We start from the raw sequence: 144,179 nt of genomic DNA on the forward strand, positions 1-144,179 counted from the left end.
TTAAATGATTATAAAAAAAAACTGTGACTAAGGATTTTTAATTTTTTTCATCTGCCTTTGAAACAATATACTAGGAGCCTTGTACTAAATTTTCAAGTTTTTTTAACCAACCAATAAAATTATATTGATATTTATAGAAAAAAAATTAAAAAAATTGAAAACTGACAATGTCCGTAAACAGTTCAAAAAGAGTCGAATTATTTTCAAAATTTTACCGTGTATAGAAAATGAAAATATAAATAACCTGTGAAAATTTCATATATCTACGGCCATTTGTTTTAGAGTTACACCAAAAACCAAAATCGATTTTGCGTAAAAATTCCCGTTTTTCCTTAATTTTTATTTTGTTTTCAACTACTGGGAAAACTACTGGGAAATTTTTACTTTTGATCCCCCAAAGTACCAACTAGATTCACTTTCCAATCAGAAAAGTTGCTGTTGAAGAAAATCGAAGCAGTTTTACTGTTCTAAAAGGTGATGACAGACACAAAAAAAAAATTTTAAAAAAAACACACATCATTGTAAAATCAATACATTCATCGTTCCACTCAGAATCTAATATACGTCGGTTTTCAGCAAATATATTCTTGAATCGAGAAAAACATCATAATCAAGGGATTTACGTAGGATATAGCGTTAAGTATTATCATTAATAACTTAATAGGTACTATATTTATTTTCGTTAATATGTATTATATTTTAGAAAAATGCTAAAATATGCATACAAATTTAAAATGGTCCAAATATGCAAAAATATGCAACATATTTTAAATTGTTTTAGTTTATTTAGGTTTAGTAAATTAGCAAATAAATGTATATTGTAACAAAAGTTGGCTAGTGTTTTTACGATTAAAAGGGAATATGTTTTCTAGTTTAATATTTATATGATACAGGATGGCTGGTGCTCATTATCCCAAGCATGCTCACACCTTTTTCCTTTCTATAATGTAGTTATTCAAAATCTGATTTTTGGAATCTTTAAATATAATTATTGACCATATTTCCAAACTCTTGTATTTTTGTAACCTGTGGTGACACAAACTTCCGTTTTTCAAATGAGAACCAATTTTTACTATAAAATTATTTAATGATGTACACAATTCTAAAATTGTATGAGTAGTTTCTTAGCTACTAAAATGATCGTACTAAATAATAAGGATAAATTAAAATATTCCTTAAAAATTGTTTTTACAAAAATATAATTGATTCCATAGTGTTAATAATAATTGGGCGATTTTTACAAATTATTAATATTGATGGATTAATATAAACGACTAAACCTGTCATATCAGATTAGGCATTAGGCATGAACTCAAGGTTAAATAACACAAAAAAAAAACTCCTTTGAATTTTTCAATTTTTATTCTAATTCGTCAACATTTTCAGAAAATTATCCACTGTACAGTTTAAACTATAAAATTCCTTTGAAATTCTTTAATTTCCCTTCTTTATTAATAAAAATTCAATATTTTATGAAAAAAAAATTTCACTTATGGTCCATAAGTATAATACAAAAACAATTTTAAAAAGTAGCTTAAAGAAAAATGTATTAAAACTCCGATAATTGTCTTGCGTAGAGAGCATAATTAAATGTCCTCACTAGTTTTTGTCTAATTTTAAATAATACATTTTAATATGTATGTATTGCCATCATAAAAATTGTATTAATTTTTTTGTTATCAAAAAATTAAAAATTACTCAAAAGAACGAGTAGGTAGTGACTGCAAATTCTCTAAGCGTGCCTCTTTACAGTCCTTGAAGCGCACTCTAGCAGGAAACGCAATAAATAGTAATTCCATTAAAAAATCTACATACAGATAGCGTAAAACATATTTTATTTAAATTCGAAAACTGTGAAATGTGTACGAAGAATATACTTCGTATATACACGTATTTACACATATAGGTTTGGTAAAAAAAAAATAGAAACTTGCTTTTTTACTAAATATTATTTTCCAAATATAATAGGTAATGTAAACCTGTTTTCTTCCATTATTTTTGTAAATTTATTGAACTTTAAGCCTCATTACAAGTATTAGCTTGCAATGGTGAGCAGCCTTTAAAAAGTATTAATTTTTTTTGCGTGTATATTTGATTGGTTGTGAAATAAACTATTATTAATATTATTATCAGTATAAGGAGTTGATTACATTTATAACCTTGCGTAAATTATAAAAAAATCATATAAATTGAAAACTCCCTAAATGGACTGAGCAATTTGCCACTCCTCTGGGAAACAGAGTATACCACTAAATACCCACTAAATATGTGCCTGTTTACATCTTAAAAGCAAATGAATTAAAAAATAAAAAATATAAAGTAGAATATCTTAAAACATTTATTTTTTAAATTATTGGTATTAAATATAATTGCTACCATTTCAAAATTCAAAGTTGATACACGGTTATTTTATAAAGAACAAAGAATATTTTTAAAATATTAATTATTTGTAGATAACATCAGTTTGAACATTTCAAAAAAAAAATTTTTAAAAATTTAAACTTTTCGAAATAACAATGTGTGTAATGTTAAAATATGGATCATCCTGTATATTTTATAACTGAATAACAACAACTGCCAAAGTTCTAAACAAGTGCGTATTGCATCAACACATTATTTACAAACACAATTCTCAAATCGTAAGAAAATAATATAAATTCTTGTAAACAAAATGTGTCTTAAACATGGCTTGGAATTTTTATGATTTTTTCGGTTTCAGTTCCATTTCGGTTCTTCTTCTTCTTCAAAAAAAAAAAACTGGTGCCGGTTTCAGTTCAGGTTCTTAAAATTACAGAATTAAAGTTTAGGTTCTGGAACTGGTAAATACGGGTATTTAGGAGAATACACTCAGTAAAACACTCAATAACACTCAGTGATATCTATCAAAAGTGGTTTTATTTAAATAATATCTTAGAATTTTGAATGATGTTACCAAGTGATCATTGATCATCGTTGTAGATGTTTATAGCAATTTTGTTTGTTTTTCAAACACTTGAGAATTGATGAGCTCTGCCTTGATATATTTTCGTAAATTCTATGTTCTTGAAAATGCATCTTCGCTTAATAGGAAGTTGTTACATAATTTTTTATTGAAAAAGATATTGAAATAAATGGTTAATACGCAATAGAATCCAATCCAAACAGCCTTTAGATCCTTTATAAACTCACTCTCTAGTTATGAATCTGTTGTTAGGTAGCAGTTTGAAGTCACTTTGAACACTTTTAATTACTGAAATTTGTATCAGAATTATGGAATACATAAAATGTTTGTGATGTCTTCTTTGAACTCAGTAATGTAAAAGCAGTCCATATTATCCAGTAATAGCTAATAAGGTCGTATTTGAACATTTTGTAACCCATAATAGGCCAATGCAACATATTCCCCAACAGTACAAAACAAAGACAAAGTTATTTCTTAAAATGTAAGGCTTAATTATTTCCATAGAAAATTGAGCCAACTAGATATAATTCATAAGTAGTTAAGCCTTTTAAAATGTTAAAACGAAGACCAAACGCAAAAATAGATTAATTTACCTTCAGAAAATTAATTCAATAAAAATAAATTAAAAACAACAAAAACTATATTATTATTTTGAAAACATTTATTAGTTTGGCGGGGTACGTTCAGTTACAAGGTTGGAGACCCCTAAAATCACTACTGCAGGGGGAGCTAGATTCACACACAAGTTTTCCTGGCACATATTGAAGTTTTTATTTCACTAGAGCCTAAACTAACTTGGTGCTGAGTTGTATTGATGGGTTTAAGAGACATTTGTTTCACAATTATTGACTTACCGATTCAATATATTGTATGTTAGCCAGTAATATATTTATTCAATTGTTAATTGTTATTGCGTCAATTGTATTATTATTATATAAAAGAACTGCAGTGTTGAGTAATATTTTCATTTTACTATCATCATTGGTCGGGTTAGTAGTTAATCGTACAAAATAAAATGTCAATATTTTTTATAACAATAATGTTAACATTATTTTTATGTTGTGCGAGTGGGCCAACCAATGATGATAGATTATGGACTGAATTAAAGGATCAATTTTAGATATCCATTAGACAATCCGTTTTAGGTAAATTAGTATTAAATACTAATTTACCTAAAACGGATTGATCCTTTAATTCAGTCCATAATTTATCATCATTGGTTGGCCCACTCGCACAACATAAAAATAATGTTAACATTATTGTTATAAAAAATATTGACATTTTATTTTGTACGAATAACCACTAACCCGACCAATGATGATAGTAAAATGAAAATATTACTCAACACTGCAGTTCTTTTATATAATAATAATACAATTGACGCAATAACAATTAACAATTGAATTATTTATTACTGGCTAACATACAATATATTGAATCGGTAAGTCAATAATTGTGAAACAAATGTTTCTTAAACCTAATAGTAAGTGTAAAATATAGTTTGATAGTTTTAATTCAACATATATTTTATTATTTATATTGTTATGTTTTATTGCCATCTCATTTTGTTTTTTTATTTTTGAGATTCCATCATTAATAAGTACATGTAATATTAAATATCAGAAGAATTCAATATTTCCTTCTAATATTGTCGATCCATGCTTTCCTACAAACGGATAAACTTTTAATTTTTTCCATCCTTATAACTTTATGGGTAAACCACTATAACATTTTGATTTTTAAATGGGAATCTATATAAAATATAATAAATTAATAATAAGACCATTTTTATATAAATTATAACTTTCAAGTTTTCATTTTTCTTTAATCCGTTGATGAAATATAGCTAATTGGTTGACACGAACACAATAGTTGAATGCTAATTGATCGTGGTCCGGTCGTAGTGTACGTTTAGCTGAGGTGATAATAGGAACAACACACTCACTTTAAAATATTATATATTAGACAAAAACAATACAATGTAGCCGAACGGTCATCATCGATGAGTTATACGTTAGACAATGTACTGTCGGTCCGACAGTAGGCTGAAAAATTGAGAGGCGACAATACTTTTCAACGCTGGTTCAAATTCTAATTACAATTTTTTACTTGAAGACTAATTAGTTTTTTTAGATAGTGGTTGTTGAATAAAAAATACTGATAAGTACTTAATATTATAAGTATTGATGTTGATAGTTTAAATTGTATAAATAACTAATTGATATGCATAAATATGTTAGTAGTTAATTGTCATCATTTAATTTATTATAATATAAATAATCCGTTGTTGATTTACCTTAAATTTAAAAACTAAATTATTTTATAACTTTGTAACAGATACATTAAGTGATGCAGGATTCGACGGTATGTAGTACTGCAAACAGATAAAAGTTAAAAAATGATTTATAAATATTAATTATTATAGCATAAAATAGTTTTGGTCGACTACTCGACTTAGCATATTTTTTTCTTTCTTATAAATACATCATACGAGTACTCGCCTTGAATCGAGTATTCTTTTTACTATTAGTAAAATTAAAAATTGAAAATATTACAAATAGTATTTTATTGAAAAGTAAATGTTAAAACTATAAATAACTAAAAGAACCCAAATTGTAGTACAATTTAAAACACCCAAGTCCCAAGCCATTGTGACATACATCATACACCTAGTTGTAGAGCCATTTTTCGAATACTTTTAATTTGTCAAGTACTCGACTTTTTCGAGTACCCGAATTTTGAACTCCACGTGACTCGAAAGAATTTAAACTCAACTTGAAATGGAAAAACAATACTCGTCCAACCCTAGATATAGTATGTACTTATCGTAGGCACAAACCGAAGTGGTTTTATTATATTGTGTAGACTCGAGTCACCACGTTCATATTAAAGTGTATACGCCATGCACCGAATTTTTTTATTATTACTTGTAAGCCATAAAGGTTTCACTTATTGCTAATTGTATTAAGTTAGTGGTGAAAATAAAAATTGAACTTCAAATCTGTAAATACCACGAATTTAATTAATGCTCAAGAGGCTTGCAAATGACCTTTTTTTGTTCAAAAAAATAACTCACGGGAAAATCTCTCCTCGTAAAACGACCTGATTTCGATAATTGTTTGAAAGAGAAACACTTCTTACAGGGCGTATTGTACTTAAATATTTCTAAACAATAAGATAGGATTTTGATCATGACCAATTTTCACAAGCTTTTGTTATTCATATTATGTTTGATTTAAGCAACACAGTATATTACTGGTATTGTGTTGGTATTCCTGTGCAGATCCAGTTATCTGATTAACTATCAGTTTTTTTGTACAAATGTTTGTTGTTTATTTTCCGGAATCTCTCACTAAAAATATATCGGAGGCCCTCATTGATTTCCACAAGTGTAACTGGTTGAGGTTATTGTTCCACGATTATTTTATGTATGGACTTGGGTGTTAGCTAATTGGTTATAAATTGTATTATAATATTATAATTTTGATAAAAGTTTCGTCTATTGAATTGGCCGTTTGTCATCTGGTTATTATCTGTGGTACAATTGTAATTCGGAAAAAAGTTTGATCTTGGATTATTTTAATAATATTAATTTGGATTATTAAACATAAGTGGTTGGTAGGGTTGATTTCTATTATAAATCGTGACACAATTTAAAAAAAAACATAATAATCTAATTGATTCATTTTTAATATAGAATGTATTACTATTTTCAACATAATATAAACACTTACCTAATAATGCGTTACTCAATAATTCTTTAGGTACAAAAAATGATTATCGTAGGACATATCAAGGCAATAATCGTAAGTACATAATAGTCTTCATGGGTACAAACGCTTTACACATAAAATATGTACAAGACTAAACAGTTAAGTAACTATTAACTAAATTACACGGAGTATTACTTTTTTTCCATGTTATGAAGTTACTTATTTCTAGTTATGAGTAAATTAATTGTACTGCTACGTTAAGTGTTATGTATTCCTATAACCACAGAGTTTAAATTAAATTTTATTAAAAAAAAAAAAAATAATCCGAAGAACCGAATATTATATATATAAATATAATAAGTGAACGCAAAAACGACGTCTTTTCCATTTCGGATACAGAACATCCCTACGCTTGAAAAAATATTAAATTTAAATACATGAAAATAGAAAGAAATGAAATTAATAACGATATAGACAATTCCTTAAATCAGTTCTGACCCCTTCTTTTTTGCAAAACATTTATGATAATAGTGATGACTAATAAATATATGTGATGAATGATGATGAATGTCGATTCCCGGCTAAGTGACGATATAAAAAAAAATATTTAATGTACATAGCCTGATGACTTAAAAAACGTACATAATATAAAAAATATGCGGCCTGTATAGGTACAAAAAAAGTAACAAAATGTATGTACTATATAACCTACTGGCTCAAAAACAATGTAATGACAATTAAAAATATGGGGCTCCTCAGCCGATTACCTGAGAGCTGGATGGATTACCCCTCCCTTCTGATTATTATCGTTTCTATAAAGCATGTTATTCGAGCTTGTCAAATTTTTAATTGACTTTTATGATTTTTTAAAACCTCCGATTCTCTTGTTAATTTTCTACTTCACAATTTATTTTATTTGCGGATCTCAAAATATTTGTTAGTTCGAGTTTCTCTTAAATTTTTTAATGCTTGTATAATTGATGTATTATCGGCTAACCTTATTAAATGAAAAGTTGGGTAATCCTTTTAATATAATATGTCTACATATTTAAATATTTCTTCTTCACTCATATTCTTATTTATTATATTACATATCCCTATATTATATAAAGTATAAACTAAAAGTTTTATATATTATGTTTCTCCTTTTTCTAGCTTAAGATTTTGAAATCTTGCCATTAGTAAATGCTAATTTCCTACCATTGCAAATTCCGTTATTCATTCATTTTTTACTTCGGTCCATGTTATATTTTCGTTTTTTAATTTTAAATGTTTAAAAAAATCTCCCCCTGAGTCATTAAGATTAATTGTAAAATAATTAATTTTTAGTTGTCCTCCCACTCGTTCCCAAATTAATTCAATTTTTTGTGTAAATTTATCCAAGTCCTCGTTTTCTTTCCCTGAGAAAATATCAACTTTGTGCATTACTTGGTTAAAGGGCAACTTTATACTTAGCTTTTTTATTTATCGTTTTCCAATTTTATTATCTTAAATTATCTTAAGTTTCTTTCTATTCACTCAAATTATTTTTTGGTTTTCTACCTTTAAATGTATAGGATCTATTGTCGACCTTACACCTATTTAGTGTCATTTTGGACCACTAAGTAAACAAATACACAAAAATTATTTTATTTTATTATGTTGGATTCCATTATTTATTTATTTATTGATATGAAACGGGACAAGCCCAATACCAGGATTGATATTAATCTTAAAACATACCTAACTGTATAAAATACAAATTAAAATATTGGACATGGTGAACATAACATAAATTATTGGTTTAGTCCTCCAATAGAAACGATGGATCTTTGTTCTCTAATCTCATCATGCGTAGTATATTACTGTTTCGCAAATAATTCACAGAACAAAAAAAAAAAAAAGGGAAGACACTACGATAGTTAAAAATCGGGATTCTAAAATTAACCCTTTATTAAAAGAACTGGCGAGTCAATTCGACCATCTATGGGTTTTCCCAAGAATGATAAGTTTATTTGAAATCTCCTAAGAACCAGTGTGGGCAAGCCCAAGTGACAAAGTACATGCCCGTCAAGTTGGCACCGGCACAATATGCTAGGAATGTAATTCTGTTATCAAATAATTGATAGGAATTTGCTAGATTTTGCTAGGCCATTTTCAGAATTTGCTAGGGTCCCATTTAAATGTAAGTCAAAATACAAATGTGCTGGTGCCAACTTGACACAGCACCGGCACATTGTCCGATTGGCTCGAGAGTGGTACCGAAATATTGCTATTGTTTCGCTAGATTTTGATAGGTCATTTTCGGAATAGCAAATTAATTTCAAATTTTTCCAAAAACCCCGAAGTCTCTAACTCAAATTGGTGGGGGGGGGGGTTACTCTGAAGTTGACCCCCCTAACACACAAGTTTTTTCTGGAAAAACTAAAGATATGCAAATTCTGAAAACGATGTAGCAAATTATAGCAAATTAATCGCAAAATCATGCAAAAGTATTGGGTCTGTAACTTGAAGTGGGGGGGGGGGCAACTTCACGTACATTAATAATTCCCAACAATGCTTATGGGAGAATGCTTAAAATTATGTACAAATACAAAAGTATGTATTACAAATTTGCTGAAACATTGTTTCCTAGGAATCTTCAAATACTGATATTATTTTTGTTTCAGGCTATAAGAATACAATGAGATGATTAGTTAGGTTTCAGGTAGAGAACAACATTTATGATTGAATTTATTTAAACATTTGTCACGATATACCTAGATACCCGCTGCAAAACGTAGGTTTGAAGAAAACTTTTTATAAATTAGGTATAATTTATAGTACGTAAACTGTTTTTAATTATCCAAGGTTGGGCATTTTTTTTGTTTTTTTATGCTCGTTAAGCTAAAATAATATTGGAAAATTGTATGTCATGTTTTAAGTTAAATGTTACCTTTATTTTTTTTTTNAACTTAAAACATGACATACAATTTTCCAATATTATTTTAGCTTAACGAGCATAAAAAAACAAAAAAAATGCCCAACCTTGGATAATTAAAAACAGTTTACGTACTATAAATTATACCTAATTTATAAAAAGTTTTCTTCAAACCTACGTTTTGCAGCGGGTATCTAGGTATATCGTGACAAATGTTTAAATAAATTCAATCATAAATGTTGTTCTCTATCTGAAACCTAACTAATCATCTCATTGTATTCTTATAGCCTGAAACAAAAATAATATCAGTATTTGAAGATTCCTAGGAAACAATGTTTCAGCAAATTTGTAATACATACTTTTGTATTTGTACATAATTTTAAGCATTCTCCCATAAGCATTGTTGGGAATTATTAATGTACGTGAAGTTGCCCCCCCCCACTTCAAGTTACAGACCCAATACTTTTGCATGATTTTGCGATTAATTTGCTATAATTTGCTACATCGTTTTCAGAATTTGCATATCTTTAGTTTTTCCAGAAAAAACTTGTGTGTTAGGGGGGTCAACTTCAGAGTAACCCCCCCCCCCACCAATTTGAGTTAGAGACTTCGGGGTTTTTGGAAAAATTTGAAATTAATTTGCTATTCCGAAAATGACCTATCAAAATCTAGCGAAACAATAGCAATATTTCGGTACCACTCTCGAGCCGATCGGACAATATGCCGGTGCTGTGTCAAGTTGGCACCAGCACATTTGTATTTTGACTTACACTTAAATGGGACCCTAGCAAATTCTGAAAATGGCCTAGCAAAATCTAGCAAATTCCAGCAATTGTTTGATAACAGAATTACAGTCCTAGCATATTGTGCCGGTGCCAACTTGACGGACATACAAAGTACTGGGTTGTAGTCATGAGGTTTACAATCAATTGATAACCGGAGAGATACACACTTCAGAAACTTGCGTTGGACTCGTTCAAGTTCATTGATTAAAGTATTAAAGTATAATAAGTACTTATCACTTACGGCAATTATTTATTATAGATACATTTACTTTACACTATAGAACTTTTATTAAATTACTATTTTATTTATTAGCTTTACAAATACTATAATTATTAATTTTATACGAAAAAAGTAACTGAATTTTCACTAAGTTTAGTTAATTTAACTTGTAATTTTACTAATATTTGTCTAAATTAGCTTAACTATTAACGGATTTAAAAGAAATAGTAAACTTGCCCAGCATTGGCCAAGTATGATAAGTTAATATTATAATAATATGTATGTTTGAGTTATTCTACAAGTATATTATACAACACAAACAAAAGTTAAATTTTATGCAAACATATATTATAGAGATATAATAAAATATAGGGACTATAGGCACTTGAAATAATCGGCACTGTTATATATATTAGGTATATATAATATTCGCACTGTACATAATAATTACAACTATAATGTAATATTAAGTTATTTAGCTATATAATATACTATCTACATATTAGGTACCTAATAATAAGTTTATCGTTATAAAATATCAAATCTGTTTTTATTTAAAAAAAAAAATGTTGGTTAATAACCTTTGTAGTGGAAGCTTGTAAACTTTAAAATAAAAAATAAAAACATAACAATGTACCTAATAGAATTTCGTTTAGTAAAAAAAATATACAATCGAATAAAAATGCACACAAAGAAGATTACAACAAATAGTTTAGATTATGATAAGAAATATTAATATACATGTCTTACTTAAGAGGACGCCCCACCCGCATGCGTTGTCTCCGTCTTACAAACGAGTAACATACCAAATTTACGCTCAGCAGTTCAAGTTTTATGCCGTTAGCTTAAAAATTAGAGTGAATATAACATTATAACCTATTATGAAACTTGATGGTAAGAACTTTATCCGTGTTTTGTTGGAAGTTTTTTTACGATACTTCAGTTTTTAAGCGAGGTATGCTTGTATAATAAATGTAAATTAAAAATGCTCATAACTCACTTAAAAACTGAATTATTGTAAAAAAACTTCCAACAAAACACAGATAAAGTTCTCACCATCAAGTTTCATAATAGGTTAATTCACTCTAATTTCTAAGCTAACGGCATACAACTTGAACTGCTGAGCGTAAATTTGGTATGTTACTCGTTTGTAAGACGGAGACAACGCATGCGGGTGTGGCGTCCTCTTAACTGTATTATCTTGTTCCAGCTGATGCACTTGATTACATTGTATTTTTAAATGCAACGAGTAAGCACATTATATCATAATTATTTAAAACAAACATAGATTATGGGTTAAGCTCAGATATTATTATACTTTTCAAATACTTTCTTTTGGAACATCATTTGTACAGTCAAGTAAAAAAATTGTTTTTTTTTCGTAGTTTGAAGGGGGGAGGGCGATAAGTGGAAAAAAAATAAAAAATATTATACATTTTTTATAATCTGTCGTCGCCTTTTGGGATAGGTAGTTAAAATGTAAGTTGTTGTTAACGGAAATTTAAAAAAAAGTAAATCCAGAGTAATTTTTGATGAGCGTTTGAATTTAAAATTTTCTCAAAATTCGTAAGAATCACTAACATTTTAAAATTATTTTGAGTAAGGAAATCATAAAATTTTTATTTTTATGTTTAAGATTTTAAAATGAAATGCATGATTCCTTATAAGTTTTTCTACCTATATGAAAAAATTTATAATTGAAAATTAAATTTTTAAGTGCTTCTGAAGTTGACATTTTTAGAATATTGGATATTCACAAGATTTTTCATGTAGCAATTTTCTAATTTTGTTGTGATTCAAAATCGAAAAACTGTAGGAACTTGAAATTTACACCATGTGTTTGTTTTATCAGCTCATAAACTTGATTAGGTTATTGATAATTTTCAAAGTATTTTAACTCATTTGAGATGTTTACGGACACTTTCAATTTTCAATTTTCTTAGTTTTTTTTCTATAAACGTCAATAAAATTGTGTTTTTCGGGTTAAAAACTTTAAAATGTAATACAAGACTTCTTATATATTCTTATAACATCACATGAAAAATATTTCAGGCATTTAAAGTTCGCCTAATGTATTAAATTATTTTGTATTTAAATATTTATAAATGTTCAATTTTTATACCTAAGGCTTAAACATTTTTAAAAAAGTTGCACACAAGTAGTCAATTCTGTAACTAAAAAATAGACAAACACAGTTTTTTTTAAAATTTATTTTATATTCAAATTTGGACGAAATTACATTTTATTAAATAATCAAGAATAATGAATGATTCAAGTTATTTTTTTGTAATTTAAAAATAATTTTCGTGGCTACTTGAAACTTTAAGAGTATACTTTTATATTTTATACATACAACAGCTTTTAAAATGTAATTTTTTGTGGCAATAATTAATTTATTCTACTGTAAATTGTAATAATAATACCTAATGTTTAATAGTAAAATAAATTACAATCACAATAATATCAATAATATTTAGTTTAAGTAGCTTAAACTTACTTTAATCAATACATCTAATAAATGAATGAACACAGTTTTTTTTTAAAGATATTTTTAAGTTCAAATTTGGCGGAAATTAAAAATTCAAATTTTAGTTATTTTGTTGTAATTTAAAAATATTTTTTTTTAGATAGGTATTTTGTATTTAAATCTTTTAAAGTATTCAATTAACTATTTTAAAATTAATTCAACCTACTGTTTAACTATAGTGACGAATAGTTTAACAAATTACTTTAATACCTATAATGTCATAAAATATACTTAGTAATAATAGCTGACATATAACAATATCTTCATTCAGAATCAGAATCATTAAATAGTCATATTAGTTGACCAACATTTTATGAGGTACCACTCCTCACCACTCCACTCTTCTATAAGCTTTAAGTACTTGAACTACACTTTTAAAATATCCCATTTTAAGTTTCAAGGTACTCCAAAAAATATTTTATTTCGGAGTATGAAATTAAAAATTAAGTTGTTACTCAAAAATGAAAAACCATAAAGAAGTTAAAACTTTTTGAAACATTGAGTTCAGGCACATCAATAGATTTCATTGTATTATACATTATCAATTGTTTCATTTTGCAGATTTTAGTTCGAGTGATTTCTGGAAGTTATATGTATGCCCAAAATACTAGACTGTATCCTGGAAAATATGCACATTGGAGAAAAGTCCCGAGCGATCAGGATGACTAGCGTAGAAATAATTATTTGTTTGATGCTTTATGATTTAAAATCCAAAGAGTAATGTTTATATTAAAATTACATAAAAATATAATCATGCCATTGTTCTAAAATGATTTTGCTTTAATAGTCTTGAAAATTGTATAACTTTAATTTATTAATATTAACCAACTGCAGGTAACTAACTATTTTGAAATGTATACAATTTAAGTCAAGTTAATTAATTAAATACTCAAAGTGAGAAGAATATTAAATTTAGAAACATTAAATGTAATTTAATACATATACATAGTAACTCTTATAATGCTTTACTCTGTACGCAGCTAATCTGATAGTTGAAACCTTTAAAACTACTTTTAAAGTTTTGCTCATACAATAAAGAGCCAGTTAGAGGAAATTGCATTTTTTTTTTGTATTATAAATACAGTTACAAGTTTTCCAATTCAGGGGTCACTAGATCCCGAATGGATGACCACCGGGTTTTTTAGTGAAAAATCCTCGCCCCGTGGTCTTAACAACCATACTATCCCTTAGTATAATAAACCTACTAAACAACCCAGGCGAACGACGTCAGGTGTTGAAACCTTAACTCGATAAAAAAATATATAGTATATATAATTTGCAATCATGAGTACAAGTCGGGGAATTGATTAAAGGCAAAGAAAAAATTTAACGTAAGCATACGGAATTAAAACACGGGAAGATTTATATTCAATCACTAGTATCCGAAACGTTAAAACCTATATAATTAACCCGTTAAATAAGGTTCAACATTATACACCACCTCAATTTTTCTGAAAACAAACATTTCGAAGATTTTAATGACTCAAATGTCTGGTTGGAATGTATATAACTCTGATTATATATGTTATGTACATGAGTTAGTGTGTGTATTAAAACAAAGACAGTACAACTGTTTAATATATACACTCCAGTACTCCATATAATAGTAATCTACTAAAACGTTAAATAGGTTGCTTTAATTTTTGAGTAAAGAAATCAGATGCGTCTCCTTGAGGCTTCAAGACGATTCAAGTTAGAATTAACTTACCAACGTAGTTAAAGCCCCCCTAAAAATATTAAACAAACAATACCGTAATTTTGTACAGTTTGCAGAATTTTTTTCATTATTTTATATTCTTATATCCACAATTATATAAGTGTACTTAGTACATTACAAACATACTATTTACCAATTTATTATTTACGGTAACATTAAGGCACAATTCACAATAATATTATACTGTGTTTATATACCTAATATTGTACATATTTTGTACTAATTGGCCATCAATATTGAATAACATATTATACCGTTCTATTTATAGATGGGAAAAATATTATTTATTTTCTAATTTTTATTAATTCTCGAGAAGCGATAGCTTTTATAGGACTATCACTATAGCTGTTGCCTGTTTAAAACCTATCGTAAAGTTTATCGTGATTGAATGAATCGTATTCGTACATTGTAATGGTGTCGTACATACTACATTCGTATTCGTACCTTTACCGTAACCGTCGTATTGACCATTTTATTCTAAATTATATTTTACTTATTGTTTGATGTTCTTGGGAATACGTTTCTTTCGAGATTGTGATTTAGATTTTTAATAAATAATTTAGTTCAAATTGGTTTGAAATATTTAAATTTAAATCTTTTATTAATTATTCTTTTTTTTATGTTTGTAATTATTTATGTTGTTATGATAACGAGTCAACGAGAACAATTTCTCATGAGTGATTTATATAAAAATTAATTTTTGGGGGGTGAGGGGCAACGCCCCCTCGAGTCTGTTTGTCATCAAATATTTGAGCCCCCCTCAATATTTCACAAGAACTCCGCCTATGTCTAGTAGTCACCTACCGAAGATATATTTATTAAGACCGATGTGCCGATATTGGTAATATTTTAATTATATAAGTTTATAATTATTCAGTCAATACCGACATACGACATACCAAAAACAGTTTAATAGTGTCAATACCCAATGGATTTCTTGGAAGTCTGTAACTACACTGTTTCTATAGCATAAATATTCCATAAGAAAAATACAGAGAATTGGTCGAATAAAATAAATTAATATAATCATCGTGGTGCGATCTAGTAGCTAATATAATAAATAGAAAATTCCATTTTCATAAAATAATACGCGAGTAGATAGCGTGGCACATCTATTCAGAGTAAAAAATGCAGTGAATATTTTATAATTATACTAATATCATGGTATATTTACGTCCTACAAGTCGAAATAAGAATATATTGGCTCTTAATGTCTTGTGTATTGGACTATTTTGACTAATTGACATTTTCAACTTTCATATTTTTTTTCTATAAACATTAATAAAAATGTTATAACTTATAAGTAATTAAGTAATACAAGGTCTTCCATAAGTTCTGAGGGGAATTAATACTGATTGTCAGAATTATTCTTCTTATTATTAATTTTATATAGTACTAAATAGAGAAATACCGCTGTCAGTTGAAGTCTGGTTGTCGGTTGGCATTATATTGTATTTTATATGGTAATTATTTATGTTACATTGTATTTTATTATTTCTCAACCTGTTGTTTGAGAAAACAATATATTACACATGAATCAGGCTTCTTTACTACAGTAGTACAGTAAATAAGGAACCCCTAGCTACATTATATTTTAATATTTATATTGTTGTCAGTGAAGCTCGCATAGTAGTTGGCCGTCATTTTGTTGATTGGCAAAACATTTTTTTCATAAAAAAAAAATGTATTACGAATAACATCGTTTTTAACAGTCAAATAAAATAATTTATGCAGAATGATTCTTGTGAAATATTTTTTTTTTCAATCAACAGGTTTAAAAACAATAAAATACAATATAACATAATCAATATTTACCATATAAAATACCATATAATGCCAACCGACAGCCAGGCTTCAACTGATAGCGGGAGTTCGCTATCTATTAAAGTGCTATAAAGAAATCTATGTCAGTCCTGTACTCCTGAAATGTCCGTGGTTTTGTATTGTTATTTGGTGTTGTACGCGGCGCCGCCGCTGCCGTAACGACCATTTTGAATTGCTACGTTCATAAACGTGGCTATGCCCGACCGCTGATCACGTTCATGAAGTTGGCCTTCCTAAGTTCTGCAATTTTAACGAAATCTATACCATTATTTTGCAAGTTATTTGCGAGTATTTGCAAGGCAATTTAGAATTTGCAAGTCCAAACTTTCGTCTTAAAACCTAACTTACGAAGTTACCCCACCCAAGTTGTCATAGAACTGGGACGTTAGCTAATGATTAACGAGAATTTGCAAGTTCTTTTTTAGAATTCGCAAGTAACCTGGACGGCCATGGCCAGTAACAAATCTTAACTGAATAAAAAGTAGCAAATTGAATAAAAAAATCTAAATTAAATAAAAAAATAAAATTTGAATTAAAAATATCTAAATTGAATAAATTGAATAAAATATTGCCAACTTGAATAAAAAACAAACCAAGTTGTAAAACAAAATCTAAATTGAATAAAAATTTTTAATTTAAATTTTGGTTTTGATGTTTGTTTATTTGTCATTAATGTAAAATAATTCTATGTTACTCATATTATTATAGAACAAAAAAGTTTGATAGATTATACCTTTAATTTATTATTATACCATTTTATAATTCTCAAGTAAAAATTATAATCTAACTATAACAAAATAACACATAATAAGTGTACATTTGTTGAAGTTAATATCATGTTTCAATTATGATTTATAGAATAGGAATAAACAGCACATTTTTTAATAAATAAGAAAACCGTTTTACATGCTATAAGATTATACACATAGTATAAATAATTTTTCATTTGTTGTAGCAATTATTATACATTTTTGTCAGCTTAGACATAGTCAGATTAATTGTTGAGAAACTATAAATAGGTATAAATCAATTTCATTAATTAACTACCTAGGTAGTAAAATAACCCATATATTTTTGCATATTCTATGAATTTTTTCAATTTAAAGACCTTATATTTTCTTTTTTTAGTGCATATGATTAAAGCGTTATTATATATGACATAAAAGTCCTAATCATGTATGATCGTAATTAACATACTATATTGCTTACCACGAAATGGCATAATAAAAATTTATTACACCTATGGCCCAAGCTATACTTATTTCAGTATTTGACAAGTGACAACCCTTTGATTGTTCCTAATTCAGCTAAAAATCAGAATGATTCATAAACGTCATAGTAAGCACTTAGCCGATATTAGTTTCGTAAATACCGTTCATGACATGTGAGGTCGTCCATCATCGACAAAATATATATTTTATATTTTACATTTATTTGTATAACTTGTTGTACTAATTATTTATTAGATAGTATCATGTTATTATTACAATCTAAAGAATACAAATTAGTAAAAACTTACAAATAAATAATACATTTTAGATTCGAAGAAGGTATTAATTTTACAGTGATATGTGTTTTTATATTTATTTTTTTTTTTTTATTGTGTCTGTCATCATGGTTTCTTGAAAACCTTGAAAATGTAATTCAAAGGTTCCTTGTAAGTTGTTGTTATTAGAAATAAAAAAAAAACGAGAGTAAATACACAATAATTTTGTATGAGCGTTTAAACTTAGAATTTTGACAATATTCGTAAAAATCACGAAAATTAGCAAATTATATTTAGTTAAAAATTCATAAAAAAATTTCTTTTTATATCTAAGAATTAAAAATTTAATACAAAATTCTTTACAAATTTGTCTACTTTTATCAAACAAAAAATGTCTACCGGAAAGTCAAATTAAATTTTTGTAAGCGTTTGAAGTTGAAAGTTTAACAACATTGGATATTCACTCGATTTATCTTGTAGTGATTTTCTTATTTTGTTGTAATTAAAAAATGAATCACTGTAGAAACTTGAAATTTACACCAAATGTTTATTACACCAAATGTTTATTTTATCAATTCATATACTTGATGAAATTTTCAAAATATTTTAGCTCATTTTAAGCTGTTGAAGGACATTTTCAATTTTTCATTTTTTTTTTCAATTTTTTTCTATACATGTCAATACAATTTTATTGGTTGGGTCAAAAAGCATGGAAATTTAATACAAGACTCTTGATAACTTGTTACAATAGCAAATTGTATTGCCCAAGCTCCCTGCGCAATTACAAGAAATGGTAACCAAAATGCTGATCAAGGACGTAGATGACAGACCGTTCGTCAAAAATGTATATTGCGCAACCCTTATTTCTAGTAAAATTCTACTTAACTTAAGATAATAAATATAATACTTATATAGTATATACTATATACTACTTATATACTAAGCTAATACTTTAAATTTAATAAAGTTTTCGGAACAGTTTTTGTAGTGTATAGGTACAGGTAGCATTACATCTTCAAATTAGTTCATAATATAATTGGATATAATTATTAATTAGGTACTTGAATTATAATAGTTTTGTCACCTGTTTTTAAACGTTACGAAACAAAAATAAAAATGATAGTGTGGTTCGTAGTAAGTAGTTCTTATACATTTATTCCTACACATCATGCTAAAGTTTTTCATAGCGGAATCACCATATTATTTGATCGTTAATCCTCATTTCAAAATCTTTGTAATGATTTAAAAATAAAAATTCTATCAATTAAACATTATATCTAGTATATTATGTTATTACAATTAATATAATTATTATATTATGTCTTATAATACATGGAATGTTTTGTGTCTTTGAATAATTATTTGAATTATAGTTTAATGGCCAAATAGTCTGCCCACAATGGTCGTCTTTGTTTAACATTTCATAACAACATGTAGTACATTACAATAAATATTATAAAAAAATCAAATATATTGAGTACTTATAACTATTATATTATATATTTTTACGTTTTCTATTAACGTTTTTCGTATAAAGGAATTATTAACTAGCATTTGTTATCATAATTTTTTTTTATTAACTAACCCGCTGCAACGTAAGCTATTATGGGGTTAATTTAAGTAGGTTTATTGAGTGCGAGTATTATAGTGTGTGGGTGAGTACGGTAGGTTAAAATACGATTGTATATTTGGCGAGAATTTGTCATTAGAACTACCCGAGTTCAACTTATAACTAAAATCGTTTTATTTCTTATAAATTAGATATCTAGATATCTACTAAAAACTTTAATTTTCTTAAATATTTTCCAATTTTCAACTCTGAGGGTAGTTTGGTAAAAATAATTTACTGTTAAGTTTTGTAATAAATTATAATAATAATAAAAAAATGTATTAACAGTAAATTATTTTTACCAAACTACCCTCAAAGTTGAAAATTGGAAAATATTTAAGAAAATTAAAGTTTTTAGTAGATATCTAGATATCTAATTTATAAGAAATAAAACGATTTTAGTTATAAGTTGAAATTCAAAATATAATAACATTAATAACCATATACAAACCAAAAACATTTCGCCGTTATTTAAACTAGGTATAACTTTCTATTCTCAAGGAAATTTTCAAACTATTTTTTTTTCTACAATATTATTTCAATTAATATTTAAAATATTTAAATAGCTTACAATTTATAAAATTGTCAGTTTTAATAACTGAGGGTTGAAAATATAGTAAAAAAGTCACCTTACATTTTTCTCATTACAATAAAAACAATTGGATATTCACATAGAAATTAACGAGATGATTAATTTATTAAACGTAGGGATATGCCATGACATATTACATTATTATTTTATGTATGCAATAACATTTTCGAAATATTTTAAATAATTTCTAAATATTTATCCAACGAATCTATTTAATGCACTATATAATACATTCAAATTTTGTCAAATTATTCAACCTATGTTCATTGTTCATACTACGTCACTACGACCTAGCATATAACTATCAAAAAAATAAGTAAATCACTATTATACATAGTAATATAGACAATATATCTAGTAATACGCATTATTCAAGTATTGTAAATTCTATAACGCGTTTTTAGAATAATTATTAATGAGCACTGTAGAGGCTCTAGAGTGCTGCACAGGCTGTACTCGTCATTTTTTTTATGAAATCCCTCCAGATTAAAATTCTAGCTATGCCCTTGACTGTAGCTTACTCATTAATCACATGTGATATGAAACTCCAAGATGAGCGAATAGTGGTGATTGTTGATTATTTCTAGGTGTCTCAGAGCTCGGACTCTCTATAATAATATAATAAATCTAAATATTTTTTAAATATGAATACACTTTCTATAGATTTAAGATAAACAATTACCGCTATCATATGTTTGAATATTACATCAGTGTTTTATATACCTTTTAATAGATCTTGCAATGAAAGTGATAGGTTATTAAAATATTTTATTTGTTGGACATTTTCTGATGTAGATGGCTCTAGTAGTACCTATATTATAATGTACGTAGCCGTTGAATGCACGGGCGTAGGTATTTAACGTACTGTCAATTGTGGTGACTTGGAATTGCTAGGTGAAATTAAACGATTAGGTTTTTCTTTAAACATATCAGGTTATCTATGGGAGAAAATGATATAATTTAATTCTATCGCCATTAAAATTAAATTTACAATTGTTATCATAATAAATGTTATTATTAACCATGTGATTGGTCTCATCATTACCTCCAAAAAAAAAAAATAACCAAACATTTCGTATGATAACAGCGATTTTAACATTGCTCTTAAAAGTGCTTCAGATCTTGATGATTGAAGTTAATTTTAAAGGTTTATTTTACAGAAAAAAATTTAGGATGACTTGTAACACCAAAAATGCTAAATGATTACAAGCGTTATTATTTTAAGACTAAGAATATAAACTGATAAAAAAATTTGATGTCTTAATAATATCAATTGAATATCAATTATTGTTATTTAGTTATTTTTTTCTATTTAAAAAGTTTTTTATTTTGTTTTTATCATGTTATTGATATTATTTTTATTTTTTTAAAATTAAGTATGTATATAGTTAAAAAAAGGTAAAATGAACCTGTTTTTTTAAAAATATTTATTTAACATGTTCTTGTGTTAATTTATAAAATAAATATATTGTTACAAGTTAACTCTTTAAAATTTAATTTCACATTAAATTTTCAAAGCTGGTACAAGTCACCCAGAAATTGGGGTGACTTGTAAGTTGTAACACATTAACACGTACTTTTTTTGTAAGTCCAATTTTTGTCAAAAAACTAAACGAAAGATCTTATCCTATTCATGAGATGCATGAACAAATTTATGATTTTTTTGTAGCCCAGTGTGATTTTTTTTAAGCTCGTAAATAAATACACATTTAATCAATGTTCAAGAACATACTAAATTAAACACGTTGTACTTCTATGGATAATAGATAATCATAATATAGTCCATAATATAGTACATAATTTATATATAGGTATTAGAAATTAGGTACCTATATTCATAGACTCTATATTACGTGTAAGAAACTATAGCTTGCTATTTGATGTAAGTGATCACCTATAATATTATTGAAATAAATTAAGCCAACGTCTGTTGACCTCTTTGTAATAGCTGAAGTACTATTATCAATTTATTATACAAATTAATAATGATTTTGGGAATAGCACCTTGTGTGCTGAAACATTTTATAATTATTATAAATAAAAAAAAATAATGATTTAATATAAACAAATACTTATTCACAATTAGTGAAACACAATATATTCAAGTATATAATATATACATAAATTACGCATAATAGCTAGTAGATACCTATTAGGTATACATAAATATTTTTTTTGATAATATGTATAAATAGCTAAGAACGGCCAGAATGCTATGTGATAAACACAAGAATTTCCACAAAAATGACGAGTGAGGTTCTAGGTATATAGTTTATTAATTTAGTGTCCATAGTATAATATTATATATGTGGCCTGTGCCTATAATATAATATAACATCATCCATTGTCTAATTTCAAAAAAATTAAGTACCTATAGCTGTATTTATTGTACTTACTGATAATGCCATATGGTATGTGTCAGTCTATTTTTAGTCTGTTTGATATAAAAAAAAAATAGATCTATCATAAAAATGTTTGTTATCGATCAAACAAGTATTGTAGCAGAAATTACAAATTTGGAAAGTATACTGAAATATGAACGTTTCAATGGTAGTGCTCTGTAATCACTTTAATTTTTTAAGACATCATTTCAATCCGAAATCCACCTTAAATATTTAGTGATAAGTCGTAAGTCCGAAGTCATCTGATGTTTTAAGTTTTAAACGAATAATGTTATTATTCTGTGCGCTTAATTATGATATCTAGAGACTTGATTGTTCTGTTCTAAATGAAATATTCACTTTTGTAATGTTCGCTGCATACGCTAGATAGTGACTAGTGTCCGATCAAAACGTGTATGTTTTGAACATATTTTACTGTTTTCCTGCTAAATAGACATATTTTTTTTGTCAACGCACTCGTAGATATAAGTACACAATAATGATGTTGAAAATCTGTTTGAATTCGCTGTCTTGTTTTCTTTAGATTCTTCTAACAACATTTAATGAATTTGGACTTTCGCCTATTTAAATTTGACTTTTAAAAAGTAATCATTTACAAATATTCAATAATCGCATATCACACTTCTTAATTTATTATAATACATTATAAATGTATAAATAAATTAAAGACGTAAGTAAGATCCAAAGTAAACATGATAATATTATTGAGACGTTCAAATTGATCAATATAAAAATTCCATTGATCGATATTATGTAATGAAAATTGATGAATTTAGATTTTATTAGCCATAATAATAATATTATTTAGCAAAAATATTGCCTATACAGAACTCCTTACAAACGGAACACTTTTAATCCTCAGTGTAAATATGTAGCCATGAAGGAATATTGTTCAATGTTCGTTCATATAATGTTCCTGTTAATATGTTTGGTTGAGAAATTAATTATGTAATTTCTATATTTGAGTCTGTATTCAACACGATTTAATATTTACATCACCAATGTCGTCAAAATTAAAAAAATATAGTTAAGGATTTAGTTTGACTGGAACGAATCGATTAAATGTAATTTAGATTTCATATTACATTTTTAAAACCCTCTTTCGGATATAAAAGTAATCATTATAATATATATATATATACATACAAAAATAACTGACTAGTAAGTACTATGTGGTGAACCAACAAAAACGTAGTTTCCTCATTAAGACGCACAAACACTCAATCGCATGATATCCCACAGTATCATTTTCATTTAATAGAAAAAAAGCAATCCTAAGAGCTTTCTTTATTTTTTATTTTTTTTTATTTCTCTAATTCACCCTTTCGATTTGGTCTGATCACGTAACATGGCGTTTATTACGTTTTCATTAAATTTTTTTTGAATTTTAGTCGTTCACTGAGAACCACTAACATCACACCCACGCCTCGTTTTAAATTAAAATGTACACAAAAAAAAAAAACATCTTACGTCCAATGATTTTTTTTAAATACCTAAGGTTTAAATATTTTTTTAACCTACTTTAAACGGAATCAATCGTTTGCCTTGCCTCGTTATTCGTGCCGACACAAGTGGCGGTGTACTACACATATTATATAATATTGGTTATAATAATAATATAAGCATGTCGTTTAATATAATATAATAATGGCAAGTGAATAATGCGCGTACCGAATACGGTGGCAAGGTCGTTTTGTTTGGCAGCTACCAACTTTTTTCTTTATTTGTCGCCCAACAATGTTGTCCAACCTCATGTGGTTTTTGGGTAACCGAATTTCGGCAAGTGAAGACAAAATAACGATCGGGATAATGATGTCACATTCTTGGGATCGAATTGAATACCAAATATTTTGTAGCGCCGAGATGTTGTGAAACAGAACAATGTACACAAGAGTAACATCCCTTGAAAACTGTTTTTTAGTTGTAAAGAATAAGTCGGATGTTTTTCGAGTATCTAAAAATTGAATGAAACATAAATCACCAGTATTTTTTTCTTAATAATGTAATGCCTTAAATGCATTCTGCATAACGCACATTCTAATGTTCGATCATATAATAGAAAAAATTCAGTTGGAAATTGTAAACTTACACTATACAATGTTAAATTTCAATGCTTATAATTATATTGAATAACAATATGTTTCAACTGTTTTAGACTTAAAGTACATTTTTACAAAATAATCAATCTTTATCATAATATTTTAAAATTTATTAATATAGTTATCCGTTAGTTTCGATTTAGACAATTTAAATAAATTAAACCAAATGTCCAAATGGATAATATATATTTTATGTTCTAAACTTCTAAACAAAAACTATTTTGTGGTAGTATACTAGTTACAATATGCAGTATTATGCACTTATTTTAATGATTGTTAAAAATTAAAATCTTAAGTCAAACTGGTCAATTGACAATATTTATTTTTACAGTTTACAATTTATATTATTGGACACACAATTTCTTTTTAACAGACTATTATTTTTTATGTTGTATCATTTTTTATAAATAATATACTTCATTAGATATTGAATGATATACCTACCTACTATATATGTGCACAATGTACAATATAGTGTTTATATAACTTTTTGTATCAACTTAATACTTTTAATTTAATTGATTTTTTTATTGATATTAACCTAATGAATAACAAGTTACTTTCAATCAAATCCAAGTTACATATTTTTTTATAAATATTATTTATTTATTTAAGAGTAAAAAACCGTAAGTGTGTGCAAGCACTCGCGTATAAAGTGCAATTTAATTTCATAATTTTTAGTGATATCTATCTAGCTTTTCTGTAAATGAACAATATCGTAGGAAGGATTTGCATGAACTAATACGATTTTAAGTTGAAGTTCGTGATATAAGGAATAATTCATTTGTTTGATTCTTTTTATTTATTTTATTTACTCTTATTTCATTAGAGATAAATTTTAGACATTATTTTATTAAAAGTTTCAAGTTAAAATCAAATTACCATTGGAACTATTTGATGTTGTACCTGTAAGCGTATTAAAAATATATTAATATAATAATATATTATTATAACCTGCAATCGTTTTAATATTTATAATTATTATTATGTACACATAATTATTAAATGATTGTTATAAATTAAATTAACTTTCAGCAGATTTATATTAAAACGATACTCAGTCTACTAACCCACACTAATTATTAGGTAGATAAATAGATAAAACATAATAATTATAATAATTATTAAATAATAATCGGATTTATATGATTTATATTTTATTTATATTTTTTGTTGTCATGGAACTTTTGTGTCATGAACATAATTTCGTTACAAATTGATCAAATTGTTCAGCGTTATACCATCCACGTAAAGAAATTTTATTTCAATATAACAAAATGATTATTGATGATACATCAACCATTCTATTTTTCATGGTAAAGTTAAATACTTAAATTTGCTTCTTATATTGTAGTAGAAATAATTATTTAAATTATTTAGTAAAAAAAAAGTAAATAAAAATCTGTCTGCTCCCTAAAAAGAAGTAAGACACTATAACATATGCTTTCAGTTATGCAGTTTACTGTTTGCTGGAAGTACCTACTGTAAATAAAATATGATCCACTTTATTTTTTTACCTCGGTTAGGTGATTTATTCGTCTAGTACCTCAATGATAATTTATTACATAAATGTTCAACTAATAAAAATTTAACTCTTTATTGGGAATGGTTTTTGTATAAATTTAGATTTTAGGGTGCATATAGTTTATTTTTCACAACAATAAACAATAATATTTTTTTGCAACATATATTATCAATCACAATAAATCCTACCATAATTAATAAAAATTATAAGTGCTCAAAGGTGGGTAAGTTAATAAAAATAATTAACTCAAGTTGGGTAAAGAAAATATAGGAAAAAATACTAACTAAACTCAGGTTAAAAATAGTTAATCTACTTTTTTAAATTAGTATGTGGATCACATTAAAAGTGGCTGCGTTCTTTTTTAATCTCCTATACATTACAATACACCAATAAACAATTTTATTGAATTGTTATCATAATGCAAGTACATATGTAGAGAATATACCTGTTTTACTTTATATGATATTTCAACTTCAACTATATAGGTACACATCTCAATTAATAATTTAATAAATATATTATTTTTTTTACATCGAATGTCAATTTAAGGTCATTTAATATTATGCCTATTTAATCTACTAAAATATTTATCTATATACAAAATAATTAATCAAGAAAAAAAATCAGAAATGTTTGCATTATTCTAGTGGGTAGTATACCTATTGGAATATTTTTATTTTTAAAGTAAAATTTACGGATAAAATAATATTAAACTTAACGGATTAATTTTAACCAACTGAAAAAAGCTGAGTAACGTCAACTAATAATTAAACTAGTTAAGTTCATAATAGGATTATAATATGAAGTTACTATAGTTGAGTTAAAAAGTTAAAAGAAATTAACTTTTTAACTACCAGCTAGTTAATGACCACCTTATTGTAAGCAGGTTCATATATTAATTTGACAAGTTTTTCATACGCTAATATAACATTTTATACTAATCTTTATTGTTATAATACACTAGGATTTGTTTTTCCGATAACACTATGGGTTATCTTCAGAACTATATACACAACCAATTATTATGTACGATTCACTATAATAATGCTAGACGCTTATAATTATACACATATTAACACAAACGCTTTCTATATTTTGATTGTATTGAAATACGTCGTCTATATTAAATATTATTCCATACATTCAATAATGATAATTATGTCTTATAATGCAATAAAAAATTATCGTTTGGTACGTTTGCTTTTAAAACTGTATGTACGATGTAAAATATGAATATAGATACTATAGCATTTTTGTATAATGGTTGAGATATTGTAATAGTTGTTGTTAATGATTATTCTGTATTAAAAAAAAAAAATACAATAGAAGTACAAACACCGTTTTATATTAAAAACAAAATAATTATTTAATTCCAAAATTCAAAATGCAATAAACTTGTTTTTTTTTTTTTTAAATTATATGATGGTTTTCTGCTGGTGTATGCACATAATTTTTGTTAAGAATAATATTTTAGCTTTATAACTTGTATCCTTGAAAACTATGTTTCACCCTTTTCAAACTTAACTTGTTGTGAAACTATAATATAATAGCATATATTTGACAACGTTGTAAACTGTATACACTTTTCATATGCTAATATATTTGAATATCACTCATATATTACTATGCCAGGCTTCTAGGTTATAGTAAGCTATTGTGAGTTCTTTACGTAAATCTAATAAATATACGAGATAAATATTAACAATACCATCTGATGTCTATACGTGTAATTTAATAGATCTATATAATATAATCACTATGAGAATATTATATAATACATAAAAAAATTAAAAACAAAAGTACTACCTATAAACTTGCAATATTAGTTATAAACGTGTTTTAAAATAAACTGTATGCTTTATTTTCTCCATAAATGACGTAGAAGTAATCAATTAAAATGTACTTACCTAAATTTGAAAAACATAATATTATATATTTGTAATAATTCAACACGTGGACTGAACTATATATAACGATGTTTTATCACCAGCGGTTGTACGCGAAAAATAAAACATTTTGATTATCATCATTCGTCACCGCATTAATCGGTTTCATAATCTAATTTATTATATTATAGGTGTGATATATATAATTACTTTTAATTCTAGAACAGTTTTTATTCTCCAGGATTGTATTCGAGGCCTCTTTCTCGTTCAAAGTAGTACGTAATCATCTAGATCATATTCACATTATAAATCGACACGTGATATTATGTGCGGCTGCGTTTCACACGAGGCTTGTACCCGCCTATATACAGTTGTGTCATAAGCTATAATACAACATAACAAATAGGTACCTTTAATAATAAAATATATAGGTCACTTAATGTTATTATTATTATTATTGTCGTTGTCGTCATTGTCACCCGCAGGAGCACAGTTCCGGTGTGCCGGAAGATGGAATAGACGTGTGTCTGTCGTCTGCCATCGCGGCTCCTTGTGGGGTCCGCTCACGTTCTCCTCCTCGGCGGGGCACCCGACCCGAGTTGTACGCGACACGTTCTCCGCTCGACGTCGACAACGACCGTTTTCTACGCACATTACGCATTACAGTCCGTTTTCCGCGTCGCACAGGATAATCGGACCTCGCCGTCGCCACTGAAACACCGGCCGCAGTATCGTCGCGGTTCAATAGACTCGCGAGAACACTTTATGTATAGATATATTTTATGTTTGTAATCAAATATTATATCGGTTAAGGCATCCGCTATGGTAGAGATGACTCTGATGACTCGTATCCGATGCAAGACGCGTCTGTGTAAGTCGTGTATGATCGTGGTCTATTGTGGTGGACGAACGACGCAACCACTCGGGGCTACCGTATAAAAACCAACGACGAGACTCGATAATAACATATTACCTACTATATGCGAGCTAATATTGTACAATAACGATGCCGGAAGTGCCGTGTTATAATTGAATGTGCCGCAACAACAATAATTCATAACGACATTATTAGGTATTGTGTGTTTACTTTTCTGGGGGCAATCGAGAAACGCTTTCCGAATATCAGCTCTCTTGAGTGCGTACCTATGTGGTAAAATATTTCTGAATATTATATTTATCCCTCCTCAGAGTTTACTATGTTTGGACACATATTATAATGCGTATTACCCATCCGAACCGTTAGAAAGTACCTAAATTCGATTAAATACAATCGAAGTTTGGCCGGAAACGAGCAATCACGGTTCCTATACATTTTATAAGCACGTTTATTTTTTATGTTTTTAACGTTATCTTGGAATAACAAAAAATTTAAGTCTTTTTTTTAAAAAAAACTATTAAGTTCCTATAAATTGATTTTTGTAAAAAAAAATTATTTCAAGGAAATTCCGTTTTGAATCGATTTTCAGATGTGATGATTTATAATTGATTTCAGTTTATCACAATATACAAGCTATTTCCCATTTCAATTTTCTTCATTTTTTTAACGATAGCTTATCTTTTGAATATATTATGTTAAATCTAAATACAAATGTTAGTTTATTATATTTTTAAGACGAATGATAAAATAAACGAATTCTAATACTATTTTTGATTCGCGACCAGTGTCCATACACAAGATTATTTTATAATAAAATGTTTGAATATTATTCTTTTTTTAAAATTTTTTTATATTTTGTATTCAATAAAGTTTTACTGACGTGCGTCATCTAAAATTATTGCTATAAGTACATTTTTTTAACATATGAAAATAGATAACAGCAGCGTTTTAAATTATTTACAAATCATTAGAAAATTAAAATTAAAATTAAAATTAAATAAATATAAATACAGTAGATCGTGAGGACGTTCACGCTTGAGTCGGCGTACAGCAGGTGGGTCACTTAATCTATAAAATTTAGCACTGTGTGCAGAATTTATGTGGTCGAAGAAGTTGATTGTTAATTTTTTAATGCACTCAGTTATTGTGGGTAGCTGGAAGTCTTTGTAAAGTACATCATTACATACAAACCACGGGGCATTAGAAATGGTTTTCAGAACTTTTGATTGGAAAACTTGTATTTTTTTTTTATGTGGGTTTTTGCACAATTTCCCCACACAAGGACTGCTTATAGAAGTAGCGGTCGAAGGATTTTCTTATATAGCATAAAAGAACATCTCCAGCTTAATGCAGTTTGTCGGTTGATCAATGGGTACTTTTAACATTTGGTAGCCTTGTTGTAGTTAAATATTATTCTAAATAGTTAAATTTCTTTGACACTGTATTTTAATATTCGATTTCCTGCAACAAACACATTTAAATACAATACGCAGTATGTGCCTGCATTATATTAATAATTAATTATTATAAACAAATAGTGGCCTGGTTGGCCTCAGCCATCAACAAGTTCTGATGTCAAGCATCGGCAGTTGTCACTAGTTCCTGGATGGATGACCACACGGGTTTTTAGTAACGAATCCTCGACCCACATACACGTGTTCCTCAACTAACCATAGACTCCCACAAAAATGCTAATTACCATATAGTTGTCGATGCTTAAGAACAAATAAAAAAAAAAATTTATAAACACTACCAATACAACAAGAAATCAAATATTGAAAAAAAATTAAAATATAGTTTCTTGTCTTTAATGTAGTGATTTTTTAAGATATTTTTTGCCCTATTAAATATACAATGGGAAGTTGTAGACATGTCTTGTGTTTGTGTATAGTTGTAGCATAATCAGGGCAATCACAATAATTAAGTGAATCACAGTAATTATAAAATGATGGTTAACTACTATTTATTGGACTACACATAAAAATGTGTTATACGTTGTTTGATGTGTCATACTTGTAAATCGATTAATACATAATGCATAATGTACAGAATTTGATGTTAAATTAATAAATAATCATATACACACGCACGCAGCCCATAAAATGAAGATTACATTTAACAATTATAAATAGTGTCTCAATAAAAATTAATAAACATTAAATCATAATGAGATTACAAAATTATTTATTTTTTCACTTACAGATTTTTAATTTAGTCCACATAACGACCAAACTCTAATTACTATTTTAAAATTAAAAAATAATTACACATGTGAACACATTAAACAAGATGTGCATGATATGCCATAATAACAAATATGACGAATAAAATAACGACGTAGGCATATTGTTACAATCTTTAGATAACCGCGGTTACAATACTTTTGATACGTTTATTAATACCTATAATATAATAATACTTCCGTCAAAAATTAAAATGTTTAGTTATAAATTAAGTTACTTAACTATTATCATCTACATAGATATCTGTTGTGTTATTTTAACGATTAGGTATTAATATTAATATATAAACCTAATATCATATAAATATTCAATAATATTAATAACCACGTTCAACATAATAATTATTTGTGTAAATAAAATCGTTAAGATGGTTTTTTACCTTTTAATGTAAGCCTCACGAATGTGTGGATTGAGTAAAAGTGTAAAATAATTTATTGTGTAGCCAAAAATATAAAAATTAAAGTGTGTTGTATTTTGTACGTACATGTCAATATGCCATGTATTTATAATATGTATAATTTAATGAACTGCACTCTTTAATTTTCGTCGAATTTAAATAGAAGCAAGAGCATAAATTGTCAGTCATATAATTTTAAGTAAAAAACCAATTCGTTTCACCCTCATGTTAATATAAATGACGGCCACAAAACTCCCCTCGTTGGACTCTAATGGGGATTTAAAAGGGTGTCTTTAGTAGTTGTTTGGTAGAAGATCTCATTCTTGAAACTGACCCATTTTTTTGACTCTTATTCTGCCACACCGTATTCATGTCCTCTGGGTGCGACTTAATATACGTTGACCATCGAACCAGTTAACGCCAACTTGTGAATCAAAAACGAATTTACATAGTTTTCACGTGGTCATGTACAATACATATTATGTACAAAAACATTCAAAATTGCTTATTTAATTCGTCATTTACGAACAAATTTTCGAATGGCACAATAATCATACTATACAAATAGTTATAACTTACAACTATAGAACCCTACCTAACTCATAAGTTATAAGCAACTGTATCTGCGTTTACGATAAAGCCAAGGGCCAAGAGTCTTAGTATTTCATACCGATATAATATTTTGCGTACGTATGGTTCTCTATTTTATAAGCTATAATAATATCATGTAAGAGAATATATTTTACTTACAGATTAAAAGACGCTGAGTCATTTCAACAAATTTATATAAATACCGTTAATAAAAGAATATAATATTTTTAATGATAGTACGTATGAAACCATTAAAAATTATTGTTCCAACAGCTGTTCCCAGTTTCTGATTCTCCATATCCAGTATCCACTGATATTGAAGACCAATTTATTACTATTACATCATAATATTATATAATATTAATTATAATTATGTTGTAATAAAATAAAAACAAATCGGACATACAACGATTGTTTTAAAAATAGAATATTGAACAATTATTATTAAAAACATAATAGTATGACACTAAAAAGTCGTTGGTAAATAAATATTTTAATATAACAAACAAATAGCTGTAATAACTTTAAACGCAATAGATTAGTTTTAATTTTATGATTGTTCATTATATTTTTTTTCTTTCAAGCTGAAATTCGGATTTATTGCCACATGCTATAAATAGTAGCAATCATGGTATTAAGTAATTAGCACAATACCTACACATGCATAATTAATTACATTATAAATATTATAGATTAGTTTAAAATTATAAGACTTATCTATCTTAGTTATAGCAATACGTACTGTTTCATTATATTATTACATTATATAGGTACTCAGATATATTTATTTATAATATGCATTTTTTGTCGTAAAAGATATTTTGATTTATTACAAAAACTTCATTAAATAGATAATACATTATTGTAGGCGATTTAAAAAAATAATTCTATTAAGTGAATGAGCCGATGACAATAATTTATAGGTAATGGGTGATATTTATGGTCAACAAAAAAAGTTGATCCTCTGGTGGAGTGAACTATATACTATTATATTATATATTCTTAAAATCTGGCTGTAATTCATTATTATTCCTCATTCATTTAATTCCTAACAAAATGTAAGTATTACTATTTTTCCACTGCACTGTACCTATAACACACACCGCAATGATTCTTTAATCTTCCTCGCAGAGGAAAAATATCTATAGTAGTATAGGTACATTAGACATTTTTTTACTTTATTTTATTATGTTTATAAATAATTTAGAATTTATTTTACACATTTTTCCTTGTAGAATTTGTAATTGTTGATTGCACTGATCGCCTTAATGAACAATGCTTAAACATTTTGTCACTGATGCCACACCATTTACAATTTAATGCGAACGCTTTTAACACATTGACATTGCAGATCATAAATTATTCAATTAGCGACCACGGTCTTATACAGAGTTGATGTTTTACAACTTTAAAGATTAAACCTTAATTAGTGGTAGAAAATAATTTGAAATAACTAATAATAATGTGTAATAAACAGTTCTGAGCGAATTAGATGATGGGATCAGCATATAAATGCTCAATGTAAATATCTACGTTATATTTCTAAGGGTGGCTTAAGTGTTTTTAAAATTGAATATGAAATGGTTTCAATTAACCTAAATATTTTGAAATCATATTATTATATACGAAAAATAATAATTTACTCAATGGTGAAATATGTCAATTTTTAACGATTACTATTTATCGAGTTGTAGCATTGTAGGTAATAAGTAAAATCAATTCAAGAAAAATCGTTACCATTCTACCATTGTAAGTAAAAAAAAAAAAGAGGAAATAAAATCGACTTTGTCTAAAATTGGTGTTAATAATAATATCCGAAATATAATCCGGTATTACCACTGTTTTTAGTATACCTATTTCTTAATTATAAGGATTATAATCATAGGTACAGGGTACTGTGGATTTCTTGTTTTTGATCACTTCAAAGTAAGTATCAACTATGTAAAATGTTCTACCAATCTAAATGTTGCAGATTTGAGCAATTTCTCTGCTTCATAACGGCCTTGTACAACGAAAAAAAAACACACATCAAAGTAAAACTAACTCCGGGGCCCGGAGTCAAATAATAGTATGCGGACTGCGGAGGTATACATATACCTGTTTTATAATAGTTTTATATGTTTTCGAGAGACGAGCGGACATCGTCTCCTCGCAATAAGTCACTGTCTCGATAAGGTAATACTTATATAATATATACATACACCTAATAATAGTAACAATAATAAATGTATTCGGTGGTGGGTGGTGGGTGGGTGGGTCGGTACGAGAAAAGTGGCGTATTTAAAGCGCATTATCTTTGGTGCGGAGAGACGTGCGGCCGACGACGGGGTCATCACCTGAACAGCACAATAATACATATATATGTATATAGTATATAACGACCAGTGCGGGTTGACCAGGGTGTGTGTGTGTGTGTGTGTGTGTGAGGTGAGCAGAAAAAAAGTCCGACTAAGCAGCCGTGAAACGCGTTAATGTCCGTGCATTCCGTGTTCATGGTAAACGATTTGATCGATGGCGCGACAGGCGCAGTCCGTGCGTGATTAAGTAGAAAATGAGCGGTTTCCTCGGGCGCGAGGTCCTATAGGAAAAATCAATTAATAACGGATCCTTACTGCGGGCCCATATTATTATATATAATAACAATAATAATAATAGTGAAAGATATGACTAAAAAACAAAAAAAAAAAAATGTATTTAGTAATAATATGACTAGTGACTATGCGGCGGCGGTGGCGGTGACGGCGACGACGCTATACTTAAACGCGCGTGTATAATGCAATAAGCGACGTAGAAAATTCAATTTTCGACGGGAGGACGGGAGGAAAACCGTCAGCCGAAAAAATTAAAACAAAAAAACTGATCATGGACCGCGGCGGTATTCTCGTCGTCGCGGCTACCGAGTTCGTCGGGATAATAAACGTGGCTTCCATAATATTATATCTATAGCAGGTTATCTGCTTATAGTAATGTAAATTGTATAGAACTACGTAGACTACGGGGCCGTAACGATGAACATACGGTATACATATCGATAATCAGTCGGCGTACGACCGAGGTCGACCCATCACCGTCGTTTCACTGCAGGGAAAAGGTCGTCTTAAGAGTGTGTGTGTCGGTATATACACGCTGCTCGTTCTAGGTGACGTTTAGACGGAGGAACAAACCTCAAAAATAACGTTCACATTGCAGCGCTGTGGGGGTTACAGATAGGTCGAATGCGATAAATATAATATTACGATAGTCTAAACGAATCACGTGTCTTAAAATATAATATAATGTATCATATCATATAGATCTTGTGAATTTTACTGTTTTAAGCCTTCAGATGATAACGCGAAGCACAGCAACACGATACCGACGGTCTGGTGATTTTGAATGCAATAATCAGAAATTCAACATGTGCACCGACACATTTTTCGACCACCGTGTTAAATTAGTACCTAACGAAATATTTTAATTATTCAAGAATATAAAATATATTGGTAACCACTAGAACACTATAGGCAAAAATATGCTGAAATATAAATTTGTGTTGTGAAACACATAGTATAGGTACGTTTTATATGTGGAATGGTCCTATAGAGATATAGATGTAGTGAAATTAACAGAAATCAATCGTTCTTATTTTCTCGAGCTTATCTCAAACTCAAACACATCTCACTATTTATATTGATTCAACTGCGGCTGTATAAGTAGAATTTAATTAATTATCGTTAAATGTTTTGTCGGTGATAAGACTATAATACAGAGCAGATGAGTAGCTCTAATTAACTGTTTTTTTTACCAGTCCGGGAGTGTAAGCGATTGATTAAAATATTATGACCGCAAATAGTTTTATAAAACGTCGTCATGCTAAAAAAACGGTATGTGTTTTTACTGCGATGTTTGAATGGAGTGATGATAAAAAAAAATGACTGAATAAATCATTTGCACTTTTTTCCTTTTTGCAAGTATTTAACCTTTTACGAGATCGTTTGCCCGTATGTGATATATACATCGTTCGGTAACAGCCGTAAAATATAAATATTTATCCTTTCGTCATAATATGAACGAACTTTCGAATGTAATAACACAAGACGTCATAACGTAATGTATTATATAAATTATAGTTTTACTCGCATATTATAATATATTATAATTTATAATACATACCTATACGTACTATTAGTATACGATGTAGATACTAAATGGTTAGCATTGTAGCTTAATCAGTGGCGCAATTACAAATGTTGTATGGAAAGGGATATGCATATTTTATAACCAATGCTGGGGCTCTGCCTCACCAACCCCCTCTCCTACACCACTTTTTGGCCTTTAAACTAATTGTTGTTCAACATAATGTATTTTAAAAAAAGAGAGTAAGTGGAAAATGATAGAGAGTCAAGTACTTAATGGATGTGTTAAATTTGATTTCAATTAAATAAAATGTTCTCTACGAAAAACGATTCTGAGCGCAAATGGCCTGTCAGCATATATAATATTACGAAGTATATTTTTTTTGATATTGTTGTGATTGAAGTAATTGCATCCGAATTTGAACATAAAATGTCAGTCAAAAAGAACTGTGTTAGTATATTTTTAATAGGTATTGTTTTAGTCAAAGTGTGTCAGTGTCAACTATTTATGAGAAACTTTGTTTGAAATTTTCAATCCCTAGCTATAAAATGAACATTTCATAATAACAACTTATGGGAAACCTTATATTCAATTGTTGACATTTTATGGACATTTAAAAAAAAAAGTGAGTCGTCGCGAGACACCTGATAGGTTTGAAATATTGAAATTATTTTGTGTAGAAAATATGCATGACGATTTAAAAGATGGATTATTAGAGAGAATAAACATGGCATAATCCAAAACAAAATATTCAGATTATTTTAAGAAAAATTATTCTTAATTTATAGATGCATTAGATATTTCAGCGTGGTGCAAGCCTGGTGACGTCGATACGCCAACAGCTGGTCAACCCACCACATTAGGTGTTTGACATAAAAAAAAACTAAAAAAATTGAAAATACAAATGTCTATAAAAAAACTCAAAACGAGTCATAAATCATAATATTTAAAAATGTTATCATGTGTAGAAAATGATAAAATAAACATTTATTGAACATTTTTTGTTAGGATTAGGTTGGTAGCAGGTTGGTGACATTAAAAACAATTTCGTTATCAATTTGACTTTTTCTTTATGTGCATTTTCTACAACAGATGAATTAAAATTAAAGTACATGATTTGTAAAAAAGGGTCATGGGGATATATTCTCCCTATGTCTATGCCCCCGATGTCTTTAACTGGTGATGTTTAAAATAGAATATACATTGGTACCTATAATATATGTAATATGTAAACCCCTACTTAGATTCGGGAAATATTATATTTGTTTCACTGACATTTTAACACAACTGAATGTACCTACCTCATCCACTTTATAGTATACCTACATTATAATAATAATTAATAAAAAATAATTATTATTGATATTTTTTTATTCATGTCTAAACAGGCGATCGATACATACAAGTGAAGAGATATCACAACATATTTATAAGATTAACACCAAATATATTGTGGTGAAACATACAAATCAGTAATGGCCGCATATTATTATATTAAACTAGATAAAGAAATATTTACGGTCTAGTTGAGACTTGAGACACTACACAATTATAGTAAAAATCAATTTGAATGGATTTAGCGAGGAATCGAATCATTTTTGTGTATAATCTGACTGTGATCATAGGACCTATGACGTAGTTGCACCTATGATAGGGTGAGAATAGGGGCATGAAAGGACAATGATTTTTGGAGAATCGAGCAAGTATGAGGAAATATATTCCGAATAGGATAAGAGTCATGATGACATAATATAGCACAATAAATATAATATATTATTTGAGTTTATGGCCATCACAGACAAATTCACAGTGCAACGATACGATGCATGTCGCGAGTGTCACATTATATTTATACCGTTATCAATAATTATTTGCGTATAAGAATTTTGTCGGCTTCGATTCGTGTGCTTGCAGTTACGTATACACGAAATGCGCTCTGCACAAAAAACGACCTCCCTCGCTGGCGGGATTTTTCCACCCGGGACCTCACCCCCCGATCTACGGGAATTTTTGCGGCCTCCTCCTCTCGCCTGCACCGAAGTTTTCCAATTAAAAGCCATTACTGCAGCGAAAAGTTAAAAGGCGCTCGCGCCTGTTTTTCAATCAGCCGAACAACTCGGCAAAAACCGATATGCTCTGCTATGCCGCGGGGCATTCACGCACACAAATAATAACCGACCGCGGAGACGACGCCGCGAGTATGGAACGATGAGGTAAGGGGGGCAGGGCAGGGCAGGGCGCCACCGCCGTCTCCTCCATCCCTTGTACCCTTTCACGCAGGGTATAAAAATAAGAGTGGTGAAAAAAAAAATACGAAAAAAAAATACGAACCATTATAGTGTGTAACGAAAGGATCTCAATATCCACTCTCTCTAAAAAGTGGGTTTCTTATTGAAATCAAACAGTCGATTGATAACGGCGTGGCGGCGGGGCTCGCATGATTAATGGTCGTTCCGCGGTCGGGGTGATGGCGGCGAGCTCGCCCGCCGAAAGTCTCTGGCGATGCAAAAAAGGAAACACGAAAATAGGTTTTTCGCGATTCGAATGAAAACACAAACGTCAGAACGACTCTAAGCCATACAGTTTTAAATGCAAAAGCAATTTCGGCGGACGAAATAAAATAATAATAATAGTGTAAAAATGTTATACATGCGTGCGAAAATCACGTCAGACTTTCACCACAATTTCTATACGTGGCGGTCATGCCGAAAACCGTATATTTTGGGTATTATAATAATAATATTTTATAGGTAATGGTTATTTAATTATAATAACAGGACTAAACGTTAACGCGTTATAATTGTACACATAATAATATTTTGTTTAGCAATCAAATCCGCCGGAAGTCCAGAATACTTTGGAACTTTATATATATATATTTATATAAGACCTACGCTTTGCAGTACGCGCCCTCGATGTGCACTGCAGCAACAGCGTGAAGGGGTGTGGAAGTCATACACCAACGCAATTTAAAGTTGTCAGTTACTGTCTCCCTCTTCTTTCCCTCTGAAATCGTCGTTGTAGACGGTTAATTTTTGGATGGTCGGGGAAATGTTGACAAACGATTTTTCCGCCGCGGACGACAATAATTAATATAACACTGCTTCAGCAGCCACTGTACACCGAAAAATTGGAAAATAGTTCTCGCGACTTCCATCCGCACTGGAGTTGAAAAAATAAAAACAATTTTAAGTGCTAAGACCCATTAATATTGTCATAAATACATCGAAAATTCTCTTTTAACACTACTGCAGCGACATGTTAATCGCATTATATACTGCCGTGTACACTTTACGTGATACGCTGTACTAAACGGCCTTTTGAAAAATAATGTATTCACACACACACACACACACACACACACACACATACACTCGTGAATGAATAAATCTATAATTTTCTGAAATCCAAATAACATATTAATCGATAACTATATGATAATAGTTATTATCATTGCACACCAGAGATTACTTTACTTATGGTTTTACTTTGAACGTTAGAATCGATGTCTTTGTAAAAACATAGGTAACGGCACAAACCGTAACGGAATCTATAATATATACTTACGTCAATGACGTCTGCTGCAGGTGGGTGTCTGGCCGTACGCATTTTATAATGGGTACCTACTTATATAAATAGGTACAGCGTAGGTCTTTGGAAACTGGTAGTATCGAAGCACCGAGATTACGTCGTTACGCAATAATAATATGTGTACGTTTTTTTCTGTCCTTTTATTGAATAGGCTCACGTTTATTTTTAGTCTCGTCTCAAAATTTGAATAACACGTGGCCGTGAACACGGGTCGCCGTCGCATTTAAATGAATAATTTACAGTGGCTATCGGATTATTCCGAAATAGAAAAATTGCACCACAATACATTCGGTCGACGGACCAAGGTCTGGATTATGCGTATCGCGAGCTGTATACCTATATAGTATATAGTATATTATAGCATATAGTATATAGTATAATAATAGTGCGTTGTTCGAGTGGTATGAGTGTATGGCCGCCTGGAAGCGAGCCGCTCCGTACCTATTGCATGCATTTGCTTCGTACAGTATTGTTTTGTTATCGTATTGTGTTAAAAAAATTATATTATTCTCACAACCAGCTGTGCAGCGATTAGGTAGTGACCGCGGGGCGAACGATTCACCAAACAAGGGCTCCATGCAAGAAGTCGATATAGAAAACATGAGATTTCTAACCTAGATGCTTGTACTTTCATAATAATATATTTTAGTTGATCCAAATAAAATAAACTTAAAAGAAGAATTTTTTTTAATTTTGTGAGCCGTTGTCAGTTTATCTTGCATATCTGCCCCCTTTTGGATTATTTTTGTCATTTTAAATATAATACTACGAAGCAAAGAAAGTATATACAGCTATAATAATATAAAGTTAATAACGTGGTCTGAGAACAGTAAAAAATGCATGTCCCCTAATGCGTCCTTAAAAGCTGAGCACGCCACTGCTGCACTCCAGTACTCCACATCATATTAATGAATAATATCAAAGTATGTTTTAGAAAGAAATTATTTAGAATTTGTGAACCGTATAAAATATGCACCGTCGGAAAGACAACTATTCACAGGAGCTCGGTATTTCACAAAATACTTCAGGTCAGATCGAGACGAAACCTCGATTGCTGCAGCTGACGATGCGTAAATGTATAGCTGATTTTCAATTTAAAAGTTGAAAAGTTTATACTGTACCATGTATTTTATTTTATATTATTTTCACTATTAATCTAAATTTTTCTAAATTTTTTAATTCGTTATCAGTTATTACTATTAGTAATACTTATCACTAACGGGAATTATGTATATTCGATTAAACACAAAATAGTTTTTAACTCCGATAGCAATACGAACACAATCTATACAATATATAGATAATATATATGTATAGATATAATACCTATTATACCAATTAGGTATATGCTTTCACTAATTTATTCAACCATATACACATATAATGTAAAACACGTGCATGTATACCTATCCATACACATGCGTTATACTAATCACCATCACGATAGGTTAGGTTAGGTTAGGTTAGTAAAGTACATATAACCTGTAAAGCAACATTCTCAACACACATAATAATATTAGATGATATGAACAACAACAATAATCAGTTGTTTTCGTTAATTATTACATCTGTTCGACGTATAAGTTGTTGTGTTTGTTTTTAATTGAATCGCTTCAGCTATATTATGCTCATCGTCGACGTTTGCACGCATGAGCAGATAAACTGACAATAACTTGTGTGTGCCTACACGGCTACACATAAGGAACAAGCTCGAAAGTCTCGCAAGTATGCCATAGTGTGTACCTATATTTAATGTACGTTCGAGGTGTGACCGAGTAAATGACTAATGACTATTACCGAAAACGATAAAAAATAAAGTCGATGTTAATGTGTGGTGTAGTCAACTTAACGTACACGCGAGTGACGAAGGGAATAACGGCGTCGTCGTCATCGTCGTTCCCTGCGAAAGTTATATATATGTATATGGTAAAACCTCCTATCCCATACGATTTTGATATACATGATTACAAGCCTATACACATAATACCAATAATATAATATAGCTACTTAATTATATTATGAAGACTTGTGATTAAACGCCGTTCGTTCGTTGCAGCACTGCGCCCCTCAAAAAAGTCAATTACCGACACTGTAATAATAATATGTAGTCGTTATTATTACTAACGGCAACAGTGCTGAAAAGCAGCTATAACCTATTAAAATATAAATCGAGAATCGGGGAAAAAAATAACACGCACACTATGTTTATTTCATTATTTTTTTTTATTTTTTATTTACTTTTTATTATTATCATCGTTTGGATTCTTACAGAGAATTTTCAAAACACACCGTAACATCTTTTAACATATTATTATCTATTTACAATGGAAAAAAAAATTAAAAATTAAAACAGGCATATAATTTTTGTATAGTATATAATATATATATATTCATATTATAATATTAAATATAGTAATTAAAAAAAAATCCTTGTTTCCTCCTCACGGTATTCGTGTGCAAGTCTGTGAAAATATTTGTATATACTCGTATTTTATAATAAACCTTGTAGATAAACTATACGAGTTAAAAATGTAATGTATATTATGTACAAATTATTATCATTGAAACATATTTTTTGTTTTGATTATAATAATTTATTTATGCTCTCGATCGATACTCTAATGATTCGAGACAAAAAAAATATATCATGAGTGACAGCAACATGACAAGACTAAGAATTATAAATTAATATATTAATATTTTTTTTTACTTTACAGTATACACTATGATATAATCGTCTTTCTACATTTAGTTTACATTTTTTTTTATTTTTACAACAAAAATCAAACAATAAATATTGCACTTTTATAATAGTTAAATAGTTTTCAAACATAGAACTTCGTCATCGACATAGCAAAAAAATAAAAATAAAAAAAACCCGGGAAACTGTTCGTGATTTAAAAAAAAAATAGGATAATAAAATAATTAAAGAAAGAACAATAAAATAAGAAAACAAAATTATAAAAAAAACAACTAGGTATTTTAATGTTTAAATATCTTGTTCTTAGAAACTAAAACATAATAATGATAATAATAATATAATAATAATAATAATAATAATAATAAAATAAAGAAAAATCACAGACTCTGGGTTAACACATTTACAGAAAATAGTTACAGCGTAATTTATAATATATTTTATACCTTTTTATATTATTTAAGTATATCCATATATTGTATAGAATATTTACATTTTGTAGTTTCATATATTATAATGAATAATTTACAATAAAACCGTATATAGTAAAAGTACTAATAATATAAGCACGATAGTACGTGTGCGACGACGTATAAGTATAATATAATATGATATATTATAACGATTTTAAAATTACATTGTACATTTTTTTCTCAGTTCCATGAAAACCGGTTTGAGTGTATAATAGTAAAACATTGCGCACATTAATAAGTTATATTATAATATTATATTATAGTAGGTAGTGCCGATGAGTTCGTTTCCGTTACAACTCGGCCTAAAAGCGTGTGACATTTTATACGTGCGGATTGTATCTCCCCCCCACCGCCCACGTTCCACGGTCCTTCATCGTCGAGATCGACGGCCAAAAATAAAATTGTGACAACAGAAAGTCGTATAGGCGAGAAAGTCTCGCGCCATCGATTTTACTGGAGATCATGGGAGTCGTTAACAAAAAAGCTTTTTCGAATATTTTGAAGATTTCCAATCGTCGACGAAAACCGTCGAAATCGATCGCGTTCGCCTAAAATAATCATCGCACGAAAAAATGTGCACATAATATTTTGATGCAGTGATTTGTGCGCTCCGCATAATGTACGATCTCGATTGCCTCCTCCTGCTTTATTGTTATTATAGCCTCTCCTTTCCACAAACTATTAATTAGTACGACGTATTATACTAGTATAATAGGTGTATCTCCCATATAAAAGCGCCTAAACGCTATTCTCGCCTACACCGGGGCACACGAACCGCCGGTGAGTTTTATACTGCATATAGTGCCACGTATTAAATATTATTTATTCTAGTTTGTTTATTTTTCGGTTTTCGCTCGAAGGTACACACTCAAATATTTACGTTCAAGGCACCCGGAAACAGCAGACGTTAGGCGAAGGGGTGTTTAGATGACGAATATTATACGAATCGAAAATCGTACTATACTGCTCGTATTTTAAATCGGTTTTGTAAATCTTTTATGGATGCGTGTAATTTATTGTTATATAGCATAAGACGATACATTTTAATATTATATTATACTTGTCCGGAGTCAACTATATAACACGAAATCGAACGAAAAGTGTCGAGAGAAATGTTTTTTTTTGATTTTTTTTTTTTTGTTTTTTAATACGACGTAGTGCATTCATTACATTTTATTATAATATTATATTATTTAAAAACACATTTGCACAATTATTACACGATACAACGTGTAGTGTTATATTGTTATGATGTCCAAGCGATAAAGTTAAATACAAATCGCAATAATAATTAATGAAATAAAATAGTATTCACCTATATAAAATATAAATATATAAATACATCATCATAATATTATATATTACTTTTTTTTTAATCGTTATTGATATTGTACACTATTTACACACATATATTATATACACATTACATCGTTACACTATTATGACGACCGATATGTGGAGTCGCGAATCTCACGCATACCTACCCGTCGTGTAACGTTCGCGACGCGTTTTCGCACGTCTTGCGAATTTTATTTTCAGATCGATTTTTGTTTTTTTTTTTCTTGTACGTATTATTAATTTAACGGTTGTCTTACCTATCGCGTGCTCGCCGCCAAGCGACGCCTCTGCCGCCGCTTTTGCCGCCGTCGACTTGGAGATCGACGGCTGAGACACGACGGCGGCCACGGCGCCGCCTAAACGGAACCGTTAAATTAATAATACGAATCTCAGGTGGTGAGGTGCGTGAAGGGGTACGGGGTGCCGTAGGGCTGGGCGGCCATGTGATAGTGGTACGGCACCATGTTCATGCTGGCCATCTTGTGCTCCTTTTTCCACTTCATCCGCCTGTTCTGGAACCATATCTTTATCTGCCTCTCGGTCAGGCACAGCGCGTGCGCGATCTCGATCCTCCGCCGCCTGGTCAGGTACCGGTTGAAGTGGAACTCCTTCTCCAGCTCCAGCGTCTGGTAACGGGTGTACGACGTGCGCTGCCGTTTCGTCTCACCGTTGGCGTTCACCGTACCTGCAAGCATCCAAGGCAAAAAGCATGAGTATACATCAATCACTATCGTGTGATAGTAATTATCGCGACGACCATGACGATAACAGGTGATTAGGTAGCGATGTGTGTGCATAGGGTGTCTGATGGTATTATTAGTACATACTGTCTATAGTGAAGACGCGATAAATTATAAACGACGCGAAGGGTATAGATGATAGGCCGCCGCCACATCAAATTTGGGACCGAGTACAGTAAATGTTTTTGCGGGGCCCTGTGTACAAAACTTCTAATAAAATACAACCCGTTACAAGGGTACCCCATACACGAAAACAACAAAATGACTTGATATATAATGACAAACATTTATGTCATCAAATATTATTCAGTATAAAATAAGCATTCCTTTCAACATTTTAAAAATTACAAATTGATTTCAATGGAACCCCAAAATAGCTGGGCTCCTGTTCTCCAGGTCCCACTGCCCCCCCCCTTCTGAGGGCCCTGGTTATAGGTTTATAAGTATATATTATATTGTGATATCATTGATTTTTAAATATACTACTAGTATTTACCAACAATTGTATGTACATAATATAGAAATATGTATAAAATCGTCATATATATTATAATATATGATATCCTCAACTCATAAGTTCCAGTTGAACAAAATGAGTTGTGAAAGTATTTTTGTCATAATATCTATACATACTTACTATTATAGTATAGTTGTTAAATATTAATGGAAAATGAAGTTGAGAGTTATATTACGTATAGTGTTATTGTTTTAGGTCTAGTATGTTTAGAACAAGAATAACAATTTTCGGAACATCGTTTCATTTAAAAATAATTTTAATTTTTAATTCAGTTGCAGCATCGTTGATTTTACTTTTGTAGTTTTAGTTTTTCGGTGTATTCGATTAATTCAAATACATTTTCTATTAGAATATAATTGACACTGTCGTATTAATCATGGGGGCATAGGCGTGTTTTTCGAAGGTACATACAATATAATATGTTTAGATTTGAATATTTGTTTTCACAAATTATTGAAATGGAAATCCAACAGAATATATATACGGGTAAAAACGAAAGGACGATTATGGGATGCAGCAGCATCCAGGATTAGGAATGAAGAATATTTATGATTATTAATATAATATATACCTATACATATAGGAGTATCGCGTATAAATATAATGCGTGTGGACATATTTAAATTTACGAGTGCGCAAATTGTAAGGTTCGTCCGTTAACAAGTAGCTAAATGCAGCATATACGACATGTACACATACACATAATAATAACATGTATATTTATACATGTAGATTATATAGGTATACCAGCTACAGTGTTATTGTGTGAAATTTTTTACTGAAGTACAACACAGAAGTCGTTACTGTATAATAATGTGTATGCATATATATGTATATGGTCAGTATATAATTTGTGTATATCATCGAGTATATAAATGGACACACGCACATACATATTGAGCGAGCAAACAATACGACGTAATTGACCGTTCGTCACTGATGCTCGAAACACAGCTCTCTCGTATGTACACTGTAATCGTTATATTCTCATATTTATGTGCATACAAATATATACATATATATATATTTAGTAAAAGACGTATATATATATATATAAATATGCCTATAAAATATACATAGGTTTACGCGCATAAAGGAATCGCTGAAAAGCGAGCGGGGCAGTGCAGTTGTTATAAATCTCTCGTATAATTAGACAACCTGTTAAACGGTCTAACGAGCATTTTTTCAACACGTCTCGTGACAACGTAGTTATATATTATCATACGTATAATAGCTAATGTGTATTACAATTATTATTATTATTACTATTATTGTAATACGTCAGAGGTGCAAGCGTTAATTGTTCAGAGAGCGCACGAGCGCCACGAAGTCTGCTGACATCTTTATTAATTATTACTATAGGTATACTATAATAATATACCTACACCTAATAATATAATTACAATATACTCTTGTATTATCGATGGTACAAAAATAATGATTTGAACAAAAGTGGAAAAAAATCGATGGTCGTAACTACTGTTGCAGCATAGTTACACGACGGAAGAAAAACACCGGATATCCTTTTGTCTTTCCTTATCCTGTATGTACGTATATATAGAGTGTACCAATATATAATTTTAAATCAGCTGTTAATATCGCTGTATACGATCCGATTTACTGTTGTCAGCGTCACACTCGAAAAACGTTTAATCCCCCAGTCATCGTCTAGACCGTGTACCGCCGTAGCCGGAATTAGCAGGAGGGATGCAGAGGACGGGGGGGGGGGTCGCTTTGGAGTAGACATTCCGAGACAAATTTCGTGTACTTACACGACACGGGTATGTCTTTTTTTGTTTTCCATGCGTGTATTATACTTGTCGGCGGTGACGTGTATATGACACGCGCATTCAGAGGTTGCCAAAAACACGAAATGAAAAAATAGTCAAAAACGTGCGATAACACGCAAATCTGCCTCCTTCTGCCTCTCGCTGACTAACACGTTCGACATTATTATAGTAACAAGCTACAGCGCATATACCTAGGGGAGGATGATACAAGTAAAGCTGTTACGGGGTCTGAAGTATCCCCCCCCCCTTGCATACTGTTTCAGAGGATATCTATCGTCGATGGTTAATCCACAAAAATGTGTAATACTTTACAGTATCTATAACAGTATATATTGTACGATAATATTACGTTTTTATGATTTGTAAAGCTATATTTTTTACCCCCTCACCTATTTTTCATTTCTGTATAGCCACCATACGTCCCTGCACGACTGAACTCAAAGTCGGACGACGGTCGATTTGGGCACCAATTATTCCAGCGGTTCGAGGTTCTTGTTTATGTTTTTCACGCGTCGCGTCGTCGGGACTCGGTTGTCACCGCGGCAGACGACGCGTCTAAAACGGTGACAGATCCGCCTGCGGTACGAGACATGTCGGTAATGACGTCGTCGTCATCGTCGCCGTCGTCGAGTGGGCGCGTAGTAATTATTATTATTATTATACGATTTTTTTTTTTAAATTGTCATGTATATATATATTTTTTGTTCGGGAAAACGTCAAAACCGCCGACGAATTTTCTCCCCGCGAACAGACATTTCGACGACTAGCGGTGACGATAATAATAATAATCAGACAAATTAACCGTTGACGTGTATCGTCGGCTCCGTGTTTTATTTTAGACTTTTCATATCTTATAATATTATTCATGTATAAATATACATATATATAAATTTCCATCCGCCGTAGAAGTTTATTATTATTTCAAATTTCGTTATAAGGACAGCGTAGATCGGTGATACGATTCGTCTCGATCGCTGCAAGGACAAAGAATAACTGGCCTTAAATTTTTTGTCATATTTATACATACCACGTGACCACGTAGTCACAATGTCTGAGTGAATATCACATTACATCCTATCATCACATTTCTGATCATCATAATGTATAAGAATTCATCTATTATGAGATACCTATACATGTCTATTAGGACACTAAATATTATGTACTCTCTGGTCTCGACATTTTCATTTTCCGATTATATAATATAAACACAAAACCGATGATCTTTCTTTGTACGAGTACTGCGGTTGGAATTCAAAAAATATCTTACATAGATTGCATATTATGCGCTACTCGTGTAACTATATACATTAAAGGCGCGATGCAGTTGCACTAACTGTATAGACGTAGACCGTTTCCGTCAGTCTTTTGAAGAGTGACATTTTTTTAGTTGATTTCGATGTAGTATTGGTGTAAGATAATAGAGATCTAGATTTTCGCTGTTGATAATAACTGATCGCAAACATCATATTATACACTGCGCGCATATATGATAGTCGGTAAAAATCTTGTCGAAACTTTTTTCTCGATGGAGCCCATTAACAATTATTATTACCGACGTTGTCGTCTGTTTGAAATATTACGACTAAAATACAATAAAAATGATTAATTTTTGTTTGTTGGGTTTTATTTTTTATACCTACTATAAAACTATATAGTCTATAACGACGTGCTGACAAAAGCTCACTTACGATCGTTTTACAGCTCACACACTCACGGAGATTTATTTCGATTACGTTTGCCAATTTATTTTCCAGTTTACATATACACATTATAGGTACCTAATAATATATTATATAAATTAAGCAGTTCTTTGTGGTTTTATATCTACACGTTTTTATGGTATACATAGTAGGCATAATCACATACGTTTACTTCACTGTGGTCATTTCGTATTATACCTATATCTATTATTTCGCCCTTGAATATTGAGAACATGACCAAACGCATGTAGTATATACATGTACGATAGACATAATGATATTATTATATGGTCTATCGACCCGTCTCGTAAGTTATTTTTTTTATACAATAACAAGGATTTAATAAGACAATATATAAATATGATAATATGTTTATCACAAATAAGTATTTTTTTTAATGTTATAGGTAAAGGCAGGTTATAGGCTTAGAAATAAATAACCACTCGTATTTAAAAAATGTGACGTAAAAAATCTATACAACCTACAACAGTAAATAGTTTTCTCTGCGGAAATCGTCTGCAGCAAATGACATTCAAATAGTCTTAAGACCTTGATTATTTTATTTAAAATATCAAGAGGTCAATTTGAAATTTTAAAAGGTCGTTTTTTAACACATGCACATTGCACACTGTTCAAATATTTTAATAAGACTAATTTTAGCAAACGCTCGTTCGTATAATTTAAATCGGCTGTAATTCTTTGAAAATAAAAAATGATTAATTTAAAGATCATTACTCATTAGTACACACTGTCATAAATAAATACTATATTCGTTATTTTGATTATTTTGTTTTTTTAAAGTATCACAGTTTTTTGGTGAATTTAATCAAAAATACTCATCAATCGAAATAATGATTATCTAGGTATTATAGGTATAACATAAAATGATACTTATAGATTTATTGTAACAACAAGAATGAAAAATTATAACTTATAATAGAGTCGGTGATAAATATGATTACATCATATTCCCTATCTGTTTAGAATCTTTTTTTTACACCTCCAAAGTATAGACTATTTGAGTGAATAGTTTCAAAAATAGTATCATGTAATATATAATAAACGCACGTGTGTGCTATTCAATTAGTATTTTATTTATTTCATAACGTTACGATGGCATATAATAATAATTATTGACAACAATTAAATAAGTTCTACGCAATATATATTATAATATTATCTTAATATCATTGCAGGTCATGAATATTCGAGTATAGGTTACCTACCTATTTATAAACTAATTTAAGAATTAAATACAAAAATTAAAAAGTAAAATAGAATCGAAAGTTTTTATAGTATTGTCCGATAGTGGATTGGTGGGGGTAGTATAATAGTGTGGGGACGAGAAATTCAGCCATTTTTCCGTCAGTCGAGCAGTCATAATACAGACGAGGTAGGTATACCGTATTCATTGTATTAGATTATTTTGTGTGGAAGGATCCCATCGAATGACTTGACGTTTTCGACGATGACCGTGCGACTTTGATTCCGACCAACCGTTTCGCCGCAGCCGTCGCCATGACCGACCCAGCGATGTATTCAACGAGTTAATATTACATACCAAGGTGTTGGTATACGTTGTACTCGAAATATGAACCAGCCCCTGTATCTATATATGTGACTAACGAACCGGTGTCTACAGATGATAATATGATTTTGTTTCACGAAGGCCGGGCAACGAGTACTTCGTAATAATATATAAAACACACACATAAAGGTGCAGCTAAAATATTGTGTGTGTGTACAACAATTGTGTTATTGGTACGTGTGATGTGCTCGGCGGAAATGGAAAACCGCGACCTGCGAAAGACCCCGGTTATACTCGCGTAGGCTTTCGGAAGAGGAGCTGTATGGTTTGGGGGGGGGGGGGGGGGGTGAGGTCGGAAAAAAGAAACGTTCGAGAAGAACACTTCGGCAACGGTGCAATAATGCGTTGTACCTATATCTATATATTTTATGCTCTGCAACAGTATATATACGCGAGGTAAGTGAAAACGATTTGAGTGACGGGCCGACCCGCGAGCGTATATAAACCCGAGTGCGTGGCGTACACACGCGCGTTGAAAAGAGAGTCCCGGACAGTTATAAATGGCCAGACTGCGGCGTTACGCGCACTCACCCCTTCGCTGTCCCTCCCCGTCAAAAAAAAAAAAAACAGTCGAAATAACCTCCGAGTGTGAGTTGGCTGGTTTCAAAATTGTGTTTATTGAAACCGAGTATACGCATACGCGCCTAGCTGTATTATATGCGTGTGCGCGACAACCGTCCTCGGGCGTATGCGAGCGAGAACAAGCAATAATAACATACGAAAAAAACCCCTTTAAGCGAAATATTCACCTAAGCGAACCTAACCCAACCTACTACGCTTGTACGTCACAAGGAAAACAGAGTGGCCTGGGGGTAGCGATATACGATGTATAATACAGGTTATAGCTGGTAAACGCGAGTAAATTTAAGAGCAGGAGATTTTTGAAACAAATTGAATCGGATGGAGAGTCAGAATTTTTTCCACACACACATATATATAATGACATTTCGACCGTAATAGTATATATATACCCTTAAGGATATACCCCATACACCTATACTATATAATATTATGACGTGCAGCAGTCTAGATCCTTGGAGCTCGACAGCGGCGTAATTGAATGCGACGCCGCTGGCGCACTGCGCGGACGCGGTCCGAGAAACCGCGGTACAAATCGTTCGCGTAATGTTCTACCGCTGTTGGGGTGGAATGGTGGGCCGTCACGTTTCAAACGGCAAATTATATCGCGGTTATGACACATGTGGGAAAGACGCCACCACCACCACCACTACCACCTACCGGTCAGAGAAACGTCGCGCGCGTATATATATATATATAATATATATCCATCAGTTAGGCGATGGAAAGGGGTGTATTGTAAGGATGTGTTTTTATAATGGCTCAGGATCGCTCGCGCTCGAGAGGGCGAGTGTGTGTGTGTGTGTGCGGTTCACCCTGTCACAAAAAGCGGGAATAGTGTACACGTAGGTAAAATGTGTATAAAACTAATTGCGCGGGGCGGAAGACCGGACATAGTGTATATCTATACGTACTATATGTAGGTACCTACGCGGAAGTTTTCCTCCGAGACATTCGAACGCGAATCGTGATAGTTTCTACTGCGGTACAATACACAGTATATAGACAGTGCAGTGTATTGTGAATATGACCACGGGACACGAGTAAGTCTATACGTACAATAGTAACAAACAAATATAAATTATTGTCGTTTGTAAATGACATTAGTGTAGTCCATTAAAATAACAGTGGCGAGACTCATTCACGTGTATAATATTAGCACATTATGCTTAAATATGTATAGGAGGTACCTGAACGAAAAAAACAACAACGGGTCATTAAAAAAAATAATGCTTTGATACACTCACGACGAGCGTGTACGCGAAATCATATGTGCATATAATATACTAAGCGCCAGATTAAAAATGGTTAAAAATAAACGATTCACCCGAACTTATTGCCAAGTGCTCCCACATCTATGGAAGTGACCAAGCTCATGAGAGTATATATATATATATATACACACACATACATATATACATGTATCATAATGTAATAATAATAATATTATAATATACTTTAAAATGCGCGTACCGTATCCAAACTCGATTTAAACGCAATTTGTTAACGTTGCCAAAACAAAATAAAATAAATAGTTTTGTTCACTCGCATAGTTATTGCGTCTATCTCTGTGTATATAGTCTGTTCGAATAGTGTGCACTGTATTTCCCGTAATACCTCTATATTATATATATTAAATGGATTCTTATAATTTAAATAATTATATATCTATAGGTAAAAATTGTCCGATTAAAGCTATAACCATTGAAAATCCAGTATAGAATCACTAAAAAAATTGTTAATTTCCTCAAATTAAACAAATTTGTTTTAAAATTTATAAAAAATCAAAAATTGACCTTTAATGTACAATCAACGTCCAATTTGCTACCGGATAAAGAGCATGCAGAGGTCCTAAGATTACTTCTACTGTAGGTATACCCCAAACATTTTCATAGAGATATAATAAATATAAAAAAAACCTGTTTCTATATAATTTATTTTAACGGAAAAATTTGCACATTATAATATATCATAGAGGTACAACTATACAAAAATATTGTTACTGAATCATAATTAATTGTAATTACATTATGATTATGATTATATATTTATCTATTTAGGACACAACCGTCTTGTCGATAACATATTAAAAATAATTAATTATCGTTGGTGTTTTTAAATGTCCCCAAATTTATTACACAATTTACATATAATATAATACACAAGCCACGAAGTGTTAAAACAAATTAAATAAACGTGTCAATTACTTTTGTATTGCATAATAAAATATACAGATTGCTAACATAATTGTAGGTATTTATGTTTTATTAATTTAATTTTTTTTATTTCTTGTCACAATGTTATTAAGCAATAAGTAATAATTGTTAGTATTTATTCGTTGTTACAAATATTGTACAGCCGATAATAATATACACCATATATGCATCCGGTGACTCATCACAAATTGATAAAAAATAATTCTGGACCCCTTTTTTACTTTATATGATTTTGTCGGTCATAGGAATAATATGTAAGGATGTAACTCGATAACATCGAAAGGTTATTTTACATTAATATTCATTATAATTTACAAGCAATTTAATTGGTTTCTAACTCACATTTCCAAACATAAGATTTTCAAATTGATATTTATGTTATTACCTAAATCAAAAAGTTTTTATTAGAAATTTGACTTTCATCACAATACTATTGAAATATTCTTTTATATTTTTTATGAAGACATAACTTATTATATGAATAAATAGAGTACACACTAACTGTTACAAATAATATTTTATTGGCAAAATGATTAATTAGTCAAGTGTATTTTATCTTATAATTTGTAATTTTATTAGCTTTCATCAAAATGGTATTACAGATTAAAATAATTGTAAGAAGTATTTAAATTTACATTGTCTATTATAGAAATAATTTATTGTTTTATTTTTCCAAACCATTACAATCGTGATTGTTTCATCTTTACTATAAAGTATTCTACCATTTTTTAATACTTCCGATATTTTTCCAAGTAAGCACTTATTATTTTTTTTGAACAAAAGTGCACAATACTATTATGTAGTTATACGAATTAGTTTCTCTAAATCGATATCCTGAAACTGACCATGTGTATTTTATATTTTACAGATGGTTAATCGTTATTAAGAGGGGGGGGGGTAGAGTGTTGGTTGGGTCACAGATATAATTAAAATTTCATTTTTCCTTAAAACGTATGCGAATAAATTTACAAAAATTGATCAACTAAATAAGTTAACTGAGTTCGAGTATGTTTTTTGATAAGAAGCCATATGATTCGTTTTATTTTTTCCAACACAGCAATATTTTTAAGTCAACCCACTCAGGCAGCGAGATTCGAACTATACCGAATCAGTAAGGTTAGAAACCCAGGCAAGACCAGTAAGCACCGTATGACGAGTTATATTTCATATTCGTGAACCACTTGCACTGCATTTATTATTATATGTCAAAAAAAAAAAAAAAAACACGAGAGTATTCGTATTTAGTATACCCATTGGACGAAACACCACTGGATATGATAATACAATTTATGACGTGCAGCATATACCTAACCCATTGGGGTGCGAACTGCAAAGACTCTTGGACAACGGCCAAACGAGCGTGGTTCATGGTGTACGGATTGCGGGCGGCGATGACGGCGATCAGGCCGAGTGATTTCGTCAACCCAACAACAATAATATTGTGTTTTTCGTAGGCTCGGAAGGAATTCGATGTAGGAAAAAACATTGCATATTCGACGCGTTTAAAAATATCATCATGTAGACTGCAGGAAAATTACGTCAAAACGAAAATAGATTTTGAATGTATTTCGTCAAAAATAATGTGTACAATTTAAATACAATAATAATAAATAACATTTTATATTCTATGATTCTGGGGCTCGATATTAAACGAACAAGTGGACATAACCTTGTACGAGCTCACTTGTACCTGTGAGTACGAATATTGTATTGCATACATGATGAGTTTGTTGAAATCAATAAATCATATAGTTTGCAAAATCTATAGTTTTCCGGTACACACGGAAACTCGTCCACTTTTTAATATAACCAAACAGTACGACGTCACAAATTGTATAAAATAAGTCTTAGCGAATCGTCGTGCAGCAAGAATAACATGCATTTATATTATATTATTATACTATATTATTATGGTAATATTCTAGAAAACAACTTGGTACGCGTTTAACTCCATAGTCACCCCCCCTCTACCATCACCACCACCGTAGACATCATAAATCGGTGCGATGCAGCAATTATTATGAATAAATTATGTGACGCGATCGCTACAGTTCATAGCGTTGTGCATTATCGGTGTTTTGTCTCATCACGTCATAAATGTTACTATATGTTATTATATTGAACAGCGTATATTATGTACGTGACCGAGTCAGAACGTGTATATTATAATATAATGATAAATTAAATATAATACCATCTCAACGATAACCTGTAGCTGTATGATAAGTCCGGTGACAGAACAGCGCCGAGAAGTGTGTGTGTGTGTATGTGTGTAATGACTCAGACCAGAGAATACGATTCTACTTATAAGTCACTTCGTAGTGATAAGACTATATAAAACGTGTACACTATACATATATATATAATACATTAATACACACATTTTTGAGATTGGTTTCGAAACTTCTCGTCTTCTCGTTATATAGAGTACAACAAGCCATTATAACAAGAAATAAATTGTGCAACAGTTATTAAAATATTATATTAGAACTTTATTTCTATACGCGTCAGCCATTATGCGAATTAGATGACTCGATCGTCACTTATAATATCGTCGTAGTGATAAACACATTATTATCATATGGTGTAGTAAAATCATATAACTACTCGTCTCGGTCCAAATAAATTATGGTGACGTGATGTTCAGTTGAGTTTTCATCTATACATGTATTATAATATTATTGTGGATGTATGAAAACTACTTATTTGGCTAAATCACCTTTTTATACCGATTATATTTGAAATCATTCGACTAACAACACCATACATAACAAAATAATGTATGATATTGTCAGCGTCCGTCATAATTCTTTCACGCACCGTTTTCCATCGAAATAAAATTATAATTGTAAATATTGTAAAATCTAAGCCCGAACGGCGAGAACAGTCGACCGAAATCCACAGCCGCTTACAATAATATAATAAGTGCGTCCGTCCGGATTATATGAATAATGTGACTACGCAGCGCTACACGAAACCACACGCAATAAATCACCTTCAACCGACTCGGACGACTGTCCATATACGTACCTATACCTCGGTGTATATACATATCACATTTTGTAATATATACAGCCCGCAGTACCTATATATACCTATGACGACGACGACGACGATGGTTTAAGGATAAACACAATATCCGATAGACGAGACAGACGGACGGACGGACGTACGGACAGACACAAACTGTAATATTAATATGTAAAAAGAGAGAGTGAGATAAGAAATAAAAACCAGAATTTTTCGTCGAGTATAGGTACCAGCTACGACGTCTCACGACGAGCATTCAAATGATACTGTCGACATATACACATATTATATATAGGTACGAGACGATACCCGTGAACAAAAAAATACATATTATTATTATACATATATAACTAGCTGAATTACTCGGCTTTGGCAGTGTGTATTTTTGTTTTTTTCATATTTACAATATATCTCTATAACTTGTCGGAACAATTCTTATCTACATGAAGGACAAAAATGATAAGTTGCAGGTAGCTAAAAGACCGCGGGCAGCCGTGCCGCACAATACAAATACAATTGTTATTTACTACACTAAAAAGAAACATTTTTGAAAATCCTTTCTAAGTGCGCTGTGAAAATATGAGAAGAACCTCTATTCCAAATTTCATGTTCGTACGTTGGGTAGTTTTTTAGTTACAGGGACTAAGTGGTATTTGTATTTTATATGTATAGATTTTCTGTTTAATATAATATTTTAAGGTGTATACAATATATGTCATGGAGTTATTCGTCATCGCAATCGCATACATTATTATTGTACAATGATTGGCGAACGTTTGTGCGACACGACCCCCGAACGCCCGGAGGAGCGTTACCGCGCGGTAATTACCGCGATCGCGCCACCGGTCGTACCGGTTTGTTCCGTGCGGTACGCCCGTAAATCGCCACACGCAAGTCATTCCGCATAGTTCACCGCTGCACCCTTTGAAGAGAGCGAACGCTGCACACACACAACAAATCATAGTTTAATATTATATTATACTATTTTAATAATATTATAATAAATTTTTCGAGAACGAAAACACCATCTTATGTGTATATAATAGGTAGCTATTTATTTATTATTATTCGCGACTACCAGTTGCTTCTACAGCTTATCATATCATACATTATTATGATATTATTATCTATGCACACCGCCGTGGAGTGTGTTTTAAATCAATTTTCGACGTTCGAACGACATAAACAAACAAAAATAAAAGGCTAAACACTCTTGTTGTGTTTCGGAAGCACGTATATACATATATAATACACTGTATATACATATATAATACACTGTATATACATATATAATACACTGTATATACGATGGGTATGTATATATATACATATGTATATAGGGGAGAAATAAAATACACATGCACGACGAGAAAAACCACCGGCGGTGGCGGCGGCCCAAAAGAAATTTATGGCGTTTAGATTGGGTGCCCGGGATTCCTCGACTGTCACTCGCTAGCCGGAGATATCTCAGTCGTTGTATGTTTATACATTATATTATTATATACGCGAGAGCGCCCGAATAAGTGTGTGTGTGCGTGTGTGCGCTACGGCGGTCGGCCGCCGCGGGGTGGGCAAAGGAAATTTACCGTTTTCTTACGTGCGTACACCGCGTATATCGTATACCTATATACACGTATACCTTGTACACAAACACACCCCCAGTTAGCATTGCGCCCACCCGCCCGCGGTGGTCAAAGCGCGGTGCAAAAAACGCGCATAATAAAGAATAAGTGCCGCCGCCTTGGCCTGCAGCAGCTATCTCGACGCGTTCGAACACGTATATAGATACCGCGGGCGGCGCCCTCCTCCCACGGGGTGTTGCTCTCGCGCGGCTAATAGACCTCGGACTTTTTTTTTTTTTTTTACTGATAAAACACCATGGGAATTGGTTCGACCCGTTGTTTTTTGAGGGTCCCCCGCGCATGTGTATGTGTTTTTTTCAGGCCAAAGGGAAACGGTTTAATTGATACACACCCGGTGATCGTAAATCAAACGTGAGATTGCGTGCGTGGTGTATTATATACGTACGTGTGTACACTGTAAGGGACAAGCAGTAGTAAGCCTCCACCGAGTGCGTGGAGCATATGTATATACATATAAATAAATGTATAGGTATAAGGGTCACGGGCGGCGGGTCGGGATGTCAAACGATAAAAAACAAAACGAGACTGTGGCCGGAGAAAATTGATTTTTATTTCGCCTATTCTTTTATTATTCTTTGTTTTTTTTTATTCCGATACGGTTTTTCTAATTTCATATTTATATAATACCTATTCATATTGTTGGTTAATTATCCGTCTCGGCCCGTTATATTATAAACATATATAGCCGGTATACCTATATATTATATACGTAGGTAGTACTTAGGAACAATGGTGTACGCATTTTGTTCAAATCGTATTTTTTCGCAAACCACCCTTAGCCATGTATTTTAGGTTACGTATTGAAATCTATCATGAAACATTTACGAGTGTGCGAATATACACACACACGAATATTATATTACCTTATGCACAGCAAGTTTATCTATATAAAATATTGGAATTATATTTGGTATACACACAGAAGATTAATGGATAGATCTTTCAAAAATGAGTTGGCGGAGATTGTATCTTCTCGTCTACCGTAAAATATATAATTAACAATATTATAATGTAATATTATTATTGGTATCGATGTGATGAATAATAATAGTATGTATATATTTTATGCTATTCTTTCGCATGAACACGATGACGTGTGAAATTAAAATTTTTTTACAGAACCCAAATCTGTATTTTTATGAAAGTTAAAATAACGATACATCAATTTATAATAAATATAATATGTAGTCTCGGACTGCGCAGTTATTACATCTCAAAATATTGTGAAAAATCCAAATATTGTTCCCGTAGATTTTTTTTATAAATGTTATGCACTACTCGTTGTTTATGAGACGTTTTTATCGAACAAATGTCATCGTTTCTCTACTCATAGAATATGCAATATGTATATATTATTAAATCTGTTATCATCATAACGTTATGTGCTTTTATGCACCAACGTTTCATTTCTCTGATTATAAATCATGGTATAATTAAATGTTATAAAATATATGTAGGTATAAATAAAATCGTGTTGGTCTAATCCCCGTGGTTTTTGTAGCAATCCTTCACCGTGATTAAAAGTTAATAAATAAGCGAATTCATTCGGGCTGAAGCAAGTTTTCAACGAAATCGTAATTTAAAAACAGAAAAAAAACCAAACATCTAATTTATAATAATACTCACTGTCATATGACGAATTATATATTAAAATATGTAATATTATCATCATAATATATTTACATTATGTTATATAGCGATTGGCGAATGGCTCATGCGACAGACATTTTGTCCGGGTGGCGACGGTTTGCGTCGTCGACGACATTTTCTTCGTTATATTCGTCCGTCATCGTTCAACGCCCGTATACATATATAGAGTAATATATTATAATATTAGTATTTATCATATTATTATTGTACTGTAGGTATGTAGACAGACACATATTATCATAGTTTTTATCCCTCAAATGTTTTTTTGAGCTTTTTAAAAATGTTTCAGCTATAATATTATTTTATTCTATGACAACAATTTTTCCAAATATAAAACCATTTCCCAGTTAAAAGCCTAAATTATAAATGATACAACTAACAGTTTAATATAAAAGTTTGTCAAGTTGTATTTTATCAATGGAAACTTTTTTCCTTATTGAATATTGGATAAACTCATGCGTCATTATGTCAAATTTTTCCTAAAAATTATAAAAAATATTAATATACGTATTTGACGGTATACCTATATGTATGCGTATACATTTATAAATCATAAATACTTAACCATCCCTGGACACGTACCCTGTATCCCGCACAAACACATATTATCCATGATTGTACGTCACTATAATATAACCGCCGCTGCCCATTTACACATGGGTAGGTGCAATCGCGATGATAAAATTCGGTTCGAAGTTCGAACCTGTTTTCCCGTCATCATACTATACAACTATTAGTCGCAGAAACATAACACCATACAGCACACGGATAAGACATGCAGTAGGTACATAATATTATAATATACCTACACACGGCGTATTTTATACACATTTAAATAATCGTATATTATTATTATTTCGTGTGTTCTCTCGTATCGGTGGCTGACATATACTGTTGCACGCGGGGTGTGTGTAGTGGTACACATAATATTATAATAGTAGCTGGTTTAATACAGAGAGCGTGTACGCTATATGGCCCACGCCTGCGTTCGGCACATAAATCATTCTACAAAACACACTACTAACGCTTATTTAAAAAATAAAAATCTCTGAACGGTTTTATAATATATATTATAATATATATATATATATATATAAAAATATTAAAACAGAAGAAAAAAAAATACTTTGCCAGAACACTATGTACACACACATACACAAGCGCGCACACACACGCGCGCACATACTTGCACGCGCGCTAGCGGCAAACAAAGTTTTAATTATAACTTTCTTTTGTCGCCGCCGCCAAAAAGACAAAAATCCGTTGATTTCGTCGTTTATAGTACTTTATACGACATAAATCACGCGAACCAAACGCCGCCCAGGCGACAGCGTACACATCATATGTGCGTGTAGGTATATAATAAGTGTATTAGTGTATAAGGTAACGCTAAACTCGACGTCTCTACAACATACTACACTATCCATTTTAATAATAATAGTTATTATTATATGTATACCTAAATAATAGTAAAAGTACTTATCGAGCAAACCTCGCAGGGGCGAATATAATATTATTATTGATAGTAAATTATTGTAATTATTATTATTTTACTACAATAACTGTTGTGCACATTTTCTTTCCGTCGACGAGGACCGTACCGCCGCTGCAGGTGTGTTTTGTGTTTACGCGTTCGCATTTCCGTCTGGTTTGTGTACGGCGAGCTCGGCGTGTGCTTTTCATAATACACGAAACGATTTTCATCCTTGTTGTAAAAATAAACTTCTAGCCGCCACAATGCGATAAAAGCGAGCCAGTATAATGTTAAATCGGGGGTTGGGGATTAATAGTCAGATCAATATGTCCCTCGTGATTGAATGATATTACTGTTAGTCCGGACTGATACGCAGTTGAAAAAAGTTTTTTTTTAAGTAGAAGGTAGGTACGTACGCACGGCAATGACGGTTATTATAATATTATTACACAACACACACACGAGTATAGTTCACTAAAAAAGTTTAAAAAAACCGTTCGGTTTCAAAAATTATTTTGTGTTATGTAAATGTTGTTATCCACCTGTCTTTCTATAATTCTGTAAATGAAAAAACCACAAAACAAAAGTGACCAGGCCTATAATGATTTCGCCTAAGCTTAAGCATTATATGAAGTATATAGTAATATTATGTTGTATAATACATGTTACGCATGCTTATAAAAATATAAGATTAATACATTAATATATAATATTAATATATTACTATACGGTTTATTTTCTTGTTTGTATATTCTAAAATATAATAATTAATCACTATTCATTTCTTAGAAATGCTTTTGACAAAATATTTAAATGTTATAAATTGAAGAACATATAGTTTCTACCACAACATGCCAATGCAATTTCAAATGACCCATTCTCAGGACTCGCGCGCACATGTTGACGAACATTATATAGGTACATGCGATTTGTGTAGGTACTTCAGCCCAAACATATCATAAATGCTATGTAATTTAAGCAGGGACGTGAAAGAATTTAAATTATATTGATCTTGACTGATTTGAATTTCGCGTTATATAGATACAAGTGAATGGAAAATGTAGATCTGCTAATGTTAGCTATACACATCCTGCAAAAATAGATATAGGCTCCTGCAGGTTGTTTAAGTATCTTAACAGATTGACATAGCTGTTGGTATTATTTTGTATTACCATTAATGCCTTCATCAAAAGCAAATCCTAAGTATTTCTGAACGTATTTTAAAGCAGGTACCTTAGAATATTGTTTGTAGACGTTTGACAAATCGAGTAAGCTGCAAAGATGAATCTGTGCTCATCGAAAAATATATGACCGTATAGACGACAATCACACTATGATTTATCGCATGATAACCATCACATAAGAAGGTCATAGGTGTATATATTTTGTTGATCGTATACATTGCAAAAATATATTCATGATCACAAAACACACACTTATTGAGAAATTCGCATGTATTCGTTAGTCCTAGTAACACAATGGCTGTATAGTTATAGTGCGTCAATTTTTATCAAGTAAAATATTGGCCACCACCCAATCGCTTCAAAACGATTACAAACAGTCGCCACGGCATATTATAATTATAGGAGCCTACATAATATGCCTATTACAATATAATAATAATAATAATAATAATAATATTATATATTATATATATTTAATATTATATAATAATATTATTATTATTACCGTAACATTGCGGTGCGAACTCGTAGACTTTCAATGTTGCGGGTTTTCGTTTAGTCCGAAATACCAAGCCGTTCATCGGGTGGACACATAATGTTATATTATATTATTATTATTATTATGATTCGAAACGCGCATGACGATGATATATAGATAGGACCTGTGCAGAAGACTTCGTCGTCGGCAGAAAGATAATACAATAATATATTACAACTCGCGGTTATATAAGTATACGGAAACGATATCGGACACACATTATATTATACAATATACGCGTGTATAATATATCTATATTTGTCGGTTGCACGTACGCTTTTAAATCATTCCGACACGAATTGAATCTGACCGCCGGCACGCCGCGGTACAACTGTACGACCATAATATCATATAAAATATATGTATATATATATATATATATGTACAAACGCGAGGTCCATAAAAAACGTCTTCATCGGAAATTTTAACACACACACATACACTCTAATTTTACAAGTAGTTTGTCTTAAACGCTGAATCATAATATCATGTGTATGTATATATTATGATTTAAAGCGAGAGCGCGTGCGTGCGTATGTTTCAATATTATCTCCATTACAGTTATTTAATTAACGCCCGACCGGGGCCGTGTGCGACGGCGGGGGCGGAGGGCCCGCCACCGATAATTTACGACGTCCTCGGTCGGCCGACAATATAATATCGTGCGATCCCCGTCGCCCCCTTTTAAAAACGCTCCGTAGTACTACAACAACGGATTGTCTGCCGCCGATAATAGTGGTAATAATCGTAATATTTGTAGAAGTAGTCGTAATGGTGATAGTGTTGTATACGACCTTAAATATGACCGAGAGTATATACACGGTACACGTGTAACTTGATAATAATGTTGCCGATAATTGGGGTTAACGTTTTTTTCTTCGAGAATCTTTATTTTTATTTCTATTTGTCTCCTTTTAATTTATTGTACGACTTATTATAAAATACGCCACACCGTCGCTCCCCTTTTTGGCGCACTAGTCAAAAGAGAAGACGACCATACGCGCGTAACACGGCACATTTAACCTGACCGATTTGACTCCCGCCGCAGTCAGTCAGTCGTCGGCGGCATACATAAAACGTCTCCTGTATATGATTTACTATTATTTCGCTTTTTTTCTCGATCGCCAAAAACACATTATTTACGCCGCGTGTGATGTTTACTGTGTATATATATATATACATGCGAGTAAGCGTCTCCCGCATACATTGTACGAGTGTATTTTTTCCTCACATCATTTGTACGAGGACGCGGTTTTTTTTTCGTTTGGTTTTTTTCGTTAACATAATTTACACCACGCGCGACAGACTGTAGGCCTCGGGACATCGTGTATAGAGTCATGTGTGCCGGAAAACTATTTCCGAATCTTCGCGGGACGAGTGTGCGTACAACAAGTCGCACGCGATTACTGCGGCGGCGCGGGCCAGCACAATTCGAATGGGTTTCGCGTTCGTACGAATTCTTCTAGGTTTACTCCTCGAGTTGTTCCATGCCGCACGATTTAGGTTTCGTTTTGAATGACCGAGAAAATTGACATCCCGAAATCCACCCCACCAACCTGCAAGCTCATATACTGATGCAAGACGACCATGTGACCAACGCGCAATGCGCGTACACAATATTACTGTGGTTTACTATTTTAATATATATAATATTATACTATTTTCATATATCATTGAACATCATGCACACGCTGTGTATCGTTGGACGCATAATATCATATATTATTATGCGATCGCTATCGCTAGTATATGATATACATACATAGTATTAAATCATAGTAAATTATATAGTAGGAATAGTATTCGAGCGCGTTTGTATAATTTCACTCACGTTTGTTTAATTACACAGTATATATATATAAATGCATGCGGTGTATTAGAGTCGTGTTTGGGTTCATCGAATGTGTACCGTATAACCGCATAGTAGTAACTTAAAAAATATATCGAGTCTTACAATAATAAAAGTATAACATTATATGGTCATTGGTCATTTGAACATTCGTTCGGTCTGTAGCTTATTTGTAGGTCTCACTATATGCCGCATGTGTACCGAGTACGATGACAAACGATGATCATCCAAAGGAATGAAATAACAATGGTTATAACATTTCATTGACGTCGCTCGAATAATTAAAAAAATTACGACGATATCGAGTATCATTTATATGCGAAATATTTATAATACGCTCGAGGTTGTGCCATTGTCCGGTGATATACGATTTGTATGTATCGGATAACATTTTGTTTTATATTTAAATGTATTACGTATACAACTGCAGCCGTACTAACGTTAATGTGTGTATATTATTGTTAACAATTACAGCATAATTTAGTTTAAATTTCTTTGGAGGTGTGTATAAAGCTATTATACAGATGTATTAGTTAGATCAGATTATATCAGAAGAATTTAAATGTTATTGTCAAGAGCGAGACTAAAAAACATGAAACTCGGCGTTGTGCTTCTGCGATTAGTTTGAATGATTTTGGTAGTAGTCGAGATGTAGAGTTCTAATTGATTTTTGTAACATATGAGCATTTTTGATCAGTTGTATGTTGTATTTAAATGGTTTTGCAAAGACACTAGAATAGCTCTATAGTAATTACATTTCTCGGTTTTTAATCATGTGCGACTGCATCTCTTAAAAAACACTTACAAATTTTAATTTGCCCGTTCGAATTAAACTTTTAGTAACATCTATAAAAAATGAATGCAGTCAAACATCCGAAATGCTGAGCAGCGCCAAGTTGGGTGTTTACCGGTGGCCAAGACGTATAGTCATAATATCTACTGTGAATTTGTTTTATTAATAGTGTACAACTGTGTACATATTATTATTACTATTATACATTTTGGATAACTGTTTTTCGTTTTTACCTGCACATTGTATGAACCCTAATACAAATCCGAAACTTTTTTACGTGGAAATTATGTTCGTACGAATGCCATTTCGAAATAGTTGCACGGCGCTCACCGCTCTTCAATGGAGAAAAATAAAAATATTGTCTCGCTGCAGGCCATACAGCGCAAAAATTATAACGATATACAATGCACCTTTAAAATAACTACACGTTTGCAGTCGTTGTTCCTGTAATAGGTGCTTACTCGAATTTCGTATACCGACCGGTGGAAAATTCGGTTACGTTCCGTCTGTTTTCATTCAGTGGTTTCTTGAAAGATTTAATAATAGACGAGCGCGCGCGGTCTCCTGAACATATGTACGCGCACAAATATAAATATAAATATATAATATTAATATATACACATATATGAATGTATAAGTGTAAATATAACGTAATTTTAATATTATACATCGCTCCGTCCATGTATATTATACGCATTTCGTGTTACTAATTGCAGTACGACAATAGTGTGTATATATATATGAATAAAAAGTTCATGCTGGCTCGAATAAAAACCGAGTGACGTATAAAAGACGCTGAGCCGTGACGACCGAGTGAAGACCCGATACTTATATTATATTATCACATTAAAATATAATAATAATTATTACAATGATATTATTATAATAATACAAGGAGCGATGTCATTGACAACACGCGGGAACGATTAAAAAACTCTATCGGGCTGCTGAAATGATATAATATTTTATAACAATAGCAGCATCGTGGCATTATAAGTATGTATCATACAAGTCTCTATCTTATATTATATTAATCTACATTTTTTTTTTATAGATTTACAATATCATTATTATTTTATACGTATATAATATACCGGCATCTACCAATACTTGTACATAATATACTTTATAGTGGTTTTCGTATATATACACACGGATAAACGCCCCCGTCGTCAACGACTCGATCGATTACGATAATTACCGGTCAGTATACCTACGATACATGTATTATATACATGTTTTTACATACCTCGCCGGTATATTATGATACCAAAGCTGGTAGGACGCGTATTAAACCTATATATCTATATAAGTCATATTACAGGCGCAAACTCGTACTACGGCGGCGGCGACTGTGCCCGGAGGCGCGAGACTTAAACAATAATTATTGATACGCGAGACGAGCATAATATTATATATACATTATAATATGCACAAACACACACACACACACACACACTTAATTTAACAATGTATATGTGTAAATATTATATTAAATATTACATTGGTGAATGATATGCGGTATATGCGCTGCGCAATAGTGATATTATTTATATTATATTATGATCGTTTTCTTGTCGAAAGCAAAAGTTTAGACCGGACTATCGACGTAGCTCCCTGTATACAAACATCTCTGCCCAACGACTGCAAACACACACAACGATATCTATCTATTGCGTTCGTTTGTGTGTAAACTACATTATGTCTACACAGGTAAATATTACTTCTATTTTGCGCCTGTCTCACGAAATCTTCAAGCTCTTCATCATATATTGTATTGCGATATTATAATACATATATTAAAGGGACGGCATTGCAAACGTATATTTATAACACTCGTCGTATAATATTATAGTAAACAAGTCACACGCGTGAGTGTGTTTGAAAAAAAAAATGTCGTTTTATTACTGCTCTGGCTAGGAAACGGACGACGATAGTCGTAAAAAATTTAACTGCATTAACAACCGAAAAATTAAAAACGTAAACACAAACTCATAAATATAGTATATGTTTAAGTTATATACAAGGTGATTATGTAGTTCGGAACTGTGCGTAATATGCGTCAAGTAGTTCTGAACGTTTGGATCATTCTACGTGCACCTATAGGTATAATGACTAGTCAGCGATTCGTCCTAAATACCGATCTTGCAGTCGTCAGTCTATATAATTTGTTCTTGAATCGATCCAAATCGTATATTACCTTCGCGATGTATATAGAATCTTATTAAATCGTATTTAAATAGGTACATGATAGGTACTCAAAGCTTGGATCTTACTGTATAATATAATATATTTATAATTTAATAAGTATGAAAACAATTTAAATCATTTCATCCTTATAATACTATGCTCACGTCGAGTACCAAGAAGTATTGAAAGTAACATTTTAAACATAAATCTATATTACAATATAGGCACACGACTAATTTACATTTACAAAAGGCGACTTTTTTTTGGTTTTAAATAGGTACAACTGCTCCAGCTAGCGTACTGCAGACGCGTATTATTAAATATGATTTATTGTCTATAGCACCTCCCCTTTTTCATTCCTGAATCGGCGGCCGATTACCAGCATATATATCTACCTAATAATGTTTAATGGAAAAAGTCATTACGGTTTGACGCGTATATTACGGTGGCGCGTGCGTGTGTTATTATCATGGGGCCAATACAGTTGCGCAACGCCGAGCCGGTGCCGAGGTTCATGTCGCGAGGATAAAAAAAATATAAAATAAACGCAGAGACACATTTCCGTAATTATTATGAAATCGCGTGGGAAATATTAATTTGTAAGATATTATTTGTTCGTGTGATCGGTTAGGTATATAATATAACGCACAATATAATAAAAACATTATCGTTAGCACATTATATTTTATACACCAACCAGCGTTAGTGCCTAGCCATATTATAGCGATTGTGGACGCGATACAACCGAATCGTCGTGCGGTCGAGCCGTAAACGTTAATAATTATTTAATTACTATTTTCCATTTGTTTATGGGTATACTTCGTACATAATGCAGCGACGCCGATGCGGCGTATCAAGTACCTACCTAATTTCGGTTTTTTTTTCCTCGCTCCGAATTCTTTTCAAAACGTCTTTCAACCTCGGTGGCGCCTTTTTTTTTTTTGTATGCGGCCGCACGTGTGCGTATATATTATATATTATATATTATTATTATTATTACAACTACACAGAGACGGCGGCACGACTAGGATTTTCACCATTCGCTGGAATAATATAATATAGCTATATATATTATATATATACATAATATGTGTATATGCTGCAGCGCCCCGACGATACGACCGACTGACTGACAGGCGACCGTCCCACAACTGCAAGCGCGACGGCCTCGGTCCGGACCCGAAAGACCCTTACCGTATGTGCGTATGTAACCGTCGTCACCGCCGCCGTCGACGGCCCAAAATTTGCGCCCCCGAGCGGCCCGAACCCCCTTACGCATTGTAAACGCACTTCGGAAAACGGTTTTGTCCGAATGATTTTTTTTCATTTAAAAATTTTATCACCGTTTGCACAATATAATATCGCATAATGATTGTATCATTTATATATACACGCGCTGTATCGCTACATCACATTTTATCGTCGAGGGTTGATTTTTCGCGTTGGTACAAAAGTCGCCAACGCACGCGGCAAGCGTAGGGGGAAACGGCCATTACGCTCCAACACCTGCCGATACCCGACTTCTATGATGCGGTTGTATACTCGATCGCCTAAATAATAATAGTCGAGCGCTAGTTCGATCGTTGGTTATGTAATAATATATGAGGGGAGGAAAACCAACATTTGCGGTTTTTTTTTAGCACGCGGGTCCATGAAATGCGATTTTTTCACTCGCCATTCATAGAAACTTGTATACTTTGCCCGGATTTGGCCGGCTGAGAGCTACCGAGAAAATTTCGATGGGCCAATACACAAAAATCAGTAGGAATTATATAATTGAATGGCATTTTTAAGCCGTCAGGACCAGTGGTCGTAGTTAAATGTTAGAAATCTTAAAACATGGTGGGCCGGGTATTTGAATTCATTTTAGGACCAGGGTCATCGATATGACCTGCGTGCACTCATCACATACTGCGTTTCGTGATGGTTGTCGGGTGTCGCAAATAACAGTATACCTACTTGAAACGATACATAATATTATTATACTGACTAATCGTACCTACAGGCTACTCAAATTTGAACAGAAGACTTGCTGGGCGTTGGCTGCTCACGTCTGCAAATCCGTCATTACCAAAATCTTTTCTGTCGGCAAATCGCCTATAAGGGCGGGGATATACCGCGTGCGATTTGTGACGGGTTTTGAAATCTTCACAGTATTTTTGAACCCGAGTCTTATTTTCACATTATAAATTATTACACATTTCGGTTTTAAAGATGACGAGCATAATATATCCATGGAAAACGAGTACCTACCTATATTTAGCAGACGGCCGATAACCCACACCAATTATTATTATACGGATAATCATACGATGTAATCACGAATTAATAAAATGTATTATGTTTGCATATATTATAGGTGCACTGCGCTTCTGTATGGTTTAATTGTGTTGTGTTATATTATAGTTTCATTATAACACGTTACGCAACGTCAACGGTCTTCTATATTATTATTATTATTATGGTAATGGCATAGTAATTATGGCGGATATCGTCTGCGGCTAAAGTAATAAGAAAAAAATTATAGCCGGCGCTGACGTTCAAATTATCGTCCTAGCTGTACCTATGTCCTATATGTAATATTATTATTATGTTTATACGCCATAATAGCTATAGCATCATCGTGATGTGCTTGCAGACTACATTACGACAGCAGTCGCGGGTTTCGGATTCATCGCATATTACATGTATGACTTTTATGTACAGGCATACACACATAATATAATATATTTCCACTGGCAGTTTTCCTGCGCCATACAGACGGTGATGTGCCGATAACTGTTTCGGTTTTCGTAAAATCGTAGAACCGCGAGTAATTCGGCGGCGTATTCTTTGATTCGACATTTGTCCATTTACCAGTCATTACGATAAAATTATTATGATCATTTGTGATGACGATTACGTACTTATCGTATAGTTATATTTAACGATACGATCGTGTAAAAGGTTAAAACCATAAAGTCACACTGCGGATGCGATAGTCAACAAATAAGTGTGTCACTGGTGGGAATCGGGGAGCGTTTTCGTACAAGCAAATAAAAATATGTAAACACACGCGGGTGAGGGGACCTCGAAAAACGGCGGCGACGACGACGTTTGACACGAAAAGTCGTCTTATATAAGCGGGAAGGGCGATCATTTCGCACTTTATTTGCGTGAGCGAGAGATCCCTCGTGTGTAATGTATATATATGTATAAAAAAAATCCCCTATTTGAGAGGAGTCCAGTGATTGTAATATATCGTTATATAATAATGCACCACAAGAGATTTCGATCCTTTCGGCTCGCGTACGCGTACAATAAACAATATTATTTTTTTATATTTAGTCGTCTATGAGCAGAGTTTTGCTTGCAATTTTGATGCGGACTAATTATTAATATATTAACATTATAATTTACATCTGAATTTAAAGGCATATAGGCCAGCTACTAGGTATAGGTACCTCGGCTACCTTAATGCATACATATATATATATATGTGTGTGTGTGTTGGAATTGAACTCCGCCTATGTTTGTTAGAACAAACGTTAAGTCAGACGGCGAGTGAACAAGGGTGGTTGCCGATTATTTTAGTGTCATTATGTAGGTATTAATGTATTACTACACCAGAGAGAGTGCCGATGAGGCTGATGAAGATGGTGTTTTTTTTCACACCACTTGCAGTGGTTAATTTTCGACCGTATAACGATATGAGTATTGGCGTACGCATTAACATAATATATTATCATACATTTCGTGGAATTAACGATTATATAGAAATTGTGACTGTAAGTTGTAACGAAACGACCTAAATAGACTGAAGCGACGGAACAATATTATGCTATCCCGCAGCTCCTTCCGACAATGTATTAGCTTATATAGCTTTTAGGTGGCAAAAAAAAAATCGGATTATTTTTCAGTGTAAAGTTTGCTGAGACCTGGGCACTACCGAAGAGTCGTTTTTACGAATGTTACACGGCCTGACGGCCTATCATTGATGAACTGGATTTTTATTTTTCTTAAGGAATACTCGAATTTATATACATACATACATATTAGGTATAAACTATGCATACCTACCTACCTACCAGTTTTAAGATATGAGTATTTAGTAGTCTATAAAGTATTTTTTACTTTTGACCTACTCTATATATAATATTACGAGTATGATATCGTAATATCGAACGTGTTCCTCGCGAACGTGTTATTGAATAATATTAGAAATATTTGAACATTTTTGGTCGGTTATAATTTTATTATTTTATACATAACCCATTCATCAGTAATGAAAAATTTCGGTGCATATTATTCTCGTACAATTCGATGTTTATAGTTTAATGCACCGAATTAGAGTGTTATAAAAGAAATACTTTAACAATTAAACCGTCGTTAGTGGTTTTTTTTTTTACGCCAACAGCTAATGTGTTATACGGTCCCATTGTATGTTTCGAAGTAGGGTTGTTTTTTCAAATTATATTTCAACCGCAACAATATTTTTATCGGTGTTCAAATCGAGTTTTAACTACCCGCGCGCGACCTCGGTTTTATGTTATTGACTCTAAATTAACATTATTTTATTATTCGGAATATTATAATATTTTTTATGTCCAGACTCACAGGATAATTTATTCAACATTCAAACTGAATCTACCCAGAGTAAGATTTTTATAAATGTCAAAATTAATTTTTAATGGTTTTTGATTTTATTTTTTGTATACTTAATAACTTGTTGAGTAGGCGTGGATAAGTTTAATAATACATTTGATTTTTAATTTCATGTGCCAATATTTTTCTTAAGACATGAGTGCATAACATCTCTATTAACATAAATAATTGATTTATGTCATTGTATTTACGTGTGTTTAATGGTTATGTAACGAAAGATTAATTTAATATAAATTGATCATAAAATATCTGAAGTTAAACACAATCATAATAGTCTAATCGGAATCTTATTTATTTTGTGGATAATTAAAAGTTAATTAAATCATTGAAAATTAAACATATTTTGATTGTCAAATAAAGTTATTGTCAATATTATATTATTTTTACTGCTTTCAATTATATGTAACATTTAAAATAATTATACTGTTGTCAGAAAATTTCAAAATTGAATGATATAAAAATTTTAATTATGGAAATGTTTAATTACTTTATAGTGCGTATTAGTTTAAAACCGAGAAAAATATAGATTTTATTTTGTACAAGTAAATCTGTGAGATGAATTATGTGAGAAATCATAAACAGGTTCTGTCAAACAGATATTTAACTACAATAATTTACCCTATTTATTCAAATTATATAATCTCGCACACCAACGGGCGTATATTCGTTTCAAAATAACATATTTTCAAGATTGAAATTTTTCAAAATAGATATAGGCTTTTACAGTGCGTAAAATTACAATTTCCCATTCCTATATATTATACGTAGGAATTTTTAAATTGCAGATAATATTATATACATAAAGGTACCTACGCAATACGATTATTTTTTTTCGTCTTTTCCACTCGCGAATTTAAAAGTTGAATAAAAACGCTCTGTAGATACTAAACCTACATAATATGCATAATATTTCGTATATATTCTGATTATCGTGGTACTCTATAGAAATCTTACGACGCAGCATCGTAACCATCATACCTCGATACCATATATTGGTAATATCAATACGCCTCGATCAAAAGAATATTTATGTATCGTATTTATATTAATTTGACTTAACTCAAGAAATCGCGGTATATTATGTTCCGGGCTACAAGTAAATCACATTATGAACCTACCACTTATTTATTATGTATTGAAATCAAGGACCTAAACTGGTATATATCGGTCATTGGTACTATTATTGGTATGGGCGTAGGTACTCACTCTGTCCGAGGTGAACTCTCTTCATCCACGGGTAGATCTGCGGTGGGTTTTGGCCGGAGCCCTGTTTGCCGCCCGAAGACGCTGGCCCGTTGCCGTTGCCGCCGTTTCCGCCGCCGCCGTTGGACGACGTGGACGATATGGACGAGGCGGGCGACGAGGACGTCTGCGAGACGGGGCCCTGTGTGGCGGGCGAGGAACCGGCCACCGGGCCGCCGGACGACCGGACAGACTTCATGACGACGGCGGGCGGAGGTGACCGGGACCCGGGTGGCGGTGCCGCGGACGTGGTCAGGTCTTGCGGCGAGCTGATGCCGTTCGGCGTGGCCGACGCCGAGGCGGTCACCTCGTACTTGCACTGGACGCCGCCGGCCGCGGACGGCATGCCGACGACGTTGTTGTTGAGCGCCGACGATATGGGCGATATGGCGCCACCGCCGCCGGGCGACGGGAGACCGCCGACGCCGCCGCCACCGCCGTGGTGCTGCAAGTGCTGCAGGTGGGCGCCAGCGGCAGCAGCGGCCGCGGCCGCCTGCAGCCTCTGGTGCTGCTGGTGCTGTTGGTGCTGTTGCTGGTGGTTGACCGAGTGCAGTTGCGTGTAGTCGATCATGGACGGCGACGACTGTTGCATGTACTGCGACGCGTACTGTTGGGGCGAGTAACAGCCGGCTGCTGGGCCTGCGTTGTACACGCTGCCGCCACCGCCCTGGGCCGCTTGTCCGTAATAGTCGGCAGCCGAGGCCGTAGCGGCACCGCCGCCGCCCGGACTGTTGCCCGTCTGTAGCGGGTCGACCGGCGATGTGACCGCCCGGCCCTGTTGCTGTTGGGCCTGCTGGCTCTGCTGGTAGCAGTTCATGAACTGATACGAACTCATGTTCATCTAAACGGTTCGGATAGCGCGCGCGCGCTTCGATGCACGCCTCGATACGACGTTTACCTCTGACGACCGGTCACCGTGCCCGTCTGTTACAAAGCTCACCGGAGGACCGACGAACTGCGCTTTGCAGCTAACGTAAAAATATATTAGATATTTACGATATTTATCTATCGTCCGCCGTCAGGTCTCCAACATGTCGTTCGAAAACCGCGTCATAATGTCTGCGCCGACGGGAAAAATATCCAGAAAAAAACACGAAATTTAACGCACTCGAAAACGAATTAATCCAAAAAAAAAAAAATTAAAATAGTCGAATATCTGCGAATATCATATAATATATAATAATAATACGTGAAATATTATAATTCGTCGAACGTCAAAAAATCACTAGCGCACCGCGGCCGGATAATAACAAATAATATTAAATTACGATAATAATACGACAATAACAATGTTGTACCGTCGTACGTGTCCGTCGGACGGGGCTGGGGGCCACGTGCTAGTGTAATTTACGACTGCGGCGGCGATCCGCGTTCGGAGGCGAGTGGAACAGTACAGCGGACCGACTCGGAGGACCGAACACACTCCGAAACCCGACAACTTCCGACGCGGCTGGAGACGTGCGCGCGCTGTGCCGGCGTGTGCGTGTGCGTGTGTGTTTGTGTGCGGTGTGCTGGTGTGTGCGTGTGCTTGTGTGTGCGAGTGTGCACGCGCGCCTGTGTGAGTGAGCGTATCCGTACAAACGTAACCGCGGCCGTCGACCAATCGGAACGCCGGACGGTCGGCGCTCGGATCTGGCAGTCCCTCGTGTGCCGCCGCCGTCGACGGAGGCGGCGGCGGCTGCGGCGGCGGCTACGACGACGCATGAATGAACCGGTGTGCGCGGCGCCGTCGGCGGTGGTGGGGGCGGGGGAACGTGACCGCCGCCGCCGCCTTCGGACTACCTATTTCGTCGCGGACTTTGTCGTTTCGTACGCCGCACGCAGCCGTGTCCGAGTTGTTGCCGACGACCGTCCGGCCAAGGCGCTCGCGTATGCACGGTTTTATGTTATTATTACTATTATTATTATTTTTATTATTTTTATTTATATTATATTATTGTTAATGTTATTGTTATTGTTATACTTTAGAGTGAAAAACTATAGTATATTTTCTAATAGAAAACACCTAATGTCCTAACACATATTATTTGATTGCTAGCCGTTTTCACACTATATTATTTTGAATATAGTCCCTACAAATTGTTTTCTTAAACATGACGTACATTAATTTCATTTGTCACAGACATAAAATAGAAGATATTTTAACTTTTTAAAAAAATGCAATTGTTTTTAATTAGTCATAAAAACATAATCATAAATAATTATGCTACAAAATGTATGATAACTTATCATTTAAAATGATTCTACGGATTATTTTTCTGATAATTATTGGTAAATTTATTTATTTTAATATTGTCTCGAAACAACTTTGATTTTGAATTTCTCACATATTGAATGTTCTATGTGTATACCTATTGGCTATTATCATATTATTATCCGTTTCCCATTATGTATAGGTAATAATAATATAAAGTGACAACCGAAATCACTAATCTTACATGTTTATCATATTTTGTTCGGATTGTGATTATTTCTTCTATTGTTATAATCGTAGACAACTATTATGTATTATTGAATTCTAAATAAAAATTTATCTCTTCATCTGATGTAATTTGTTATTATATTTCGTATTGTACTGGGGTAAAGGTTAGATATAGGATAGGTTTAGTAACGAAGTTTTTTTGTAAATACTCATGTGGTAAACTTATATGTAAATTTTCTTAACGAAAAACAATAATGATGGCTCTTACCTAATAATACTGTTAAAATAACTCCAGACGTATAAGACGTTTGGACATTTGAAGTAGATTGATGGATTGTGTATGTATATATTATTGTGTATTATATTATACAAGTTTTTTGGATTTAAAAAATATAATTTAATAATATATATAAAATACCAAAAATTAGTAACCACAACTAAATGTTATGTAGCTAGGAATCCTCGATTCCGTATACACCATATGAATATTTTTTTTTTTTAAAATCGGGAACTCACTTTTTCAATATATTATTTCTGTGACCCGGCAGTGAATGAGTAGGTCACTTTAAAGGATTAGTTAAGCTTGAGTTCAATAGTAAATCATTGTGTGTATGAAAAAAAATTATAAAAAATGATACACCCGTGGGAAGTGGGTGGATTACTGGATTAGCACTTATTTCTAAAAGTAGTTTTTAACTCAGTGTCCACATAAAGTAACTGATGTAAATAACTAAAACCGTTAAATAAAATATTTATATTTCGATTAATATTCAATTTTTTAAAAATTTGAACTTCTAATATTTATATAAAATAAAGTTTCAAAGATGTACCCATCCCATATTTGATAGTCTATTTAATAACTGTAAGTAAAACTTATAATAAATCTTGTGTTTAATGCTTAAATTATTTGAGGACAAAAACATTATAAACATGAACCTAAAAGAATATTGAAAATGTATATAAAATATATAAATAGGTAGCTAAAATATAGTCAAAACATATTTTTTGAAATTTATTTATTGTCTAGAAAATGTTAGTTATATAAGTACCTATTGGTAAGTATTCCAGGTCTGTACAATATTTAATTCTTATTTGAACTGAACTTTACAAAAAAAAAACCAAAATTGACTTTATGAAAATTAGTGATGTGTTAATATTCCTAGCTTATAGCTTCTTTTTATTATAAGTTTCGAGAAAAACTCAGTCATTAAGAAAAATTATTTTCATATTTTAACTTCCCAAATAAATTTACTACCAACAAAATGTAAATGTGAGATTAAATCAAATTGTCTGCTCCAAAACGTGATGTCAGACACAAAAAATACAATTCATTGCAAAACTAATGCATTCCTTGATCTACACAAGTGAATATAGGTACTTGATATAATCTTAATTAAATTATTAAAATTGAGAATCATTGTAGCCTGTAAGTATAATATGTACAATTTATTTTATACATCGCATGGCATAACGCTATGTATACATAATAATAATTTTTTTATTATTTCATAACAAGGAGTTATTATGGTTATTATTCTAGCACCTACTTAATTATAACTAATTTTAGTTATAGCTTGGTGATCGGTATTTAAGATTAACATGTACATTATTTTTATTATGGCTGTAACACTTAATATTAAATCATTAAACTGTAATAAATAATATAATATTTACTATTGTTTTTGTGTCTAATATATACTTATATTATATAGGTTTGTGATGATTTAATAAATCGTATTATTATTTCTGTATAATTATTATAAACCATAAATGGAGGGACTGCAATTTGTTAACCCATTGAATAATGTATATGATAATAAAACTTACACATGTATTATAATAATATAAAAGTACCTAATTACCGACATAATATATTATTGGTTTCTAAATATGTGAAAAAAAAAGTTTTCTATATTATTCATTACTAATAATATACACGCATATACCTTGTGTGCGATAGAACTTAGAAAATAATATTTAATTAAGTACAATATATTATTATCTTGTACTTTGACTGTTCAGATGATAAAATATTAATATAATTAAGACAATATTGTTGCACACCAACTCTATCGTTTGAAAAAGAAAATATAATATATTTATATTTACCTATTAAATAATATGGCGATGACTGATGACGATGGTCAATCGTTCGTCAGCTGCTACCCGTTACCACAGTTGGACGTTCGTATATTAGTGCAATAATCATTGCCTAATCAATTTATCGTATCTTATCTAAAAATACACAAGCCCAACTTAGTAATGTGATTGAAAATACATCGAAAAAGTACAAATCATACATGACTTTCTAAATAACAACTATTTTTCAACCAGAGACAACACGACTATTTAAATCTAATGCTGGTAGTCTACTAAGTCATATGTCACCCTATATGATCACACAAATATTATTTTATGTATGTAGTTATTACTATTATTAGTTAGTTTAAATGGTTTAAGTTGTTCTAAGATTTTTTAATACCCTAATAACGGTTACGGTCTATGATAATATTATAAAATATTGATGATTCTATTTGAATTTTACATTACGGATGTCAATTTGTTTTTAAGAAGGTAAACAATTAAAACAACGCTTTTTTTGGAGGGGGGGGGGAGTTATATAGAATTTCTTATCGTTTTGATTTTTTTACTGTAGTTAGATCTATCTGGCGTATAACTGAAGTAAAATGTTAACCTCAGACTTTACCACATATTAAAAAGTACTGATTTTTGAATAAAATTTACCTGTAGGTATTTATTAATTCGCAAATCATTCTTTTGTCCTAATCATTATAATAGTTTACTAATAACCCATTATAGATACAGTTAAATTATAATTGTATTTAAATATTGAATTTGAATTCATGACTTAAATATTTTTTACATATTTATACGCACCGCGTTTAACTTGAGGTTGTGTCAGCAACGTGTAAGATATTATATACAATTACAACATGTCTTTAATAGTACACGTTTCTTATTTGCAACTCTGCAATATACTCGAAAGATTTGCGAACACGTGAAAAGGATCATCAGACCATAAAATTGCTAAAAAATTCTTCCCGTCCGCATACGCACTATAGATATCCAGATGGTCGACTCCGCCCCAGAAGCCCATAATAAAATCACTTAACACATTATGATCGGTCCACCGGGAATCTTCCCGGCACCTCGCGGGCCTGCCATTTGCCGCCGGAATGGTGTCTAAAATTTAAATCATAATATCATACCATTTTTTTCATATATAGGTGAAGTATAATTATTACATCACTTTACATGCAACTATACAACAATATAAGATCAATTGGTAGATAGTATTCAGTACCTCTACAACAAAGTGAAGAGGGAAGATTCTTCCTGGTGGGGATACTTTGTAGACAATCGTCAAATAGTTAGGTCGTATAGGTCATATGCAATTGTTGTTTCTATTATATTGTACTTAATATTATATATTTTATGTAACATAACACATTTTTTTTAAAAATCATTGTTATCATCTTTTATAATTATAGTATTAGATAAGTAGGTGAACTGTCTTTTTAATCTTCTTTTGGGATTGCATGAGATCGTTATAATACTTATTACTTAGATTAGAGAGTCGAATGATAAATCGATTGTAACACTGAAATAGTATCTTTTTGAAGTGATTGTAATATGTGCAGTTTAGCTATAGTTCAGTGGAGCATTATAATCAGTTTAATATTTTAATAAAATCGGCTTATCCTAGAAGATATTTCTTACGTGGTGATTTTGTTCACTTTTCGCCATGCAGCATGTGATGTCGTAATATTGATATTTGTTGTGATCGATTTACACTGCGTATTTTATTTAAGTACAAACGCATTTCAAACGTATCAAACAACCCATGGCTATGCATTTCATCGATTATGCTCTTGCGGGGACTTGAACCAAACCAACAGAAAAAAAGTGATTCTAGATCCGATAGTTTGATAGTCTACCTAAAGCTGCATTTTTCCATGTAAAGACTTTAGTAGAAATTTTTTTTTCGATCGAGTCATGTATATAAATTACATTGGAACTGGTTGAAATCAGTATAAATTAAATAGGACATTTAAGTTTGAAGGATCAGTAATCTGACATTTTTCCTTTTCTGAGAACCGAAAATATCATAAATAACTAATATTCAATACGCATATCGCAAACTTGTATTTGATTAAACGCTTATACGTGATTATTTATACACATATAAAGAATTGTATTATACATCTAAAACCTATAAGTGCATGGAGAGAACTAACGAGTAGTAATGACTATTTAATATGCACTCGCTAGCTGAAGAGGTGTATAATATAAAATATTATTATAGTGTACATAATATACATACGATGCGTACCTGCAATGACGTGCCACTCAAATTTACCATAATATATGCCAATTTTCAAAAATTGAGAGCCGCAGCATAACATAATGATATTATTTTGTATCTCAGAATGATATCATTCATTTTCTGTTCTAAAAGGCGATGAAAATTGTTCAAACTGTTGAAATAGGTCAAACAATTAACAAGAAAAATTATGTTTAAATAAGGGTGCGTTGGGCTGGATAAAAAAGGGTAGGCGGCCCACTTGTTTTCCATTCCCCGCGGTATAGACCATGTGTATAGTTTTCTCACTAAATTCGTCAGTCCGTCTTGCGCGTTCGTATACAGACTATATAATAGAGTGGGTCTCCCCAAATCTCTGTCTGTCTGCCTAACCTTTTGTTTGTGCGTTTAATACTGCGGCGTATACGATGATGCTTAGCTTAACCTATATATGTATGACATATATAGGTACATATAATATCATAATGTCGTTTACTGCCGCTGTTGCAGGATATGCACATATATTAATATATATATTATATTTACGACATGGGAGGATACTGTCGCACCGTCGCGTTCGTCGCACACGTGTAAGTCAGAATAAACTGTGCGCGGTGTGTCTATTGGATTATTGTATAGTTGTGCGGGTGTGTGCGTGTGTCTAACACATGTCTTACGTGGCCGGTAAACGAGCGGGGCCCCGACGCAACTACCCCACACACGGATATTCTTGAGGGTTGCTCGAGTACACGTCACACACGCGCGCGCACCCACCCACACCCTACCCCCCACACACACACACAGGCACATGACGTGCCCGTTGACAGACCCTCTGCGACCGAAGATTTTGACAAACTTTGACCGAAAACGCCCGCTCTCCCGGCTAGCGGTCCACCGCAGTATCGCTATGGATAATATTATGCACGAGCGTGTGTGTCTGCGTCTAATCTGTATAGACAATGTGTAATATTGCATACGTTGAGTTCGTAGCAGCGTGTGTGTGTGTGTGTGTGTGTGTGTGTGTGTGTGTGTGTTCGTCCGGGATGGTCTTGACGTTTCCGTGAGTTTGCCGAAACTTTCTCCGAAACGTTGTTTATATATAGCCACCTCGGACGGATTGCCATCGTTTGTCACTTCGCGATAATATGCTTGCAGGAACCCGCAGAAGCGATAACGCGTGCGCTGCACATTATGTATATATATATATCGAGTCAGCGGCGAGTCGTTCTTATCATAATGTCTCCTACGATATACCCTCTGAAGACAGAGTAGATATAGGCGAAAGTCTTAGAGGTCACGTTGATCAGTTGAACTGCAGTTTACTGTGCAACTGCACCTGCAACCCCCTCGCAAGACGAGTCGTTTCGAGATGACTTTTTTTTTGGTTACCTTCGCTCGTCCGGCCGATGATTATTGCGACCGATCCATTACAGCGTCCTTTGATCGATCCCGATAACAATGCCGACGGAATTCCCAAAAATGTCTCGACTACGTGACACAGCTGATGGATAACGTCCAATTTGTAAGTCGTAAAATGTTCACCACGTAATATATGCATAACGAGCAGATGGTAGCGTTTTCGGCGGCAGTGCCTTAAGACGAAATATTTTTTTTCTCATATTTTTAATGTGCGTTCGGCGAGTTGTTTCTATTTTTTTTATTGTTTTACTACTGCGCATATATACTCGCGTGTGTTATATATAGTTACAATACAAACGAAATACGTTGTATTAATTTTTGAAGCGTCCGTGATCTCTATAATATAATATTCATCGGTTAAATATTAAACGTATAATATATGTTTAGTTTAGCTCCGGTTCAAGGCCTTTTTTTTATTTGTTTGTTGTTTGAAATACTCTTTATAATATAACAGATTTTATTTATTTATTCTTTAAGTAGATTTGTATTATCTTTGTACCTCCTAGTATAATTCGTATGTATACGATCGTTTAGAATAATAATCAACAGTTAAGAGATAAATATAGTTATGAGATAAAAATAATACAGCTTGTGCGATGGTTACCGCAGGTCAGGCTAGGTTAGGTCTTCATGACCCGAGTTCCGAGTGTAACGAAGAGAATTGTAATCGGCTCAATAATTCCGGTAATTTTATAGATAAACTATATGCGTACTCTGTCTGGCGATAGAACACTCCGGGTACTCCCACTCGACACCCTGCTATCGGTTCAACTATGGCAGGATGTCACGTTTAGGGGAGACGCAGGAGAACCGATTTTCCTCGGGCCGTTCTCTCGCTACACAAATTATACAATTAGGTACGTACAATTTGAAGGGTATTTTTTTTCAGGAATTTGATCAACTTAACAAACGACATTATATTAAAATTATTGTTATGTCGTTTTAGGTATCAAAATCCTGCAGAAGATACCCCAAGTGTAGTATAAATATATTATGTTGTATCTGCTTTTGAGTTTAAGCTAAATAATTAGTGTTACATACGCGTATAACGACAACCGATGGAAAGTACAAATTTTCTTGCGCGTCACGTGACGAAGTTAAAGGTTCTCTGTATGAGTATAATATGATGTTATTGTATATATAGTTCAAGAAGCGGTATATAACATACGAAACGAGTAAACATGACCATGTTTACGATAAATGTGTATGTTTGTTATAGTTTGATAGAACAGAGAGTAATTAGTCGTATTATAATTTTAACCACGCTTAAACATATTGTATATGTATATAATACACACGCGCAGAAACGTTGAATAACGGCTTATGCGAGTTGAACAACTTAACGATTTGTCAAATTGCGCCGCTGTCTTGGACTATTTATTATACAATACGTATATTGCATATAATATATATTTTATAAAATTCTTACACGGTGCATATAATATTTACACAACAGGTTACGCTATGGGAATTATTTTATGGGTCTCCGTATCGTTGGACTATATACATACGTACTATATATTATATAGGTATATAATATATATTACATGTATTATAATGTGCACATGGTGACGTTCCTTTTTTTTATTTCCCTCGAGCAAAGTGTTTCCAGAATGAGTCCCTTTGCACACGGAACCGGTTTGCGTAAGTGCCCAAATATTAATAATATAATAGCTGCGTCGACAATGATACATATGGGTGGTGGTGGCGCAAAGGACGACCCCCGAAAATGTTTCTTACATATATACTACGAAATTAAAAAACATAACTGATATTCTGTGGATAACACTACGATGTGTATAATAGGAATATTATTAGGCAGATCACCGTTTGCATCATACAAGGACAAGACACTCGAACATGACTTAATTACGAACCTATATTTTTCATTGTTAAGCTTCATATTTGAATTGTCGATTTACTAAATTATTTCATGCAAAATTAATTAGTAAAATATCGAACTAATAATCGAATATAAGTAATATAGTATAGCCGGTAAATATAATATTATACGTGTCATTGGTCAGGCGCGAATCCAAGGAGAAGGTCGAAGGGAAGCGCCCTTACAAATCTATAAAAATAAGTTTGTAATTTGATTTTTTTTAATATATTCCTGGTGGAAAAGTGGTAAGCCTATTTTGTGTTGCTTTTACGTATTATGTCACAATTTAGGCATCTTAGTCGTAAGTATAAAATTAATTTAATGACCCTCTTCCATTGAAATATTTCTGGATCCTCCACTGTATCCGCAGTGCACGAGCTGTAGCGTGACAATCTGTGGCTGCGATGTTTACCTCTAAGGTAGTGTACTACACGCGCACTCTTGTTGCATAATAATTATGCACTTAGACATGTACTGCAGCGAAGGACCGCAAGTAAAACGCCTATTTAAGACACGAGTGCAGTGTGCATACAATATTATTATCGTCTACTCCGTCCGCACACGATTCGAGTGTCCTATAAAAAATAAGTTATATTATATTAGTGTCTATTACCTATACAGTAGAAATTATTTCTATACCTATGTATTGTATTCGCCGTCACCTGGTTTATGCCTATTTGTCGTTTAAACACACGCCGAAGGGGTGTGCGGACCGCTGCAGTATTAAATATGCGCGGAAAAAAGACCGTCAAACTACGTTAATCGTTCGAGCACAATAATATAATATGTTTTATACTTTTCGTAAATGATTAATGATCTATACCATTCGTATTGCAACTCGACAGAACGCAGTCCGATCCATAATCGTATATACGCGATATTCCGTTAGCATAATATACGATTTCGTGTTCCCGTCGGTCGCGATCGGACTCGAATATATATACGCGCGTGTGTGTATATACGTATATACGGTTTGGCGACAGTATGTATACAGTTCATCGATTGTTATTTGTTATTATTGTTTTCTTTATTTAACACGCGTGAAACGAATTCTTACTTGCGACAGAATAGGGTGAACCAAGCCACCATCATATTATAATACACGAGAGACTGCATCACTGCACCAAACGGACCGAGGAAGACGTTTAATGTGAAGTCGATGAATTTTGTATAAATAGGTACACTGCGCAACAGACAACAGTCGTGGGCTTAGAATAATAAATATACTATTCGTTAAAACTCCCCTGAATGCACTCAAAAATGAACTGTTCAAATGCACACAAAACGAAATCCGTATACATATGCCTATTGCCTCTGGGCTACGACTAATTTTATTTTCGAATGGTCCATATTAACCTTTTTTTTTACGGCGGGCTTAATCTGTGATAGGCTTCGAAATCATTGGCCAATTATTTTTTTAGATAAGAAGGATAAAAACAGCATTTAATGAAATTAAAGATTTTAAGAATTATTTTTAGTAATTTACGTTTTTAAATATTTTTCAAAACATAATGTAGGTCGGAAACCCCTGCTGCAGGTCTATAGCACCTCTTTCGGACCCGGGTAGTATGTATATATACTTGTTACGTATAATACTAGTAGTATAGCGATGTCGCTATTGAGTATAAATTATATTAAGCATCTTGACGTTCATCGTTTAGAGTTGCTTTGGTGATTTGGACCAAGCGGCGTGTTAAACGACAATACCGCTTTTTTGTTGATCGTCGTACGAGTACGGGACGAACAAATTATATATTTTCCCGCGTAGACGTAATATACTTACCCACACCTATTATAGTTATCCGAAACGAGACGCGTGTGCACTCGAGAGGAACAAATCGAAATTTCGAAAGTTCTACAGGACGACTCGGGTGGGCCAACGTGTACCTATACATACGTATATTATTCAGTTTTTCCGCGAAATCAGTGAGTGATATTTAACGAATTTCAACAAAATTTACCTTCGAATTGTCGCGAAGCATGTTCCAGGTATCATTATCTATACATAAACGTGGGCGGGCTGACATTGGATTTGTCGTTTTAACACTTAGATTAATACATGCATAATAACTGCTAGCAAAGGTAATTAATGTGTTATATTATTAAAATATATTATGACTTATTTTATTTTATAACTGACAAGCGCAATAATGGTTTTTTTGTTTCGATCGAGTGGCAGTAGAAAAAAGCGTTTTACTTGCGACCGATTGTAAAGAAAAAAAAGTAATTTCGTATAAACGCGCTCGCGTGTGTGTGTGTGTGTGTGTAGTATTTTTGTGAGTGTTTTGCCCAAAAGACTGCAGTGGCAGTAGCGTTGGGGTCACGGCGACCCGCCACCCTTGACACGACTCGCCGCGTTGCCTTTGTGATAAAGATTCACGTCTGCACCCTACAAGCGATGTGCCAAAAATGTTTAATTACCAATAGAACGCGATAATATCATCGCCTCGTGCTCGCACGATATTATGATAAGGGTTATTCCGTTTTGTTATTTCAAAAAGATGATAAATCCCGCAGCAAAACCATGGACATGGTGTGTATGTTATGTATATATTTATGTGTGCGTGCGTGTGTGTGTGTGTGTGTGTGTGTGTGTGTGTGTGTGTGTGTGTGTGTGTGTGTGTGTGTGTGTGTGTGTGTGTGTGAACAACAAATTCGGTGACATTTTATTATTATTATAATATTGTCGTGATGAAACGTCACGACGTATTCACAATCACATCGATGTAATATACAATGCATATTCTATTATCATTGTTGTCCTGATAGATGGAATTTTTTTTCGATGTCGTTCGCCTTTTGGCGGGGAAAAAAACGTCGCTCAAGGTTTTTCGGTACATTTATAACATGTATTATGTTCAGGTATGTCCATAAGTATAATGATATTTGAATCAGCTCATTATGTACCACGCACCGACGTCACGCGCCACTGGAAGATTATATTCAATTATTGTAATTTCATACATCGGTGATAGGCTGCACCATTCGAAGTAATAATATTATGTAGGTACCTAGGTAGTGTGTGGCTATATATACTTTATAGTTTATAATGTGTTTGACAGTGTCCGATACACATGCCATTCGAGAAATCTTCTTTCTGATAGTTATTTTTTTTACATCACGATGACACAACTAACTCGGATTGGCGGTAGCGATTCTTTATATTTTGTTTACATATAGTATAACGAGAGAAAAATATTAAAAGAGTAATAATATAGAGCGTTTAATGTATTAAAATGCCACGGATTTTTGCTCCCCCCCCCCCCACCTCTTCAAAGAAGCCGAATCGTATATAATATATTATGATAATTTATTATACGTACCTACTACCCACCCGGAACTGCACCGGTATCGAACATAATATTACACAATATTACTAAGATTGTAAACAGTCGAATATTATATACTCGCGTTTCCGGCGTGCGTATTGACCAGATGCTCGTCACATGCGCGTCCGCCACCGCCTCCGTCATAAGCCGATAAATTTCTCAACAGCCCTCTCTCTCTCTCTCTCTCTCTCTCTCTCTCCCAGCATCGAAGCTAAATGTCGTACTGTTATATACGTTGTGCCCGATATATACGTATATAGTATATAATATACCGGTGTGCAGCACCACTAATAAGAATATGGTAATCATAAAACAGTGGCGGCGTCGTAAATTCTACGACCGGCGATTCCATCATTCGGCCGCCACTCGAGTCGACCTCGCGCGCCCCGCGGTGCGATATATGTATATTATAAAATTCGATGTGTAATGTTATAACGTCGTCCGCTGCTGTTTGCAGTTTAACGCTCAATACGCCACCGTCGCGGTCGTTCTCACGCGAAGACGGTGATAAATAATGACACACACACGCACACACACGTGCTAACGATTTTTATTGTTTATTGTTGTAAAAATCACTATATAGTATATACTGCCGCGGCGACACTTCAGACAGTGCGTCAGTCACATGTTATATATATATATATAATATTATGTTGACTTCGGGTATTTATTTTTTATTTTCTACCTCCCCGTCTGCTAATATAAGCCCGTCATCGTGCGACGAATATAGCCGATAAACAACAGTGTACCTATGTATATATATGTGTGTAAAATTAAACTCGGGCGATACTTTTCTTCGATACTTTTACCTATACCCTCGATTGCTGTACTACCGTCGTAAGCAAAAACGCTGTAAGTCGAAAATGAAAAATAAAAATAATTATTGTGAAATGTGGTCTGTGCAGATGAATATGCAGCATGTCTGAAGGATTACTCCACCTAGGTTCGAGTTTTGAAATCGAGAATTTTTTGGCGGTTTTTATTATACGTTTTCTTCACTTTAGGTACAGCATATACCTACGTATATTTCGTATACAGGGGTAATATTACATATAGAAGCGTTTAAACGTAACATCATAAATTGTTTGTGAGAATATTATAGTATAGGGAGTTAATAAATAAATATATTTTAAAGCGATTGATCGATTGTAGAAATAAAAATGTATCGGCCATCTCTATAATACAACTGTAATAATCATTCAAATATGAATGAATTGTATGGTAAAATTATAACTGTTATATTCCTTAAATGCCTTTCGGAAGCCGTGTGTGCAGACTAAAAAAAAAAAAAACACAATCAAACCGGTGCTATAACAAAAGGTATTAATATACATTACTACCATAATATTACGGCGTTAAACACTGAAGCGTATAATATCATTGCACTCATTATGCCTACACATATAAACGTTAATAATATAATGACGCGTGTGCGGTATTGTTTTCCGTGATGGGTCGACGGCGAAAAAAATTCAAAATGGTCTCTGTACCAGCGCGTATGTGTGAGTGCGTACTCGCGGGTGTGTGAGTGCGTTCGCGTATTTGCCTGTTGCGAATATCCATCCATCTTTTATGTATTTGACAGCCCTACAGCTCGGCGAGTAGTGTACACGTCGGCGGCGGCGGCGGTGGAGGGGTGTGTGCCAATACCGGGGCCCGGTGTCATTAGTCAATGCAGTTCAAAACTTGAGTGACAATCCGCCCCTTGGCCCGGAGAGAAAATTTAAAACCCGAACCGCGTACGCACGCATTGTTTCTTTTCCGCTTTACCACCCTTTCCTCGGAGCCACCACCGCGACCACCACCCTCTGCCTCCCTTCATCGCCGTTGTCGTGTATATATATATATATATATATATATGTACGACATGCAACCATTCGAAATGAATATAAAAGGAATTCTCAGAGGGTTCCGCGTTTCGTGTTGTTGTTGTTTTGTTTTCGTTGTTTTTTTTTATTTTTTGACTAATGATGACGACCAAATTGGCGTGTTGCTTTGAAATTTTTTTCGATTTAATGGACTTTTTTCTTCGTTCTCATTCTTAATCGTGAATATTATTGTGCAGCCAAGACGCTTTTGTTTCGCCACTCTTGGTCGCCGTGGATGTATCAACGACTTTGCGGGCTGCCGAACCGCCTATAGAAATTGTACCGGAGATCCTAGTTTTACAGTATAATATATTATATTAATATTATAAAACAGTGAAAAGTTTTGTCGAACATGGATTAAGAGCATAAATAATAGAATAATATGAATATATATAACATGTATAAATGTATAATATATGTGTGCCTGCGTGGCCCTCGATATTATTATTGTAATCGAATTCACTTTATCACGAAACGACGTATGGTGGAGCGAAGCCACCTCACCCTATTCCTTTTATTCGCCGGATTATAACCGCTAGAAAAATTTTCATATTTACATCATTTACAAACGTCCGCGATTGAGCATTTATTATCACCACCGCGTGGGGAGTGTGAATATTATAATGTCGAAAACCTGGTGGCTGCGAACACTGCCGAACGGCGTACACCACCCCACCACGACACTATACGGTTTGTTCATCGGCAGAATATTATTAAATTATTATTTTTCATGGTTGTCCGGCGACCAATGCAGCAGCTATAGTTTCGACTGATATTATAAGTTCGTGCGGAGACTTAAACGAATGTGAACCTATGCCAATGGACTTGCATTGTACATTTTGGCTTATTCAGTTCAGGTTATAACAATATACCATATTTTGAATTTAACACCTACATATATATACATATTGGTTGGTAAAAAAATACGTTCAAAAGAGGAGACCCAATTCTGATGATAAACAATTCCAAATAAAAAATGATTTATTTTTGATTTGATTAAAAAGTAAAACATCAATAAACAGTTTTTGACACTAATTTATATTAATAACTCGAAATTTAATTGCGGTGTATTTTAAATCAAAAAAAAAAAAATACTTCAAGATTTTACAAAACTTGTATTTTTAGCTTAAGAATTTGTATTAATATTTCAGGTAATCGATTTGTTCATGATTTTTAAGATTCAGACCGCAATAATAATGGTAAAACGCAAAACATAAAATTGTAATATTTTGTAGTACGCGTCGCAAAGGGTTGGTAACTATGTATACGCTATGATATTGTCTTTTTTATATTTTAATAATATAGTCACGCATATTGTTATTATAAAGCGACACGGTGCATATACCAGTATATTATTATCGATTATATTTTGTGGGATTCGATTGTTTTATTTTGGTGCTGCACGTATCACAATAATAATATATTACGCAATGTATTATATAAAATAATATGACGTGCGTGTGGTCGATTAGAGATCATCAGTCATCGTTGTATCGGTGGACGTGTGTTAATATTATTATTTTTTATTTGCTCAGGGTGCTTGAAAAAACAAGGGGCAGCAGCTGATTCGCGACGCAGGGTGGACGTGAATGCACAGCGTTCGGTCACGGTGTTTCAGCTCGCCGAGATCGTCACGGAAAAAACCATTAAGAAGATCCGCCGCCACCGCCACCGCCGACCGTGAACCGTTGTGTCCGAATGTTTTGTTCTTGTGACATAACGTACTATATGGTATACATAGGCGTTAGGTGTATACGAACAAAGTCGTGAAAAAAATGAAAACACTTATTTCAAAGATACCTACTTCCGAAAATATTTCGTTGGTATAACATACAAAGATATTTTACATTCGTTTGAAGTTTTTATGTTAAAAAATAAAAACCTTTTGAAACTGTTCACAGTATAGTTCGATTGTGGTATTTTTATTTTTTGAAAAAAAAATCACCATTACAATCGACAAGTCTCAAAACCCCACTGACCTATACTTACTAAAATATTGTTCCGGTTCAAAATAACCTACGATTATTTGTGGAGGAGGGTTGTTATTACAGGTAGACCTCTAAGGTAGATGTCAATCTACATACAATTTGACTTTTTGGGAATATGATAACATTTATTTTTTGAATTACAAAAGAACCACTTAAACACTACTGTAAGATTGCATACTAAACTGATCGAAATTATAAATAAATAACAATTTTAAAAATAGTTATGAAACTATAAGTGTTTTTTTTTTTGTTGACTTGTAATACGGAACTCGTCGTAAATAATTTAAAATAAACTTCTTCTTTGGAACAAAGCCAATTGAAAATAAATCATTAAAACAATTTTGAGAATTTTATAATAGACATTATGCAGGTATTTTAATTGAATTTTGAATGCGTTTTAATAATATTCAGATTGGGTTATTTCTTATAGATACTTTACGAGATTGATCACATATTTGTCTCTATCGGTTTTTGGCTGAAGTATCTTAAAATAAGTGGAAGGACGCTTTTCATAATTTATATAGTTCTGATATATCGCCTAAACAGCCGTACAAAATAAGTAGAGGCATAGAAAATGCGAATTATAAAAAGTGGAGGAATATTAACTCATCATACCCCCCCCCCCCTTCAACCACTGGTCATTACAGTTTGTCTTGGATTTCTTGGATATTCTTTTAATATATAGTATGTCTTGTGTTGGTGTGTAAGCGCCACTATAAGCCGGCTGTTGTATATATTTTATGTAAGCTCTCACCTGAAGTTTGGACCATTTGTGGTTTTTTAAATATACTTGATTCTGTTGGTTCTCCGTAATTGAAGAATAACTTAAATTTGGACTGAATAGCTTCACTTGACAAAAAGTGCCGCCCATAAGCACATCACTGAATAGTTGAATAGTCTATTTTGCCCTTGAATTCATATATTTTTTAAACTACAATTTAAAACTAACTATTACAAAATCAAAGTAGATTTATTTTGAAATTTACTATAATAAATGTTTAATGCATAGTCTTTTAGTTATTCACTACTGAAATTGCAATATATCCTTAGTTTCTTGTTAATGTAATTAGTTTGAATATGTTTATTCAATTGAATACCTTGGGATAATTTTTGATAGACATTAGAGTTGGATTCTTCATATAAATCATGTAGTTAGTATGGTAAAAAAGTTGTTTTATAAATTTAAAGACCTTTCACGCAGTCTATTATTTGATGTTGGTTGGATTTCAGTCCATTATTAGCTATGGCATCATTATTTGGGGAAATACATCTAAGGTTGCCTTAAATCCACTTATTAAAACTTTAAACTAACTATTGAGATTTATTTTATCAAAATCATATGATTTTCATGTAATTGATCTCTGCAGTACTTTTAATGTAAGAAACTTCAATGGATTATAATATGTATAGAATATCTTTAATCATATTTATAATGAAGACTTAAAATATTATTCCCCAACACATAATCACCAAACACGTCTATACCAGTCTGAATATACCAGTAAACCATAAAGAATTTGGTTGGAAAATGGTTATTAATGTTGGCATTTGCTAATGTATTATGCTTAATATTAATTTAATATTGTACAGAAATAAGTATTATTATAGAAAGTTTTTAAAAGATATAAATCTAAATCTTTAAAATTATTAATTTTTTTTTCCTAAAACAAGCCTATACGGCTACACCTATATTGAAATTATTAATACATTTATGTCCAATATAAGTCACTGAAACACTACTAGGCCGGTGAATGGCAATATAGTATGCAGTATATACCCATGTCTTGGCCATAGATATATTAGATATACAAATGGATTGTTCAGTAATTGTTGTTCGTAAAAGCGAAATTTACCTGCAAGGCTTTACGGGTAACGGGGTAACCACTATGTACAGCTACTACAACAACTACAACTACTACTATAACAATATGTGAGTAGGTAGAAACTTATCGACCACAAATCATAGTTTTCCCACACAGTGCCAGTTAATTCACGATGTTTTGCAAAACTCATACCGTAAATGTGTTTTTAATGTCCATCTGCAGATTAGGTGTACCTATGTCGCCGCCGCCGCCGCCACCGCCGCCGCCGTTCTCCATCTCGTATTTTATATCTACGCCGTCGCGTCGCGCGTCGTCATCATGGTGCAACGATGACGTCGCAATAATCGGCCATCGCGCTGTGACCCACATATTAGGTATTATTATAAGGTATATTTTATTATTAATACGAGAATACGAATACAAAATATGGGAGCAGCTTTGATTTAATATAGATAATTTAAGGATATATGGTGAAAATTGACGTGTGCGTGAATACTGTAAGGCTAGAATTTAATTTACACAGCTATATATGATAGTTTATCATTAATAATATTAATTTATTATTTATGGAAGTTAGTTTCCTATTTTTCTTTTCGTAATTATCTTATTCGGAATATTCCAAACATTAAAAAAATGAGCCAAATCGGTCCAGCTCTTATCAATTGATGTTTTTACCAAATAACATATTCTGATTTTTATTATATAGAAATAATATAGGATGTTTAAATACGCTCAGTGATTATAATAAATTAAAAAATTGATCGCAAAGGCTAGAATCTTCTATAAACTTTTTTCATCAACTATCTTTCCACCATCATCTTGGGGTACATTAAGCCCGCAATCAGTACCTATATAGAGTTTAAATCTCTACACCAGTCATGATCCATTCATTCACCCCAAACATCTCGGAGTCAGTCTCGTCTTTCAAATACTCCATCACCACGCAACAGGAACGAACGAATAAAATATAATATGAAGTATAATTAATGGAAATTGAACTCAATATTAAAAGGGTTAAAATGCTGATGGCTAAACAATTTGTTGATGATTAAAACGACAGTAGTTTATAACGGATTATGAGCGTCAACGTAAGATAATTATGTATTACTTTTCATAGGAATACACACTTTCATAATATAATATACACCTATGCGACGACCATTATTGATAATTAACCGTATTTACGAATACTAAGTATGGTGTTATTTGTGGAATTTTGAAAATTCAAGTAAAATCTAGGTAAGATAATTGTGCTTCCCTTGGTAGCACTTACTCAAATACCTGTGTAGATCCTAAATATAATACACACAATTGAAGGTCCATGAACCAAAAGTTTAATTTTTATAACTTGAATAAGGAATATCTTAGTCGTCGCATTTCAATACGTTCATACAATATCATATATAACTCGAATTTTCGGTGGCAGGAATTTTTTTTTATTCCGCCGTCGATTCGAGTTATCGAGGTTTCACTGTTCATGATTATAAGTCCTATATTATAATTGGATAGGGGTGAAAAAAAGCAAATGCTCAGCTTGTCACAGCCGGCGGCAAGAAACAAAGCGTTATTATTTACAGTGTTTACGACCTCTTTACAATAAATGTATTACATAGAATTGTAATTATCAATATTGTCTCTGCAAAAAAATCATTTTAAAAATATCATTACACAAAAACTAAATTTATGTCCGGCGTATACCACAGTCGGGACGTCATCAACACGAGACTGCATGCACACGAAACCCTCTCGGCTTACCTGAAAAATATCGTCGTGTGCACGACGGTGACGAGGCAGCTGCGCGTTTAAATGGTCGCTCGCAGCAGGAGAGCTAACCCCGCGTACGTGCCGACGAACGAAAGACTTCTGTGCAATATCAATACGGGTATATAATGCACAATGCCATCGACGCAATAATATGCGGTATTGTACAATATATATGGGTTTCGATCGGCGAGTATTGCACAGCATCTGATTTCCATATTTTTATATCCGGCCGTCAGTTTTAGATAATTATATTACTTCCTTATATTTTTATTTTGCTCGTTAATAGTAAATTAATCATTATCTTTTGAGAAAGTGCCGAACCTATGACGTAATGTCGACTGTTGTCAAAACAAAATAAAAAACTTACTGGCATTAATTGATACACTGCGTGCGATAATAAATAAATAAATACTTATTGTCAATGTTTGATTATATATATTATATACGTATACTATATTATATTTTATATTTTAAATCATAAGACACACGAGAAAACATAAAGCCACAAATGCACAATATACATATAATAATATGTGACCTATATATATATACATACACATATAAATATACTAATAAAAATATTAACGTACGATATATTTTAATTTTGATTAGAGTTTTATAATACGTAAGAAAAAAAAGTAATAATATTTAATAATAATAAATGATTCACATTTCACGTGTTAGATCATATTAGGATCTCGTTTATGTGTACAGAAGGTAGCTGCAGCGTCATCCGGCGGCAGTGTGTGGGTGGTCTGATCCGAAAGGGTGCGTAATGCCCTGACGGGGTTTTCGTATTTATCACAATTTTATAATAATATTACGATTGGCCTTATTATGCGATGCCCGACGACTGTTATCAGCTGTACAGCACCTTTTTGTGAATTGACTAGAATTTTATCACCACGCGGCAGTCGAAAGATTATATTATGCAATAATGCGTACCATTACAATAATGTACAGGCCGAACTGCACAGTATTATTATACTCATGTTGAAGAATAGTGACCACCGTCAATAACCATGTGCAGCCTGCAGCTGTGGCGGACAGTAGTCTTGTACCTGTGAACACAAATATATAATATTCGAATTAATAAAATGTGCAATGACTCTGAGACGCATATTATGGCTATATGTATATGTATGTATGTATGTATGTATGAATGTATGTATGTATGTTATGTATTCAATTATATTTAAATTTAACCCCACCCCGTTACGATGACTTATTAAACGATGTCGAGACTTATATATTATTATGAGCCCTCGAATCGACGGAAGAGGGTTGTTTACAGGCATAATAATTATAACGTGTTGATAATACAAACGTTTATGGTCGGAATTTAAGAACCAAAAATATAATATTTGTAAGTTTGTGACACACGACCGACCGAATGTTTAATAATTAGTTTATAAAATAATAATAGGATCTGTGAAGATATAATATATACAAATCAGCGGCGATTCACATTAGATTATTAGAATAATGGTCTTTGACGCAACATTTTAACGATTATCTACTTCTTCGAATAGTTTGATGTACTAAACGTATATTAAGTTATGTTTAACGACACCGATTAATAACAATTAATAATATACAATAACATATAGATAGATAGGCACAAACAAAATTGCTAGATAATATTATTTACTTGTGAATTCAACGGATAGTGGTGGTGAGTCGTCGGCAGTCTTTGAAAATGGCTTGAGTTGTGCTGAAAAAATATTAGTTTATGAAATAAAGTTGGTTTTTCCAAGTACCGTACATAGAAACGCATTTTTTAATTGGAAAAGAAGGTCCTAAATGTATTCCAACCAAACAAAACTGTTAAAAATGTCTGAATAAGTTACTTATATCAGTTATATCTATAGGTACTAATTAATAATCATACAATATTTATTTACTAAAAGCGTCGAAGTCAGAGTTTGCTGCTAACTCATGCGATTATTTTCATTTGTTTTATTTTTTTTTTTTTTTTCAAAAAGATAATGGACTATACTGAACAGGTTCGTATTACTTCATTTTTATTACAATTGACCATGGCGTATGTTTCATTCGAGACGGTATAAAGTGTCTAAAGTGATATATAAGAGCGAAATATAATAACTTTATTTTCATGTTCGGGGGCATGGCGTGGGTTTATCTAAGTTGTATGCGCACTTGAACGAGCTCGCAAGTTAACATAACTTCGTACATATATTATGTTCAATTCGAATATAACATTATAATAATATAACAAATAATTTATATGATGAAATATTGGATACTCACGTCGGCGTACAAGTCTTGATGGAAGTCGACGGGTGCCGACCAACACTGTTGTTTTGCTACACGTTGGTCGTACGGGTCGGGTGCGGTCAGCAAATCGTAACCACCGTAAACGGAGTAACCGCCAACGTCGTCCGGTCGGTGTTTGGTCACTGCGGGGTGGTAACCACTGGTGAAAACGTCTTCATCCCTTGGGTCGTCGGCCGGCTCGACGGCGTTGCTGCAGTAGTCTTCGGCGTAACCGACAGCCAATGCCCCCGACGGACATACCTCGCCCTGCAGCCCGGTCATATGTCGGTCGACGACGATCCGCGGCGCTTCCTTGTGGCATTTCTTCTCCTTCATCCGCCTGTTCTGGAACCATATCTTTATCTGCCGCTCGGTCAGGCTCAGCTCGGCCGACATCTGCTGTCTCTTGTTTCGTACGATATATCTGGAAGTCTGGAACACCGTCTCCAACACGGCCGTCTGATATTTGGAGTACGTCTGCCTAGACCTTTTGCCGGCACCTGGAAAAGCGCAGAAAACCCCACGGTATTAAAAAGAAAACCCATACAACAAGCTGTTGGCGATCTACCGAAAGTGATTTTTTTTTGCTATACAAAAATCGTGTCTTATAACAATATTTTATTGTACTGACTAGGTAGTATATTTTGTTCTCGACTTACCTTTGCCTTCGTGCAGATGAGTTTCGTCGACTACAAACTGCTGCTGCTGTTGCTGCTGCTGAAGCCAGTCGTACGCGGACATGGTTGTCGGTCGTGTGTGCGCGTGTACCGGGTCGGGTTCCGAAAACCGACTAACCTATAAATCAGGAGGAGCGATGGACCCTCCCGCTGCCGGGGATCGAGTCCGGCGAAAATTTAGGGAGATATACACGTCGACGGGGCGGAGGTGTAGGGGGGAGGAAAAAAACACAATGAACTCGATAAACAGAATCCGTGTCTCGCCTTTTGTGTCACCGCCGGGGAGGTGCCACCCTCGGTCGGACTGCGCGCGGTCTCCACTCCCCCACCCTCCAGTCGGAGGCAGCGGCCGGCTTTCAGACGCTCGCGACACATAGTCGACGCAGGGGAGTGTGCGATTTTTTCGCCCGGCCTGAGTAAATATACACAGTGCACACCGCGGTGATGTACAGCAGCAGCAGCAGCAGCAGTAGGGCATTGGGTGATTCACCTATATTGTATGGCATTATATTATGTGTACGTATGTATTGTTTGAACGGCCATGTCGATATATCATAATATATATATATAATGTGCGCGTGTGTGTGTGGCACGCGCTCGTCCAAAATCCCTTTCCGACGGATTCAACACGCACACTGCCACGATATATTGTTATTATCGTTATACTTTATTCGTTTATATGTTTGCACTTATTACAATAATAGTATTATTGTAGACAAGACTAGTGTGGTCCGTATCTATACTATGTATTGTATTTATTTCGATGTCACCGACTATCGCATCAGCTGCGTAATTAAATGTTCGTTGAGTTGGGTCGTCGACGCGTTGGGTCTTTTATACATTTTATTATGTATATTATGATATGAGCGGGTCCATCGTCCGATACTTAAATATGTATATTCATTTAATTACTGCCGTGTTTAGGCATAAACAAAAATAATTTAAGAATGTATTATTTTGTCGAGTTTTTAAGCGTTTAAACGGAACAACAACAACCGCAGTAGGTACCGAGACAAATCGTATTCGTTATCAAACATAGAGATGCAGGATGTTATGAGTTGTTTACTAAACACTCATGTTAAAATCGATCAGTGTAACATATGTTTTTAATTAAGTGTTTTTCATCAAATTAAATCATTTCCTTGACCACTGATATCGACAATATGAAAATTATTACGCTTAAAACTAATAAACAAACATATTAAACCAATAATGATGATTGATGATAGTGTCTTTAATAATAACAGTCTGATAAAAACAAATCGAATTTCATAATTATTCATATATATCATTATATATGGTAATACATAATAATGTACGGTAAATATACAATAACAGTAATAGATTGTGTCTCAGCTATTCTATTAGCCACGTACCCATGTATGTTAAAAATGTGTTTATGTGTGTATAAAGTTCTGAGTTAGGACTTAGGTCTGTAGGTGCAGCTTAAAAATATTTATTTTTGTTTACTGTTTTATTTTTTCATCGAAAACCTTTCCCGTCGACCACTCACTTACAAACACGAGAGGAACGAGGAGATAAGGCCTCTAGAGTCTAGACAATATATTATGTTATTAATAAAATTAGTATAATGGACTTTGTAATATATTATAATAAATAATAATTGACAGCTTGTTTGTATCTGCTTAATTTAGAATAAATAGTTAATTTCCTAGATCTATATTTTATTTGTTAACTTAGTTGGCATCCTAATAATCGTGTTGTAATCGGTACAGTTATTATCAGAGAGGATATTAATATATAGCTGCTAAGACATCAAAAAAGAACACTGGTGACTTTAAAACGATTGTGGAATAAAATATAAATGTACAGTAGTACTATTATTATAAAAAAATATACTGTGTATCTGACCTACATGATATTGTGGAATCTCGGTAACATAATAAAAATTATTTGATTGATTTATTCGACTATTATTTACTATGAATTTAAGATAAATTATTTATTTATGGTGACTCACCTCCGTGTGTGATATAATTAACTATAACTATAACACTATTAACTCAACGTAATCAATTATACTACGACGATCTCTTAACTCGCTAGTAAAATATGTATCTCACTGTATTTAACACGTTTAATTGCACGTGTCAGTAAATCTATGACTGCAGGATGAAGGGGGGGGGGGGTAAATAATAATAATCAATACTTGCCATGAGTTATTGAGCATAATACTGTAAGATGGACAATATTATGCGTTGCCGTAACTTCATACTCAAGTCCATCATATTATGTATTACATACAAATCAAAATCCAACTGTCCACCTCTTAAGGATCCGTCACTGGTTGTATATCTTTTACATCTATATATACATATATAAAATATACCATTATATTATACAACATTAATTTAACGAACTTATATTTAACAACATTTTCTGTTTAGTGAAATATATTTGAGAACAAAATTTATTTGATTATATTATATTCTTAATCAATTTCTCTATAATATGCATTTTTTGTTGCCCATGTAGTGCACTAATATATAAATAGACTTTTCACTGTATAATATTAATTATAACTATATTTATTATTTTTCGTTTAATGAAATATTTTGCTGCGCAAAACTGATTTAATTATATTTAAAGAATTTCTCTATGATATGAATTGTTTTGTTGCTTATGTTATATATAGGAATTTCACAGAGAAATTAATGAGCGTCGTTGATGTTGTAATCCCAGACATTGTAGCTTTTCTTTTGTATAAGATCCAAGTGTATACATTTTAATATTTGCATTTTGCACGAGTACAAAGTGCAAATAATACGTTTGTATTTTCTAATAAAAAAGATACATCGCGTCGAATCACATACCGACCGTCCTCCGCATTTTAAACTTTTCGTTCGTGATATATTTTATCGAGTAACCATTAGTTGAGTAACCATTAGTTATTGCGGAAATTATTATTTTTAATGACGAACATAGTGATATTAATAATGATAATTGGTATGGTCACATAATAATATAATAAACGCATTTTGTTTGGGCCTTAATTTCGTCGCCACCACAAAAGCTCTCTAAATCCCCGTAGTCACTCGATTCGAGTCGGACTCATTAATTAGGGTGCGAGTGGACTTAACATGCGATTTGCATACGTTTATCGGTACCCCTCTCCCGATTAAAATAAGTCGTAGAAGTAGTCATTAACACGCATGCACATGCAGACCCACAGAATCCGTGTACCTAATTGAAAGTAATAAGACTAATAACTAATAAGTGTCTGATATCATAGTAATTAATAATAATATGTAAACGATCTGAAATCCGAAGACTTGTTGACGATTTGACCACGGTGATGCAACACCATCACGTGATTCGGTGAAGGGAGAGGTGTATACGTATAGGGTGTGGGGAGGGAGCGGAAATTGGACCAAGGGTCAAGTTCAATTATTATTACTATTATCGCATCACAGTATATACCGAGCATACTTATTTATAATCATTATTGTCAGTGTAACGTTATTTCACGACGACGAGGGTCGGTCCTGGAATAGAGACAACACCCTATTATTAAAATATATTACATAAAAGTACGTCGAGTTCTTCAATAAGACTGCTGCTGGTGGTGGTTGTGTCTTCTTGGGTACTATCTGCCCTACTGTGACTCGACTGCAGCATAATGTCTCTTATGTTGTATACTATAAGTATATTGTATATGCTTAGTAATCAGTCTGTTGTACATACCACACATCCCCATAAATTACACGAATTGAATACAGAAATGTTATGTTGTAGCTGACTTGATACCAAAAGAAAAGTTCTTTATTTTAAATAGTTATATTCTCCAAATACACTATTAAATATAATAATAATAATAATACAATTAATTTATTGGCCAAAATATATTACAAACATAAGAAAAAAATATACGTACAAATCAGTTGAATGGCCTTTTCTATAATTTTTTGAGCTCTAAATATTTTATTGTTTGCTACGATACCTAAGCTATCCCAAGTGATTACTAAATATTGCACAATCGATTATTCCATAGCAAAATATATACCAAACGTAGAGTTAGAATATTGAGGAACTTTCTGGCATTGATAAACAAATAATGTAATATTTATACGTAGTTTAATTATTACAATAACAAATCGTTATAATACGGGTTGTGTACTGGTGTTTTGTTTTTGTTTTGAATCATTGTGCATTTTGTATGATTATTATATACGTACCTAATCCCAAGTAACCATTATTAGTATATATAAACATTTTTTTAAAAATTCAAATAATTTGTTGTGGCCAATTAAATGGATCGCCTTGTAATAAATGTGTACAAATATATTATCGTGACGTGATGTGTATGGTAGACTGAGGTGTCGGACTATAAGTCATATAATGTGAACCGGGTGTGAGTGAAATTTTTATAATATGATTATTGTGCGCCTCGTTCTTATTAGCACTCGCGTTGTTCAAGGCTGTTTTCGAACGGTTCTCGAATTATTTGTAGATACATTTTCACGAGTTCTCAGAATATAATATTCAACACCCGGAGCTCTAAACCTGTATATACATCGTCATTTAGATATAGTACGCTAAAAACGCACTTTGACGCATTTGATGCTTATAATATTCCCATTACATTTCCAAGGACCTGTATATAGGTACCAAAACATTACACATAATATTATGCTCGTGACTCGGCTCCCGGAAATATGTGTGATGTGTATATACTAATTACACTCGCATAATCAATCCTATTGAAAAATATTGTGACCCAACAGTAAAAAAGTTAAGATAATTAGTATCGTATATGATGACTGGTCCACGACTGTGATATAGGTCTGCCTTTAGCGGTTTTTCACGTATAATTTATTATGTGCTGGTGTAATGTCTTTATATTTTCTTCGCTTATCCGAGTATACGTATTATAGGTGATGACGTTTAAATGTTTTACGCACATTGTTACGACGTGTTTGTGGGACTAATTCTTAGAAACCTATTTCGCACATCATCGCTTGTACAACATCACATTATAGTACTGATGCATTGTTGGGAGACACGTGTGTCATTTAATAGGTATGATCATATAATATTTTGACCAAACTCATTATTCACGCCATGTGCATTTGCCAAGAAAACAAACAGTTCTTGATGATTTTTATTTCTCTAGGGTTAGATTAGGTATGTAGATTATAACAATGTTCGGTGTCGATTAAAATATTTTAAGCTATGGAATATCTGTGACTGTTAGGTACTTGTACCAAACTATAAATAAAAAAATAATTAAATATTATGCAGTTTAGAGTAAAACATTTTTTTGTAAAATATTTCTGGTATACCTATTGAAATAATATATGATACACCGTGGGTAACTTCGAATCAGGCATCCTCACATTTTTTGGGTTTTACGATTGCATGATGGGAAAATTGTAGATAATTTTTAAAACATTAACAATTTGTTTCTAGCCTGCTATTCGGTTTCGGATAATCGAACGCAGCAAAAACTTAAACCTATTTATCAGTTTTACCGACAGTCTTAACTGTTATATCAGTGTAACATTTGTATAGACGTCGCGAAGACTATAATAATAATAATAATCGTAGTTGTTCGTAAATACTAAATACTCAATGAACACTATATTATAATATTATGTATACCAGTGTATGTAAATCGTATAGTGCCTACGTGAACATGGGAGTTCCCCTATAATGCTGGTTGACATTTATGGCTTTCGGGTTCATTACAGTGTAATTAAATCGCATACGCTGACAATTAGCTACGTTATGCAGTGTGAGTCGATGGGGACGAATAGTAAATCTCCGTTCAACAGTTTGTACCTATTACAATTATTTATAATACGTGAGTAAATCAACAACAAAAATCATAATAATAAACATTATAGCGCAAAGACCATGATTTAAAATTTTTTAAACGTCAATATAATTGTATGGTCTCTTAAAACAGTTAAAACTAATGATAATAATAATAACAATGTATTGACATCGGTGAGACGACCGACGTGCAATGGTGATTTGAACTGTTTTGACAGTAAAAATGAGAAAACGCCGCATTGTTTTTAGTCATTTATTTGAAAGGGGTCTTGTAATTTGAATGGAAGTATTTCCATTATAGAGCGGAGTAAAAAGGAAGAAAGAAAGTGGTATGTTGGACCCTTTTGTAATGTTTATCTGAACATGCCACGATAAATCAATCGCACTGGCATGCCATTCGGAATAAGAACATCCCTCAATAAGATATCTGTACCTACCTATACATTATACATATACACTTGTATTTCATTCACTTAACGATTTTAAATGGACATCCTCCAAATGTTTGTATTTTATCGTATTTGTTTACATTTTTCCTATGCATGCATAACTATATAGCTGGTATTATAGTTATTACACTTATTAGTTATTATATACTTCTTAGCATTTTGTTTATTGTGATGGGCTATAGTTGTACATATACGTTTAAAGTCCGTTTAAAGTCAATTATACAGAATTATCCTTTTGTTTATGAAACTATTATAAAACATATTATTATTACGAGCTAACCCAACCTAACCTGCCTTAATTCGAAATTTGGACACCACAGCATGCTGCGTTAAGATCCGGTTAACGGATCACGAAACATTGCGTACCAGGCAGTTTGGAAATCTATAATTAAAAACATTTTATACATTTAATGTGTGTATTCAAATCAAAGTGTGTTGCGTATCAGCTAATAACGTATAAGTTTTCATCGATGGACCCCCTGAGAATGACTAGTGTGAACCGGCTTAAAATGTGTTTAACTACCTATGTTAAGTATTGATGTTTAGGTATATTATAATGAGACGGGTTAAGTAATTTGTTATACTTCCGGAGTTTAATAAAAAAACTTGAAGTCACATAATAATTTTAATCGGTGTAAGAATAAAATTAAAAAATTAAATAAAATAAACATTTTTTTCGCGATGATTTACTTTTATACATCATACAAGATAATCCAATACACTCGGTATAAGCTATGTTCAAAAATCGATTCGATTAAATAAAGACATGAGTCCGCTGCTGTGGCAGCTATATATCTAGTAAAACCTTTCGATGGGAATTCGGACTGCTTCGGTGTATACAACTACTGAATTATTTATTCTTGGTCGATTAGGTTGGGTGTTTGGGATGTAATACGTCCAAATAGATTATATTATAAAATAATATAAATTGAATATAAGAGCGACCGTTAGGTAATTTTTGAATCGGACGAGAGAGACTTATAGACATAATTGCAAAATTTTTGTTTTTATTTTTTAAATCTTTCAACTTTATATTATATATACAGCATATTATTATGTGTTATTGAAGTTTGATTTAAAGTTTCCGGATCCTGTTAAGTATTTATTAAGGGACAAAAATGTGGAAAATGTCTAGTTACGCGTTCCGTGGTGGCCACACAACAAACAATAAACCGTGTGGAAAATAAAATCAAACCACGAAATGACATAGGTACAGGAAAACAAGTAGAATTCTTGAATTTTGATAAAACGTTTCCTGTTTATTTGAACGAGGAAAACTTTATGTGGGTCACATATATTAAATTCTAATCTTGGAATTAAAGTAAAACAACACCAACAAAATATACATCAAAATAGTACCTACTCAACAATTTGTGACATAAATACACATTTATTACAAATTCTGAAAATAGATATTTAAATAATTCTGAGTCCAATCTAATCTGTATAAAATCTTCATAATTCAAATAAAAATTTAACTATTTTCTGAGGCGTGAGAGCTATTGCGTGAAACAAGTTTTTATACTAAAAACACATCGCTCCAACGAAAATCGACGAATACTTAAATTTTTACAACGTCGCGTTTTCAGAATAATATCTGAGAACCATATTTTATGTATCATGTTTTTCTTTTTTTTAAATAATTTATTTTATCAACATTAAAATGTAATTTTATATGCAGTATATTATATGTAATTCGACTTGCAGCTACTCTCTATCCAAGGGGTAGATCCCCATTATGGTTCAGGGAATGCTTCTCTCGATTGCTCGCCGATGAACATCTGGTAGGACATAATATACGTGTTCAAAAAATACTCACTCACGCGAGCGTGAAGTTGACAATATAAATAAAAATACTAAGAAGTGTGATCAGTTGTCGTGTGGTGTGGAACAGCAGCAGAACTCTTATTATTATAATATATGTATAGCAATATGTATATATATATTATAGTTATGCAACCGCCAAAAATGACACAATGCCACATACCGGCCACTGCATCCATTGTACCCTACACCTAGGTACGATACTCTTATATTATTATGTTATAATGTTATGTATAGATGCCGTGTAGATAACATTTCTAGTGTATATAATAATAATAAACGATTGCGATCGAATAGTTGTATTAACAATGGTGCGCGTACACAACATAATATAATATTATTACTTTAAATCGTACATGGCATAACACGAGTACTGCAACCAATCCTCTCGGATTCCGAAAAAGTAGCAAATAGAGGTGTGTGGATATTCATAGGTACGATTTTAGATTTTCGTCATGAGGAATATAATATAATATCATTATTATTGTTATTGAGGTTGACGACGAAAATCATAATATAGGTAATACACGATTGTAGGTAATACATTAATGATTAATTATATAGGTAATATAGGTAATCACTGCACGGTGCACTACGAAACTGTTGCTGTATATTTATTTTAAACATCTGCTTATTAGAATCTATATAGAATGATATTATTCATAAATGTATTGTAAATAACGATTATAGAATCTCGTTTCCAGTACCTACTTTAGTTGTAGGTCAGTGAGGGAATTAAAATTCTCAAATCAAGACAGCCAGCCAATGTACCCCCAGACGTATCGAATTTACTGTGTATGTTCTTCCGTAGATAATTACATCAGTTAAACCATATATACCGTAATATACCGAATACCATATACCAAACATAACTGCTTGAGTATATTATTATAACTATCACATAAGTTATAGTTTTCAGCCGTCGATATATATATCATATACATATATAATAACCTATTTACCTATGAATTATAACAAAATTCTCATTGTATGGTATACGACATAGACGTCGGACAGAGCGGCAAAGTATAATGTTTTTGGCTTGGTATAATATTTTACGGACTTGAATCAATTTGCTAACGATTTGAGCGAACGATTTTTTTTTTGATTTTATTGTAATTCACACTCACACGCACATATATGTATATATTACTTTGCTAGCAATCATATCGCAATCGACTCGTTGACGGTGGCAATTTGCGCGGTGCACACAAAGCGAAAACCGCACACACACTAACACACACACACACTCGCTAGAGCAAAGCACACACAATTGCGACGGGGAAATCGATCTGGCCTAATAGCCCGTTAAGTCCGTAAGCACCGCTGCCGCCATATGTGGTGTAAATTATTCGGGAAACGTTCGGAATGAAATAGAGCGAAAACCTTACGCACATGGCGCGCCCGCGCGTATATTATATTGTAATGCGGTGCTGCAGTCGTCGAAGCCGACATCGGTCGTGTTGTAAAAAAAAAAAATCGCACTCCGTGTGGTGGGCGTCGGGGGCCGAGTCGGCGGCTCCCGCGAAACTAGTATACATAATAATAATAATATAATATATAGCGGTATAATAGTGTTATACGTATATATAATTTGGATTTAGCTGTTGGAAAAGACATAAAAAAAAAATAGAAAAAAAATATTGCTCCCCGAAAATAATGAAACATTGTCAACCGACACAGAAAACACAATTATACCATTGTGCGTCTGCTGCAGCAGCGGTAGCGTGCAGTACGACTGCTGCGCAAACGGGCGACGGTGGAATTGCGAAAACGTCTATCGAAATCGATTTATCAAGTCGGACGTTCGGATGCCATACGCACCGCATTTAAGGTCCGTCCACCGTATCTAAATTCCCCGTTTGCCAAAAAAAAAAAAAAATAAAAAAACCATTACTTACTGCAGTATGTGTGTGCGTGTGTGTGCGTGCGCTGTGCATTACCATTGTGTGTATAAAATATTTAAAAAAATATAATATATATATTATATTATATCCGATAAAAATATACTATATGGACACGTTATGTGATATAGAAAAATGATGTAATGCACTGCCGTCGTCGCCGCCGCAGGGATAGCCACCGAGAAGAATTAAACGTCTTTTTATATAATTTTTTTTTTACTTTCGGATAACGCGCGTGTCGGCTTCCGCACAGGGTATGACGTAAAGATTTATCTGTGCCATACCGGCTCGCCGCCGCCGACCGACCGATCGACCGACCGACCGACCGACTCCTCCGCGGGGCGCACGACGCATTATCTGGCAAAAAGGTCGTTTTCCCTTCCGTTTTCGAAAACCGCAGCGGTCGTCTGCAACACATATTACGTGTCGTGTTATACATGTTACGTACTGTGTGGTAAACATTAAACACGAATTCTTTAGCCGTTTACGTATTATTACGTCATATTTTACAATAGCTGTACCCGCACTCGACATTCGTATATTGTAAAAACGGTCGTTATGAAATAAATCATATATTGGTGGTATAATGCGCCATACCACGTGTGACCATCAACAGGTTTACGATAAATTGCCTTTTTAACTCCCGGATGTTTTTTTTTTTATTATTATTCTCAATAATTTATTAAGTTTTGTAGTTTATTGAAATAAGTCGAATCGAATCGGTCAACTACATTATGAGGAGTATAGATACACCAAGCATGCTCACCCCCATTTTTTCATTTGATAATTCTAGTTTATTCGAGTTCTGGTTTTAAAATTTTTAAATATATTTAAAGACCATATATTTTAAAATTCTTGAAATTTTTTTTAATTGGTTAAGGAGTGTCCTGTGCCGAGCCGTGCCGATACAAACTTCTGTTAGGTTAGGTAAAAATAAGAATCCCTCTTTTTACTCTTAATATTATTTAATGGATAGTTTTGTGAAATTTTTTATGTACTCAATTCAAATTTCAAGCAAGTAGATTTTGGGTAGTTAAAATTTTTAAACTGAGGATAATAATCCTTAAAAATGGGTTTACCAAAATAGAAATTAAAATTAAATATTTAATATCGGACCGTGATAGTGATGTTTTCACATAATCTGCATCCACATCCGCTGTAGATCGTTCACTCGCGTCCGTCCAAAAATAAGCTATTAATTACGATCGTATTATTACCAGCTACGATATTTTAATATCATACTACTATACATTTCACCCCATCCCTCTACGATAATCGAGACATTTGTTTGATCGCATAACGAAAAACGGCCGCTTATTATAACGTCGTCGTAAATTGTATTATACAATAATATACACAACGTGTACCTTATAAAGTATAATGTCATATATACTCATATATTATACATATATATATACGCACACAATGTAAACATATTCGGAGGAGGTTTCGAACGCGCGACATCTCTATTAGCGCGTAGTTGAATATTATTAATAATATAATATAATGTGTATACGTCGTGGTTGTCACGACGGGTTTTTATTAGCATATTATTGGGTGCAAATTGTAGGCTACTATGCAGGAGCAGGGTCGGTACGGGCGGCGTGTATGTAATACATATATAATAATATAATACGACCATTCGCAAAAATCGCGTCCATCAATCACCGGTCACCGCCCCGAAAATGTCGCGGTTTCCCGCATATATATGTACGTGTATTATTATTATATTTTATTATTAAGCTATGCGCTCGCTCTCTATGGTCCTTTGTGGGTTGGGGGCGCAGCATGGATAGACGATAACAATGTGATAATTGTCATCCTCTCCTTTACCCCCCAACAATATACGATGCGATGCCCTACAATCCTACAATCCTTTCTTTCTGTTATTTTTTGCCCTTTCACATTATATTCGTGATCGTTTATTTTATTAGGTACATATAATACCATATATGCCTACACACGAAAATTCAATTCCGACTCCAACCTAACCTATGCGCAGTGCTCGGTTAGGTTATTATTCGTGTCAGACATCACCAAGTCGGGAATAATATAACTGCACCATATTATATTGTTATAATTGAAGGATAATAGGAATATTTTATAATAAAAGGACATTATATTGTCAATGGCGTATTCGCGTATTGCTAGTGTAATCATATATAATATATATGCGGACGTCTCACGATTAATGATTCGGATGATGGGTACCACCACCGGTTGGACTAATTAATTTGACGCCACTCCAAATTACGCGTATCCATGTTAAACTACTCTATAATGTAATACATATTATTATTGATGGAATGATGGCGAGTGGGTTGCAATCGAGAAGTCAATTAGGATTTCGAAGGAATTAGAATAATATCCCTTTCCAATGCGGGTATAGTCGGGCGGCCGAAGCAAATCGTTTCGAAAAAATATAAGACGATTTAAATATTTACATATTTTAAGATTTTAAAGGGTCAGTAGGGGTTATCTGGAATTATCAATGATCAATCCGGAAGTATTTATACGGACACTCCTTGTTTCTGTACTCGGAAAATAAAACGGAACAAGACAAGAGGCTAATAACAGAAATGTGTTGTTAACAATATTATATTATAATTTATATTATCAACCGTCATCTGTTTGTTTTTTGACTTTTTATTTGATCGTTATTATATGTATATAGTTTATTAATATTGTATAGAGTTTGATAAATCAACAGAAATATCAGTCGTAGCTTATAAGTCACGGTAAATTATTGTAATATGCATGAAGATGGTTTTCTGTTAATGTTGTTTCTACACAATATACTTGTAGTAATTATTTTCCTTAATTTTTACATGATGAATTTCGATGATTTTTTTCCTAAAAATTCAGCAAGATATTTGCTATAATATTCAGTTATTTGCAAAAGTGTGTTTTTTTTTTTAGTATTTAGAAAATTATATATTATAATAAAAGTGTTTAGAAAATTGTTAGTACAGCGCACACTATAAATTTTTGGTAGATCACATATCTATAGTAAAAATAATAAGAACAAAGTATCAATTTTATTTTTATTTTTGTACTCCTCAGATTAACCTTAATAAACGTAATTATATCAACATAATTTCGATCTTTGTCCACCACTGGCAATAGTGTCAACGGGATATTTCTAGACAACTGCTTTATTGTAACCACAGCACTTCTTTTATTGGACATATTTGATTCTAAAAGAATACGAGGAAAGTATTATGATAGTTTAATGCTTACCAATTTACAAACATTTTTTTTTTACGGTAATACTTACTATTCTGACAGTTCAAGTGTATTCTGGCCTATTTAATGTACATTATAATTGAATCGTCACCTCCGAATACACTGCAGATTTTTAACAATATGATATTGTTATGATGCTTGTATCATGTTATTCGTAGCAGTGTTTTCGTCCTATATACTGTCTGGTGCACAAGTGACGATAGAGTAGGCGAAGGGTAGTGTACATTTTATTATACACATTCGAAATACACATCGCACACGCGAAATATTATAGTTGCCCGGGAGGTGGCAGCGGCGGCGATGACGTTTACGCGCCACCACTTTAGTATAATATATCATAATATATATATACTTGTATACTTGTATATACACACACATATATATGTATACCTTTCAATTATTGTGTTTAGCGGCGAAAATATTTCGAAAGGGGTTTTCTTTTGTGTACACTTACACGCCGAGCTTTATAAAAATAAAAACCCACCCGAAAAGAGAAGGGTCTTGTCTGTCTGTCAAGCCGCCGCCGCGAGTTGTTATACGTCGGCGGACGTAAAAAGAATGACGGGAGGGTCGAGGGGTTGAATAAAATTGATGGAATCGTAAAAAGTGCGACGACGGCGGCGTGTGCATATCCGCAAATGCCGCAGATGAGGAGATAGAGAGCGTTTTGTGCGGTGGAAATGGACGAGCTGCCTCGCCGTGACGGGTCCTGCCATTCTGTCGACTCTTATATTGATATCAATTTCATATTTTTATTTTTATTTCAGCGAAGATTTGATACGTTTTTTGCTCCATTGTCCCGACGGGTCCATCATCCCCATCGGAAAGTAAAGTAAAGGATGGACGACTCGGAAACATTATACATAAATATATTATATATATACCGGAGTCACATATTATAGACCTGTGGTACACCACTCCATATACTCGTACATTGCAATTGATTATACGGATATACCCGGTAATAGGTTGATACACTCGACACATTGAGTGTGAAATATTTTATATGTACCTAAACAGAGAAACCTAAATGTTGTATACATCACTAGCTTATACTTATAAAGTATGCTTAAAATATAATTATCTTTAAGCCTCTGGTCTCTATCGTATACCTATCAAATAAATATATTCTATACACTATATTGTACCCATACCTATAGGTCATGTATATACGATACTTCGTGATGTAAGTTTCGATAATTATAGATTTTGCCCACAAGTGTGTTTCCGTTTAAAGGTAACACACAATGTTTCAGTCCAATGAACTTGGATTGATACGAACTTATCTAGAGGAGATACCGAATATAGAAAAAAACATTTGATAATTTTCAAATTTGTTGTTCTTCAATGTCGCATACTCGCATTCTCAACACAACTCCGTTTTTTTTAAATAGCAACAGGTGTTTTCAATACCGAATTCGGATCAATCTAACCTACTAGAAATACAATATCATTGATATCAACAAGACAACATTGAGTAATTGAGCCAAATAAAATACCCGAAAAGCACAGACATCATAGGATAACCGTGGTCATGCAGGTAATTTTGGTCTTAGAGTCATGGTTAAGAGGTCGAAATGACTTAAAAAAATTAGGTAACTATATCCAAATTTGGTATTGAAAACAGTTGTTGCTGTTTAAAAAGTGCAAGTTGTATTGTGCGTGCATTGCTCACTAAAAGAAATAACAATTTGAGAATCATCAAAAATCTATAATTATATGTTTTCCATCTCCTTTCCCGAAAACCACATATGAACCCGAGGTTACTGGACTGAAATATTTCGTTTTACCTTTAAAAGGAATACATGTACTGTATTATAATATAATTGATACAAGTAATTATTATAGTCTAAAAAAAAAAACACAAACATTTAATAATATAATACTATATATTATATGATACTCAATATAGGTACCATAATATAGAATTTCAGTGTATACAATTAATAATTATTACCTTACAGCAGTTTATGTCATTGTTTATAGTTGAATATTAAATAATAATGCATTACATACGTATAAACATTTTTGTTAATATTTATGAAATCATATCTGCCGACTGTCAATCCCAATTTTGATTTCCTGCTCACTTACGAACACGATGCTTAATAATATGACCTAAATTAAATTTAAAAATCATAATTTATTTGTTTATTGATTTTCAGATGGATGTTGCTTATTTTTCAGGAGCTAAATGAATAAGGGTCCAAATCACTATAATGTACTATTGAATTTCTACGACATCTCTTTCGTTTAAGCTTTTTCTTAGAATATTAGATTTTTGTAAATATTTAAATTATGGTATTTAATTTTTGTAAAAATATATTTTTCATAGCCCATACGTATTTCATACCTTCGAAAGCTAAACATTTTTTATTTTATGAGCAACTTATTGTACGATATTTTGTTAATTAATAATTAGGAACTTGTTCAGTTTAAAGAGAAAAAACACTAACTTGGGTGGCACAATATCGTAGTGTATATGTTTTTTAAAATCAATGATATCATTGCGTTCATAATCATGGACTTTTTAACACGTATATCAATACTTACAATGTGATTAATGTTTAATTTTTATTCTTATAAAATGTGTTATCGAATATGTAAGGTTAAAAGGTACTGCTTGAAGAGTCAGGATGGTCACCTTCAATAATTTGATTCTTATTACATCCTAAGTAATAGTCGGATGTTTCTGCAGCAGTTGGGTTCGATTACTAGTCGGATTGTGCGATTGAATGAATATCATCACTTATATCACATGTTTTATACATTTAAAGGTTTTTTACCGTCACGACCAAGACCGTTTGCCGAGCCTGATCGATCCACGACTTTACGTCTTCGTCGTCGACGCGGATTTACGGTCGAGCAACGGTAACGCGCCATACCGCGGTAATACACAAACCGAATAAGGCCACCTCGGTGGGTGTATTATATTATAATATAGCCGAGTTCGGCTCAGTATTATTATTATAGGTGTACAATAACGTATATATAATATACACGTATTCCCATGCAAAGTCATTGAAAATCACGCGAGTGGTGGTGACTATCGATCAAGCAGCGTTTTCGGCCCGTATTATTGAGCGGCGGCGGCGGCGGACGTTGACAAGTGTGACAAGTGCCTTTAATTGGCGAACGCTGTTAACGGAACGCACACACACACACGCACGCACACACACACACACACACACACACACATACACACACAACACATCGGTGTATTAAAACGCATATACGCCAACGCGCCACACATCAATCGCCGAGGATAGAGGCGGACACGAATTAATTGCGTCGTCGAATACAACCAGCCCGAGTCCTGCGCCGCTAGAGAAACGTCATAATAATATATAGTACCTGCCTATACCATTCTGCTATTATAATATTATATAGATCATGTAAAAATATATTTTTAAATCAAATATAATTTATCCTACACTAGGGGTTTTCCCTGGACTAGAACACCGTAAAAACTATGGGCCAGGTGAAATAAACAAAGTGCACTCCATAAATTAAATGGCGCCCGCAGCCCCTAATTTTTTTTTCATTAAAGGTCTAAATCAAAATACATATTGTGATATGTATATTTATGTATAGTATTTACTAATTTTTAGATTTAGACTGCAATTGGATAAACCGTAAGAGTTCTAAAAAATTTCTTAAACTGATAAACAGTAAACAATCATATGCATATCATCATACAATACTTTAAAACGGTTTTTGTACCATTTGATTATATGAACTATGCTTCATTGTTAAGTTATGAGTGTATCTCAATACCGAAACGCAATTATACATTTATACGTATGTATACCGCAGATACCTAGTGTGATTTTTACATTTTATTTCATCTTTCATGATTATAATGTTTTTAATATTTTGATAATTGTACTTCCTCGTAAATAGTTTAAGATTATTAAATTATTATAACTATTAATATTATTAATAATTAAATAAAAATATTTTATCAACACAGATAGATATATCTAAATTGAAAAAGAATATTAAATTTCAAATGTCTTCGACCCTTAACTAGGTATTACTTAGCAAGATCAAAAATGTTTTCCACATTTATAATTATAACATATTATTTAAATAAATGTTTAGAATAAAGAATAAGTCATCATTTTTTAATTACAACAAAGAAACAAAATGTATTTTGTCGGAAACAGATATTGCTTAAACATTGCAGTTTTTCCTCAATTTGTTTTTAGTTTCTCTGCTCCAAAACGTGATGACCATGGATATTATAAATTATTTTTTTTTCTATAAGGATTTGTAGCATATTGTGGGTCAGACAATTTGTTATCAACCGCATCGTTGTTGATCTTATGCGTATAATTTCATATTTTCTGGAAATATCTAAGTTAAGTTATTGAGATTTTAGAACAATCTAATACCACATAATAAATGCGTTCAAAAATGATATATTATTCATTGTTCATTAAAAATATATAACACATTTTTAATAGACTATTGATAGATCACGTTTCTTATCCGTGCATTCACGTGAGTAATGACACCAACAGTAATAACTACCTACGAGCATGCATGACACGCTTGTGTTGAGTGAACGAGCACCTGTACGTACCTACTAAATATATAATAATAATAAAAGAAAATGACTGTAGGTTATACGATTTATGAAAAATTACAGAAATTATATCATAAAAATAAAAAAAGATTGTAAAAATATAAAGAAAAAATTTAATATTACTTTTAAATTACTATACTAAAAAGAAAAAATAATTGATACATCAATACAATATATAGTATATGCAATTATACCTATATATTTGTAAATTCATTAGATTTTATAAATGCCATCAAAATTCACAAAAAAGCAGAAATTATAAAAATCATGTTCAAGGTATTTGTGATTTTACAAACTATTATTAAAAATTGAGTAGTACAAAATATATCTAAAACCTGAAAATAACCTATCCAATAAGCCCAACAATAAATGTATTTTGTATATGTACATTTGTATACAATTATTATTGTTTATTCATCAAAATATTATTTTCTATATATTTAATTTCATATAATTGTTTGCACACTACCACTATCCACGCTATGATTACTACTTGGATATATTTTTTAAGTCCGAGATCTAAAAACAGTGCATTAATTTATACTTGTGGAGGTCTACAAACTACAATTATTCACGGTTTGATCCCTCGTAACAGAAAAATAGAAAATCACCTAAAAAGTGGAAATGAAAACACAATATTACGATTAAAATATTTTATGAGTATAATAGAGAAAATGTAAATCTATAGTTTTACGACTTTTTAAATACTTTCTTTGTTCTAACGCAGTAGCGCAGTTGTACATGAGAAACATAATGTTCAAATGACAGTTACGACATCCAGTGAATATAATATAATCTTGACGAAATTTCAAACACTAATCGCATTTCGTATTTTAATACGTATATAAGTATTCATCGAAAATAACAAAACCATAATTAACAATAATCACTATTACACAAACAATACAAACGTTACTATAAATCATTAAAAAATAAATTTTAAAAAACATGATCAATAATTTAACTATTCATAATATGCACTATTATTTATAGTTATCATTCGATATGTACTTATTTTATAGGTTCAATCTGATATAAGTAATGTAATGTTAAAAGGACAATATATAATATCATAAATCATAATACATTACATTGAGACTATATGAGTAGGTATATGGAATACCAACACCAATGTTATTAATTATTATTTATTATGATTAAACCAAAAAAAAATTTAATGATGGAAGTATTATACTATACTGCACTTAATATGTTTTAATTATTAGTTAAACATTGAATATAGAAAATATGGTTATTTATTTTTAGAATTGTTATTAAAGTTCTTAATTTTTACATGTACGGGCATTAATTTCATATTACAAGACAATAATTAATATACATAACATAATTGTATTTTAACAATTAATATAACGTTGAAGTATTTGATAAAGTCTACATGGCTGTCAATCGAACAACAGCTTAAAATATTTGTTAACTTACTATATAATATTATGGTTGTTAATGATTATATTATTGTCAAGTGGTAGAACTTGAATAAGGAAAATGAAGGGGGGGGGGGGGTGGAGAAGCTCATTAAAAAAAAATATACATATTATTTAGCGTGTAACTTCAGGTGGATAAATCGTTATCAATAGAGGTCGGATTTATATTCTTTTAAAATCCTTAAAATATGATGTTTTTATGTCACATAAAATAAGCAATATATTCCTTTAAAATACCAGATATATGATGTTTTATGTCCTTAAATATGCAAAATATTCTTTTGATATAAAAAAAAAAAAACAGTTTAAATTTATTTTTTATTAATTTGGTTTTAAATATATTTAATTAAATTAATTTTACAATAACAATTAATAACTAACTGTATTGTTCGATGTATAGTCGTGACAGCTAACGAAATAACCGTTGTGCTTTCGCAATCGATAAGAAATACCTGGAGATTAATTTTTATTGAAACCCGGAAATAAATCATTTAGTGAACATTGTATTTATCAAATGCTGATATGCGTGAAATATGTTCATTATATGCCGAGTATAACAAAAATATTCCCAAATATTCTCTAACGTGTTAAATATTCTCTAACCTCTAAAATATGCTTTTTTATGCAAAATAAATTTTTTCTTGTGAATCCTGTGTTTCATGATTCGTAAAGATTTCTCACTCCCATTTAACTGCATAGACTAGAAAAAAATATGTAAAATCATAAAAATCCGACCTCTAGTTATCAATAACACTTTTAATCTTACATTTTTTTTACACTTTTGCACTCTCCTTCAAATTTGTTTTCCGCATCAAGCATTGTGCCACTGTTAAATAATATAATCTTGCAACTATCGAATTATGCATTTATGACGAGACGGGTGGCAATTGTGTTCGTTTCTCTGGCCTCGGTAGCAAAAACGATATTTCGCTGCGTTTGCAAAACTCACCCTCGTAGTGCCCTCTGTTGGCCCGAGGGACAAAAACGCAACCCACGCGGACAAACGTGGGCAACACTATGCGCAGAACAAGCGTAAAGACAGAGAACGTAAAAAAAAATTTACTTAGCAGGTATCTGATTTTAATTTTTATTATATCTTCGTTTATATTACTAGCTGTTTATATTAAATATTTTATTATTATCTGCAGGCAGGTTGGATAGGTTGAGAAATTCATACTCAGTTTTTAATTTGTAGTATTACAACAATACTCGTCTCGACCTCACTCACAAGTGTCGTCTCTAGTTTTAAAAATGTTAGAAATAAATATTATAATTATTATTTATTATTAATAAAGTATTATTATTATTACAAAATTAAAAGTTAAATTATTATTTCTGTTGGTACATATTGGTGTTTTTGTACTTGTTTTTTTTTGAGTGAGTAACGAGTGTACAAAATATTACAGTCTAAAAATGCGCATAACTAATTTTTAAATCGAAATATTGTGTACCCCAACGAACAAACACAGATAATATCAGTTATTCGTATTTCTGATTCGAATCAATGACTTCTACAATTTTACTATGTTTTGAGTGTTTTGATGCTAATATTCTAATTTATAATTGTAAGTTAAATTAAATTTTATTTGTATTCTATTATTATTATAGTAGGTACCCACTACCCATATTGCAATATGAGTGTTACTGAGCATTAGTCGTTTGAGGGTACGGAATAATTTTAACCAACAAATTAATAGTTTGTTTGGGCAACGATAATAATAAAATACACCATTTTTGTGAGTAAAATTACCTTTACTTAGTGAGATAAAAACTTGGTGACTTTGATGCGAATGTCTTTAAAAATAAGGTTCGTTATTAATTATTTTTATTGTGTACCTATATCGAATATGATTTTGTTTTATAAATTGAAAATTTTTTATTAAGGTTGACTGATCTGTGTATTACAATGTGTCACTATAAAAATATATTTTTAAATTTAAGAGTTCATTATACATTATTTATTATGTATTTTGTATGTGAATTTTTTTAATTGGCAATGTGCAATATACAGTATATAAAAGAGTATATCTATAAACTCCAAAATCATCCTCAGTCGACCTCCAACATCATAAAATTCATACCCACCACCAAACACCAATCTAAAATCTGATAAACATCCACAAGAAGTACGCAATGTCCCAATGTATAGAACTTTATTTAGTATACGGTTTATTATTGTCAATTGTATACCCAAGACCTTACAGACTCCATATTTTCGTGGGAGATATATAGAAAAAAAAATGTCCTATAGATAAATATGTGTATACTCATTCGCAACCTTAAACTTTATTTTCTGTAGAATAATTAATAAACAATCACCCAATCGGTATATGACTCTATTCATCCGAACAGACCACATTTTGGGTCGATTCGCCTTAACGGTCAACTCTCGTCTTACAAGTCGATCAAAACGTGAATTGTCTCTAAGAGTAGGTACAATTAAAGCTGGGTAAATCTGTGTGGTATAAAACCGTAATATATATAATATTATTGTTATAAAGTACCTGCTTACCTCTCTAATCTGCCAATAGTCGTGGTCGTCTCGAACGAAGACCGTCAGGCACGACATAAGTATACACATAAATACATAATTTAATATTATATTAGATTAGTAAATGTACTAATTACTATTAATAGTTTACAATACTGAATCGTGATGAGTAATGAATTATCCGTGACAACTATTGTCGAGAATTCCGTTGAATAATAATCGATTATTGTTTTTTTTAAATTCGTGCATATAATATTGTAATATTTATACCTGTAAATAAATATGATGTAACATGACGAATAATGTCATAGCCCTCCGATGTTTTACAATGATATTTTATCATCAACATTAACCGATGCCTAATGTATTCGATTGCTTTAAACATTGTATAGTCCAATTATTTTGTTTCCACAATAATATAAGCTTTATAAATGTGTATTTATTCCAACATAATGATTCCATTATTTTTTATATTTAATACATATATAGTATATAGTTAAACTAGGTATAATGCGATATCTTATAGGCGAAGACGTAAAAATTAATTAATGTTTCGTTTGAACCGGTCGAGAAGTGATAAAAAATTGTCTGACCTACGACGCGCCACGAATACTTAGAAAGAATAATAATGCGATTAATTTCAAAAAAATGTTTGATTAAAATGTTAATTTCCGAGTAAAATAATAATAATCGTATAATATAATGTTTTACTAAGTGTTTTAAAATAATTAAGCGTATTATTATTTAACTGCAGCGCTTCATGTTATTTTCTTATATTTATTCTCTAAAAACACACATCATCGTAAAACTTAATTACAAACATCGCACTACTCAAAATCTTAATACAATATCTATAAGTATAGTTTTAACAAATACAATTATTTAAGAATCAGTTTATACATATTATATATTATACTTTAGTTTGAAAGTGTTAAGCGTTTAATGACATCAAACTTTAGGGAAACTTAAAGTATGTAAAAACTATAGCCATGATAATAATATAAGAGTCAAACAATGTAATTTTTCTTAAAATAATAAATTATTCACATAAAAGTACGTTTAATCATGTTTTCGGTTTAATTCGTCGATGAGCATTATATATTATAATATATAGCTGTACTATTAAAATAATGTAAAATAAACTTAAAAACTATGCTATGCAAATAGTTGTAAAAATTAAAATCACTCAAACAACAAACACAGCAGCTATCTAACTAATAAAATTTTTTTTTTGTCAGTGTAATGATAATTATAGGTCAATATTATTACTTATATTGTATTATATATTTTTATATGTTTACTATAAATTGTATTTTATATGTTTTGATGTTTTTGTAATTGTTTAAAATGAAACACGGATACGGTGCTAAAAGTGAACTCTGTAAAGTTATTTTTTATTTTATTTTATGTTATATTTATTTATTTTTATTAGACAAATGTAAAATGTACAGTCTGTATCAGTATGTAATACAATAAATGCGTTGGTTATTCGTTAATATAAGGTGGTGTGTTTTAACAAAAGTGCTATTTTTTTTTCTTTCAAAGTATTAAAAAACAAATCGAAACCTTCTAACCGTATAACCTGCGACGCGTGTATATGTAATAAAATGTGTATAAGTATCTAAAAAATATTTAGATTAAAAAAATGTATTTTTTAAATACGCGCTGGAATACATCAACAATTAATGCTTCAAAAATCTACACAGTACACACACTCATTCTTATTGAGGTCTAAATGTACATTATGTAATATTATTCTATAATTTAAAATGTAAAATACTGAACAATTAACATATAGGTAGGTAGGTAGTATTTACGCAGAAATGTATTATCGACCTTTTCCGCGATATCGTTGGAAACCGTGGGAGCTGATCGTACAGAGTCGTTGGACGAGTTTAAAAATATAATATACCTACAATTAATGATATTATTGTGCATGATGGGGGTAAAATACATAAAAAAAAATAATATATGCATTTAGCTGCGGAGGAGTGATAAAAATCGGTACCAACTATATAGTTTCGTCGACGACGTATATAATCGCTATACGAAGAAACTAAACACTTTATTATTATTCGATGTAGTTTAATATACAGAGTGATTCACCAAGCATAATCACCCCCATATTTTCCTTTAGTGATGAATTTATTCAAATTATGATTTTTTGAATTTTAAATATTCTCAAACACATTTTTTTTAAATTCCTGAATTTTTTGTTCTACTTAATGAGTGTAGTGGCGATCCAAACTTCTGTTTTTAAAAAAGAGAACCCCCTATTTTTCTGTAAATTATTAAGAGCATAACTTCAAAAAAAAATTGTAATGCATAGCTATAGTTGAAAATTCGAATGAGTAGTTTCTTAGCTATTTCAGGGTTTGTACTAATAAGGATAATAGTCCATAAAAATGGTATTACAAAAATATAAAATAGACGTAATATTAGAACTAGTATTTATAATACTTTTATTATATCCACTTAATAGTTTACCGTCCAGTTCTCATTTGAAAAAAACAGAAGTTTGTATCTCCAGGTTAGGTGCCTAGGTTACCTTGAGTACCTAGTACAAGAAATCTCAAGAATTTGAAAGTATGGTCTTCATCAAGTATATTTAAAAATTCCAAAAATCAGATTTAAAAATCTGCTTTATCGAAGGAGAAAAAGGGACTATCATGCTTGGTGGTTAATTCCCCTGTACACGCGTGCCAATAAGTATGATATACAGCGCGTATATATGCATTTTCATGGCTAATAATTTTATTGATTCTCGCCGCGGTATAAATACTCTGAAAGTCCAATTTCCTATTATAATATTATTTTATTATTATTATACCTATGCAATGTGCAGCAATGCAAATGCACATAGTATATTATTATCGTGATACAATGGGTGTACATTGGTATAAACGTATATTAATATAATCATTATTATTGTATACAACTGCAACACCACGCGGTCCGCCGTCCAGCGGACTAACGACTGCTCGTTTTCATCACCACCGCCGCCTTCGATTTGCACATATTATTATACACATATGGATATATATGTAGTGCGTTGCAGTCTATACAGTCACAATACCTATGCGTACATGGTTATATAAATAATGTCGTGTACGTCAGTCGTGTGGAATTATATGCTGATCCAAACACGTTTTAATTAAAAATCTTTTACTTCGCTTCTGTTGTGTTGTGTATTTTTTTGTCCATGCCCTTCGTTTTTATTTTTTATTTTTCTCTCTTAATTTTAATTTTTTTTTCGTTTTTCGTTTTTACTCGAAATAAATAATAATTACGAGCCACCATTAATATCGCTAATGCGAGCCATTCATTACGGTTGGAAAAACATAGAAGGAACGGCGGCGGCGGCGAGATGTGGGCCGATAGGGTCCCGGCCACGTTAGACCCAGCCGTGTGTGTGTGCGCATCATATATACATATTTAGATATTATTATGTGTGTGCGCGCGCGTGTATATTATTTATTTCTGTAGAAAATAATTGTGCTGAAAACGCGAGCGCGTATATACATAATATATATATATATATAAATGATACTAATGGAGACTTTTGGTGACAAAAAAAAAAAAAAAATGAAAAAAATTAATCGACTAGAACTGAGGAAAAAACTCACCCGACAAAGAGAGAATAATAATAATAATAATAATAATATAATGTAAGCACACGCGCTCGCGAGGACCGACAGTAATGCGTTGCGACGACCGACGAGGAATGTGAAAAATGTTCGTTCCAATACTATATTATAGTATATGCCCGCGGACCCTTTATAAATTTATAAATTATAATATTATTTTATCAGTTTCATATAGTTAATGCGGGTGGAATACTTACTGTAATATTTCCTAATGAAATCTCTCCTGGACGCGTTTGAACTCGTCTCGTGTTCAAATATCGATATGATAAAATATCGTGTACAACATTACAACGTTTTCGTCGTATGTATAATATAAGATTATAATAATATTATTAAGTAGGTAATATACCTATTTAGATTTGACCGACATTATTATAAAAATTATATAGATTGGTGGTAGGTACTCATTGTGAGGTTTTTGGTTTTCGTTCATTATTATTTTTCGATCGATAGTGTATAATATCGTAATATTACTGCAGGTATAGTGTTATTGTACAAATTATTAAAATTGTTTCTCCTGTTTATTTAAACACGTCGTATACACTTAAGTTATCGAACAGTTTATACGTGATATTAATATAATTCGTTCGGAAAAATTCAACGCGGTTGACCACTCTCTCCATCTTGGTGTCGGGATAACAGACTCGCAATATATTCAATATTGTGAATCTTATGCTACCCATGTGTGTATAATTGACGTTTTAAAGTTAAAAATCGTTTTTACATGTGTATATAAAATAAGGTGTAACGTTTACACGTAGAATTACAAGCCTCAAAACTAGTATATTATTTTGCTGCTGTCAACGGAGAGTCGAAATGAAATAATTAAAAATATTCTTGGACGGTATAAAATAACACGTAATCGACTCGAAATCTATACATAAATGATTTTTTTATTTAAAAAAAAAAAGACTCGCTTACGATATTATACAATGTTAAGATCCGAAGCTATGATAAAGTTCGAAGAGTATAATATTATATCGTTTTAACGAATCTCCGTTCGAAATCTCCATCTGAAACAGAAATTAAAATATTATCGTGTTTTACAACGATATTAAACGTATGAAAACTTAGACGGGATTATTTTTAAAAATACCAGCTCACACCGTTGCTGGACATTGCAGACTTCCAATTCGTATATACTCACGTTAGTTATGTCTGTCAGATGACCAAATCACTACAGTCTTTAATACATACATTATTATTATTATTATTATTATTATTTTAATAATTATATGCCATTTGCCACTCTAAGACTATCAATGGGATTATTTTTGGAGGTTCGTACAATGCTATGTTCGTTAAATTATTATATTCCTAATCTGTTTTAATATACTATGAACCACAAGTCCACAACTGTTGATATTTTGGGGGAAAAAAAAAGATCGAGTACAATTTAGAAATGATTAGGTTATTGGTTATGTATATAGTGTGATATAGAATAATACATTGGTTGTACATTTAAGTTAACTCAAAATGAAATTTAAGGCACTTTGTGATTATATTATTATAAATACGTTTACTTATTCGTTTTGTCTTCATAAAATATGGCAGTTACAATTATTACATGTTGATTTTGAATAAAAGTTGCCTTACGCAATATTATTATCGTCATTCAAAATCTTATTTGCCAACGTTAATACCTGTATACTAACAACTAACAGTTTATACTATAATATTAAACCTACTACCAAAAGACATCGGGTCTTTACGAATTCAATAATATTCTTGTCTACATTGGAAATATAATGTTTGGTACCTAAGTATACACGTCATTAAATTCACGGAAAATCCGTTGTCATCGATTGAAAATTTACGACAAGTAAGAAAAAAACTGAATTTTAAAACTCACTTTTCTGCTTTCAAGTGATTTCCCTTTCTGGATAAGTAGTTTATTTGTATACAATATTTTTATTAGGGATTTCTACAAAGAGATTCCTAATTAAAAAAAAATAAACAAAAAATAGCACCTCTAAAAATTGTTTGGTATTTACTTTTTGTTATCATTTTTAGTCTAACGGTGAACGAAAATATTCGTATGCAAAATACTAGCTAACTTTACTAAAAATAAACAAACAGTAGTTCGGTAAAACTATCGAAAATAGCTTAATACAAGGACTGAAGATTTTAGTAAAACGCGGGATGAAAGGTTTTTCATTTTTCTTATATTAACCTACTTGATTGTATCAGGATTCAGGACACCTAGGGACGAATGCGTTATACCTACACAATATATTTATAAGAGACGGTTGTCCAGGAATCAGGTTAACACGAGCTAGACGTTTCATAATATTTAAGAATATTATATTGCAAAGGTACGTCTCGTGTCACTGTCGAGGGCGTATTGTTAACAATAATTTCATAACCTACCCTCGACCCCATTTACCGTAGATATTATTATATTATATTCCTGACCGGCATGGAAACACTCTTGGACGTCCCTGGGGCTGCCTAAACAAAACGCCTCGACTACGTCATGATCATAATATCATTATCTGTTCTCTATGGCTCTTACGTCTGTTCGAGTCTATATTTTATATTATTAAGTAAATATATTTAGTAATTATATAAATTTACATAAACTGCGACGTACACGTGAACCGTTTGCGGAGTTGCAAATATATACATATATATTAGACGCGTTTAAGTACCTATACGTAATCGACTCGGTACCCGAAACACCACTACCTAGTACCTGCTACTACCTACCCACCCATCTACCTAACTTACGAATATTATAACATCGTATTGAATTGCGGCCGTATTATAGAACAAGTGCATACTGCATAGTACGTATTTTACCCACTGAAGTCGAATGGAGCTGGGCAAATAAAATAATATCTTTACTACTACTACTTTTACTTCTTCTATTATTATTATTATTATTATTATTATTATTATTACTATTACTATCATAATCATCGTCATCGCCGTCGCCGTCGACGTTGTTTGGGCTCCACGCCGAAAACCGAAGAGCTGCTGCCACCACCTCCACCACCTACACCACCGCCATCACCATCGCTTCTACCGATGTGCACAAAACCTTTTTAATCAAGTCTGCCAGCGCTCGCGAATCCTCGGAATTGATTCCCTCGGGACGTCGCGCGCGCGAAAACAGACGCACTTGGCGGTGGAATGCGGATGGATATATTATATATATATACATAGTTGCTTCGCTCTATCTCTCGATTTATATATATATATATAAATGTACCGTTTTGTGTATAGCCCTCAGGAATCGTTATATCCTTCAATTGTTATGGTAATTTATTCACAGTTCGAAGCGTCCGCGCCAAAGTTGCCGCTGCAGGTCTCTCCGAGCGTCCGTCCCCGCCGTCCCCGGCCGTCCGTCGGTTTCGAGAGATGCCGCGAGGAGAGTCGGCCTCGCAAGAAATTGAGATCCAACGTCTCCCCCCCCCCCCCGCCACTCGCCCACGTCGCGGCACACCGTAGTTTGATCGTCGTCTAACGAGACGTCGTTATTTCGTGTATATAGAACTCGCGCGGACGTGCAGCCCGCAACGATATCGCAGTAATGCCAGTAATGTTGTAAATATATATATATGTGTGAGCTTGTGTGGGTGTGTGTGTGTGTGTGTGTGTGTGTGTGTGTGTGTGTGTGTGTGTGTGTGTGTGTGTGTGTGTGTGTGTGTGCGCGCGCGCGTTTTTACCACCCTGCACGAATAATAATATAAACGAGCGGAAACATCGAAATATTATTTTTGTTTTCACCATCCGTATATTAAATATTATATTCTGTATACTCGCGACATAAGCAAATGTTGTAAATTTTTGCTTACAGGAAAATATTAAAATATAACAATAAGCGTATGTATAGAAGGCTGCAATGGGTTTCTACCTATATATTATTGCCGGTGATGTTAGAAAGTCGCCGAGCCATCTAGCGATGACAGGTTAAGATTAGCGTAGCTTAACATGATGTTATTTGCCTATTCTATAGTAATTATTATTACGATTTATTATAATATGATTATAATAATGCAATACAAATATAGGTCTATTCGGTACGCATTTTCTAATAAGTCGTCAAAACATAATATTAAATTACTTATAATATATACCTACTCTAAAAAATGTGTAACTTTTTAGAATTTAGAATTCACTTTGTTCATGTTTATGGTAGAAAAGAGTAATTTGTTATTTTGACTTGAACAATTTGTAGTCATGACATTTTCCTGAACGGTTTTTGTTTTCAACAATCGATTTCTCACGCACGAGATCTGCAGTTAGATGCGTAGTTAATAATATTTCGTTTTGCTAGTAAATAAAACATCATCAATATGAATGAAATTATTGTTTTAAAAAGTTGAAACTTGATCGATTGGTAGAAAAAAACCATTAATCTACGTCAAATTGTTCAGTTGAAATAATGTCCTCATCTCAATGCCGAGACTTACTTTCAGTTTAACGTGGTAGTATAAAAATATAATTTAAGGTCATTTGAGACGTATTATTATATAGGTTATGTAAAAATTATTTATTTAACAATAATAATATATTTGTAATAAAACTTTTTATCCTGACAAACTCCATAATTTGGAAAAAAAATCATAATTTTTTCAATCGAAGTATATTAATATAAGGAAATTTGAATAGGTTTATTTTGTAATCGTATTTACTATTTAGATATTTTCGGATATATTTGTGAGGAAAATATGTCAAACCAAAATAATACTCGTTTGTGGGTCAGTATAGATTTCTGATGGGTTGTAAGCAGCAAACTATATTATAATAATATGTACGCAAAAAGTAGGTATATGAAATTAACATTTCAAATTTAGATAGCTTGTGAGTTGTGGTATATCGAACGACCTTATATGTTTATTCTATAATTATAGTTTAACGATCACGTCATTAGATGTATAAAATATCATGTGACGTAATAGTATAGCCTAAATATCTTAAACCTATATACTTTATTTCAAAACATGGGGACATGCAGTATAGTTTATTGCCACTTAGATGGATAGATAATATGTTGTTATAGGAGAAATAAATACAATTTAATAACATAAGTCGTACATTCGTAATGTATCGTTCCTATAACGACGTTCCTGTATATAACGACACATATGACTGACCTTCATCAATTCATCACTGCCAATAATATATATATAGATTTCTGTATAATACATCTATTCGGAAAATACGAAAACAAAAATATAAGATTGGTATAGAGTTGTGCCTGGAGTGCATACATCGGTACTAGTCTGTACTCTCGACTCGTTACATATCCGCGAAGTCAGCATTGATACATTACAGGTAAATGGTAATCATAACACACCTATAACGATGAGGCTGTATTTCGTTACACGAATATAGTAAATGAACATTATATTAATATCTTTGTTTACATAAGAACTTCGTGTAAGGCGGATGTGTCCGCGATGCACTCCGAAACTATACTCAAAAGATTCTGATAAGATCATGATCAATAATTTGTGCGATTTGGTGAAACTCATAAGTTAGAATCGTTGTTATCTCGATAAGTGGTTTTTAATTTTTTTTATCAAACGCTTAAGAAAAGATTTTGAGATTCAAGATGGGAAATTTTGTTTATTAATGGTTGCTATAGATTATGGTTTACAGACTATAATTCTGTATAATAGTAATAGGAGAAATTAGTATTTATTGCCATTGGTTACTCGGACAGGTGAGGTAAAAACTTTATAAGCATTAAATTGTTGCGTTCATGGTTTCGAATAAAGAAATTATATCTTAAAACAAATATGAAGTTAAATGTATGTTTGTAGTTTATATTACAGCAAGTCAAAAACTACTTAACCGATTTTGTGAAAATTTCAAATCGTTTTTGGGACTATCAGGAAAAGGGTGTATAGAGCTATATTTTATATTTTTCAAGGGTCAAGTTGTTTTATACAATGAATGTTGGTTCTAGATTGTTTTAATTAAATTCTATATCAATAGATTCTGTGACACTTGGAGGATGTTTATACTTTATTTTTTCAACTCATAATGGTAGCTCAAGGGTAGTTCATACTTAATTCACATTTGTTACAGATATATTTATTAAAAATACAAATCTTTGGCCCAGGCAACGCCGGGGAGGGGGGGGGGAGCAAGTTTTATATAAATATTGTAGTTGGATGAAGCTGAGCCAACTTTAACAAACAAAGTATATTATAGTGAATTAATTATCAAGTTAAAAGAACACACAATTAATATTCGTGTACCCTTAGGAGACCCAATTTGATCATTGTCCTCCGGGATTTTATTTAGTATTAAATTCTCGGTGACAAGTTTGGTAGAAATAGTAGTTGAAATGTATAGTCGACGTCGCCGATTCCCTCGTGAAGTGCTATCGGATTTCTTATCTTTTAACATTCGTCCAGAATACAAATTCGTGTTTTATTTTTGAAATCTATACCTGTGTATGACGTGGTACCTTTTATGTGACCAGCAGTGAACACTCTGAACCGAATTTCTGTACCTATACACTATAACACCGGCTCCGAGAGGTTTAGGTTGCATGAATCGTGTGCTGTGATGGTGGGGGGAGGTTGAGTCGTGGTAGTCGCCCATACATACATCATAATACATACTTACATACATATGTACATACATACATACATACACATAATATATAGGTAGGTACATTTATATTACAATATAATATAATACCTATACGACGGTCGTGACTACCGGGAGGTGACGGCCGTGAGTGGAAACGAAAATAAAATATAGGCCCGTACCGATAGAACCCCCAAAGATTTGCCCCGGACACGGTCGTATCGACGTTTGATTTGATCGCTCGTCGTTAATCTTCAGATGTCGTGTGGCACAGCCGCCGCCGCCGCCGCCGCCGTCGCCGTACGGTCGTTTAAAAACACTGTCGTTTGATAATGGCAGGCAATAAGTTAAGTCACGGTGTTTTTTTTTCTCTCTCTCTTCCCCCAACCCCCTCCCGCCCAACAATTCACCGCTCTCTCGACCTCCTCGGCGGACGGCCGTTTGTACCGATTTAATGTCGCCATTGTTCTTGTGTAAAATAAAAAAAACAAACTGAAAAAAAAAACAACAAAGCACACGAAACGGTTTACGTCTCAATCTAAACGGTGGCGTCGGACCCATCGACAGAATGCGTATTATATATTATTATCGTTATTATATTATTATTATTTTATGGTGTTCGGACCCCCCCAGGAGACGAAAAGAACCGTATCGGACCAAAGCATCTATGTAGCAGGTATATGCAGAGCTACCGGTAAGTACAGTAGTGCTTAAATATTAGACTTTATTATAATACTGTAATATATTATGTAATATATGCGTACACAAAACAACGCCTATTTTACAATGGCATTGGTTTTATAATAATGTTATAAAAGCAATAATAATATTATATATATATATAATATCGGCAGTTCCTAAATGTTCCGATATCCGAATCGGTCTGCGTAGATGCGATTGAGACGTAAAAAATGTCATTACTCACTCGTACGGCATACTGCAGCGAGAAGCGTACAATACCTGCCTACCTTCAGCTATATCATAATATAAAATTGTCTTAACGCCATGTACGAAATAAACAAAGTGTCACTGTAATGATGATAAGCTGACGTGGTTTTTTTTTTATCCATATACCTTTCCAACACAATATATTAACTCAATTTATAATTGTATTGTATAGCCTTTTTATAAGTATTTGCAAATTTGCAATACTCCAAAATCGAAATATTTGGAGATAATGTAAATTTGAATTTTGGTCGATTTTATTATAGCTGAAGACAAACATTAGAGATTTGATTTTCTTTGAGTGTTTTAACAACACAATAATATTTTGTTCATAAATCAGAAGGTTGTTATATTTTGTTAACTTAACATATTATTATTATTATTATTTATTAAACAGTTAAATAATAGCAACACTGATTACGACATATAAGTACGTTTTACTTTATTGTGTCTCGAATTTATATTTCGCATACCTAATTAATGTTATCACAATAATTAACAAAAATATTGTTATACAGCTTAAATGGATGATTATTAAATAACAGATTTTCGATTTTTTAAACGAAAAATAGTGGAAAGCTCTTTTCAGCTCTTACTAATAAATAATAGTATTACATATAGATAGGCATTTTATAGTTTTGCATATTATATATATTAGTCACCATTGTAGGTTTCGGAAGACCAGTTCGTTATAAATTATATGGTCTTTACACGATATTGAATCGACCGACTATCTACCGTAAGACTTAACAACGTGAATTTTAACAAATAAGGTTTCTCGTATATGACGTTGAAGCGAATAATATTAAAAACTATTCATGGTTTTTTTTCTCTTGGATTAACGAATTTCTACAAAACTAGAATGTCGTGGACCACTGTCGTGTCATTCCTCGTCTACATGTTCAACATTGCAAGTTATCAATCATAATAATATTATGATACTACTGCAGTAGTGCCTTGTCGACTCCCCACAATTATATTATGTTTTAATTTCGGTCAACTGCTCAAGGACGAAACTTTTCTGTCCCTCGGGAGCGAAATATATATCGCGAGAAGTCGCGACAACTGCATCAACAAAGTATAATATGGCGTTTAAAATATTCGTAAACGCATGGTAAAAAATAATAATATTACAATATTACTACGAATGTTTAGGCGCAACTAGGGACATTCTTCTGCCGAGGCTGGAATATTGTATCTGCATCAGAGACCCTGATAGTTAATATTTTAAATGTTATGATGTTCGAATCGAATATATAATACAAGTTGTGCGTAGTCATTGCATCGCGGAATTAAAAATTATCAATAGTTTAATATATTATCCATTATCCGTGGTCGTGTTCGGTCGCTATGTGTCTTATATATTTTCAAGTGATCATGTCGGGCATACATTATGAGGTATTACAAGACGTAAACTATGATGACGAGTGACTTTCAAGAATATTAACGCCATCACATAATATTTTATAAGCTGAAGGTAATTATTGACGATGAACGTGCACACACTGCTCTCGATGGTACCTAATTTTCGAGAAGTCCGCGCGTTCAAATGCCACGTGATAATTACTGCAAGCAGCCCGCAAGTCTTTGGCGCTATATATTTTCCTAATACAATACGCGCGTGTATAATATAGTATCTGATAAATATATGTACATGCATACGATGATAGTGCGCTTTCGTTTTAAAAGTCCAAACCGCTTCGTATGTAACCGCTCAGACGAGCAGTATAATATTGTGTATATTATATAACGCCACCGACTCCCGTCACCAAATACCAATGCACACACACACATATTATTATTGTGCGCGGTGTGTAGATTATTAACATTTACGTATAGAAAGATAGGTATCATCGTCGTCGTTTTAAAATAACTTAATAATAACCCCGTAACCCGCGTATTTCAACCACCCCCCCCCCCCCCCAGAGTTGCACAGCAGACTTACACGCAGCAGCGGCGTGTCGTAACAGCAGAACTCGTTGTGCTCGTCATCCCCTTCGTAGCTCGCCTATACTCGGATGTCGACACCACGTGTGACAATATATTATACATAGGCACCCACATACCCACATGGTATTATAATATATTATGTTATTATCGCATGCGGTGGCGTATCTACGCGTATATAATATTATTATTGCTATATCACATTGTGCTCTGTATATTCGCGCTCATTGTTATGCTCCGAAAAGCGAATAGAACAATCGGAGGAAACACAACGCGCGAATTTATTATATTATTATTTATTGTCGTATTGCGGCCATATTGTAGTATGTAGGGTGCGTTACTTCACATATACTATTTTGTAGTCTTGTGTTTTTACTAATTTTTTTTTTTTATCATCACAAAATGATAATATTTCACACGCACACCAGCTGACGCTATAAGTGTATAATATTGTATTATGTCAAAATTAATGATTCGAAAATTGCGCAATGTCCGCTGCGATGTAAATATAACATACCTATATATTATACACTGTTTGTACGATTAACAGCTCGCCACGAAATAAATGCGGTTTTGTTCTCAACGTAGTATTATAATATTAGTATGTATGAACGTAATGAAATTATATTTTATTATTGCACATGCCAACATAAAATATTTACCCGTGGCGTGCGATACGCGAGAAACGAATTTCACAGAGAATGAAAAAAAAAACACCTACTGAGTATATAATAGTATAATATATTCCCTCGAGTTTCCCTCTTATTCTTTTTTCCCTTCGGTTTCTGATATTATCGTGACGTAATATTCGTGTAAATACCATACGTCATTTACGTACCCGTCGAGGATACAAAGAGTGTTTTTTCGAGTGAATAATGAGATTTAATTCGTCAACGTGTTTAACGTAATACAGAGTAGGTGCACTATACGCGTGTATATATTATATATTCGTGTATATTATATTCTTTGCACGCGTTTAATTATAACGAACGGTTTAATTATTCACGCGCGGGTTGTTTCGTTTGTGCCGGGAGTTAATTGGTATATTATTATTATTATCGTTTGATAACGCGTATTACACTGTATTACATTATATATTCTCTCACGGAAATGTAAGAACTAAATGAAAAAAAATAATACAATTGACGCGAAAACAACGAGTACCCCCACCTATATTTATATATATTTATAATATATATATAGGTACAAGTTTCAGTTATTATACGAGTACTGCAGTCTTTGAGACTTGAATCGTTTTTTTACAGTGGGTTTTGAATACATAATAAAGCACGTGTAATGTAAGAAGCGTAGTAAATACATATATAGGTACAACTACGTATACTATTGGGCATTGGGTAAGTCGTACCTTACGATCCACCGTGAAGATAAAAATTCAAAATCTAGACATCGTTAATTAATATTAATTATGCAACAACTCATTACGTGATACGTACGATTTGAATACAAAAAAAATCATGGGTACTACGATTATTCAATATTATCGCGAGCGATCGTGGCACCTCATTCCCCAGTCGGACACGTCTTTGCATGTTCGCGAGAGTGTCACGGGTAGTCGATATTTTCACTGTTTGGTCGACCGTCGTAAAACCTAGTCCACCGCCTATATATATATTACATAACAACTAAATAAATAATAATAAAATGATAATAACAATAATAATACGTAATATTGTCCACGGTTGGCGTATCTATCATTCCGCATTTCCGCCCCAACAACATAAACATTGTGCGATAGACCGTCCGAGCAGGCACACATCATAATATATAAATATTATGCTATTATGATCCATAGATATTATGTAGGAGATCGAAACGAATATAAAACTCTCCGAGAAAGAATAATAATAACGAGCCGTGTATTATACTTAATATTATTATCGTGGTATATAATTTAACGACGGTTGCCCGGAGAAGTCTCTCCGTCTGCTGTCACGTCTATATCAATCACACGTGGCTTTTTTGTTTCTGACAATGATGCTGCTGCTCTTACCACGAATCTAGTGAAGCAGCAACAGCAGCGACGCAGAGACCGCCTCGGGAGCTGAAGTCGGACGGTGTAGCGAGATTCCTCCGCTCTTATGTACGCTTTTTTTTTTTCATATATTCGACGGACATGCTTGTATACATAATAGAGTAGGCAGTAAGTTCTGGAGAATTGTATACGCATATTATTCAGTGGGTCGCAGACCTATACCGATATCCCCCGGAAAAAAAAGTAACTAAAACAAATTGCCTTTTGTTGCGGCGCATATATAGGTCCGGAGATTTCGTTTTATGGTTCTCCGCTGCCCATTAGTCACCATATTATTTTGTATGATAAATATACATACATAAATGTGTGTGTGAGTGCGTGTGTGAGTGTGTGTGTGTGCGAGTAAACGAGCGTCTCGTTTATAATTAATGTTCGGTTGGACTGTTTTTTTTTTTTTTTTGATTTTATTTAACCGAAAAATCAAACGAGTCAGTTCGGCCCCGCGTAGTTGGAGATGTGAAAAGAATATTACGCATACCTGCGCAAGTCTCATCTATATATACAAGAATTCGAAAATATCATCGGGAAACGAAACGTTTAATTAGTGTGTGGACGCGCGTGTACATATACCTACCTACATTCACGTAAGTACATAATATATATATATATATACACATCACATGTACCTACAATACGTTATAATAATATATGTGCGATCTGAGCTGCTGATCGATGATTGGGTCCGGCGGCCGAACAGGTTTATACGGACCACGTCATTTGTCAGTCGCCGAACCGCCTCTCAGGACTATACTGTAAGCGCGAGGCGACTACCGCGGATGACCAGGTAGGTTACCATCCACGTTGTATATGTTTATTTCCAACAGGACGTATGTTGCACGATAGACACTATATAATATATACATATTAGGAAGGTCTACAACCCCAGCGATAAGGAGTCAGTCGCTGACACCGACGCTATCTCGACGATTTTTCTTTCCTTTGTAAAAACCGCCGACTACGGCAGCTACGAGACATTGAAATTTTTTTTGGTATTTTCGTTTGGTCCTGACTTCGTGATCGTTTCGATCACAACAGTTATATAATCACCATGTGTTCCGACCTGAAAGTCATGCGTATAGTTATAGTTATGCATGATGTTATGCAATCTCACATCAAAGGAGTTCGGAGTGCCGTAGCTCGAGGTCGGTGATGGCAAGACCAACTCAAAATACTTTTCATTTTCCGATCAAGAATTACTGTAATTCTTTTATTTTCTCGATCGTGTAACCTTTTTTATTTAAAGCATAGCATTCAGCCGGCAAAAATCATAATCGAAAATGCTGCGACTAAAAACTAATATTAAAAATTACAATGTTTGTTACATTTGTTGAATAAAACTATATTTATTTTGAATTATCCGATTAGACACAAAACCGTGCATGGAAAACTAATTAGCTCTACTTTCGATTTTTGCGATTTCGTCTTCATTGACACATCGTTGAGATACCATAGTACCTATATATTTTATGACATAATGATTATGTTAAAATAGCATTTGAATTATTACACCCTGAAGGTGCGGTCCATAACTACACGTAAATGCGCATTTATTTAGGTTCTACACACGTATACCTACCTCCGTATAATAATATATTCGACGTAACACGCCAGCGACGGAAGATTCGTTGAGTTTTCACCGCGGCGACCGTAAAACGATTATCGCCGAGCCGCGGTCCTTAATCGCCCCGCTGAAGCCACACGCCGCCGCGGTAAGGCGCCGCTCTTTTCCCGACATGTATACAATAACACTGTAACGAGCGGCGTTCAGTCAGCTGTGGTCTCACGCGACTTCGGTGAAATTCCAAAGAGTTTGTCGATTATGTGCGCGCGTAATATATTGTATAGGTACAAGTTACCCCCCCTCCCCCCAACATAGGTTATATACATGTGCGCCTGCACTCGTAGGTATATACAGCTGCAGAGTGTACGACTATTATTGCATCGCGTGTATACGCGTGAGCAGTAAAACGATCGCTCTGCTCACATACCCACCCCTATTTTCAACCCTTCGGCTCCGCTGGAGGGGCGTTAAACGCGGGCAAGCTTCCCCGGCTCTCGGTCTTAACGGCTCCCATTAAAATAATCGCAAACGACGACCGCCGCTACCGCCGCCGCACGCGGTGGTAAAGACATTATTTCCGGTCGTCACCGCCGCCGTCTCGAGGAGACGCCTTGCCACGCGGTCTCCGCTTCCGCTGCAGCGGACCTTTCTCGAGGCGCTAATCGACATTGGCGGTGGTAGCGGCCGTGGACGTTTATGAGACTTGCGAGACTTGTTGTTTCCATGCGCGCGCGTTCAAACGGCCGGCGATTAAAAGTTTTCCCGCGAAGAAACCTTTGGCGAGGCGATGTGCGATCTTCTCCTCCACCCACCTATCTTACCACCCACATCCAACCCGCTCGATCGTAAGAAGCTCCGTGTGCACAGTGGCACATCCTCCGTTAATGTCCATACATTACCTCACGGGCATAATATAAAATATACGAACATATGTTGTAATTACCCTACACAGTGGTTACACACACGCGATATTATATTATGCATTATGTTTACGTCAAACATGACTTTGGTTCAGTTTTAAGAGTAATTTATTATTTACGGGTTCCTCTATAATACATATCGCTATTATATCGTCGTCTAGAGAGCAATAAGCTCAGCGATCAACATTAATTGTGGTTTCGACGAAATCTCACAAGACGTGTGTATATTATAGTAACCACTTCGAGTTATCCGGGGTATGATGTTTTTTTTCTTATTTTTTTTCTGTGATTAGAAACGTCTTGAATAACATTTAGGTACCACGATATAGTACAGCGCAGTACAGCGTATTACAGAAGAGGTCTTCTACTATGAGACTATATTGGTCCAATCGTATATGGTTGTCAACATTGTCTAATATCTTGCAGTGCATGTTATAATATATCCTTCTTAATAACTTTCCCTTGTTTTAATCATTTGATAACTCACTGGCTACATAGGTATAGGTCGATGATGTTATATTGATTTACATCAAACGCATAATAATATACTTTATAGTTTATAGCATTATATTAGTGAACACAATCTTGTTCTTGGGTTCCGGAAGTCCCGTCTGTGTGTTTCTCTCCACGGAAGTCAGGGAGATCAAAGAGCTTGATGATCGCTCCATCGCTTAACTTTCAATTTTTAATTAGTTTGTTGAAGTTCATATCATATTATATAAACATTATAGTCATGTAGAATCAACTCCAATACCACGTTACTGCAGCTATAATTTCAAACATTTTGGACTTGAGAAATGCACGAGATCTCCTGCAATTGTATGTACATGCGGACGTTGCAGAAGCGAGGAAGATTTATTATAGTCTATCTAAAGATAAATAGTAATATTTTGAATTTATCTTTAGATAATCTTATGACGATTTATATATAATATGATATGTGTACCTACGTACTTTACTTTATATATTATTAATTGTTTTTTGTTATTTTGCTTTGAGTTTAAGTGCCAAGATCGCAGCTGCTTATGAACATCCCACCTGTTACCATACTGTGTTAATTTTATCGCCCACACGTTTTTGTAATGTCAAATATAAAATAATCAATACTTCATGATTATTAATGTGTAATATTTTTATACTTTATTATCCACGTTGTGTATAGTAATATAATACATTTATAAATTGAGTATGTTTTGAACTCATTTTTTACATGGAGATTTCAACGTCCCGTTGCTCTACCGCGTGTACCGCATAATTATGTAGTAATGTAGTATTACTCAAAAAGTGTAACGTATGTTCACAGCACTTTTTACAGGGAGATGCAGTCTTTTACCATACATTTTTCGTTCACAAAAAAATATTTATTTTATCTATATCCATTAACACACATATTAGCTATACTGTAAACTTATGTTTTTATCAACAATAAATTTGAAAACAAATTACAAGAACTACCGAATTAGCCGTATATTTAAGTAGACGCTTTTAAGATAAAAATTAAAACATTTGTTCAGTAATTAATGAAGTGTTTTTGGACCAAGTTGTGTTTTGTTTTTAATATTCTGCGATTTATTCCCTTATTAAACTAAATACCTATTTTTAGTAGTTTTGAAGTACTACATTTTGTAGTATAAATAAGCTATTACAGTAAAATATAAATAATAATTTTTTTTTTTTTAATGTATTTTAATTTGTGAAAATATAATTCAATGTTAGAAATGACAGCAGTCATGATTTTAATACAAACCTTACCTTAATATTAATTTGGCCCAATATTAACCCAACCAAATACAAACAAGAAAATATGGGAAAATATATAAAAATTAAAAAATATAAAAACTAATAACATTAGATAATAAATATTAAAAAATCTAATAGAAGGTATAACTCAAAATACAATTATTTTTATAAAATTTCTTATCAAGGAAAACATGATCAAGTGTTAAGGACACAATGTGATATATATTTCTTTAGATTATTTTTATTTTTTACTTGTGTACCTAAATAATGGACTATAATTGTATAACATATTAGTACCAGTTTTTTAATTTAAATTAAAAAACAAAAATTAATTAGATTCCTACATGAAAATAATTATAAGCTCTTAAAAAAAAAACATTTATAGTATGTATCTTATCAAATTAATGATGAATAAATAACATATTTTGTGATATAATGCCTATCATTTTTATGACATTTATACGATAATATTACAATAAGATAACAGTATATAAGTATATTATGGACACTACTGTGTATAGCCATTAACCATTGACGTTGTTTTTAATTTTTATACTTATTCATAACGAATATTTCAAGAATACGGCATGACTATATATCGCTGTAGGCTATATAGGTACCTGTTCAGTTTTCGACATTGTGATAATATATTATATTCTATATTATGCCTTATTCTAGCAAACCTAGCCAATCAAAACAACAATTTTTCACACCTCTATAATATTGTACATAATAGTTGCTCTGTGATAAGTACATGACTATAAACACACACACACACATTTACTCGAACCGGCATCTAAAGCTAATGTTATATTTACTTGTAAATATATTTATATTTCTCGTCTTAGGGACGGATAATAGGCGCAGCTACCAAACTATCTATAGTTGATTATAAACAGACATAATAATATATTATTTTATATTTTTATCATACTTTACACAGTACAAAATCCGTTGTTATAACTTTGTTTAAAAAATAATGATAAGAATATAGTATGTAACTCGTCAGCCTCGTATAGGTTATCATGCACTTGTGCTGGTAGGAACTATTTTTAATTGGCCTTCTAAGTCTATATTATAACAGTATAATATACCATGGTATAGAAAACTAGTCTTTCCTTCGTGTCCCGAGCACGCGATTTTCGAGCGTCGGACGCACAAAACTGAATTATTATAACTCATAATATTATGACGAAAACCCGTGGGCGAAAAATTAACCGAGAACTAAAATATCAGTTTAAATACTACGGGTAACTATGGAGGTACATAATGTATGACGCAAACTATGTGTACTTTCAAGTTGTGTACGCATCGTAAATCGCAGTATTGATGTTTACGAAATAATGTTTACAGCGAGTTGGACGATGCCAGACGAAAAAATTGATTACACTACTAAAACAGCGTAATTATTGAACACACGTTCTAAAGACTGGATATTTTTTTTTAAATTGTAATCTCATTCTCTACGACATTAAAAACGCAATAGATTTAACAAAAATAAACGTCCACCGAAATAGTGAAGGTACTTTTTACAAAGAACTATCCTAAGTTTTATCAATCATTTTAGATGGTGCATTATCATTTATCAGTGATGATAATAAAAAAAAAATGGAAAGTGAAAACATAATTAATATTTTCTGTAACTAATGAAACACATTACAATTTAGATGATCGGTCAGAAGCTCAGAACAATCTAATTACTATTTTTAGTAATAAAAAGTTATAACAAAGACGTTGCCTAACATAGAAATAAAATGAAAATATAAATTTAAAAAAAGACTTAATGACATTGATTTAAGATAATGTTAATTGTAATATAAATTTAATACAACGCAGTTAAAACCCAGTTTTGAGATTTAAATTTTAAATGGCTGTGTATATGAACAGTAACGCCTGAAGTATAGGCTAGAAGAAATACATACAAAAATCTCACAGGCCCTGCTTGTGTATTAGGGTATTTTCTGTAGTTCATTACCTCGGGAAATTTCAAATGTTACTTTCCTTTAGAATCTAAAATTAATAAAACAAATCTATCATTTTAAGCCGTAGATATCAACACTCAACACATACACCGACATGTAGATGATAATATATTTGAAGTGCATCACGTTGTGAGTGATTCAGCTTCAGGTGGGTGCTGCTGATCGGTTACCAATTCTACTGACTTACACTTAACCGGGTAAGTTAGGTAGACGAACCGAAACCGCAGCAAGACCACGCATACAGTTGGACGAAGAACGCGAGACTACTCGCATTATAACACACTCCAAGTTTCGATTTGATGCTTCCGAGTGGTCTATTTAAATGTGCTACCTAATAATTCATAATTATAACTATAATAATCTTTTAAACTTGTATTATTTATAATACAATACATTATATGAGTTGGTTATGAATTACAGTAGGTATAAATTATTTATTGGATTCGTATTTCTTATTATTCCCATAGTGTGAAGTGTACCCTTAAAGCTATAGGTAATCTAAAATAACGAATTCGTCAATGGGGACAAAAAATAGGGTACTAAATTTCAGTACACTAACAAATAACTTTAATAAACAATTAATACAACTATTGACATGAAATGACGATTTTCACCAAACCATTGTAATACAAATATTTTCGATTTGCTGATGGTCACGACCTGTGTAAAATACATGTACATAATTGACTCAATACAGTGTACACGAAATCCATCAACGCGATTGTTCCAGCCAATATGACAGCCAACACATTGGTCATGATTATCAAGACCTAACCAAGACGTCCATTACTGCTACGAGAGCCATAACTACGAACCGATGGAGCATTTCGATATGTTATTACACAAGAATTTTGGATTTAGGTCTAGAACTTGTTATTACAATCAATACGAAAAACTGGGCTGAAATTCTTTAGACAGTGATATGGTATAGGTACTGAGATATTGTAATTTCGACGACGTTATTAAGTTGACATATCAATAACTACTGCTTCAATTAGAAACGATACAAATCAATATTGTTGTAAATCCAAAAATTCAAGATGGCAAAATAGTCACGTAATCGTTATTCATATTATAGTCTCATCACTTTATGTTTTCGCACGTCGCATACATATTTACTCGCAGTACAAATTGACAAAAATATTTCCTGAGGTCATACTAGAACACAGTGATTTTGACTCAAAAGTACATTCGTAGGTAACTAGGATTTTGTTCCAACATAAAAATAATTTTTAGTCTACTATATCATATTATAATTGAGTGCAACTAAAAAAAAGTTCACAGCGTAGTGTAGTCGACAAGCTACCGTACGTACCCACGTATGCCCATAATTGAAGGCACCTACTACAATTAAAATATATCATGAACCATGATGCATGCGATGAAGAGTAGTTTAACATCACAAAACAAATTTATTGCGCCAAAAGTACTAGACGACTTTATACATATAAATTGCATTGATTAATTTTTATATTTACCGCCTACATAATCGGTTGTTTTATACATTTACAGAGAAATTTATGAAATTCCAGTTTTCCGCATTCCATTGTTTAAATATAGAATATAAAATGTTTATGATTATAATACCATAAGCAATTTTAAAATATTTTATAAATACTTAGTACCTTAATTATAATTGAGTTCTTAGTGCATACAATATTTCATTTGTATACGTATCATACTAAATATTTGTTCTAATGTGAAGTAACTAGACTAAAGTCTCAATATATTATATAATATACGTATATAATGGATTTTTAGAAATCATTAAGACCCCAAATGGAGCATACTATAAAATAAGTATGATATTCCACTTATACCGTATTGACAAACTTTCCGGTGTCAAAATGGAAAAAAATAATATTACTAATATAATAAAACCAGCAATGGAATCGTTTTTGTAACATCGATTTTCATCCTCGTCATCATACCTACGAAAAATGCAGTGATGGAATAGGAAATTAACTCATCGTCATCGGCGTGCGGCTTAGCTGAGCTCTGAAGATACTTCGATGATCGATAATATGCGAATCGAAACCAAACAGCCTATACAGCGTATAATATTATTAACAAAATATTGAGTGGACCGTTCGATTATTATTACTTCACGGTTGAAACAATAAACCAATTATAGTATGTTTGCTACGGGCACTACTTAGTTCAATGCGCAACCGTCATATAGAGGCGAAAAGGGTCTGCAAAATGTATCGAACCTAAACACAGAGAAAGCGTGAAACGTATACATTATTATTGTTTTAAAACATTGCAATATATACATATTGTATAGAAGGTAAAGGATATATATATATATTATATACTATACGCATATATATTATATATATATACAAAGACAAGGGAAAAAATATGTACTATTTACGCGGTGGCGGTGGAGGTGGTGGTTATTATTAATTCGGTCGGTCGACGGCGGCGATAAAATAAAAACCGCCGGTGGAGCGGGCCCCGTGGGCGGAGTAGGGCGTCGTCGGCCGGGACGCCGAGGGGGGCTCGGTCGCTCGCTCGAGTCGCTGACTGATGGCCCGGCATCAATCAACAGTCGCGCTCGCATACGGCGGCGGCGGCAGCGGCTAGAAGGGCTCTTGGGGGTTGCGAGCCGGCAAGAGAAAACAAATTATAAAAAAAAATGTATATATGTATAGAATAATACCTTTGCCGCCGCGAACGCCGGAGAAGCGAACGCTAGCAGGGAATATAGAAAAATCGCCCGCCGAGGAAAACTAATGGCGTCCGTCGTTAAGAATAATATTATTATTCGGTAACCGATTTATATATTATATAAATTATAAGTTAAATTATTATCCTGCAGCGTATCCAAAGTTAGGCGGTATGAAATAAATTAATATTTGACCTTCAATCGTATAATAGGGTTTAAAAAAAAATGTAATTATATACATATAGGTCGATGACTGTAATAGTGGGGATAATGATATAAATAATCTATTTATAGTTCATATATAAACTATAGCTATATACGGGGAAGAATGCACTTTTTCTGGTACGTGAGAGTTTACGGTTTAGTTTATTCTAAACAGAGCTTTTTAAACGCGCAATTATATCAATAATTTTAAGATAGGTATGTAAACTTTTTATTATTTTTATTTTTACGAGTAATAAACTATCATACATATATAAACTAGTACGATTGTATTATAATATGTACTTATAATAGTGTCGTCAAATATTATATTGCCTTGTAATTTTTTTAATAAGTTTTCCTGGCATTGATCAACTAAACTTAGGTATTTATAGTTTTACAATGTCTATATTACATGTCATTGTTTACAAGATTACTATAAGTAATAGTTTAACAGAGTGCAATTGGTTTTTACGCTATTTTAACATTATTTACGATATTTGCAATGTACAATTTGTTGCATAT

The 144,179-nt window shown here is 32.5% G+C and overlaps 2 protein-coding genes and 1 long non-coding RNA gene across 3 annotated transcripts; 1 reads left to right on the forward strand and 2 right to left on the reverse strand.

The window, feature by feature from the left end:
• Positions 1-3,816: 3,816 nt before the first annotated feature.
• On the forward strand, positions 3,817-14,139 carry LOC111028697. Its single transcript, XR_002603929.1, has 5 exons — positions 3,817-4,382; positions 5,279-5,305; positions 6,706-6,747; positions 11,769-11,807; positions 13,647-14,139. It is a non-coding gene; the product is annotated as an uncharacterized LOC111028697 (long non-coding RNA).
• Positions 14,140-44,552: 30,413 nt separating this feature from the next.
• Positions 44,553-75,414, reverse strand: LOC111028692 (homeotic protein Sex combs reduced). The gene is made up of 2 exons (XM_022307423.1): positions 73,884-75,414; positions 44,553-45,234 (listed from the first exon to the last, which is right to left on the reverse strand). Exons 1-2 carry the CDS (start codon positions 74,758-74,760, stop codon positions 44,939-44,941), a joined length of 1,173 nt encoding a protein of 390 aa, XP_022163115.1. The 5' UTR covers positions 74,761-75,414; the 3' UTR covers positions 44,553-44,938.
• Positions 75,415-95,189: 19,775 nt separating this feature from the next.
• LOC111028700 (segmentation protein fushi tarazu-like) lies at positions 95,190-97,858 on the reverse strand. Its single transcript, XM_022307431.1, has 4 exons — positions 97,675-97,858; positions 97,010-97,515; positions 96,390-96,452; positions 95,190-95,799 (listed from the first exon to the last, which is right to left on the reverse strand). Exons 1-4 carry the CDS (start codon positions 97,754-97,756, stop codon positions 95,752-95,754), a joined length of 699 nt encoding a protein of 232 aa, XP_022163123.1. The 5' UTR covers positions 97,757-97,858; the 3' UTR covers positions 95,190-95,751.
• Positions 97,859-144,179: the final 46,321 nt, after the last annotated feature.

This window comes from Myzus persicae, unplaced genomic scaffold, assembly GCF_001856785.1.
Source record: "Myzus persicae strain clone G006 unplaced genomic scaffold, MPER_G0061.0, whole genome shotgun sequence".
NCBI lineage: Eukaryota > Metazoa > Arthropoda > Insecta > Hemiptera > Aphididae > Myzus > Myzus persicae.

Coding starts and splice junctions, on each gene's coding strand:
- LOC111028692 (XM_022307423.1), bottom strand. CDS start 74,760: ATGAACATGAGTTCGTATCAGTTCATGAACTGCTACCAGCAGAGCCAG. Junction 45,235..73,883: donor GAGAGTTCACCTCGGACAGA/GTGAGTACCTAC, acceptor GGATGCTTGCAG/GTACGGTGAACGCCAACGGT.
- LOC111028700 (XM_022307431.1), bottom strand. CDS start 97,756: ATGTCCGCGTACGACTGGCTTCAGCAGCAGCAACAGCAGCAGCAGTTT. Junction 96,453..97,009: donor ATCAAGACTTGTACGCCGAC/GTGAGTATCCAA, acceptor ATATTTTTTCAG/CACAACTCAAGCCATTTTCA. Junction 95,800..96,389: donor ACTATCCGTTGAATTCACAA/GTAAATAATATT, acceptor TTGTGTTCACAG/GTACAAGACTACTGTCCGCC.